The sequence below is a fragment of the Falco peregrinus genome, chromosome 9, assembly GCF_023634155.1.
Source record: "Falco peregrinus isolate bFalPer1 chromosome 9, bFalPer1.pri, whole genome shotgun sequence".
Lineage (NCBI taxonomy): Eukaryota > Metazoa > Chordata > Aves > Falconiformes > Falconidae > Falco > Falco peregrinus.
The window spans coordinates 36,203,366-36,344,387 of record NC_073729.1 but is presented as its reverse complement, the minus strand read 5'-3'; the positions used below and the strand labels follow the sequence as shown (position 1 = coordinate 36,344,387).

Genomic DNA, 141,022 nt, shown 5'->3' with positions numbered 1-141,022 from the left:
GCATTTTCAGTCCTCCCTTGGGTACCACTTCCCTGGACTGTCTGCAAAACCAGCTGTGGGGAACCTGGGGGTGCACATCTGGCCTGCCAATGGCCATTTGCCATCAATCTCCAAAACTCTTCCCCATACACAGCATGAATTTTCGAGGCACAATGATGTGGTAGAAGACACCCAATTTTCAGCAGTTAATGCAACAAGCTGTCTACAATATCATTTTGTTTTTAAGGTGAGCCCTGAACTTGGATCAGTTATCTAATGACATAATTCTCTGTTCTGTAATGGCTTCCCCTCTGCATCGATACTCCCTTAAGATGAGTAATTTTAAATTGATGTCTGTCTCTAATAGACTTTCCTCCGGCTCCTCTCACACTAGCTGCCTGAGCTGTTGGTTAGAGATTAAAATCTACTCGAGCCTGCCCAGCAGCAGTTCATCAATGACAGTTGTTTCATTAGTTGATGCAAACCCACTTAAAATAAATTCTAATTAAACCAGAAACTGAAATCATATATTTTTGGAACACTCCTATGCTGGTGGCATGCTCTGCTCTGCGCTTTGCTTCCAGACCTGTTATTAGTCAGTCCCCCGCCTTGTCACTGTAGATGTGGTATCAGACGATGCCAAATAAATAGCACTTTCATTAAAGTCTTCGGCAATCCAGCAACCAATTGAATTATTTCTTCCTCAAGGTTCCCTGTGCCCGTGAATGAGAGGGGAAAGGGGAAGAGAGAAAAAGCCACGACCTGCTCGGGTGCTGTGGAGCACAGTGCCTCCACCCCAGCAAAGCCGGAGGCAGGATCTGTGCTCCCCTCTCCCAGCCGGGTGCCAAGCGGGATGGGATGCCTGCAAACGGGATGTGAAGGAATGGGGGCTCTGGGGGAGCTGCCGGCAGTGGCGAGGGCGAGGGCGGCCAGGCAGGCGCGTGGTGCTGGCACTGCTCCTCAGCCGGCTCATTCTCCTGGGACAGGTCCACGTGTCTCAAGAGTTCGCTGCATGGAGCCAGGCAAGTTGTTGCAAAAAGAAGTCTTGCAGTTTCTCTTTAAAAAAAATGAAGCTTGAGACAGTAAAAAAGTAGAAACACAAAAAATAAAGCCTCCAGGAGGGAAACCTTTCCAGAGCCACCTACAATACTGCTCTCAATAAAATGTTCCCAGTTTTTTGATTCAGATTTCTTCCCCTGGATTCTCAGTTTTGCCTCTGGGGTGAGGTGAGGCTCATGTATGAGTGGGTTTTGTCCCTCAGCTGGGCAGGTGTCCCAGTCCCACAGGAGATGCTGCAGGGATCGGACTGGGGACCACCTTCATGCAAGGCATCCAAATACCCACCATTGCCAGAAATTCCCTTTCAAGTTCACTCCGATTGATTGAATCATTTGTACCACAGGAGTAAAACGCAGCGCTGGAGCCTGCAGTCCATGCAGAGCACTGGACACCCACCAACAGCCCTGGGCTGGCGGTGGGCAATCCCCGGCACAGGCAGGGTGTGCCTGCAGCCTGCCCCGACCTCACAGCCGCTCCCAGTCTGGATGCGCCAGGTGCCCCTGGAGCAGCTTTGGCCAGTGGGTTGGTGGCCACAGGGAATCACACAGAGTTCAGCAGGCAAACAGGTCGCAGGTAAAGAAATCAGTGCTGCCTGATGTGGGTGGACTGGCGCTTGGTGGCAGGGACGGCAGTGGGGGACCCGCAGGGAGCTGCCAGGACGGCTTGTGCCTCCTTCAGCCCCCGCCGCTGTGTCAGCCAGCCCCCGCGCCTCCCCTCCCGTGCCAGCCCCCAGCTCCTCACTTCATCCATCCCCCTGACATGTAGTGCTCCAGCAAGGCGCTGGGACAGAGTCTTGCCACTGAATTATTATTTTATTTTATTATTTTTCTTTTAGGACTAGTTCCCACCGCACATGATTTTAGAAATGCAAATGGATTTGCCTGCAGATTTTTAGACAGGTGCCAGGGAATGAGAAGGAGACAGAGAGGAATGCTCTGATTTCATAAAAATCAGTTTTCCTGCCCAGGGGAGGATGGAAAGCAGCTACTCAGTCTCAGGAAGACGATTCTATTTAAACCACAGGATCATGTTGTAGCTACTTCTTATTTACCAGACTGGAAAGTTACATTAAGAAGTTATCACTTATCTTGCAGGAGAACAGATTAAGAGTGAAGGACCGTTCACTGGTTTGCATACAGCTGTACTTCCCAGGGTACTAAAAAGACAATTGATGTACCAGTTCAGGAAGAAATATGATTTTCATTATGATACGCAGGTATCAGGGATTGTATTCTAATGGTCCCCTGTCACCACTGAAGAGCAAAATGGCCTGTGACCACTGTAATAGAAAAAAGGTTTCAATGATATTTTGCATAGCATGGAGGGCTTTTTGTGTTTGGGTTTTGTTTGGTTTGGGGGGGGGGGGGTTGGTTGGTTTTTGTTTGGGTTTGTGTTTGGGGGTTTTTTGTTGTAACATCCTGATGACAGTATTAAAGGGAGTAGAACCTATTCTTTCCAGATAAGGAATTTTTGGTCTCAGAGTGAGAAACTTTTCTCCCCACCCATGGAAGAATATTTCTATTTGAAACGTACTTTGAATATTGAACATTATCATGCGACAGTGGGTTGCATTGTCAGCAGCCTAGAGGGTCTCCTGGGCGCCTGCTCTCCACACACACCTGTTTGGACCGGTGAAATGAGGTGATTGCATGGAGGCACCTGAAGGTATGCCTCTCTTTTGGGATCCTTTCAAGCTTTTCTGACAGTGCTTTGGTGCCCATGGGCTTGAGGCTGTAGGAAAGCATCAAAAAGCAAAAAAATAATGGTTGGGGTGTAACCAGTGTCTCCCTTCCTTGTGAAACATATCTGGTTCACAGAGATTGCATCCAAGGCACATGAGCATCACGACCAGCCCCAGATCCTCCACTGACCCTTTCTTCTTCTTTTCCTGCAACACTCAGTCACTTAACGGAGAGAAAATGTGTGAACGGACACTCCACCAAAAGCAGAGATGTGTTTTATCGTGCTAAGTGGGATCCTCCATCCCACTCTTCACGCCTCGTTGGCTGCGTACCAGAACCAGCCAGTCTTGAGGCAGGAACGCACAGATGGCTCACGCCACCCATGTGAACCAATAGCAATACTGGAATACCAGCTATTCCACACAAGTTATTCAGGAAAAATTCCCAGAGGGGGAAGAAAAAAAAAATCCTAAACGCATTTGTGAATTACTGAAATTCATAATAATTGATAAATTACAGAAGTTCACTATTAACTTCAGTGTAACAAGAAAAACATGGAAAATACAGCAGTAAGTGATTTGCGGTGATTTTTTTCCCCTCCTGTTTAATTACTTGAGTGCTGTAAAAACTAAACCAAGTTTCAAAGGTAATTCAAATTCCCCCATCAGTAGACGGCACACACAGCCCTTCCCATCTCGTGAACTTCCAGACAGCCGGGCTGAGCAGCTTTCCTTTAAACCCACCTAAGTTAAAGACAAACAATTTAGGTCCATTGATCTGTAGCTGCGGAGCCTCCTGTTTAAACTCGGGGAGATGGAAGAAGCATAAAGCTAGTGCATAGAATTTTCTTTGCATTGCTTAGATTAAAGGACATCAGGATGAGTGGTTTGTGTGATGATCAAAAGATTTAACATACTCTGTACCTGTCACAGGTACGAGCTCAATTCCTTATAGATAAAAACAGAGTGGAGCTGGCATAGCATGAAAGACTTACAGGAAAGGATGTGCAGGGAGTATATTTAAAGCAGACTGCATGAATATAGGATTAAATGTTAGTATTATATGATAAAATGTTAATTTTGCTTAATTAGGCCATTTCTACTGTCGATTCCTGTTGATCAGAGCGCTCCCTAGCAGATAAAGACGGTCATAAAGAATCATCTTCATAGAAATATAAGAAAGTTTCTAAGTAGTGATTTGGGGGAAAAAAAAACAACTGGTAAATGGCTGCATAGATTAATGTCATTTGCACTAAGGCTGTGTGGCCTGACTGGGATGGAGTAAATGGGAAATTCTCATCTCAACTGGCTATTTCACTCTTCCTCCAGAGGCTCTGGCTTGCCCATGGGCATAGGGAGGCCCTCCACTTCCACCAGTCCCAAAATCAGACTGGAAATCTGGAGACTGCTGGCACACGAACAGCACTGACATGCCCTCCCCAGGGCTGACAGCAACGTGTGTTTCTCTGGTCGGAGACTGATATTTCACGGGAGTTGAACTCAACTCAAGAGACCGCTGTGCTCCTCGAGGATTCTTTTTTACGGTTTATACCAATTAAACAAACTCACGCCCCAGCATCCCCCTCCTCAGCCTGAGCAGCTCTCTGATGCTCAGGGTCTCCTGCTGATGTTTCTGCAAGAAGCTGCAAGATGAGAAATGATCCACGCAGGAGGGAGAGGACCCCGAGCAAAGCATGCTGCTGGTGGAAGGGGCAACGCGCACCCCCATGCGCCGGACCCGCCATGCAACCACCAGCCTTTGCCACGTGGCTTTAGCTGCCGTCTGCCAGGGGGTGGCTGGAACTGGCACAGCTGGAGCCCAAGATTTTCACATCCCAGGGAAAAAATATAAGAAGTCAACCTCTCTGAAAAGGAATCTTTTGTTAAGTGATCTTCTAATGCTAAATTTACATTTCTACATGCTCACAGCAATTTAAATTAATTAAGTATAACAATTAGGCAATTAAACAATGCCCAGATAAAGATGGAAACCGGCAGGATGCCAAGGAACAAGCAGTTGGGTGATGTTAATTTTGTGATACACTGCATTTTATACTATTTCTTTCCCATTACACATGTCATATCAGTCTTACTGGCCTGTCATATCCCCAGTCTCCGTATGCATCAAAAGGCACTAACAGAGAGGAGAAGGAAGAACTGACAACGAGGCAAGGTGCAGGCACAGTGCCTTGGTCTCAAACTATGGCCAGTGGTTTCCCTTTCTACTCAAGGACACTGAAGTCAGCTCCAAAGTTTTTGCTTCTCTAAGTAACTTTCAAATTCGTTACTGGACATAAAACCCATCTCAAAAAAACCGGGAGGTTTAAGCAGGAAGATGCAGAAAGGGGCTGCACAGGACACAGGCATGAAGCAGAGGTTTCAGGCTGACCTGGCATCACATGGACCATCGGCATGGACCATCCTGTACCACTGCCATACTGGGCACAAGCAGCCCTGCTTCCGTAGAGGAGTCACAGGGACCGGATTTTCAGATGATCCAAGTTATCCAAATTATCAAGTTATCCAAAAGAGTAAATGGCTCAGTGATACGTTTTGGAAAATGCCGTGCAGCCTTGGAGGACACCATAGATATTAAGCAGTTTGACTCTTTGACTAGAAACCTGAACTACCTCAGATAACTAAATAGTTTGCCCTGAATGTAAATTGTCCTTCCGTGACTTTTTCACACCTGTGTCTAAATCCCCTCTGCCAATCAGTCATCCCTTGAACTCCGCTTTCTGTTCCCATTGTGATCACTGCTGGTTGCACTGCGTCAGTCTGGCGCAGAAGTGCGGTGCTGTATAAACTTCCAGAAGGGAACCAAAGCAGCGACACCTTGCTCCCCCCGTGCAAGGGCTGTTTCCCACCCAGGGGTTAGGGGAATGACCTAAGTGCAACATCTGTCCACAACAGCACACCCCGATCCTTTTTCTGCAGCAGCTGAGGGTGTCAGTTCTGGTCCCAAGGCTGCGGACCCCAAATCAAGAGGTGCCTGAGCCATAACCCATTGCAACGAGCAGGTTTCCTTCCTCTGATTTTAGCAAGTGCTTCACAGAAGAAACAAATTTCAAGCAGAAATTCTGCCTCTGGTCGCCCGCTGATGCACAGCTCCAACTTAGAACATTTGACAACCTGATCAACGTGCCCAAGAGAAGTGTCTCGTCAAACCCTTCAGTGGGCAGGTAACTTCTCCCTGGGCGTAGCTCTCTGCAGAAGCATCCCTCCTTCCCAGCGCCTGGCATCTGGACTGACACAGAACCAGCCACCCCAAGCGCCCCAGCACGGCGCTGAGCTGGCTGGTAGACTGGGAAAGCAAACCATCCCACCGCCGAGCTTGGAAAGGGTTATTATTCATAGAGGAAAAAGAATATTTAAGACTGCAAAACTTCCTTTGACAGGGTTGTCTTTTAATTACCCTGTGGAATGATAAAATCCCAGCACTGAAAATGTGTCTTTACAAATCTCTAGCTGGAGTAATTAGTCCCGTGCCTGGCTCTCCTGAGAGATTATTGCTGCCTTCTTTTCAGATTACTTACCCAAATAGAAGTGGAATCATTGCTATGTTTGACAGTGAGATATAAAATACCAGATAAAGCTGTTAAAATACTGTTTCACACACTGCTTTTCTGCAACGTAAGGAAGCATCTGCTCTCTTGGTATCAGCAGCAGAGCTGAGCAGAAAATTCACAGCTGAGGGCTGAGATGATGAATCTCACTTCTTTTTTTGTTCCTGGTCATTCCCAGAAAGATCCAAGTAATCAAGAATTTAGTCATTATTCAAAAATGGCTCAAACAGCATTGTTTGCAGCCTGTGTCCATGTTAAGGCTTGTGCATGCTCATGGGGTTTTACGTCTGGTGAGACCCCTGCTATCGTCTGAGAAACTCAGGCAGAATACTTGGGTGACAAAGGCGAAGTTATTCAGTGGTAGCACTGAACCCTGAAAAATTCAAGTCTTGTAACACCATGTGCACATACTAGGTGGACTCCTCGGTCAATGTCTCTCCCTTTATGCAGAGGTACTTTTAAGGGATGCAAAACATAGGTAACATCCCTCCTCATATATACTTAATGGTACGAGCTCAGAAGGAAGTTTCTCATTAGATATGGCATAAATCTGCGGTGAACTTCCCTTAAAGAAGTTACGGTTGCTATTTATTACTTTCTGGGGGGAAAAAAAATATTTCTTTGGGAATTACAGCGCTTGCTACATTATGTCAGGCTGTTAAGCTTACAGTGCTCAAAAAATGCATTACTGGCAGTCCTCATCAGTTGCCGAGCTGTTGTACAGATCACACCCTGGTTATTTCATTCTTTTCTTACCCACAGGACAAATTTATAGCCATGCATGAGTATTTCACAGGCCTGGTGTAACTGATGTGCTAGCTGCAGGAGCAGGCTGCGCATTGTTGAAGCAGCAGCTCCATCAGGAAAGCAGTGCCCCAGCCTTGCCTCCTTGACAGTCTGTTCCTTGCCATCTCAAATAAATGGTTTTGTGTAATTCTCACTCCCTCCAAGGCAGATTTTGTGTCTCACTGACTTCTAATGTAACCCAGCTTACAACAGAGCCATCCCCTAGGTCACCAGAGAGGTGAAGGGAGTTCAGGGAGCTCAACTGGGATGAGGAACCACCAACTCTCCTGTCCCTTGGGAAATTAGAACCATCCTAACACCTGCCAAGAATGAAACTTGTGGGTTAGAAGTGTGTTCTGGAGGTCTCTAGCCCAGCCTATATGGTCCAGCAGGTCCAGCTGCAGCAAGTTCTTCAGGGCCTTGCTCCATCAAGTTCTGAGTATCTCCTGGAACAGAGACCCCACAGCTCCCTGAGCCCCAGGTCCAGTGTCTCACCACCATGTGGTGATCAAATTATCCCTCATAACTAAGGAGAACTTCTCTTGCTCCAGCTGATGCCTCACATCCTCCCATTGCATGCTTCCAGGAAGAGCCTGGTCCCATCTTCCGTGCACCTTCGCACCAGGCAGCAGCAAAATCTTTCCCTCACATTCTCGCCAGGTTGGACAGACCCAGCTCTGTCCCTCAGCCTCCCCTTGTATGTCCCATGCTCCAGCCACAGCCACCTGGGCAGCCCACTGCAGCTGCTCCAGCAGGCCAGCATCTTCCCTGTCCTGGGGAGCCCCAAAACAAGCACAACATGAATTACAACTGTTTTCCCACACAGGGGTCGAATCTGGGCTGCCTGGGTGAAAACCAGGAATCCTGACCGCTAGACCATGTCAATCCACCTGCCTGGCTCTGGACCTTCAGGGAGACCTGATCTGCTCCGGGGCTCATGGACCAGCAGCCACGCCCAGCACAACCCCATCCTTCTCTTTCCTGGCATCCCACAGCCTGGAGCGGGAAAACACGGCAACCTAAAAAAGGCAACGGCCTGAGCTCTTGGATCCAGCTGGGATTGTCCTGCAGCCCCGTTTCAGAGCCCACGGTGGCACAGGCAGAGTTCACCAGAGCATTGCTGCATGAAGCACCCCTGGATCGCAGCCCCGGGCGCCTACCCACATGTGGGACCCTGGCACCCACCTCCCCAGGGAGCTGTGCTGCTGCGGAGCTGAAGGCAAGGTCACGCATGGGGCCACGCAGCATTATTAACGATAATTTGTGGCAGAGCATTGCAGGAGATAATTCCACCCAGCATGAAGACAAGTGCACAAGCTGCTTCGCCTTTATTTCATTTGATTACACTTTTTTGTTTTTGCATGATTCCCTACAGTAAGTAGCTCATAATTAACAGAGGATGAATAACATTTCTGCCACTCTGCGTATTAAGTTTTCTCACAACAAATGAAAACATAATTGCCATTACACAGCACCCTTATCTGAGGAAACACGCTGCAGTCAGGATGATGGAGATTTACTGATACGCACACACTTCTTCAGCTACTTAGAGATGAAAACAAAACGTTTTTGGCTGAGGGGCTGGAGAGGCTCAGCGCACCGAGCTTCCCGCAGCACCTCCCAGCAGAGTGGTCCCCTCCACTGCAGCTCACCGCCAGGACCACAGGAGACAGCTCAGCCGGCTCCGGGGGCAGCAGGGGGGCTTCTGTGGAGCAAGGGATGGGATGAGGATGCCTAGTAGGTGACCCGTGGGACATGGTCCCTCCTTCCTCTGTCCAGGGAAACCCCAGACTGATGGGGTGAGGCATGTCTCATGGCTTACGGGGAACCTTACACACCTCTGAGCTGTCACAGGAGCCAACGTGGATAGAGTAGCCACAAGGGCTGGTAAGCGCAGACAGTCCCCAGGGTAATGATGTCTGTCTAATGAGCCAGAGGTCCTGGTTCAAAGCCATGGGGCTGTCAGCCTGCAGGGTTGCCGTGGGGCTCTCCACCAGGCATAGGATTTCCAGACCAATATTAATGCCCCGATTTCTGCACACAGCCTGCAGCTCACTGGGGACACTGAGAGGGCATGGCTGGAAAACTTCCCCTCTCTCAACAGAATATTTTTAGTTATCAGGAAAAAGTAATAGCTAAAACCCTTAGGCATTAACCCCACAAGCTTCACTAATGCTGCCAAAGAAAGAGGAAAGAGGCTGTTCCGGTGCCTGGGGGTGACATCATAGAGACACCTGCCTGGATTAGGGACCTCTCCTAGGGACATGGTATGGGCATGTCCAGCAGGTCTTCCTCCAGGGGAGGTGAGGAGGTGTGTACTTGTTTCTCAGTTAGGACATTTTTCACAGGACTTCTTTATTTTTTTTATTATTTTTTTTTTTTTTGGATGAAAACTCAGTTTGCAGCAACAAACAAATGAGAACAAGTCCCTCTGCTTCCCCTGGCCCAGCTTGAACAGTCTGTCCATGTCTGGACATTCATGAAGACACACATATCTCAAAGGACCATGGCTTTCCCAGCCAGGGATCAACACCTGTGGTCTCTGACTCTGAACATCCAGCTCCTGATGGGCACAGGGAGGCACCTTGAAGGACCTCCTAAAAGTCAGCAGAAGAACCCCTTGGAGGTTCTCCTGGGCTGCATGGCTGTGCAACCATTGCCACTCACGGGCAGGTGGGGAAGATGAGCGCTGCGTGCCTCCTCCCACTGCACAGGGGAGGAGATGTTAAGCAGGGCCAGACCTAAAGACCCCGAGCTGCCTCCTTCAGCCTTCAAAATGAAGACGAGTTTGCCTATCCCACCCCAGCTGGAAGCACGGAGGAGTATGTGATGCAGGTGTATGATGTTCACAGCATGCTCCCGTTGCTCCTCTAGAGCTCTTGTCCAGTGTTGGAAAAGCAGGATTCTTCATAATTATTCCTAAACATCATACAGTATTGCCTTGCTCTGTACAGTTTCTTCTTTTTCTTCTTCTTCTTCTTCTTCTTCTCCTCCTCCTCCTGCTGCTGCTGCTGCTACGAAGCCTTCTTGGAAAGGCTGATCTGGTTTTTATTTTTCCTTCTTCAGTAGGTTTGGGTAAAATACAGACTCTTCAACCATGTCAGCACTGATCTGCCCTGCCCAAACGTTGGGTGTCTCCAAGTACCTTTGTAAAGTGATAGCTTGCCCCAGAGAGAACAACCTGGAGCACTTCTCCATGCTGTGCCACTCTGGTTTGTTTACCTAAAAGCCCCAGCTTCCCGCTTGCTGTCTTGATGCTCGTGTGGCATTGCAGACAAAATGTTTAGGGAAGATCTAGTAACCAGTTACTTCATGCATTGCCTCCCAACACCTTACCTGAAATCTTTCAAAGTGAATTCTCATTACAGAATAAGAGAAACAATGAGTTTCTGAGAACAGACCGTGTGCTGGCTGTACTTCCCAAGCAACTGAGGGCACAGAATACAGACATGGCAGAAAACACTGAACTGTACTGATGCATTTTAGAAAAGAGCTTGATCACCCATGTACTGGGTGTAATTACTACTCATTAGAGCTACTTATTATACAGACACTCCCAGAGGCCCTGCCAGGCTTTCTGCTGGGCACTGAGCAAATCCGTGGAGACTGCCTGCTCCCAAGCCTCAATACCGGGAAAGCAAATCTCCTAAGGGCAAGGTATTAAATGCATTTTGAGGTGGAGCTTGATCACCTCACCGAAGTGATACCCAGCAGGGTTTGCTGCAGGAGTGGAGGGCAGGACTTGGTGCCAGAGCAGCTCCTTTGCTCCAGTTCTCCTCCATACCCAATAGGTTGATCGCTTGGCCAGGCATCGCCCTACATCCAGGCCAAAAGACCCTCCTTTTCACAAAAGCTGCTGGCCGATGCATCCAGCCCCCAGTACCCTAAGAGAGTAAAGCTGGGCTCTGATGTCTTGGCCTCGGTGCAGTGTTGCTGGAGGTCCTGTGCTACCAGGGCACGTGCCATTGCATCCACCTCCCACTGCTCCTCCAGCGCAGCATCCGCGCTGCGGGCGAGCCCCCATCACCACACCTGGCGTGCAGGGCTTCCCTGCTCCTGCCCTTTCCCTGGACATACGGGAAAATAACCATTCATTTAACATTTGGGAAGCTTTGTTGGAATTCTGTTGCCACCTCTCAAACAAACCCAGCTGCGTGTTTATCTACTCACAGTTTTTAGGCTGGATTAGAAACAGAAAGTTATCAAACTAAGCTTCAGTGTTCTCAGCACGTCATTCCAGTGTGCCTCTGCTCCAGGCGATGCCTGTGTGTAACTACACCAGCTCGGGCCAAGCATGCTGTACTATGAGGGTGCCTGCCAGCCCCCTACCAAAGGCTGTTTCATTTTTATTTGTCAACCAGAAGTGATGAGCTCAAATCCAAATAAAACACAAATGAAAACCATGCCTCCCAAAGGGATTTACAGCCTTTAAAAGATTTAAAACAGACCTTCCAAAATGTTCCCAGGGCTGGGAGCTGAATGGTTTCCTCCACACAAAAACTTTCAGGATTAACACACCATTTGCAGCGCGGTCACAGACCGCGGAACAGCGGAGGGAGTGGCAGGTCCTTGGTGATCGCCCTTCCAATGAGGCAGGGGTACACCCTGTCCCCTGCAGTTTGCATGGGGGTGTCATCGAAAGGCTGTCACCACACGTCAGTGATGCAGCAGTCTCGGGACATGTCGCAATAAAGTACTTTTTCTAATTAAAACAAGAGTTCTCTATGGGTTTTTTCGAATACTACAAGAGTACCTAAAAAGCCAGAAGTGAATAAGTAGACATCCAAGTTCTTTTGAAATTGAAGAATTCTCTTGATAAAAATATCTCTTAATGAAATACAAGCAATTAAACTAAAAGGCCTATCGAATGCTGCTTGTCACTCCACACATTGACATTTAATTGAATTTTTTTTCCATCCCCTGGTCCCTTTTCCCTGATAAACAAATTCATTCACAACGGATCAGGTTTCACTAACCCAGAAACCAGATGATAGTCAATCAACTAATTGACACAACAAAGACTTTAATATGAAAAAAAAATTGTCTAATTAAAGCTCAAATGAAATTTAATGATACACAGACGTCTTATAGTAATGAACAGTCTTCTTATATTAATTACTCTGGTTTTAACCCCTTCCTTTCTTCTGGTCACCTAAATCGTGAGGATGATGGAAGTGGAGGCAGCGCCCAGCAAAGCTACTGTGTCCACCCAAGTGTTTGCACCATCCCTGCTGGGAGATGGTCCCGATGGAGCTGGGTGTGCATGGGCAACCCAAGGGCTCTTCAGCTGTTCCAGGCTAAATCGATAAGTGCCATCACCACCTCTTCTTCTTCCCTATCTGCTGCCATGTTTGGAGGAACTGCACTTCTGCTTGCCATGTGCAGCCGTGGTGTCCCAGACTGTGTAGGGCACAACTCGACGTGGAGTGGCCCAGGATGGATGGTTGGAGGGAGGGACAGGCTCTTCGCTTTCTCACTGTGAGGCCATCAGGCATCACGGTGCCACTGGGAGCTGCACCCTGGCCCAGCACCACAGAAAATGTGCTCAGAGACCCAACTCCAGCCCTGCCTTCAGCGAGAGCTTCACTGAGTGTTTTGGGAGGACAAAGGAGCCACCCAACCCCTCACTCGAGATTTACCAAATTATTGAAAACTCTTGGGACTTTATCTCATGCTTAAGAGCTTTCCTGAATAAAACTGAGCTTAAGGATGTGGTTAAAGTTCAGCAGGTGACTGAATGCTTTATTGAATCAGGTCTCTGGTCCACCACAAACCCGACCCAACTCAGGAGAGAAAATGAAAACATTCCCCGATGCTTTTCAGTGTCTAAAGTGAAAAACACAAAAGCTAAACATATAAAGGGAAGCACAGCAGATACTTCACCCCTAATGTACTTCACATCTTAAACATATTTGTAAAAGCAAAGGGAGGTCAAGGAGAGGTTCCCAGTGGAGCAGCGGCATGTACCCTCCGCGGAGGGAAGGCTGTGGCCACATTTACTCAGTGGCTGGTTTCTGGGTGCTCCCATGCTACGTATAATCAGTCCTGATCAAAGTAGGATAGAAAAATGCTCCAAAAATAATGAGCAGTTGTTTGTGGAAGAGACAAATAGAAGGAAGAGAGAAAAGCTCACCAAAAGGAATTAGAGTTAAGTTTTAAAAATGTTTAATTGCTCATGTAAGCTGAACCCACAAGAGGTGTCAAGTGCCTTTTCCATTCCAGTTCCCCCATGCACTCAGCGCTCCGGCCTTTGCCTGCTGCTCTTGGCTCTCTCATTAAGAAGTAGCTATTATTTTCACAATCATTTTCTAGTGCACTTTATGCCATTAATGGAACAAGCTGTTGTGAATGGTCATTTTGTTTCCAAGCAAGTTTGGACACAAACAGCATCAAGTTCTTTTATCAGCTGAAAACACCCTGGGCTTCTCTCCCTGTACGAGGGTTTGGATACCCGTGGAGCTTGTCAAGTGCCCAGGGCAATCCCAAACCACGCTGCTCACTGGGGCATGCCACTGCTGTGAGAACTCAATTACGCTAAACAAAAGCTAATAGGGCACCAGAGGAAAGAGGAAAGGGGAATTAGCAGCCCTGTCAGAATCCTTCAGGTAATTATGGTTTTTCTATCTAAAAATTACAACTGTTCTGGAAATGCCGTTTTATTATGCTGGTGCATTTGGCATAAACATGAAAAGAGGAGTTGTTTCTGCAGTTAAAACCTTTCTCTTCGAACAGGATTGTCCAAGGTAAAATTACTGCAGAATTGATTGTGACCAGGAAGAAATCAGCTTCTGGTTATTGCCGAACCCAAGAGATTTAAAGATACGAGAGCATGCAGACCTCTTGAACAGCTGGATGAAATCCTTCCTCATCACCCCGGAGTGGAGATCCCCCACCTCCACTCCCTGTGGAGCTCAGAGCCGGGTAGCCTAGATAGGAGGTAACTGGAAAAACACTGAGACTGCTGGAGAGGAGAAAGAGATGATGCAAGGAGAGCATCCCCAGAAAGAGCCTTTTTTCACAGAGCCCTTGATAATGTAGACAGATTTCCCTGGTCCCCACGTGCTCCCGACCCTCTCCCCGCACCTCTCAGCCCACCAAAGCACCCTCCCTGCAGGGGTTTCTGAGCCCAGCCACCCCCCTCAAGGCAGCGGGACCACGGAGGCACTGGGACATGTCAGGAGAGGGATGTGACAAAGCCCCATCCCACCAAGCGGGCAGGGACATCAGCTGCGATGAGTGTCCAAGCACAGTGGGACCGAAAAGCACCCCAGGAACATGCCGGGGTGCCTGCAGCACCGGGGGCAGCCCCTTCCCAGCCCCTCGGGAGTCGCTCCCGGCTCCCCGGGGAGGGGGCTGCAGGGCTTGCCTGCGGTGCCGTCGCGTTTTCCCTGGTATATTTAAACATATTGCTTGGCATTCAGAGAGGTGGAAGCCTGACAAATGCTAGTACTCTAAGGGTTAAGCTCTTTTAAATGTCTTGGGAGTTATTTGTAAAGCTATTACTTCTGAGTTTGTTAATAAATCAGGATTTAATACACCTGAGTTACATTATCTCCCTGTTCTAATGTATAAATCCTGTCACTAAACCTTCAGGCCCAAGTGCTGTGTGCTTTTAGTCTTAGGTTTAGCTACCTGGTTTCTAAAACGTTAGATTGTTTCACAAGTCAAGAGAGGGATTTTTAAATCCTTCAAATCTCACAGCAAGTATACAAATCTGTGTCTGGAGTTACAAATCCGATCAGAAGGTTTGTAAATCCTACAAAAGATTTATCTGAAAAAGTTTTCATTTACAAATTCTTGCTTTGCCTTTGGGACATGTAAGTGACTTATTTGCAAAGGAAGATTCGGCAGACCTGGGTTAGATTGAGAAATCCTTCCCTTCACTCATCACACACAATACAGGATAAATCCTCAGCCAGCCAGCCTGTATCTGTCTCCCAAACGAACTCTGGGGTTAGTAATGAGCTCCAGAAAACTCAATGGAGGGGAATGGATGCTCCGGGGGCGGGGAGGGGGGGGGGGGGGCGCGGGGGTGTCAGCCTCACCGTTTAGACTCCATCTCAGGAAGTCTGTGCTCTGGAGATCCTCCTCTCCCCACCGAGCGCAGAGGGAGCAGGACACATAGCTCAGAGGAAAGGCTTCGTAGTGAGAGAGCTTGGGTGAGATGCACCCTGCCCTAATGTGAACCTCAGCATCACCAACACCTTCAGAAATCTGGTCTGAGGAGGTCTGAGGGTAAGAGTCATGAAGCCAGGTGGTGCCACTCTCACTTCTCCCCGTCTTTTTGCTGCTCTTCCTCCTGCACATGGCTCTAGAGGGGCTCCACTGGCTGTGGGTACATCTGGCATCGCTAAACAGAAGATGCCACCCACTAGCGATGCCCTTTCACACACACACACCCCCCCCCCCCCCGAGTGCCTCAGTGCACCAAGCCACGGCAGCGTGTGCAGCAGCAGCCACCCACAGCCCACACCGCACGAGCGAGATCCCATCCTAGCCCCTTCCCAAATCCAGCCGAGGCCGGGCAAAGCCAGAGTAAGGCTGGGCAAAGTCACCCAGACCACAAACCCAGGTTTTCCCAAAGAAAGTCAGGCTTCCAGCAGGGTTTATCTTTTGCTGGGAAGAGGCAGTCCTGCAGGTAAGGTAAGGACGGGTATGGACATGCAGGGAAAGCAGCTGCGCTGCAGCAGCGAGCATGGCTCCTGCTCGTGTGTTTAATCCACCCTGGCTGCAAGGTAAAATCCTTCAGCCAAACACACCCACCCGCCTCCCTTTGCAGCTGAGCCCGTTCCTATGGCTCTGTCATTTCTATAGGTGCTTTGATAAGCAGTATGTAACAGGGTAGTTAAAGAAATCAGGATCATCACTTTGGGTTACCTCAAATACTAGAGGATTTTACCTCTTTTTTTTTTTTTCTATGCTGCTTCACTTTCTGGTTTCAGGCCCTTCCATTCATTGTAGAAAATTTTACTGAGACATGGACCTCTGAGGACACGGAGACAAATACAAAATGAAAGGAAAAAAATCGGGAAGGTTTTATCAAAAGTAGATCACATTAGACTAATTTAATATAATTTTAATAGGAAAACAGAGAGGAGCAGAGGAGCTAATCTATCTAGGTTTAAACAAAATATTGCATACAGAGCCTGATGGGAAATTAGTCTTTCAACAGAGATTCTGGGAAGAATCTCCACTGAAGGAGTTGCAGGAGTTACAAAGTGGATGTGGATCCAGTTAAAGGGAAGGCTGCACAGAACCAAATGATCAGCCTGGAGAGCAGCACTGAACCATGCTGCTCGGGGACCAGCCTGGGGGTCTTCATGCAAAAGTTAGGTGTGTACTTATGGGATGGGGGATATGATGAAGTTAGAAGGTATTGCCAGTGCTGAGGGAGTCCAGATTTCCATACTGCAAATGCTGAAACAGATACCAAAATAAAAGAGAGTCTGGCCACAGTATATTCTGCTTCTCTTTCTTGTCCTGGGCTAAACCCATGACAAGATTTGGGCTCAGCAATGACATTTTTCCCAGCAAGAGACAGACCAGAGGGGTTTTCTCTGTAGCATGGGAGATGCTCTGCTCTCCAGACTATGTGAATGTGATGGGAGAAGACACCAGCAATGCCAAGGGCAGTCAATGCTTCGGGCTTCTCCGTCTCTCTTCCATAGTGCTTTTAGGTGATGGGCAGGGGCTGCATGGACCAGGCTTGGCCCCAGGCTTTGGGGTTCAGCCTTGCAACGAGCCTGCGGGGAGCTGGTTAAGAGCAGATGGTGACAACACCCTCCAGTGACCTGTCAGGCAGGGATCCCAGGGCTACAGGCTCCAAGCTGTAGGACACTCGATCCGGCCACCCCAGTGATCCTGGAGATGCAGCTGCCCTGGGATGCCGGCTGAATACAGCGACAACAAACACCAGCCCGACTGCATCCCATCCTTTGGTCCACAACAATAAGGGTGGACTGATATAACATGGCACTTTTTAATTGTTAGATCATCAACATCAAATAGAAGACATATTAAACCTTCCAGGAACAGATGCAGCTTTAAACTTTGGCTTTAAATTAAAAAAAAGAAAAAAAAAATCCCAAAAGCTAGTTCGGTGCTGCTTCTCTGTGCGCTTGAAAATCAGAAATGGCTTTGCCATCTCATACTGCTTCTGTTTGTCCATTCTTCCTGTCTCTGTTTTCATGTTTTCATTTTTCTATGGCTATGTGGAACACATTTCTCAGTTAAGTACTTGCTTTTGAGAGTTGTTGCCATAACAACCGTTTCATTCCACGATATGCACACTATCTCTGAAATACAGAATTTCTCCTTAAAGGAGCATGTGCCACACACATCAAAGAGGAATATGGACTCATTATTTTTACATTATTTTGTGGGCAAATAGATGTTTTCCAATACAGTTTTTTCTAACTGGATTTTCTTGTTCAGTGGAACTATGTTTTTTTTAAGCATTCCTATCACAGTATAATTTTTGCCTGAAACCCAGAACATTAGGAGACAAGAATCTTTATTGTAGTTTCTTTTCTCCAAAGGTCTGAGAGAACTATGCTGCAGTTAATGCATTTAAAACCCATCTTATTAAACAGAAAAATTATGTAAATAAAATCTATTAAAAATGCATAGTTCTTGAAGTAAAACCTCTATTTTACTGTACAAATTGGTAGTAGAAGGAGGGAGAGGGACAAGAATAGTCAGTTTGCTGCATTTTTTAGTATCTTGCTTTTGGTGGTCTCTGCAAGGGGCATCACGTGTGCAACTGAACTGCAACTCTTCCCCAAAAAACTACCCTCCCAAATTTTTCTATGTCTAAAAGGTCAGAAAAACAGAGCTTTACACATGGGCAAGACCTCACCCCCAGGGCTCCCACCAGCTCCCTGTTCCCCCCTGGGTGAGGAGTGCACGGGCCATGAGCTGACCAGCAGCCATGGGATGTTCAGGATGACTTTGCCTCCAGCCTTGGCATGCCCAGGTGGCTCAGCGTTACCTCTACAGCACGTGCTCGGGGCGGGTGGAGCAGGGGGGGGGGGGTTGGGTCTTTGCCATGAACGGGGATGTGGGCATTTCTTCTTGATGGAAGCCCCCAAGGAAACCAAGGTTGGCTGTGGCACCGAGCCAAGAGCAATTCAGCTTGCAATGGCTTTTCTGTCGGACAGTGTTGCTTGTACCTGACTGACACCACAGACACCGGGATCTGCTGCTCAGATGCACGAGTCCTCAGCATGTGGTTTGCTCACCACAAAGGCATGAAGCCATGAGCACCAAAGTGAATTTTAATTTATACAATAATTTCTAGAATCACTAGGAAAGTTAAGCTTTAGACTCCAAACTCAGGGAGGTCACAGCCGTAAGAGCTCTGCAGGGCATGCATCCTGTGCTCTGTGCTGAGACCTGGTGTTGGAGGATGGCTCAGGCTCCTTCAGGCAAGCTCAGCATGGATGTGGTCCTCTGGCCCCACCAATTACTGACCACTGGAGCCATGCCCACAGCTGCACAGGGAGGTCACTGATGGAGGAGATTGGTCTTCACAACCCAATACACCTGTTACATCCATTTCTTCACCCACCACAGATGATGGACACCACCTGACACCGCGGTGCCATCATGCTCCTCCCACATCAGTGTCATGGTGCAGAGCTCTCCAGTCACTGCTGCCAGTCCCTGTGAAGGAGCTGTCGCAGGCCACCACTGTCTTGCTGCAATGACCTAGCATCCTACAGCATCACTGTCATGATGCAGTGACACCCCTGCCACAGTGCACACCCACTGCACAGTTACACCCCAGGGCCACATCAGAGTCAGCCGGAGTCACAGCCTTTTGCCATGACAGGTCCATCAGCCTGCATTACCATCAGGAGGGGGAAAGCTTGAGTGCAGCTCATGCTACATGACCCAACAGCATGAAGAAAGCAGTATTTCCCAAGATCTCGAAGCCATTTGCCTTGCTGTTGCACCTCTCTCGAGCTGCCAGCACAGCTTGCTCCCAGCCTTGCTCCCCCTTGGACTGGAGCATCCAGGAGATGCAGGCAGGCAGGCGCAGGAACAGGGAGCTGCAGTTCACACCAGTGAATATTTTAATTCACATTTACAGTCTGAAAATCCCAGGAGTGGAAGGATGCAGTAGCTAAAAATGCTGCCAGGACAGGAGCTCTTCAGCAGCATGGAGAAGCGCTTAGAAGGTGCTTTGTTCCGCAAGCAGTGGGTGCTGTGGAGGGGAAGGCAGCCAGAAAACACCTTTATTTCTGACCTTAGTTGGTCCTGCTTCCAGCTCACGCAGGCAAAGATCCATGAATCAGTACCCCGTGCCCTGGAAAAGAAGTCAGTCCCATCACTCACTTGTGGCCTCTCCCTCCCAAACCAGCTCTAGAGATGCTGGTCTTACACAAATCAGTAAGAAAGAAACCGTGGAGGGAAATCAGATCTCCAGCCCAGCACTGAGGGCACCTCGTTGGGCTGGGGGAGAGCAAAAGTCAAGCTCCGAGGCCATGAAAGATGCAGAACAGCTGCAGCAGGATCACTCCCTATGGAAAAATTTTCACAGAGGGTCTGCACCAGGGCAGGGGGTCTGCACCTCACCCATGACTTGGGGCAGATCCAGCTCATCAGTTCTGTAGGGAAACCTCCCAAGGGTTTTGTGTGGTCCCAGCGTGGGAGAGAGGAAGAGGTCCTGCCTGTCCTTCAGGACATAGGGAGCCCACTTGGTCCCCAGGATGCACAGAATATCCCGTAGACAGAAAGACTCTGAGTCTGGTGGGTAGCCAGCAGCAGAAGCACTGAGGGGCCGGTGGCTGGAGGCACCAGCGGGAGGCAGTGAAAGGTCAGTTTTTATCAGAAAACATACTCTTTTTAAGGGCCACATCACAGGTCTCTCTGGCACACAAGTTTGCCTGTATCTTCTAAACACCTGCCTCACGCAACCCACAGCATCTCTCCAACTCTCTGCAAGCTGTCAGGATCAGAGGCGTCTCTAAGAGGCCACTGGAGATCTCCTTTGCAATGGATACAGAATGAGAGCGATGGATTTATTCTTTGAAATCAGACTTCCTTCGTGCTGATGGGGTGGAGGGATTTCACAGCCCAGGGGTCGACATCGCAGCAGGAACTGGCTGCTGATCCTGAGCAAGCCCTGGCGCTGCAGCCACATCCCTCCCTCCTCCGCAATTAGTGCTCTGTGGCATCTTGTCCCTGACAGATGCCCAGACCACCGTCTTCCGTGACTGCTGGTCACTTGCCAGTGGAGACCCCAGTGTCCTTGAGCCCCCCAGCAGGCATCACGCCTTTGGAGGCACAGCCACCTCCCCCAGCAGCCTGAGGTACAACCGCCTCCTCCAGCAGCTCACTGAAGGCTGCTTTGAACCCTCCACCAACATGAACATTTCATTGATTTATTAATGAAGGGTGTTCAAAAACACATGTTCATGAGCTCTATGAAATAGCCTTTAGCTTCTGCTGATTACTCATGTTTTACATCAGACTGATGTTTTCTAGATGCATTTCAATCAATACAATAGCTTTTTTAGCACACATTACCCCTTGCCTTTGGCTAACCAACCATCACATTTCTTTTCAAGTGCCCATTTGCATCAAACTAACCCCAAAGATGCATCACGTCTCCTTTGACTGTCACCTGAGCTTACACAAACATTCACATTTAGGTTTCAAAATGCCTTGCATGCTCAAGCTTCATTTCTGAGTGCTTCAGACAAGATGTTGGGTGTGTTGTGTCATTCATGTCAGAGTTATTCTCTGCACAGCTTTCCTTGCAACCACAGCATGAATATTCAAGCTTACTCTTTTCCCCAGACTCAGTGTTAGCCTATACTACAATTTTGGGGTCATGGCAGCTCAAAGAGGTAAACAGAAGGGGTGAGCTGAAAACAGGGAAATACTTTCACCGAGCACGTGCTGACTTGTGTGCTGCCATGGTTTCACCGCTTCTGGTACCCACGGTGGCTGTTTCCAGTTCAGCTCAAATTTGGCCCCAAGAGCTGCCTTCATCTCCTTCACTCAGCACAGGCTATGCTCGTGTATCGCATCCAAGGTTTTCATTGCGAAGCAACTGTTACGGTATCTGAATGACCTTCAGAAAAATAGTAGCAATAGAAACATGTTTTTTCACTTTGGATTACTTCTTTGAATATCCACCAATCTTTAAGATGTGCCATTACAGTAACATGTGGCAAATGGCTCTGCTCCTAAAGCAGCAGAGTTGTCCTTTAGATCATCATTCTGATCAGCCAAGGCAAACCCAGCCACCCTTGCCACCAACTATGTTTTTAATGCTCCAGCTGCACTTTTATTGTTTAGGTCATTCTGTCCAAACCTGCAATTCCACTTTTCACTGGAAGGGCACACAGCATTTTGCGTGTTTTAAAGGACCATTCTTTGTTGGTAGTAAAACACACACTGTTAAATAACACAGCTGTTGTCTTCATTTGTTCAGTAGTAAAATGAAAGCAAACGTTAGTGCAGTGAAGGAAGGAGGCAGGGATCTTCTTCTGCTGACGCTGCTCCCACACACACACTACGGGCCAGCTTTCCAAGTCCAATATTGCCTTATTTAGATGCTGACTTTGGTGAATTCCTCTGGGCGCGCCCCAGCCACAGCTTCGGAGCCTGTTGGCGTATGTTTAAACATATCAGTCCGCTATGACAGTGATGACAGTCCAAGGACAAGTGGCATTCCTCCTTCTCCCTCCTGCCTCCCTACACCCTTTTCCACCAGCCACACAGGCCATCTGAACCCACACTGATCTTCCCACCAAGCTCCTTTGCTGCAGTCCCTGCTTACAGCCAGGCGGGACACAAGGACCCTCCATGTCTATGTGCTTTTGAACCTTGCTGAGCAGGGCAATAAAAAGACTGGGGATGAGATGGAAGGGTGCTTTGCCAGCAGGACCTCTGGCAGCTTCAGTGAGACATGATGCTTTCAAGCAGCGGCTGTCTCACCAGATCTTAAGAAGAGGAGCGGGTTCAAAATGTGCAGCCTGCAGAACCGATCAGACACACCACGATCCCAGGGCTCTCGCACTAGCGAGTGCCTGAGCACATGTGTGAGCGCAGCTTCCACGGGCACCACCAAACCAGCGCTTTCATCCCCAGGTTGTGGGAAACCCCAGCCCATGCCTACTGCTGGACAACTGCCGCTGCAGTTGTGTCCCCCCACAGAATGTTCCCCAGGAATGTCCCCCAGGAACGTCCCCCCAGAATGTTCCCCAGGAAAGCAGGGGCTGTGTGAGGTGGAGCCAGCCACGCTCCGATGCCACCCTGCTGCACAGACGCTTGCCAAGCGCTGCGTTTGCCTCTTTCCCTGCGAGTGCTTTGTTCTTCCGCATGTTCAACGTTCACCGTGGACTTGAAAACATGTTTCACACCAAGCAGTCCAGAAAACTTCTGCTGCCAACCACCAGCCTTTCCAGATATCAGCATTCTCATTGCTTAAATCTTCTGTAAAACTCAGAGCTGCTCTGTCTTTGAGGGCTATACAAACACACAGCACTGCAGCTCCTGATGAGTCCTGGGGCTCCAGAAGCCCAGGGAGAGACTGGGTCCTGAACACAGGTGTGTTGGACCACAGAAATGGCATGGGGTAGCTGAGGGTTCCTCAGGGATGCAGTGGGACCTACGGGAGACCCACATCCTTCTTGACATCCTGAGGCACCTGAGGTATGTGTCTTAGGGCACTTTATTCACCCACCACTGTTTCATCTTGGGCTTCCAGTGAGAATGTTTTAATGGCTGGTGCAAGATCTGCTGCACACCTGCATCCCACATGTGGTGGATGTGGTATAAGAAGACCATGGGGTAGGAGTGTGGTCAAAACTTGACCTATGCTATGAGTGGTTTGAAAGAATATCACAGAAAACTTTGGGAATGAAAATACTCCTGCAGGTGGCCATGCAGGACTGACATGATGAGGTTGTGTTAGGAGACTTGGCAGACCTGTTAGGGAGTCTGCTCCTCTGCATGAGCCCAAGGAGATCGTTACTTGTGGCATGGCTGTTCCCAAAGTCCAGTTCAACAGCAGGCTAATGACAGATGTCATGGCCCCATGCACTGCAAAAGTTAGAGAACTGGAACAAGAAAGGGAGAAGGGAAGGTGGTGGAAAAAAGCTCACCATGACTTTCAGTGTGTAGGACTGGGCAAGGGACTTGGTTGCTACATTTACAAGGAGTTATCAGATCATCTAATGTTTCTGAACCAAAAATAACTTCCTGGAGGAAGCAGCCGAGGTGGATCTAGTTCATCACCTTGTCTCCAGTCAACTTCTTCCCTAAGGAGACATAGAGGGAGGAGACCTTCACCTTTACGTGGCACATAGACAATACAGAGGATATGTTAATTAAACCTTTACTCCATTAGTGAGAAGAAAATCTATTTCCATTACTGCTAGGTGGGCTTTCAGCTTGGAGAAAACTCCCCCATCCCACTGCCCCAGATGTGCTGATCGGTGCACAGCTGTAGCGTGCCAGCGCTTGCCTTTATCCACCACTGTACTCTGGTGAGCTGCTTCCTTTGGTTTCTGTAGCAAGGTAGCTGGTTTCTACCGGCCTTTTCTCCTGGATTCACTCTGGTGTCCACACAGCATCTGGTAACATCTCCTTGGTCAGTGCCGTAGGATGTTCCTTGCTGTGACAGAAATAGCCGTGCATTAGCAGCTTCTTCCTGCTGGCCAGGACTGCCTGCTGCCTTCATCTCTGCTCGCCTGGGCAGGCAGCCTGGGAGAGGGATTGGGGGGGCTGCAAGAGGAGAGAGAAGAGGGTCAAAGATACTGTCTGTGCTGTAGAGTCCTTAATGCAAGACATCTCTTCTTTCTAGAGGCAACATGTCAAGCTAAATTGAAGATACTAAATGTAATTGCAGTTTGCTTTAGCAAAACACACTCTCAGCCGTCTGCGAGAGACATTTAAGCACTGAGTGCTCCTGATCCAAAGATTAGCACATTTGTGGGATTACAGCTTCATTCCACCCCTGATGCGAGCTTTTCCACCGATCTCAGTGGGTACTCCAGGGCTGGCAACCAGCTCAGTAACCTGGAGTCCCCAGGGTGGGGTTAACCCATTTCTGGAGATACCGGGTGAACAGGACGGCAGCACAGTCCCTTCAAGGGGAATAGGATAACCAGGAAGGTCTCTCCAAGCCAGGGACACTTGCCATTAGCCTGTGCACGATGGAAACCATTGGCTTTGGTGGGAATGACCTGGTCAGTTAATGCCAAAAGCTCCTGCAAATGCAACCAGAGGCTGTGTCAGCAGGGAGGAAAGGGATGGCTACCAGCCAGGGGGATAGAGCTAAGAAATGGAAAATGTAAGGTGAGTAGCAGGAAGCATTTCCCAGAGCGAGAGATCTATCAGATACTAGAATAATCCCTCCAGGGAAATGGTAGCAGATCCAACCCTTTAGAAATTTAAACTAAATAAAGCACAAGCCAATGCAGAGGAATGTATCTGCAGTGCCTTTGCCAGTGTGGTGGAGGAAGGCACGCTGGAGGAGGACATGTCTTTTCCACTGCCTTCTGCAACAGTGAAGGAAACCTGTGGTCCAATTTCATGCCAGACTGCCAGAAGCCCAGAGGGGAGAGGAGCTAGGTGGCTGGTGGTAGCCGGGTGATGCCACTCTTGCCTCCTGAGGGCAAGGGCAGGCCTGCCGACACAGCAGCTGGAGACACAGGGTGCCTCGTCCCTGCTGCACCCGTGCACAGCACACGCTGTCAACACAGGAGGCAAATCCCCACCACCGGCCCGGAGGTGTGGGACGGTCTCCAACACCCTGTGAGAAGCCAGGGAGCAGGCACCACACTCTGCAGGGACCCCACGCTGCAGGAGTGGCAAGGAGCCAAAGGGCCACCAGCACTGCCGAGCTGCTGACCTGGAGGGACAGACCCACCAGGGAGGGTAACATATGGGCACCGGGAGACCAATAAACACAGGAGAGATTCAGACTGGCACAACGGCATGAGATGTGATGGGGAGAGAGAAAGCAGGTGAGATTTTAATATAGATAAGGTGTCGAGGGAGCAGGGGAGACAGCGGCATGAGCAGGACCATGAGCATGCCCCAGCCACGGTGATCTGCAGGCTGGCAATGCAGGCACCAGGCATGCGCCCAAAGGAGCTGGAAACTGCTTGGACTCTGCCCAGATCTGCTGTCCTGGGAAAAGAGGGCATCCAGGCAGGAGGTCCTGCCTCCCCACCCGTCACTCCCTCTCCCTGCGCTGGCCTGGGGCTCAGTGCCCGGGAGCGACAGAGCCGAGGGACTGGCCGTGCCTGGCACTGCGTCTTGATGTTTTCCACTCTCTTCCAGCTCTTCTCGCGGAAGGAGAGGGAAGCGCTATCAAGATGAGCGCTGCTGAACTTTCAAGCTCTTAGGGGGCTCACCACAAGCTGTTTCACCTGCCCAACATGTAGCCTGAATCTATGTTTCCAACTATAGTGAAGAATTTACTTTGGCATTGGTTTTTTGTTGAAAATAACACTGAGCTGGGGGCAGGATGTTGTCTTTAACTAGTCTGAGATGACTAATTATTAAACTCATTTTCTAAAGGTTACCGTATACAGAAAAGCAATTATACAGAGATTAAAACAAGTTCAGAAACCTGATTCATTCTGAAACTATGGTAAACCCAAATCTTGTACTGTTTCTGATTTTTAATGACCCCAGGAACATTTTATTTAACTTAGATGTCAAATGCAATTCTGAAATGAGAGATGAAATATATTTCATGCTTTTTTTTCATCTTTTTTTTTTTTAACATAATACAGTGCACAAATTTCCAGTGCTAATTCTGTTAGTGGATTTCAGCAGGCTGGCAGGAGGGCTGTGCATGGAGAGCGGATCCCGGTTAACCCCTGTGTGGCTGTGCTCCTTCGAGACACCCAGCTGTGCCCAGCTCCTGCCTGTGGGACTGGCACAGCCCTGGACATGGGCAGGCAACCAGAGCAGCGCTGGGGCACGCGTGCTCCGGCCGGAGCACCCCCCATCAGACTGTTCTCAGCAACAGGCTGTGCTTTGGGATGCGGGGGGAAAGCAAGGTGGGTCTAATAATGTTGTTTCTTCTCAGGGCTGCTCCCTATTTGCTCTGGCCCCAACACGGTGGCTCCCAGTCCTTCCCTGGGAGGCTTTTGCTGATGTGGATGTTCTGTAAAAAGCTGTATGGGGTTACAGCTCAGTTGGGCTGCTGTGCTGGCCCCAGGCTCCAGTGCTCCCAGGCTGGAGGGATCACCGGGAGCATAGTGGTCTGCAAATCCCACTGGTGCCATGGGGCATCTTTCCCTGGCAAATCTCTGGAGGAGGAAGAAGAGGCAATTGCCATGCTGGTTCTCCTGTGATAATGCAGCTCTGTGCTCCATCCATGTGACACTGCGACAATCAGGAGCTCCTTGCTCACAGAAGCGTCACCATGGCAGGTCCTGCAAGAGGATGGACATGGAGTAGGGGGGGACAAGCACCCTCCACATGTTCCTCAGGCTCGCACCCCACTGCCAGACACAGACAACAGCCCTTTCTGCACCAGGAGGAGCGTAGGGTGGGGAAGCCAGTCCAGCAGGCTGTGCCAGCTGAGGCTGCCAGAGTGATGCCCTCAGATGACGTCTGCCACAGCAGCAGATCTGCAGATCTCCCCGGAACCCAGTGCATCTCCACCAAAGCTGCGCTGGTCAGCACAGGGAGTCCTGCGTGGTGCCCAGCAAAGCTTCCTTGAGAGATGCTGCCATCCCGGCAGGGCAGCTCTGAGCCCAGATCCAGAAAGCGATGGGAGGACACTTCCACCCCAGCCACAGGGATACTGGGATGGCTGTGCCATGCACTGCGAGCTGCCCAGAGCAAAGGGCAGCGGCTTTCTTCCCTCCTCACCAGGCTGGAGCGGAGCTGCGGGGAGCAAAGTCCTTCAGGAAATGGCAGTTCATTCAGCCTGACATTTCCCAGCTGAAGTGTCCCGGGTTAAACAAACTGTCTGCTCCCATGAGGTCTCCAACAACAAAGCTGCAAGCTGCAGCGACCCCAGCCTGGCACGGGGGTTGTTCTATTCCGATCAAAATCAGATCTCAACAAACCTCAACGTTTCAGCCAGCTCAGAGCCTGCCACGTCTCTGGCGATGGCTGGAGTGCTCCAGGGGCACAGTGAGGGGAGGTCTCCCTCCCAGGCACCCCGAGGAGACAGCCCTCCTGAGTGGCTTTTCTTCTGCTTTTCAGCAGTTCCTCTGACCTGGTCACTCATGATGATCCTGACTGAGCTGTGCTGGCACTGGGCTGTATCGAATCCCTGGGCTGTATCGAACCCCGGAGCTATATCGAACCCCTGGTCTTCTCTGCCAGGAGCTGCTCTGGAGCACGGGGCAAGCAAAAATGCTCATGTTTAAGCAAGTGGGAGAATCCCCTGATCTGAACACAGATGGAAAGTCGTTATGGGATATCATGTATGCACACTTGCCCCATTCTCGCTTTTTTGGTGTCTGCCTGTGCCCACCAGGATGGACCCTGGGTCTCAGCCTGAGGGGCCATTCCTGGAACCTTCACCTGTTTCAGGTCATGTTGAGGTAAATCTCAGCTCTTCCAGGTTGCAAACAGGAGTGCAAGTACATACCTAAAAGGCAGAAAGAAAATATTTTGGAAGGATTCTGGGGGAAATATCACCATGCTTTTGTTTCTTGTCTTTATTTCTGCTCCACAAGAAAACAAAATATCAACTTGGGACTGAGTATTTGGTTTTGGGCTTCTAAGAGGACATGAAGTCATGCGCCCAGACCTCACTGTTTCCCCCAGACCAGCCAAAGAAAAGCTGTTACACACAGGAGCAACACCCTGGTCTCCCAAAGATAAAAGCAGCCAAGCAATAAACAAAAAACATCCACTGTAAATGAAGAGTTCCCAAAATACAGCTGCATTATCGAGGAGCTCAGACAGCAAAGCACTCCCTCCTCGCTGCCCTTCCAGCCCTGCTTCCCACCCCCGTGCTGCTCTCCCTGGCTCAGCCCCCATCGCCTCTCTCATCTCCCCATCGCTTAAGAGGTACCCCCAATGGACCTGGGGCTGGCGAAAAATTTGAGCTCGAATGTACCCATTTCAGAATAGATTTTAAAAGGCTGCATGTTTCATTTTGACATTCACTAAACAAAGGTTTTGCTGTTCTCGTGTCAAAATGATCTCATATGGAGAAAGGCATCTCAATTTGCTGCTGCTACTGCCGAAGCTGATATAAAAACTTGTGTGGAGCAACATGAAACATTCCATCTTTACTTAAATGAAGCGTTGCAATGGTCTTCCATTTTTTTTCTCAGAAATTGATTTTACTTTTCAGGGTCATCCAAAACTCGCCATCCACAGCTCCGCCAGAGAAGCAGGCAGGCAGTTATTTGCCCTTCTCCAACCTGGAGCTCTGCTGCTGCGCCAGCCTGGTGTCCTGGCGGCGGTGGCACAGGAAGGGGAAGCTGTGGGACCTGCTTGGCCACCACGCTGTCCCAGCGGTCCCCCAGGAGCTGCGAGGGCAGGGCTGGCTCCCAGAGGGTCGGACAGCCTGGCTGCACGGGGCTGGGGAAGAGGATGCTGTGGCTGCTTTACACCTGGCCCCGCAGCAGGACCACGCTCAGCCATCGCAGCGCAGCAGGATTCTGCAAGGAGTCGCCAGGCTTACGCAGGGCCTGGAAGGGTTTCCCCATCCCTGGGGGCAGCTGCCTCCCCTGCCCTGGCCAGCAGCCCCCGTGCAACAAGACCTCATCCCCCAAGAAACATTGTCCCCCCAACAGACGGTTATTAATTAGCACATTGGGCTCTTTATCCAAGGTGCACACTGGCCTCTAGTGGTGCACAGAAAGATCCGTTGTGATATTAACGGGAGCCGTACAGGAATGGGTGACAGCACAAATGATGTAGGTAATGTCAATATATACATACACATATATATGTATGTTTGCTCCTGTATTTATACATACACACATACATATGACCTGCTATTCTACGTATGTCACACCTAACCCCAGTGCACCCATGCATGTGATTTCTCCTCCATCACTTTGAACTGCATGAGTTTCCTTGTTGCTCCTTTCTGGCAGAAAAAAAACAGCTCACTGTGAAGCAAAGCTGATCAGCATAATTAAAAACCAGCCGAGCTCTGGGGCCTGATGATGCTCAGGGGGAGCCACGGCCCCTCCATGTTGACTGATTTCTCCTACTGGGTACAAATGGGACAACTTCTGGCCAAAGTCTGGAAAGAAGACTTTCAAAACTTGAAAAATTTTTGTACTGAGATTTCAAATTGAAAAAACAGCTTTCCTCTGAAAATTCAGGAGAGAGAAAAGTTGGTTTGGGTGCAGATGTCACCCGGGGAAATGTGCCCCATCAGAGGTACCCGACTGCTCTGGGAGCAGTGCTGTGACCTGGCAGACCCCGAGTGGGAGAGCTCTGCCGAGCCCCAGGAGCAAACCAGCTCCAAGTGAGGCTTGTTTCAAAGGCGTGGGCTTGTTTCTCCTGAAATAAGGAGACTTCCCAACATGAGCAGTTTTGCTTGGTTCAGTGGCAGCTTCGAAAAGCAGCGCAGCCAGAGCCCTGCCTGCCTGCGAAGCCCCTCACTGTGCCCAGGCAGGAGGGCGAGCGGCTGGGGAAAGCTGCCGGCCAGGCTGGCGGGGAAGGGACTCGTGAGCCACGAGCTGGGGGAGCCTGATCGCCCAGCAGCCGCCTGAGCCCGCCACGTAGGATAGAGGGTAGTTTGGCTTGGATGGGGCTGCTAAGGTCTTCTACTCCAGCCTCCAAAGACTTCTCTCTGCCTGTGCATCCAGCGCTGATGTTAGTTGTATTTGTTAACGGAGATGATCCAGCAGGGTAATGCACCACCAGGGCCAGGATCCAGGAGCTCCTGGAGAGCTGGGCCAAGGGCAGAGCACCACGGCGCTGCCCTCTGCTCTGCATGGAGGGATGGCACGAGCCCTGCTGCCCTCCTTCGTTACCTCCTTCCCTCCCACGCAGACCCCCAAGGATCTCCTCCCTCCCAAGTGGATCAGAACAGTTACTCCCTTCCTTTCCTGATGCTGGGCAAAAAAATAAATGTGCCATATTTGCAAATATGCTTTTTGCCATCCCCCACTTTCCCCCTAGGCAGCTGCCAGCTTCAGCACCCACCTGACCAGCCCCGGTTAACTCTGCACTGTGAAGTCTCCAGCTAGGACCGGTCTCCTGGCAGAGCCCACGGCTGCAGGATGGAGAAGGCAGCTCTGCAGGGCAGCAGGGCAGAAACATCAGCCCCATCATCCCTGGGGAGAGCAGGGAAATGGCCACAGGCAGCCCCAAAATGCTGGGACCCTGCTGGTCCATACATCTCCCTCCTCTCCTCTGCCAGGCTCCTCCAGGCACAAGCATATTTATGATGTGATCCATAGGCAGCTTTACATAGGGCAGCTACCCAGAGAGAGAAAATCAGCCACTCATGAACCAAGGAACCACTGCAGCTTTAGGAGCCTAATCAAACACACCATCTTATCTGCTAAGCCATAGGCACAAATAGCAGCAGGATAAGTAAGTATTTACTGACTTCAGGATGCGAGAGGAGAGGAGAGGAGAGGAGAGGAGAGGAGAGGAGAGGAGAGGAGAGGAGAGGAGAGGAGAGGAGAGGAGAGGAGAGGAGAGGAGAGGAGAGGAGAGGAGAGGAGAGGAGAGGAGAGGAGAGGAGAGGAGAGGAGAGGAGAGGAGAGGAGAGGAGAGGAGAGGAGAGGAGAGGAGAGGAGATAAAAGCTGCACTAAAAAATGGTGGGAAGATGAGCCCAAGCAAGAGGGCTCCTGGTGTGACCCAAGCACCAAGCTGAGCCATGCCTAGCCAGCGGGAGCAAAGGTGGCAATCACTGGTGAGAAACTGCTACTGCCCATCACCTCCTGCTTTTCACAGCTGTTGAAGGAGCACGTTGACAGCCAGACATGGGGAACAGGCCACCAGGATTCCCCAGAAAAAGACCCAGGGGCTTTTGGCTTGCTTTGGAGATGGCACCCTCCTACCATCAAGCAATAGGTGCCCTGGTGGCAGGAGCAGCTGCCTGGCATCCCAAAGCAGAACCTGTGCTCTCCCATCTTCCGTTCCCACTCTTATCCCTGCCTTTTTTCCAAAAGCAGGTCCTGCCTGTGGTGGATGCCCAGCAGACCTGGGCAGAGAAGAAATGCCCAGTCTTGATGGGGGAATGTTCAGAGCCCCCGCCCATCACGGAAACTTGGGGACATTCTGGTTAAATATGTCAAATTTTGCTTTCCAAACACTTGGCTTTACTTCTTTCTTTTTCCCTTCTGTTAAACCTCTCCAGACATTGACATGAATTTCCTAATATTTTTGCCATGGCACTAAACTGGCAAACACCCTTGACCTCCCATTGCTGAGCTGTATCTTACTGTTCAAAACCACAGAGAGAGAAGATCGTGCTAAAACCTCTGAGCCCATTCCCCTCAGGCTCACATTGAATATAAAGCCAGAACTGACCTTGTATCCCCAAACCTCTTCCATGCATTTTTTTCTTGTCATTAACTTTGTTTTGCTCAATTCTTGCAGAGATGCTGAGGCCATCTCAGTTATTTGTTAGGCTGTTCTCCCATGGGAAAACCCACCTGCCTCTCAACACCAGCTTTTCATGACAGCAAAGATGGAGCTTTGGGCACAACCGCTTATTTCCTGCGACCATGGACAACATGAGCTGGAACATGAATTGAAGACATCTCTGGGCCAAATTTCTTCTATACTTTTGCTCCCTTTACCTTCGGCATGAAGAGAGCAGCAGTCCTCAGGCAATTTCAAAGCCAAGGGAGGCTCTACTCGTCGCTGTATCCAGCCCTCCACCCTGGTGCAAGCACTCTGCTTGCACTTTTCTTCCTGTCATTGTGCACACACTGACAAGTGTCCTGGTCACCTCCTCCTCCTCCTCCTCCTCCTCGCTGCACTGAGATGCTGCTTTCTGAGGGCTTCGCCCTGTCCTCTGCTTTAGCCCAATGGGAGCGAAAAACCCCCAAATCCGGGCGCTCTGCAGGTTCATGGTTAAGGGTGTGAGTGAGTTTCGTGGGGGTGGTGAGGCTGAAGTTGGGGCTGAGCCTGAAGAGTTGGCCCAGCTCCTCTTGAGGAAGCTCACCAGGATTGGGACGAGACTGCAAGGAGGGCTCAAGGTGCTAGACATGACCAGCAGGAATAGCATGGTTGATACTGAGCAGGCAGACAAGCCCTGTCCCTGTCCCAGTCAGTCCCACTTTCCCAGACATCGCAGACATCGTTCCCTCACTCCAGAAGCTTCCCCAGTGACAGTGAAGATGATGGTGCCATTCAGCTTATCACTGGTGCCCCTCCAAACCCTCCAAACTAAGGACGAGGTGATACATACCAGGCCTAAGAAATTAAAAGATTTCTTTCAAACCACTGCACATCAGTCTGGACATCACTGTGACAATTAATTATCCCTATTAAAGGTGATGGCAAACTTCATATGGTCTACCTCTGATTGCTAGTTAGAGGTATACACATTAACATTTCTCACACTTAGGGATCCTTTGCGTTTCCTCTGGGCATCTTCTGGTTTCCCAGCCTTTAAACTACATGCACATCACTTTGCACTTTTCTCTGCAAACGCCAGGACACAAAGCTGATGCAGAATAAAAATTGAATCTTTGTGGTGCATGTCAGCTCTGATGCTTTAGTGAGCTGTTCTGGTTCACAAAAGAGCTGCGCTTCTGATGATTTCTGAAAATTTCACCACCTGAGAGCTTTGTGCAAAAACATTAACCAAGCTCTACTGGATTATTTTTTTTTCCAGCTGTATATGAATTTTTGGTACAAGTTCAGCTTCAGAAGCTGCAGCTATAAGAAAAACACTGGATATCACGAAGGTTTGCTGGACAATCCTGACAATTCAAGAATTCAAAGGAGAAAGGATATAGACAGATAGAATAGATAGGGCTGTCTGCCTAAGAGTTCACACTCAAAACTACACTCACATCACTGTGGTCCAAGGACAAGCTGTAACACATCAGGCAGTGATCTGCAAAACTGCTGCAAAACCCCTAAACACCATAAGAGACAGCAGATAAAAATCTGTGGCTCTCCATAATCTGGTGACTATTAAATTTGACCAAAATGTTTGTAATTCTAATAGCAAAAATATGTCCTGGCAAAACTCTCAGATGTTGCTCAGCTCAACAGAAAGGTCTCCTTCCAAGCGCCCTGCAAGGGTGCTGTGCAAGGAGGGCTGTGGGTTTTGCTGGAAGGGTCGGGCTGTCACTCCAAAAGACCACTGAGGCACCGCAGCTGTGCGCTCACCCGGCGCTGGGGCTGGGGTTCAGCCAGGGACACCCCACGGCTAGCTGGTTTCCAACCTTCCACAGGGAAACAGCAAAACGTTACGGTCAGAAACATAGCCCTGAGCCTTCTGGTGTGAAGACAGCACAAACCTGCCAGCCTGGATGGCTGCCTGCGGCTCCTCTCTGCAGGTTCTTTGTACTGAACCTCAACGGTTTGTTCAATGAAGACTGTTTGTCTTTGACTCAATTTATTTCATCAGACAGCTCACGGGAAGCAGGACCAGAAAAGCCACCCAAGTCTTAGATGTGCCACCAGCAGGCAAAACATCCTGAGATCACCTGAGATCCCCCCAGCCCCACTCCCAGTTGTCACTGGGCTCATAGGAAATTCCCACCTTTCAAGTCTTTGGGCAAGTTTACTTGAAATTAGTCATCGTATCTAAAAGCTTTGTGGGGGACTCACAGACAGATGGCAGAAAGACAAATAGGCAGCTGGCATGACTGCAGCACATCATCGCCTTAGAAAGCCAGGCAAAAAATGGGATGTGTGTTGTCTGAAGTCTTTTCGGAAGAGAATCAATGCAGCTAGTACTGGACGTGGGGAGATGGACCATGGCCCTGGGGTTCCCTCACGTGGTGGTGTTCAAGGAGAGCAGTGAAGATGAAAGGACAGGAGGACAAGAGCCAGACAGCCAGACACATTAGGGAATAAGAAAGGCTCTGAAAAATGCAAAGAAATTGCAGCCTTACTGGAGAAAAAGCTACAAGATCTCCAGGGCAGAGCATGGGCTCAAGCAAACTTAAGACATGGAGGAAAAAAATTTCTCTGGCCCCTTCATCCTGTGGGCTGAGAAGCCCAAGCAGAGTGGCAGAGAGAGGGAAGGTCACTGCAGAGAACCTGACCCCAGCATTAATTCCTTCTCTAATGCAAGAAGTAGCTTTGAGCTCCCTAGCAAGCCACATGTGTTGTCATAAATATTTCTACTTTGCAGCCAACATAAAAATGAACAGGAGTCCTTGATCCAAGCCCAGCAAGGACAGATTATTCTTCCCCCTCCTGCAAATGAAACAGGGCAAAAAATCAAATCAGAAAATGTTTTGACTCCCTTTGAAACATTTTGACTTCCACTGAGGAAACTCCCATGGGTGCCTGGACATTATTTACTACTGAAAACGGCTTCTGTGCCTTTGTAGTTTGAATTCTCACAGGCAGGTGCCATCTCAAAACAAAAGTGGGAAGATTTTGCTTTGGAGATTTTGAACCAATTTTTTTTCTTTTTTCTTTTTTTTTTTTTTTTTTTTTTGTCAACTACCAAGTGAAACATTTTGTTTAAAAAATGCCTAAACAAAATATTTTGACATTTTCAAAATGTTCTCCTGTTCCCTTTAGCCAAAACACGCTGCTATATTCAAAGCAAATTCACAGATCCCTTCAGCCCTTACAAAACGCCCTGGGTTTGCTGAATTTCATGCTAACGGAGAGATGCTCGTGCAGCTACGCAGGTTGAGTGAGGGGCAGGGAGGATGAGGAGAACTGAGATGGGGTTTAAGGAGCTGGAGAGGGAAAAGTAAGGTTAGTCAGTTTTGGGGTGCCAGAAGTATGAGGAGGAGGAGGTGGGGAGAAGCTGGGAGAAGGTGAGGGGCTCTTGGCAGGGATGGAGGGGAGCCAGGGACCCAAGCAGCTTCACAGGTGAGGGTGGTGGGGCTCACGAGGTAGCACAGAGGCATCATGGATGCGGATGGGCAGAGGAGCCTGCCCAAAATGGGGCCAGACCCAGCTTTGGTGCCTACCACCTGCGGGATGGCTGCTGGCTGGAAGATGAAGACCCCTTCCTGCCTACCATGCCATGCAGATGGTTGGATGTGCACCCTGAGCTGCGAGCCCCATTCTCCTGACACATCAAACTACTGGTGGCAAGCTCTGCTTGCAGCTTTCCTCTGGAGAAGATGGGAGAAAAACAAAATAACCACATCTGAGAGGCTCTAGCTACGCTGCTTACTGGCAGCCCTGCCACCACATGCTACACTGGCACCAAAACCGTGTCAGCAGCAGCGAGCCATGCTAGGAAGGGGATCCAGCCGCCGGCACTGCGGGAAGCTGCTCCCCACCTCTCCATCCCAAAGCCTGCCCAGGGTGGATGGGTCCCTGCCCACCCCCCGTGGCGAGCCGGAGCGATGGGTTTCGGTGCATTCGCCAGGACACAGAGCCCAACTGCACGCTCCCTTCTCTCTGGGCTGACCGTGGCTGTGGGAGTGTAACTGGGGCTGGATGGAAGTTCTCTGCAGATGTCCTCCCCACCGCTCAGGGCCAGCAGGGGTCCAGCACGCTGTGAGCTGTGGGGTTGCTGGTGTGGGGCTCCAGCTAACCCTGCAAACCAGGCGAGGAGGCAGCCCTGAAGCCTAAATTCAAGAGAGAGGCAGCTGCAGAGCATCTACCCTTTTGGGTCCCATCCAAACCTGTTTCCATGGCAAAGGCACAAGCATGGTACATACTATCGGAATAATCAGTGATGAGGTGACGTCTCATTATGCCTATATTTCCTGTTATTTTACCAGAGTTACATGTGGATTCATAGGTGATTCATGGGGTTCATGACCTTCTCAGATACTACATTACTGGGGACACTGTGGGCGGCTGCTATAATTAGTGACTAATTTCTTGAATTCAGTAGCAAAAGCATGACATCACCCTGCCAAACCAGGTCCCAGCCAGCCATGCACAGACCACAGTGGTCTACAGGCTGGCCAGAGGAAAAGATGCATCTTCCACATTCCCCGACTAGTGCCCCTGGTTTGCAGCATGGCTATAGAAACGTGATGAGAGGGCACTGTAGGACCCCTGAAAGACCCATGTCCAGACACATGACAGCTTTTCCAAGCTCTACTCCCGTCACAGCCGAAGCTGTCCTGTCCTAACGCACAGCACACAGTGATGATGACCTATGGCCAGCATCACTCATAAAAAGCCAGCCCCTGGAGCCCTGGGACAGAGAAACCCCTGTGTCTGCAACAGCAGAAAAAAAAGGATGCAGAGTTGAAGGCAAAAAAAAAAAAAAAATTAGTTTGAGGGAGACTGCTGAGAGCTGGGGTTTGTTTGATGTTTTCAGCATCACCAGCAGAATAGGATTTGGAAGCCCAGAATTTGGGTCTGACCTCATCCCCAGATGGCTAATGAAGACAATCCAGACTGACGGTAGCAGAGAAAAGATTTGGAGAAATCTGGTTAAATGTCCTAGGACAACAGTAATTACTGTCTCATGAAGCATAGTCAAAACTCCCTGTTGGCCAAGCTAGATGAGGGCCCTGCAGAGAGCTCTTGGCCTTCCTCTGGTACTGACCATAAGCCAGGGCATGACCACATGGGTCATCCTCAGAAGCTTTAAAGGGACTCAGATTCCAAAAAAAATTCTGAGGGCTTCAAGCCCTACCCTCCACCACCTCCCTGGAGCTATCTGGCACAAGTGGTGCCTTCCACGTAGCAAAACATGGTGTGGGGTCTTCTGGGGAGGACTCAGCAGCTCTCTATCTCAACCATGCCGTTACAAGACCAGTTTCCCCTGCCCAAGTTCTGGCCCAACAGTTTATCCTCACATCAACAGCACAAAGCTGCACAGATGGAGGATTTCAAGGGGAAATTATTTAGATAAGAGATTATCAGGTATACTTCGATGTCAGCCAAGCTTATGGGCTTAATGCAGAATGATGAATCACCCATCCAAGTACATATTATTTTCCCTGGAGGCACTGTCCTGTGAAATTTATTTCCCTCTGAAGGGCCTTGTAAATCATTTGTAACAAATAATCCACAGTATTGCCAGCCCCACGTGTTGTAAAATCCAGAGTCATGTGTCAGAAGATTGGCCTAAAACTCATGAGATCTTTCCTTCCCAGCAGTTTCAGGCATAGACCTTTCTCTGCTTTCTCACCCTTTCTTGTTCACTCACCCATTTTTCAAACTTTCCTCTCCACTCCCCACTCCTGGCTGTGTGTTATATATATTTTAAAAGGAAGCTGGCGTTCCCCCGAGATCTCTTGACTCCCATGCCTGGAGAGCAGCATGCTGCCTATTCACTTCTCCTGTTCTCAGGGTGCTGGAGAACACAGTTTGCCCAAAAGCATTTGCCATGCAAACCCAGACATCAGGTCACCCCCACGAGCAGTGCTCAGCACGGAGCTGCAGGTTGGATCTGACGTCGCTTGTCCCCACTGGGGGACCTAGCGAGGGTACCCATGCTCTCTGGCATCTCTCCATCACTTTTTTTTTTTCCTATCAGCAGTGGATTTGTTGGGGTTTATCCAGGACAGCCCATGATGCCTCTTTGGTTTATGTCATCTTTTGAGGCTCTGTGGGGTGATTTTGGCAATGACTCTCATTTTCCACTGCAGGGAACAGATGCAGAGAGTCTCAGCCCAAGTGTGACTGAAGCCAGGGCACAACCCCCCAGTTTCATTGCTGGGGGTCATGTATATCCCTGGCCTGGGGACAGTCCTGACTCACTGTTTCTCTCCCACCCTCTGCACTGCTCCCTGCCACCCCAAGCTTGGTGGTCCCCTCTCTTTCTGCTTCCCCCAGCTTAATTTCTGGGCAGCCCTTCTTGGTGCCCTTTCCAGCCACCCTTCACAGCAGAGGCATCTTCAGTCCCACCTGGGAGACAACCACAAATGAAATCTGATGGCCAGATTAGACTGAACTGGCAGCTGCCACAAGCACCCAGCACCCTCCCATGCAGCAGATACTTTGGCCACCTCCACGGCCAGCCCATGCTTTTGGGGGACCAACATCTCTCCTTGAAACAAGGTTGATGGAGGAGATGCTCATCAGCAGCTCTCTCCAGAGCAAGACAAGCTGAAGCAATGGTTGTGACAGGTGTCACAAGAAGTGGCTGACAGCAGGACCAGGGCTCCTCACAACCAGCCTCGGGGCCCAAGGGCTCGGGAGCTTTCTGAAACTCTGGAGATCATGGGTGTTGCAACAGCAGATTTTCACCTTTCCAGTGGACATTACCAGAGAATAATTTGTGCCGACCAAAGGCTGCAGCAGTGTGCTGCCCCTATCTGATCATCTCCCGCGATAGGTGCAAAGCCCTATCTGATCCAGCAGTTATTGAAAACTCAGCTGAGTGTGACTGGGATCATTTTTCAGTTTTCATGTTGCTCTCTAACCACGGTGAAAATTAAAGAGCCAACTGTGGAACAGGAGAAAGCTCCGTACTTTCACTATGACACTTTCTGGTAAGAGATATTTATTAATGTTCATTTCTTCTTAAAGGAAACAAACCAAACCCAATCCCTTATCTCCCTCTCGGTGTTTAAGTTATGAGTAACACAGGAAGCTATTAGGCCATGAGACAGCAAATACACCCTGCTCGGGAGCCTGTGGGTGTAGGAGATACGGCGATAAAACCAAGATAGATCAAATCACTCCCATTTACCTAGAGCTTTCTGCAACTCTTGAAATGATGTAGGGATCTAAAGATGCTTTGTCTTTTTTTTATGAGAAAAGCAGCTGTGATTTAGCAGTTTAATCACCTTTGTCACAAAGAAATGCAAAACAAAGCCCATCACCAGGATATATTTTTTTCAAAGCCGTGTTTTGTTTCCCATCAGTAAGGAACGATTTTAACTTCTAACGGTGAGCTGAGATAGACACGTACTAAATAAATCCATTGCTTATACAGTGCCTGGGTGTAGATCAGCTCTCCGAAACTGCTGTCCCACTAAAGGCTTAGTAGTGGTGTTCATAGTCAAAACCTGCTGCCTTCGGGTGCTCAACAGGTCTTCATAGGCAGATGGCTGACTGGAGGGTGATTTGGGATTAGCCACATAACGAAGATCTGCCTTAGCACCAGGCAGGATTTGGCTCACAGGGTTTTGCCCTATGGCGACTTCTGAATGACATTGTCCAGCCTGCAGGACCCGAGCCCCCCCTCGCTCTTGCACTTGCAAGGGCTGCAGACAGCCCATGCTCCGGCAGTTTGAATTCCCTCCCACGCGCTGGACTTGCAAACTCCTCACTGCTCTACTCACAGGCACTGGGGTGCAACGAGATGAGTTTCTTAAGAAGAAAATGCAATGATGTAATTATTTCCTTTGTCTTTATAATCATGGCCATGTGATTTATTAGAAGGGCTGGAAACTTCACAGACCTCTGCCAGGGAAGCTGTGGGTCTCACCAGACGACGCTGGCACTGCTCCTACCCCAACCAGAGCTCCCTTAGGCGAGCAATTTCTCAGTTGCCCAGCTCCAGCCCCAGCTTCTCACAAGCTTCGGGGCCTTTGTCTTTGACCCTTTCCCATGGCTTCTCCTTTAGTGAGCAATGGGGGGTTCACCGGTGGACTCTGGCTGGGCTGGTCCCCACATCACTAAGGCAGAAGCACCACATGGTCCTTCCTGCACCAGCAGCCCAGCCAGCTTTTGCCAGGAGCCATGCAGGTACAGCATCCCCGCATCCTGCGCTGGCTCCACATCTCTCCCTGCCCCTGAGGTGAGGATGGGAAGGCTGCTAAAAAACACAGGCAGGAGCCAGGGAGCTCTCCTTGGTATTGCAAGTCTGAGGAAAGTGCTCCAAAACCTTTCTTATACCTATCAAACACCTCTTTCAATGATGGCACAGCGATCTGGTTGTGGTTACCAATGGAAACCCATGGGAAATCCCACCCTTTGGTACCAGCGTGGCAGAATGAACATCCCTGCCCCTTGGCAGCCATCCCATCACACCCCGTGTCTACTGAGGGGCACAGTACAAGCATAAGGTTTGTTCATGGGCCGGCAGTGTCTGTGGCCGAGGGGACCCTTGCCCTGCCCTCCGCCTACCATGGGCCACAGAGCCTCCTGCCCCAGCCCGCGTGTCGGCATGGGGGACAGAGCAGGGCAGATGCCTCGGCATGCCCAAGCAACCCAACTCACCTTTGCTCATGGAAACAGCGAGGGGCTCTGGCCAGCCCTTCCAGGTGTGCCTCCAGGTGCTAACAGGTCAATGGTACCCAAACACCCCTGTCCTCCCAGGACCAGAGCTCTCACATGCCATAGCAAAGCTTGGACATGAGCCCCAAGGGCAGGTTTCTGCAGCTATGAAGGGCTTATGGACACATTTCAGCTCAAGTCCACGTGAACAAAGAAGTGCTTCGCTGCAGACTAAGCACCCCTTTCTTCTTCCCTAACTCCTTCTCTCCTCTTCTGATGGTAGTGTTTCCCACAGCCCCACCAATTAGATGTACCTCACTAGCTAATTCTACTTGCTCATACACCCCATTTAGGCAGGAAAACAAGTCCAGTTGATTGTACAGTAAAAAATGAAGCTCAGCTCTGCAGCAGGTCATGGCATCAGCCCCTGCCATGCCATCCTCCAGAGACGGTTGGTGCACAGCTGGCCACAGCAGCAAACTGAGGTTGGAGAAGCCTGACAGCAGCCACGCTCTAATGGGGGAAACATGCAAAATCAGGGCTTTCTATTTTAGTAAGACCAGGCCAGGTGGAGCCAAATAAAAATGTCCTAATTACTCTATTTTGGAGTATTTGGCAACATTGTTCTATTTTGGAACGTGCAGATTTGTCAAAACTGGATTTTTTCCCTGCACTGTGCTAGATTTTCTGAAATTTGGCTTGAAAAAGGGCTTGTCTGGTCTGGGAAGAACAGCTGGTTAAAATTAGAGATGAAACAAAATCACCAGTGCTTAGGGGCTCTCAGTAAGGAGGCTGATGACCAAGTTTATGCTGGCTGCTCCAGTAAACGAGCATTTACCCCCTCCAGTTATTCAAACAGAGAGCTGTGGATGGAGAGAGTGGGAGACTCACCACAGTGTGGGCTAGACAGGAGCAAGTCTCCCAGGGGATGTGGGGAAAGACCATACCAGGAGCATCTGCTCCCAGGTGGGTCTGGAAGGAGGCAGGAGACAACACAAGTGCAAAGGCAAGAGCCAGCCTGGCTACTGGCTGTGCCGAGGGCTGGAAGGGGTAAGTCTCACTTCTCATGAGAAATGTCAGAAAGGCACGTTTCCACCGCAGCCCATAGCGGGAACGTGTTTGTAATCGCAACCAGTGCTGCAGAGCGGAGTAACCACTCCTCACCCACCTCCTGCGGTGCGCGGCATGGAGCACAAGCACCTCTGATCTCTATCGCTGCACCGCTTCGTTTCCCAATGCCACACTGCAATGACAGCAGTTATGAGATGAGCTGGCCAGTTCACTGTCATGGCATCCATGGCAGCTCTGGTGGTGGCACAGCTAGAGAGCCACGGGGAGCTCCCGGGGCAAGCCAGGCAGTTCAGGTGACACCAGCAGCCCCCAAAAAGTCATGACTCCAGTCCCCTTGGTGTGGCCAGCCCCATGGGACATGGCAAGACCCCAGGCTGGGCTGCTGCATCACTTGGCTGGCACTCCCTGCCTGCAATGCTGCCCCACATCTGCCCCAGAAAGTCACAGCTGGCAGGCAGGCAGTGCAGGTAGCACGGGCACTCACATCAATGATGCTTGGGTGTCAGCCCCACCACAAGCAAATTTGTCCAAAATGTTGAGAAGACCAAGCGCTGCACACGGCAGTGCGTGGAGAAGGATATGATGTACCCTGAATTTCCTCTAGTTTGGCCAAGCACCGGTGGACCCCAAGAGATCTTCTTTGTTTCCTAAAATCTTAGCCTGAAGCCATGCAGTTCAGTTAAAAATCTCAGCTGTCAGTAGGAAAAATGTTTCTAACGAGGGTAGCAAGAGGAAGTTTGAAAATGTCTTTGACCCTTTAAGGCTCTGCAACAAGAAGGCAAACAGGTGGAGCTCACAAGTTTTAAAACCTCATAATTTTGCAGCCCATATCTTGATGGCAGGGTCCTGCTGAGTCCTCAAGCCTAATACAGGGATCATTTATCATGTGCTGTAGGGAACATTGAGAACTCTTGCAGAAGACAGTTTGAGCTTCCCGTGACTGTAGGTTAAAAGATCCCTCCTTAATCTGCAAAAGAAATCTCTCAGACTGTTCTTCATTGGATTGTTTTCTGTTTTCAGAGACCAGGGGAAATTTTCAGAATTTCATAAAGGTCATATTTTCCCCTTCCAGCTATGAAAACAGCTCTTTCACCTGTATACATGTATACAAATTCAGAAAGTGTGTGTTGGTATAAGGTATTACCCGCAAAGACTTGTTAGATTAAAATCTGGATAAGCTTAGTCATCTGAATTTTAACTACATTTCACTTGGTTCACTACATTTTTTGAGTGAACGATACAAGATGTTCTCCTTAAAACATCCAAGCATGGTTCAGTGAAGTCCTAACCCATTTCTAATGTTAAGCTTCACAGAGTTCTGTTACAGCACAAAAAAGACAAGAAAGGGGAAAAGGCAGGAAACAAGCCCAAACAACTCAGTCTCATAATGAGCAAAATTCAGCTCAGATCTGTTGGCAGAATCCTATCAAGCATGGTCCCAAAACTGCAGGGTGTTTTTGTGGTAGGGTGGTACCTTGTCATTATTTGCTTGTTGGTACTCATCCCATATTTGAGAAATCACAACTGAAAACTTGAGATGCACAAGCCACAGCACTCATGTTTGATGCTGAAAAGCAGATGTGACACAGCCCAAAATGGGGACTCATGAAGGCAACAACTGGTAAGTTATAAATGCATTGCACCCTCAAAATGCTGCAGGAAGAGTGCAAGGGAAGGTCCTGGGCACCCAATGACCCTGGCATCCTCTATGCACTCTGAGCTGCAGATAACCGTGCCATGACAGCCGAATGGCTGGGGTGTGCCCTTTACCACTGCTGGTTTCTTCTTTGTACACCAGTAAACAAAATGGTTGGGTTCGCCGAGGACAAGAAGCTCAGAGGGAGGTGGTGGTTCTGTCCTCTGTTCAATCACTCTGAGTGGACATCACCCTCTGGAGCACAGGACACCTTCTGCCATCCTGACATCAACGGGAACCTGCTTCTGTTTTGGCAGAGCTGGAAGGTCGTTGCAGGGAGGTTTGCACTGCCAGCCCCTCATCTTCACACCTGGAAGCCTGTCCATTGCCACCGTGTCACCTCACTGCCTCAAAGGAGCTTCACAGCTGGAGCAGTGATACATGCATTTTGTCTGACATGAAAGCAGAGCCAGCACTTGCCTTTGAAGCTCTCTAGCAGGCTCTAAAATATATGAATAGAGGAGAAATATGTATCATCATCAAATAAGAAATGAAGGTGCCCTCCAGCCCATTGACATCTGGGGACTCAGCAGCAGAACTGCCATGAAAACAGTGCTCTCCTGGCACAGATGCTATCTGACCACTCATATACATGTTAAAAAAAAAAAGACACACAGATTTCTCCAAAAATACTTTCCATCTTGGCAGCTATGTCAGCTGCCTGACCTCTCTGCAGCGCTGTGGTCATTTGCCTGCCTACAGCCAGCAGCAGAAGTTTTTTCCCTGAGAGAAGAAGAGACCAAGAGCACCACAAGCGCCCAGCAAAAGCAGCAGCTCTCCCAGGGGCTCCCATGGTCCCAGGAGCTACCCTGGGGGGCTGGCAGCAGAGGGACACAGGGAGCGATGGGGCCGTTGTCTGAGTCCAGTTTGGACAGCAAGGTGTTCTCCCAAGTGCTGCTATAGGAACTCCAGTGAGAAACTCGATGCCCTCTCTTGACAGAAAGGAGCAGCAGAACAGACGAGAAGCTGAGGAATGAAAGAAGACATGAAGCTTTGGGAACCCGGAGAGGTGGGTTACTGGGGACCTGGTGGGACAACCCCATCACCTAAGAGGTCCAGAGCAGCAGCAGGCAGAAAGGCACGGCATCCCTTCCTTGCCAGACATGGATAAACATCTGTGATGCTGCCATGGTGGCAGGGCTGTGTCTCACAGCACTGTCCAGAGAGGCAGGAGCTCTCTGGGGACACAGACCAGGGTCTCAGGGGTACAAAACTACCTTTGAAAGGGTTCTGGTTGACCGCAGGGGGAGCAGGTGGTTAGCCACCAAACCCTGCTCTGCAAAGTCACTGCCAGTGAAAACATGCTTGATTTTTATCAATAATCCCAAACTAACAACTGAAAACTGAAAGTTTGTTTTTAAAGCAAAGTTTTTATTCTTTCAGTTCTCCACAAACCACCAAAAGTTTGCCAGAGAGGTTTCTACGCAAATACCCTTGCCAGTACCTCGCTTTCTGGCTGGCATCTGTCCAGGCTGCTGCGTTCTGGGCTGGTCCTCCCCATTCAAACCTGTCCTTGCCCACAGCTTTGTCAGGCAGCACAAGGGGACATCAAAATATCCCTATTGTCCTGCTGGGAGCTGCACAGCTGAGCCCTTAGGAAAGTCCTTCAGGTGACAGCCTGAGGATGTGGATGCAGCACCCAGATGCTGCAGCGTACTGGGATGTGGGTTGCTACTCCTTGCCAGCTCGCTGCCACCCCCAGTCCACCCCCGCCCCCCTGGGGCTCTCCTTTAGTCCCTGGGGGTGTATGGCAGCACCCTCTGGCTGGCACGGCACAGCGCTGTCCCACACCAAGCCTGGGAGAGCAGGCAGCCACAGCCTTCCCCTACCGGGGACCTTCCAGCAAGTTTTGGGCACGGAATTTCTTTCCTCCTTAAAGACCCATTCCTTGGATCTGCGGGTCTCCAAGAATCTCGGCTCGCTTATAAACACATTGCAATCCCTGAGCCTGAGCTGCATTCGGCTGTATTTAGTTGCCCAAATCATCACTCCCCTTGCAGGGAGGAGTGAGCTGTGGCCAGCCCCTGGGTCTCACGCAGATTCTGCCAGGACCAGGCACTGGAGCTCTTCAGGTGGCTCTGGCTCCTGTGCAGAGCTCCTGTGAGCCAGCCCCACTGAGCTGGCTTCCCCACAGAAGGCGTCACTGAAACCAGTGACTAAACCCTACAGACCCCAGCAGGAACGGGGCTTCCTTCTGCTCTGGCTTCCCACCGCAGACCATCCCCTTCCCAAGCACCGCAGGGGTTGTCTCTGCTGATGACTGTTTACAGGGATCGATTGTGCCATTTTCATGGTAATTTCTGTGTCACAAAATCAGCAATTACCAAATATCAAAGTAGTTTTCAGACAGCAATATCTTTCAGGGTTTGCCAAATTATTACTCCAAGCAGGTTGAAACAACACTACCAGGGAGGAGCTTACTATTTACCGCTGTCAAAAAATATGTCTAGGGACAGAAGGTAGCCATTGAGGTTGCACCTGCCTGCCTTCATATATGTCAGATAGATGACGTACTTTGTGTACCATCAATAAACCTAGGTTGAAAGCAAAAATAAAAAGGCAAAAGGGAGATGAATGCTGGAGAGAAGTGACTTCTCCAGATCTGTTCTGGTGCATCTCGGTGCGGTTCATGCCACACCGCAGAAAGGTGTCAGCCGGGAGCCTCTGCCACTCGGACTCCTGTGCAAGCCCCAGCCTGAGCCCCGGCTGTCCAGCTGTGGCTGCTGGTCGTGTCCCCCTTCCTCCTCTGTTCCCCCACAAAACCTCCAGACAAAATCTCCTTTTCCCAAATAGCAGGGAAATCCCCACAGCAGCTCCAAACGCGTGTGCCCCTGCTCCCACAGCCCCTTTGGCAGTGGTCACCCACGCAGGGGTACGCACTCCTGCACACAGTCCTTGTCTCCTGCTTTGAGAAACAAACTCACCGCTGTTCTGACCTTTACCTAACAGATCTTTGTTCAGTGACAAGTTTCAGTGAATTTATTGTACACCGTCATAAACTAGAGAATAAAATGTCTCTGCCATCTCTCATCTCTCTGTGTTTCCAGAGAGCCACAGGAGGGTTTTCTCACTGCTGCTCTCCAGCTGTAAACTCAGCCCTTCTCACCCCATTTGCCATGCGAATGTGAAAGGTGGAGGATTCTCCCCAACACACAATTTTTTTGAACTTTGAGGTCAAAATCCTGGCTGTGCTGGAGCTGATAATCAAATTTCCCACCTTTTTCCCACCGTGCCTAAGGCTGAATAACCCTTCTAGTCCCATTTTTTTTTTTTTTTTTGAATCTTTGCAAGCCCACCAAGAAAAACGAAAGATGCAGAAGGCAGTGCCTCTTCAGACACCCCCGAGCCTCATGGCGTAAGGGGCTGCAGCAGACAGACCCACACCTCTCCCCTGCCTGCACCCAGAGGCCGCATACTTGTCTTTTGGCCGTTGGGGACATATGAATTTATGTAAAAGGGAAACGCTGCCTGACTCCTGTCTGCCTGCCTGTATCCTAGAGATACCAATTATCTCAACACCTCTAAATATTCCCTGTAAAAAAAATATCAAAGCCACAATCCCTATGGGAAAATCCTAGCTTGGATAAAGAAAATGAAACCTCATCCACACAAGCATGGCAGCTCTGGACTCCATCAATGTAATGCAATGGGTGCCGTAAATCCCCATAATAAAAACCAAGACATGCTGATGCTAACTTGGTTTTATTTTTGCTTTCTCATTTGTCAAAATCCCAACAGCAAGCCAGACTTGCAGGAAATATTCAAATTCTATATAAAGACACAATTCTTTGTGAACACAGTGCAAACAGCTTCTACAGGACCCCTTGCTGCATTTATTCCCTGGTCACTGGGTACCTACAGTTTCTGCAGCTGTGTTAGTTCAGTTAGTGAAAGAAAAATCAAGAAGTTTAAAGAGAAGCAGCTGAAGCCAGGGAAGCTGCGCAGTGGCATGATGCCACATCTGTTGTTTCTGCTTGCTGAATGCTGCCTCTTCTCATACTCCCCGCCTGGGACAGCAGGGCTGTGCAGCACTGGGACACCTCGCCAGTCACACCCAGGCAGCTGGGAGTCCAGCTCTTTCTTTTTTTAAATTGCAGTGTGGCTTAAAATCATGACACCAAAAGGAAAGCCAGAAATCAGGAAGCCCATCAGTTTTCTGTGTCTTTTGGCTGTGTTTCTTTTCTCTTTTATTATGTTAGTCAGGTGCTAAACAAATAAAATCAATTCTGAACTTATAAAAAGCAATTGGAAATGTCTAGTCTTTTATAGTGAAATCTCAAGTGAAGCAACCCACAGCACTTGGAGAAAAATCAATCATCGTTTCCATCCTGCTATGCGTGCTACTAAAATTAAGAATTGATGTTAGGCTGCAAAGGAAAATTATTTCAAGAGAACCACCGTAGCAACAGTTTTCAGTGTTCATAAAAGTCCTGTTTACGGTTCTTCTCATAACAGACAAACTCCCACATTCCACCATGAATTATAAATATTAATGGATTATCCTGATTTACATACAGTTTCCATCTTAATGGGCATCAAAATTGCAAACTGGGCAACAGCACCACTTATGGTAATAGCAAGCAGTAAACAAAGTCCTCAGCCTAAAGATGTCATAAACCGAAGTGTTAAATGCCCCTGTAATTACAGCCTCTCCCACATCCAAATGAAACTTCATATTACTTTGCCAGTGGCCTTTTCATAAAGACTGAAAGCCTGACATGCTGAAGTGAGGCATCTGAAGAAGCACTTATCTCTGATGCGGCCTAAATATTTTAGTAACGTGCTCTGTGGAAGCACCACTCCCCACATCTTCTTTGATTTATTGCATCAAAGCATATGTTATTTGTATGATAGTATGTGCACACCACATTAATATTCTTCTAATATATACCACAGCCACACTGAAAACCACCCTTTCCCCCAAATAATTTTCATCTCACAAGCTGTATTTGTATTTATCAATAAAGGCACAGGTGATTGCCACACCACCACCTGGAAGCTGCTGTTTATCCTACACGCCGAGGCCGTGCAGCACCAGCAGCCCGCACTGTCTGATGCCCATCTGGCAACGGGAACTGCTCCTGCCCGGCCCTGGACAGCCAGCTTTCTCAGCCCCTCTGCGGTGGTGCTGGCAGTGGCAACAACAAAGTCACCTTGCTTCAGCAGGGCTTGCAATAAACCCGCGGCTACATCAGGAGGCAGAGCAGCAAGTTCCCGGGAGGAGACAGCCTCGTCTGCCTCCCAGATCTGCCCCTGGGTGCTCAGCTGCCTAAAGGGCTCTGAGAAATCGTGAGGAGGGTGGTGAGCACTGTACCAAAAGTGGCTTTTTCACAGCCAGCTCAGTTTTGATCGAACTGGCTTTCCCAGCTGCCTCTCTCTTGCCTGTCAGTCCCTGGAGCAGCAATTCAGTCCTATGCACACCATCCCCTGTTCATCCCTTGGTTTGGTCTTTCCTACTCAACATCCTTGCCGGCTGAGAGACAGAAGTCCTTTTGCGATGGACAGCTCAACATCGTTAGTTGTTAGCTACATTATTTTTTTATGAGAAGATTCTACAAACACTTAGTGGGGTGCAGCAACTAATTACCACCCTTCAGTTAGTGCAACTAGTGCCCATGATGTTGCCTCCATGGAGTCTAGCTGCTCCACAGCCGTGGTGGCAGCGTGCTCCCACCTTCCAGGCTCTCCTTCTGCTGCCAGTGGAGAGACACTGTACAGCTCTGCTTGTCTTGTCCTGATTTTCTTTCAACTCACATACTGTATCTGTTTCAAAAATACTTCAGTCAACTTTTAGAATTCAGTAACTGACTTTGATAGAGAAATTACTGTTCCAGTATATGGTAAATGACAGTGGTCTAGAACACTGTTAAATTTAAGTCTGGAAAATGAACTTTAATAAAATGCACTCCAGTAATGTACTGTGACAGCTTTTAGTGAAATCAGCTCCAATAGTCTGATTCTCCCAGGAATACAGCCAGATGCATGCGAGCAGCCTTGAGCCATGGAATAAGAAAGCAGACAGCTTTATGATAAATGGCCCCAGAAACCTAAATTACAGCTGCAGCAAATGAACAATACGCCGAAATTACTCAGTGGCTTTTTGTTGCTGCCACAGAGCAGAGCTGTGGGCAGCCGCGCTGGTACACAAGTGTGCACTGACACCTAGTGGGACAGCCCCAGGCGAGGAGTCTTGGGGTAAAGTGGGTTTGTTTTATTAAAGAACATCAACAGCCAGCCCTCCCTGCTGCTAAATGCCAGCCCGAGATGACAACGGGTTGAATTATTTGTGCCCCTTCCTCTCCTGCGAGCAAGCTAGTTTAGTCTTGATTTCTATGTGCTGCACCTTTGCCAGGCAAAGGACTGGTTTATCACTTCGTGTTTCTGCTCTCCATGCCAGGATACCATCTCATTCCTCCTCACCAGTGGGCACACATTGGGGAGAAAGAGAAGGATTTACTGTGGCTCAAAGTGTAAAGATGCAGGTGTACAAAGCACCCTGCCAATCGCTCCAATGTTGAAATGCAACCTGCCAGTTCAAGAGCAGGACACCAAAATCTGTGTAATCACCCTGGGAGCAGGGGCTCGGAAATCTTCCCTGACATGAGCCACAGCACCGGTAGCCCCAGGGGACTCATTCCTTTTGCAGGGAAGCGGGCTGCTGTGATCCCAGCTGCCTCAGAGCCAGTCCTGCTCTGGCATGGGGGAATATGCCAAGATGTGAAGCCTACTCCTAGTGCAGGAGGGCAACACCACCACAGGCTCCGCACACCAGCTCAGCTGCCGACTCCTCTGCAGCAGGTCTTGATACATCACACAAAACTCCCTGACAGCTGGATTTGAATTAGAGGGAGAAAGAGCACCGGGACAGTTTGTCAGGAGGAAGGCTCACAGGCCAGGAGTCTCCTGGTTGTTTCACAGATATTCTGAGCCTTTTTCCAACCTCACTTCCAGACAGGTATTTCACAGCAGTGCCAGGAACCAGCTCCTCTACCCACACGGGACAAGCACCTTCTAACACACTGATACTATACAGATCTTGGTATTTGTTTTATTTATTTTCAGGTCTGACAGCTACACCTCTAGTGCTGCCAGCTCCCCCAGGGCCTTCTGACCTGCCTAGGAGGCTCATTTCTGCCCCTGGGCACCCCCCCATCCCTGCGACAGGGAGTTACAGCCCCTGGTGAAGTAACGCAGGCACCTCACTCTTCGGTGTGTGGGGTAACTGCGGTTTTATCGCCAGCCCTAGCGGTAAGTTCCTCAACAAGCGCCTCACAGGGCCAAGCAGCGGGAGGAAGCCCGCCGCCCGCCACTCGCTGAGCCCCCGCACGGCCCCGCGCGCCCCGGACACAGGCGCCCAGCACGAGGCACTTCCGGCGCGGGGCACGTACGTCAGCCGCCGCTGCCGCTCCCATTGGCTGGCGGCGGTGCGGGGGCGGGCGGCAGCCATGCTGCGCTCGCTCGGCTGCTGGCTGTGTCTGTGGGCACTGCGGCTCCCGGCACCGCCGGCAGGCACCGGCGCGGCCGCCCGGGAGCTGGACGTCGCTTCCTACCGGTGAGTGTGGGGCCGGGCGGTGGGGCTGAGCCGTGACGTGGGGACCCAGCCGGACCGGGCCTGTGCTTGTGCCTCAGGGAGCGGGTGCGCGCCATGTTCTACCATGCCTACGAGCACTACCTGGAGAGCGCCTTCCCCTACGACGAGCTGCGGCCGCTGACCTGTGACGGGCAGGACACCTGGGGCAGGTAGGGACGGGGCGTCGGGCCCGGGGGCCTCGCTGCGGGGCGCCCCTCACCTCGCTTCTCTCCTCCGCAGCTTCTCCCTGACGCTGATCGACGCCCTGGACACGCTGCTGGTGAGTGCGAGCGGCCGCCCGCCCCCGGCTCGGCCCTGCCCGTGCCCGCAGCCCGGCCCTCCGCCCGCTCAGGGCCGCCGGCAGCCGCCCTCGCACCCGCCCGTTACGCGGTAGCGATGGAAAGTCAGTCAGTAATCGACCACGCAGCTTTTGCGTTTGCCTTGGCTCCAGCCCTGGGAGGCAGGTGCCAGAGCTCCCAGCCCTGGTACCTTCTGACACTGGCAAACGTTTTGAAATGAAGCAGAACTGTCAGTTGCTTTTTTTTAGTTCTATTTGTAATTAATGATTTCACAAAATAGTGAAACAAAACTAGAATTAGCCCTTAACACTGAATTGCACCTTTATTTTCCCATGACCTCTGAGCCTTCTTTGTTGTCCTGCTCTCCGTGCAGATCTTGGGAAATGTGTCTGAGTTTCAGCGAGTGGTCAATGTGCTGCAGGAGGGGGTGGATTTTGACATTGATGTCAATGCATCTGTCTTTGAAACTAACATTCGAGGTGAGGTGGGTTCTTTCTATGGTGTTTATGCTGAATATCCACTGTACAAGTCTCTGAACTGTACACAGAGATAACAGGAGTTAGTGAACAGAGTGAATTTGTAATGCAGTGTAACAGGACACGTAAACAAAAAGAAAAATCCCAAATAAGTTTCACTTCCTTTTTGTCTTTGCACATTGCCTTTTTGCTTCACGCCCCAATGCAAACAGAAATATACGTGGCAGTTCCAATATTCTGTTGCCATGTTGTGAGATTTGGAGTAAACATCTTTTCCACTGAAAAAGTACAAATTACATACTGTCTTTTTTTACATACTATTTTGGAATAGTGATTAATTCTTTCGCTTTAGTGTCATGAAGTGAAACTTGCCTTTTTTGTTCTTTGAAAATCACAAAGGCCTTGGGAGTCTTGTACCCGATTGAGTGTCTAACTGCCTTAGGGCCATCCAAGTAAAAGACACTGCCAGGGAACAAAACCGTTAGTTACGCTTTTTTGTTTCTCCTGTCAAATATTGCTGAGCCAATTTTTGCAGTGGTGTCATTTCTCTGTGTTTGTGCTTGTTATGTGACAGTAGACAAGGCTGTGTAAAGGGCTAATAGCTCCCTGCTTCTGTCATTTGCACTGAAACTCTTGGCTCGGACCTAGACATTTTTTCACCAAGGAATTTAACGAGGTACACTGTATTACTTCACACAAACGTAGTTTTAAGCTGTCTAGAAGAAATGACAGAATTCCTCTCATAGAGTTCGTGTTCATTGTGCTGTTAGCTCTCTGATTGTCTGCAGGGCAGTGCAGGTGTAGTAGGGCAAGTAGGATCTGATGCTTCTAAAATAAGGCAAGAAAGATATCGGCCACCCATTGCAAACAGGCAGGAAGAAACAAATCACTCTTCTTTTGTGGTGTATTGAATTAGGCCATTAAGGATGAATCACCTCAGTTTTCTTCCCCATAAACACTGCCTCTGCATCATTGTAAATACAACCAATACCAAGATTTCATTCCCCTGCCACGTTCTTTAATGGGATTCTTATTGGGCACCTTCCAGTGGTGGGTGGTCTCCTCTCTGCTCACTTGCTATCAAAGAAGGCTGGCATTGAAGTAGAAGTGGGCTGGCCCTGCTCTGGACCTCTCCTGAGGATGGCAGAGGAAGCAGCTCGCAAACTCCTGCCAGGTGAGAACTTGTCTGGTTTTGTGTTACTGTGCTGTAATTCACGAGGTGACTGGTGTGTTTGAAGACAGCACTGCTTGATGTGTAAACTCGTAAGAGTCCTACGTTCCCTGAGCTCAAAGCAAGTTTAGCATGTGTGGAAAACGTAAAGTGCGTGATGCCAGCTGTATACATGCATGCCAGTTGTTGTGTGCGTTTAACAACTCTGTTTGTTTGTTGCTTGTTGAGGGAAAATTATTTAATATAAATAATAAATAAAGGGTCTGAAACAGCAGCTTGTAAAAACAAGAAAGTTCAGCCTTATCTTCCCCTGCTGCGGGGATGTGTGCCCAGTACCATGGCACTGTTCTCTTATGTGCTGTGCACCCTGGGCTACCCCTGAGTAATCACAGTTTCAGCATTTGCCCTTTGCTATCCAGTGTGGTTAGTTCCATTTTTACTATGCTGCTTGTGCTGTTAAAACAAAGTAGGCATGCAGCCTGCTGCTGTGGGCAAAGTGGAAGAGATCTGCAGTACCTTCCCAGGACTGTGTGTTGCTTGAGGTACCCTCTCTGCCCCTCCCAAAATCACGCTCTACTTCTCGTTATGTTCTTTGCAGTTACTGGAATTGCTCCAGTCCTGCTTCTTGCCTGTGTGCAGTGGAATGTGAGGCACGTGTAACAGTGAACACTCACATGAACCAAACCCACTGTGTGTCAGCTTTTCAGACCCCAACTGGGATGCCATATGGAACAGTGAACTTGCTGCATGGAGTAAACCCTGGGGAGACTCCTGTTACCTGTACTGCTGGAATTGGTACATTCATAGTGGAATTTGCTACTTTAAGCCACCTTACTGGTGACCCTGTGTTTGAGGATGTTGCCAGGAAGGCTTTGAAGGCACTGTGGAAAAATCGCTCAGATATTGGGCTGGTGAGTGAAGAATGGACTTTGAATTTGCTGGCCTCCTTTTTATATAGTTTTGTGGATGCAATTCTGAGTGAAAAAAAGCATAAACAGAGAGGAGAGAGAACTAGATAAATAGCCACAGTGCTAATAACTGGGCTGAAGTCGCGTGTTTGACATTGTTCCTGAGCACCTGCAGCATCCACATCTCTGCTTTAGTGGCATAACCCAACATTATGCCATTGTTCTGTTCCATAACAGATGTGGTTGGGAGACAAATGCTTCCTACTGGGTATGGCAGTTTTTGTAACAGCAGCTGTAACAGATCAAATAAAAAGTCTGTGTTATGCCTGGTGGGACAATGGCCTACGGAAGAGAATAAGAGTGTGGCGAGTGTACCAAGATACTACCAGTCTCTACAGATTCGGTGTTTCAGGAGTATACAGAGCTAGAAGTGTTATCTCTGTGTTCGCTTTCTCCTGGTCGATGTTTCTTCAGTTAATTTCTACAGCTGCTTTTAGAACCCATTTGAACTCCTAGTGTTGCCTATGTGAAGAGGAACGGATTTGTTCATATGCTGTATGAGAAAAATTTTGTTTTGTTTACTTTGGAATCTGTTTATTTTTGGTTTATACCCTAATCCTTCTTCAGGAAAGAAACTGAATAGCCTGGTGGTTTTCATCTTTGCTAAGCAAGTCAGGATTGTTTAGTTGATTCTCCCGTCAGCTTGGTCTGTTTCTAGGCTGACAAGTCTAAGGTTTGAAGGATCTGTTTAAATATTAGCATGCCAGCTTTCATGCCTTTGACATTGTGGCCTCCATCTCTGTATCTGTACCTTTTCATCCTTCTCTAATCTCTTGTCAGATTGGAATTAGGACCAGACACATCATGTTGAAATTGTGCATTTTTACAGTAGCATAATGGTGCTTTGTTTTCACCAGTGCAACTCTTTTATATTGGAAGCATAAAATCCCAGAGTTACATTTTCTGCCGTTTGTACTTCTCTAATACTGATAAAAGTGTCTTGTAACGGAGAAAATGCTAGTTGGAATGGCCAATGGGAATCTGTGAAATGGATGGTCTGAAAAAAGGTCAAGGGTTTCTTGTGTGGTGGTGGTGGTGTTGGGATTTTTTTTTTAATTCTTGTTCAGTACATAAGCTTTATTTCCACTTCAGTTCCCTCTCTCTTCCTCCCTCGCTTCTTCCAGGTTGGTAACCACATTGATGTGATAACTGCCAAGTGGGTGGCCCAAGATGCTGGCATTGGGGCAGGAGTGGACTCCTACTTTGAATACCTTGTTAAAGGAGCCATTCTCCTGCAGGACAAGGAGCTGATGTCCATGTTTCTAGGTGAGCAGGTTTTTTTTTCTGTGTGAAGGGGCCCAGGAATGCCTTCTTGACTGCACCTGTAAAAACTTGGCACGTAGGACTATGGAAGGAGATGATGAAGAATGTAATCGGGTACATTCAAGACTGTTCCTGAAGCCTTTGTTGTAATACTTTCGAACAGTCTGTGATAACAAAGAGTTACCAAAGCGAGCATCCTGATAAGTCATTCATTTGACATGGCTGAAGTGAAAAAGGGGCTTCTCTCATTCTTAAAAAAAGATTTTTTTTGTTGGATTACCTACCATCTATGTTTCTTTATAGAATATAACAAAGCTATCAAAAATTACACAAAGTTTGATGACTGGTATCTCTGGGTTCAGATGTACAAAGGAACAGTGTCCATGCCTGTTTTTCAGTCCCTGGAGGCCTACTGGCCAGGCCTACAGGTAAGAGCTGTCATACCAGTAGCATATGGTGATTTTGTTCATCTGTCTTAGGTTGGTCTTTGATATAAAAGTTAGGAATATAACTCTCTGTGCTGGTTTAAAAGTTTATTGCGATCTCTGGTGAAATCTACAGTAGTTTCAGCCTGTAGAAAAGCAGATGTTGACTTTATCTATGGTCTATTAAAAAAAGTCTCCCATTGAGCGTGATGGGAGGGCAGTTTTGTTGTAGCACACTCTACTGATTGTGGTCTCAACATCCAGATGGGAATGTAAGGAAAAAGAAAATCACACCTCTTTTTCCTCCAACCTCATAAATGCTTTTATTTGTGTGAATGCTGTCCCATTGAGAGGTTGCTTTCTCATCAGTCCTTTACATTTGGTCTGGGACTTTATCCCCACTAAAATAGACTGGATGCTGTGATTGACTAAAAGAAACTGACTGAAGAAATGCAACTTTCTGTTAACATGAAGTTTTGATTTTTAGTTATTTCAGGTGTGTGTAATGTGATCCAACAGAAGAACAGCATCTGTCTCCTCTTCAGTCTTACCTATTCTTAAGGCATCATGCCCAAGTATTAGTTACACCACTCGGACCTGCTTGAACAACCCATTTCTGTCACTATCTCTTGCTTTGACTAGAGTAGTGTTATTGCATCAATTCCTGTGTAGTTTCTTCTCCAGCCAGATGTTGCTTTGGTAATTGTTTCCTCTCTCTCAGAGCCTAATTGGGGATGTAGATAATGCCATGCGAACCTTCCTCAACTATTACACTGTCTGGAAGCAGTTTGGTGGGCTGCCTGAGTTGTACAACATTCCCCAAGGCTATACAGTGGACAAGAGAGAAGGATATCCACTCAGGCCGGGTAAGCAGAAGTGAAATAGAAAGGAACATGGACTCCTGCTTTTGCTCTGGTGGTAAGATCACATCAGCAACACCTGCCTTCCAAAAATCATCCCCAGTTTTGCTTTGAATTAATTCCTGCATGCATTTTACCAGTGATTTCTACAGTCAAAGCTATGTGTTTTGCCTTCTTCCATTCACAAAAGCAGGGCTACCTTTTAAAGGAAGCAACCCATAGTGTTACTATATAAAGGTGGCCTGTTAATGAATTGGGTGCACAGTGTAGGATTTGACGTGTTTAAGTGTTAGACTGTCTGACATGGGATGTTTTTAAGTCATGTGAAATGTTGATGTGACTGCTTGTGTCCTTTAGGTTTAGGAATTGAAAGTGAGTATGAATAGACCATTCTAGCTCTGCTGAGTTCCTGAAATAAACTGATTCTAGTTGCACTAGTAAAGCTCAACATAAAAGAGGGGTTATGTGTTGTCTGTGGTACTGCAATGAAATGAGCTGTCTTTTTTTTTTTCTGATTTTTTTTTTTACAACTCTGACCAAAAAAAAAAAAAGAGAATTAACTTTAAAATTTATTATATCATCCAAAAAGACCTGTTTCTTTACTGAGTAAACACAGCACAGTGCATATGTTGTCTATATAGAGTATTTCCATAGTGTTTGGTTTTGCAGTGTTTTAGATACCCATGTTTCAGGGGATTACAGTATTTAAAACCTGGGGTTTGGGTGTTGAATTTCTTGTTTGTAATCCTTTCTAGAAGCATCTTTCTTTTCTTCCTTTGACAATTGGGGTGTGGTTTTTTTTCTTGCTTTTTCTCTCTTGCTCCCCTCCCTGAAGGCGGGATGGGTGCATTATTCACTCTTACCTGAGCTGATGCAATCTGGCTAGTGAGTTTTTGTAGCACATCCTTAGTAAAAGTATCTGCACTTCTGAGCCAGAGGAAATACAAGGCAAGTTAGGCTGTTTATCTGATCATCCTACTTTAAAATTTATTCAAGGAATATCTCATCTTGCCTGTGTCCATGGTTTGGTAATCTTTATGCTTGCAAATGTTTGGGGTTTTTTTGCAGAGCTGATTGAGAGTGCAATGTATCTGTACCGTGCGACAAGAGATCCCACGCTCTTAGAACTGGGAAGAGACGCAGTGGAGTCAATAGAGAAGATCAGCAAGGTGGACTGTGGATTTGCAACTGTAAGTGCTAAATCAACAGCTCGGTTGGCTAAATGGCTGCTAAAAAACATCTTTTAGAAAGTGTTCTCATGAATGATCTTTTGCCATTTAGCCAATTAATCACTTTTGTTGAAACATGACTTTTTTCAGACGTACCCCTTGTGTTTCTCTGTGAAGCTGATCTGGTGACTGCAGGTTATGTTTCTGGTAGTAACTTTCCTTACAGCCTGAACAGTGGGCCAAATTCTGTCATGGGCTGTTGCACCAGAGCCCAGAACATGGGAGAGCATCACAAGCTTCTCCTGCACCTTGGTAGCTAATAGGTGTTTCACCTCAGCAGGAAGGCTCATATATAGGCTTTGTATCTGCCAGTTGTGTGATTATGCTTTCCCACTATGCCTTGAAAATCCAGCCAAACACAGGAGAAATGCAATGAGTGATTTCTCCAGAATCATTTAATAAAAGATTTCAAACATACTGTCAAGCTCTATTTTACAAGAAACTCCTTATAAACATTGGTAATTAGGCCTTGTGATTTGAGAAGTAGGTAAAAGCCTTATGATTTTATCTTAATTTTTTTTAGTGGGGGAAATGATGGGAGGTTTCTCACTTTTAACCTCCTTGCCCAGATAGGAAGTACCTTTCTCTGATAGTTAGTTTCCTGCTCCTTATTATAGTACTATGCTAAATCCAAACATCTGGAACCTTGTTGATGTAGTTGTGTACAACTGTTTAAAATGCAGGGTGTATTGGTGCCTCACTGTCCTGTTAAACTGAAATGAATTGCAAGCTGGTTTTACTTTTCCCACTAAGTTCATAACCTACTGATTTTGATACAACAGTAACCCACTGTATTTCTTCTCCTGTAGATCAAAGACTTGAGAGATCACAGACTGGATAATCGCATGGAATCCTTCTTTTTGGCTGAAACAGTGAAATACTTGTACCTGCTGTTTGACCCAGACAACTTCATTCACAATGATGGATCGGTCTTTGATGTGGTGATTACACCATACGGGGAATGCGTCTTGAATGCTGGAGGATACATCTTCAACACTGAAGCTCATCCTATAGACCCTGCTGCACTGCACTGCTGTAGAAAGCGTAAGGAAGAGCAGTGGGAGGTGGAAGACTTGATGCGGGAATTTTACTCAATGAAGAAAAACAAGAAATTAACTTTAAAAAGAGCTTCGGACCATGGTGAAGGGGAAAGTGCAAAAGACCCTGAAGATGCCTCTTTGGAGAAGGGTGTAGAGAAAAGAAACTCTGGGAAAAGCTCACACTCCCTTCTGAGTTGCCCCAGTCAATCTTTTAACTCTAAGCTTGCAGTACTGGGACAGGTCTTCCTAGATAACACCTGACTCTTTTCATCATCGCTTTAAATTATTGAACTTAATTCAGACTCTAGGAATATATTTTTATAGTTTCATAATGGAAAGTGTCATACCTCACAATGTGAATTGTATTATGAAGTGAAACAGCTTCCTATTAAATTCTGCTACTGCTTGTTCATAAACTGTGATTCAGATATCAGCTGTTAATGCTGTCAAGTTGTTAGTCTCAGACCAATTGGTTGCTTCAAAAGGAAACAGGTGTTCAGAAAAAGAAAAAGTCTACAGGTTAGAGGTATCTTGTTTATTTCATTGTGAGTTTGTTTTGAAGTTTTACAGGCTTACGCAGAGTCCACAGCTTGCTTTGCTCTATAAAAATGAGCCTGAACGGTTCCCTGTCATAAGGGGAAGAGCAGGGATTACTAGCTGTAACTTCACTTCTGAGCCTAAGTCTCCTCTGTGATGTGCTCCACCTGGTATCTTTGGCCTCTTTATGAGCATGTGGTTTCCCTGGGAGACTGATGACCAGTCAAGAAAACCTGTTGATTTTGAGGTGGAGGCTCAGATTTGTAGGTCTAGCATGTCTGTTGAATGTGAAGGATGGCATGGGGGAGCAGAGCACTTGCAACATAGAAAAACACTCAGTTCCTCTGTATGTAGAATTGGTGTGGGTCAGTACCACCTGCCTGGAACCCATTCACTAAAGATCCAGGTAATGTCATCTGCAAACTGAGGTGGAGCGTGAACTAGCAAAGATTCAATTTACTCTGCAGTAGAGCTAGCTTCTTACAGAATCTAACGTGCTTTTCCTATGAAGTTTTCCCATTTCCTTCCTCTTTCAAACTTCCCTTTGTGCCTCACTTGTGTAACTGCATCAGCCACCTCAGTCAGTGCAGTTGGCCTCCGGGTGGACCAGCTGAGCTGTATGTGTAGCATGCGTAAGGGTAGGATGGGAGGGGACTTGTTTCAGACTGAAGTGCAACTCTCCCTTGGGGTGCGAGGCAGCTGAACAGACGTTCATAAGCAGCTCCTTGCAGCAGGCAGTGAGAGTGCTCCTTGTGAGCCTCTAATGGAGAGTAAACTGCATTTCTGTCTTTCTTAACAGGTGAAAGGCATGAAACCTCCTGGTGTTCAGCTGACTCAACAAATCCAAACCTTTAAGGGTGTTATTAGTGTCTTTGACAGGTGTATGCAATGATCAGAGAGACATCTGTAGTGTTACAAAAAATTTTCCTTTCTGAAAACAAAAAGGGGGGAGGGCAGAAGAGTGTTGGACTTCCATCAAGCCTGCTGGAAAGTGAGGAGCCTGGAACAAGCACAGACAAGCTATAGTCATTTGAGTGGGTTAGAGGTACAGCATCAATAAATCCATGTGGCTAGTGAAGCACTTATATACAACAGCATCAGTGTCCAGTCTTTGCTAGTGTGGGGTTGCTTTGAGAAACTATCGCGTTTGCCTTTTATCTGTATAAGTTTTATAAAGTTACATAAAATCTGCACGCCTACCCTTCAGGATGGAAATCCTGTTGCAGTTGTGAGTAAACTACAGTAAAAGACGCAGCTTTGGATGGACTGACTTATCAGAAGGTTTGGTAACCTGTACAGGCCCTGCTAGCTCTGTACTTCTCCTTTCCAGCTCTGCACTTCTCCTTTCCTTCAAGCAGGTGGGACAGCTGCTGTGGTAGAAATACTGCATTGAAACAACTTGCAGGGGAGGTACCGAGAGAGGAGCACCCTAAAACTGAGGCATTGTTAGACAAGATGGAGCTATCGTTAGTGGCTCCTTGTAACCATAAGGTTATCTTTTTCTTTTCCAGCTGTTCATACCTCACAAGGTATTCATTGTATAATGTGTGGAACAACAAAATGCAGGCCTTCTGGGATGGTTTCACTCAGTGCTCGGTCCTCATTCTCTCTCGGTACTGCTCCACCCATGAAAAAGAGGAAAACAAAGGATTTGCTGGATAGGCTGCAGGTTACCAACACAGTAGAGCTCTGCTAACCATGGCATTCTGGTACCCTCACCTAAGAGGCTCCAGTAGCAGAACCAAGGGGTAATAGCCTTAGGACCTAAGATCTTAGCACAGCTGGAGCTGAAAGAAAGCTACTGTTCTACTGCAAGTAATTAGATGGATCTTGATTAGTGCTATGGGATGGATGAGTCAGAATAACACAAGACAGCCTTAATTTTGGTTTGTTACAGAATTTGAGAGTGACTACCATCTTACTAAGATTTTCTCGTAACAAAAAGAATTGTGATGTGATTTCTTAGGATCTTGTCTTTTCTTTAAATGGAAAACTATGACTTGGCCTAGCTGTAGGGGGGAAGAGAGCATGCTTGAGCCTTGGTGATGTGCAAACAAGCTGTGCTATTTCATAGGCAATGTGATGGACAGATGTTTGAGCATCTCTGTAGGGGATGGCAGGATGAAATCGTTAGTGGCTGCTTGTCTCACTAGACATGAGATTCCATTCCCTGTACATATAATGTAAGAGGTTCTGCTGTTAGTGGGAACTTGATGGATTCAAAATTACTGTCACAAATCAGCTAGTAAAAAGAAAAGCTAAAACATGTGGTTTCCTGCTGCCTTTCCTCCCAGGAGCCTCACAATGAAGGGCACCTGTGGGAAGAAACGGCAGGTCTATTCTGGCATATTCCAGCTGGAGGGAGAGCTACAATCGAGCAATATGGTGAGTACTTGGTCATGTTAGCAGAATGTAGAGAAGTTTTGTCAGGAATCCAAAAGGAGATGTGTGTGAAACACAGATGGGTAGTGGCAATTTTGGATGGCTTCCAAATGAGGCAGGTCAGTGCTGAAAAGGTCCCACCTAGTGCATACTTGTGGCATCTGTCAAAGGCTGGAAGGAAACCATGGATTTTGGTTGTTTCTGTGCTATCTTTCACCACTCAAAGTTTAGCATTTGCTGTTGATGCCATACTTGTAATTGTGGTTGGTTTGGTATTTTTTTTCCCCCTCCACTCTAAGCAGCCTGCAAAGCCCAAAACTTAAAGCCAAATTTTCTGAGGTATTTCTGAAGTAATTGTTTGAATTTGGAGAGGCTGTAGGTTGATGAAGTCAGACAAACATCTTGTGAAAGACTATTTTAATGGAGCTAACAAAGAAGGTAGAACAAAAAGAGGCAGACCTTCACACAGATTGCTGGCAAATGGCAAAAATCCCAGAAAGCAAGAGGGGCGCAGGGGAAGCCCTAGGAAAGGGGACAGAGAGCAGCCTTTTGTATCTGAGGCAGGGTGGTTGTGCAAGTGAAAGGACTGCCACGTTTGTGTTTCTTCAATTGCAGTGCCTGGTGGCTTTCTGTGAACACAATTTATCTGAACAGCAAGTCCTCCATTAGCAGATCTTGCTTCTTACAAATAAAGCTGGGATTATCATCTAGGCCCATATGGTGGTGAGAAGAGATGCAGGATGTGATGCTCTCAAACTCAAATCCATCACCTGGATGCCATGACAGCACTGGTTTGGCAGTGCTGTTAAGGGTCGTGTTAATCTCCAGTGTCTTTATTGCTTTCTATTGCTCTTGTACAACAAAGGGAACTTAAAATGGAATATAAATGAAGGTCAGCTTTTAAAACTGTCACAATTTTGGGCACCCATATTGTATGCTGCATTCCTTGCTGTCTCGCGGAGACCCAGAGCTGGGGTGCTGTGCTGGTGACACCTCTTGGGTCCCTTGGAGCTGTTGCCTGCCTGCGCCCTTAGTCAAGGCCTCACTCCCAAGTATCTGTCTTCTCCATGTGCTGTGTTGTCTTTTGCTTGGTTTTGAATTTTTTTATTTAGGAATTTACACTGTTTTGCTTTGGTGTGGTGAAGAGCTCCTGCCTCAGAAGTCTATCGAGTCCAGTTTTCTCCCCTCTTCCAGGGCCAGGGCACCTCTGTGCTGACGGACTGTCCTGCGGCCTGGGCTCTCCCTCATATCTCTTATGTTGTGGTTTCTTTCACTTGATTCCAAGAGCTGGCGGGTGCTGCGCCAGGGATTCTACTTTTGCCTCTGTGCCTGAATCGCTCGCCTTAGCTGGTGAATTTATAGTAAATGTAGTTGCAGAGCACATGCGGGTATTTTAATGGCAATAAAACTTGGGCGTGGAGAGCGGTGGCTCCTGTCAGGGCGGGGGGGGGCGGGTGTCCTCCTTCCCGGCATGCTCCGCGGTGGCCCCGCGCATGCGCGCCCCGCCCAGCCGCACTACATTTCCCAGCGGCCCCCGCCGGGCGGCGCAGTGCGCACGGGGCCCGGGCGGGGGCGCTGCGGCGCGTCCCTCGCGCCGCTCCGTACAAAGCGGCGGGGGAGGGGGCGCTTCCTGTTTGTCTCCGGCCGAGCGGAGGAGCGGCCATGGCGGCGGCGGCGGCGGGGGGCCCCGGGCCCGGTGGGGGGGGGCCGGCGCGGAGCCCGTGCGGCGGCCACCAACATCCTGGCGCAGCTCCGCCACGGGCAGCTCAGCGGCTGTGGCCTGACGCGGGGGGCGCAGGTACTACGGGATGGGGGGAGGCTCCTCCGGCGGTGGGGGTGAGCTGGGCCCGGGGGCTGGCGCGGCTACCATGGGGATAGGCAGAGCTGTGCCCGGGGGCAGGGGCGGGCTGGCGGAGGCCTGCTGCCCATCCTGCCCTGAGCCCACCCCCCCGGCTTCGGGCAGGGCCTGCAGATCCGCCTGGGAGCCCGGCCCGCGAGGCCTTGCTCCGCCGGGGGCTGGAGGCGGGTGTTGGCCGGCCCTGGCGGCCCCTCGGCGGGGCTCAGCGCCAGCCTGGGGCTGTCGGGCCCCTCCTGGAGCGCCGAGGCCGGTGGGAGCCGGGCTGGCCTAGCGGGGCCCGCCGCCGAGGCTGCTGGGGGGGGGGGGGGGCGTCTGGCAGTGCCCTCTCTCGGTCCAGACTGGGGGCTCCCCAGCCCCCTCTGACCGCGCCGCTTTGGTGCTGGGTCAGGGGGCGGCCCAGAGCCTCACGCGGTGGGGAAGGAGAGTGTCTGTGGGCCTTCATGCGCCTTTCCCTCCTTCCCATCCTCGGGCTCCCTGTAGAAGGACTGTGGAGCGGAACAAGTACGTGCCGTGCTGTAGAGGAGTCTTCTTCCTCTGCTGTTCTGGTTGGTGCTGGACGCCGTGGCTTTCTCCTGCAAAAAAAGGAAAGCTCTGCTTGCAACTGTAACAACGCGGCATCAAAATTTAGGATGTTTGGTGGACAAAGGCAACCTCTTGATATTAGGGCTTAGGCAACTTTTTATCTCTCAAATGGGACAGACTTTGTGCTGGTGATTTTCCATTAAACTGTTCCAGACCTCTTTCAAATTTGTCGTCTTTCCCAGTTGATGATGCTGGGAAATACCGAGAAATGAAATCAACTTGTTAACCTAGGCTTGTGCCCATCGTGTGCTTATGCTGGCTTTTTCAAGAAAATGCTCACGGATAAAGGACTATTCATTTCTTTTTCCGAAGAATAATTGGCATTTATTTTACAGATTAGATGTGAAATGGTGCAAAGACTTGGAAACTGAAGTGTGGGATAAAGAACTTGCATTCGGGTGTTGATTTATTGAGCTAAAGTATCTTAAAAGAGTTGAAATGGAATTAGAAATGGGATTTGTCTAAGTGGTTTTCACTAGTGCAGACAACAATATTTTCCTTGATTAACAAGATTCTGAGCAATTACTAAGAGAAGATTTGTTTGTCATAAATGTCTTTGTGTGGTTCTGTAGCTGAGATAGGGAAAAGAGCAGGAGGTGATTTTTAACAGCTCTTTTGTCCCTATTGTACTGCTTGCAGAGATTCTAGTTTGGGTAACGCTTAAGAAAAAGAAAATCATTTGCATGAATTTAAACCTGATATTGTCTCTCTTGAGGGAAGTTATTTCTGTGTGATTGTTTTAGGAGTGTATTTCATCTACTGTAGGCAGAGTAGCTTGCTGTCTCGCTAACTTGCCTGTCCACCTCTGGGCTCATGCTGGCTCCTCCACGACCGTAGTGGTTTAATTCAGATAAACCGGTGATAACGTTGTGTGCCAACGCAATCTGTTAGGATGGTACCTCTGCTCTGAGCTTTGGTTCACTTGAGAAATGCAGTGGGTACTGTGTTTTAATTTGGGGCTTTTATGAATTGTTGGAAACAACTGCTATGGAAATGACCAGGCTTTTACAGTAATCGAGGAAACTTCTGCTAGTTATATCCTCCTCCTGGTAATGCCGAAGTTTGAGGTGGTTGTTCTTATTGCTAGGGTTTTGTTTGTTTCACTTTTTAAATTCAAGTGTCACCGTGCTGCCCTGAAAGACTTAAAGCTTGGATGCCTGGGGCTCCCAGTGCTTCATCAACGCTGTAGGAATGCATTCCTAAATCACCTGGAATAAGGGGGAGCGGGGAACAACTCCTTGAATGATTTTGAACTTTGCAAGTCGTCTCTGCACTTTTACCTTGAAGCAGTTTTTTGTTTGCAGACGGTCTAAATATAAGACACTTCGATGTAACTTTTAAAGAATTATAAGGCAATTTTGGGTGCTGTTCTTTATTTTTATTAAAATATTTGCAGTAATCCTGTAGTTGACTCCTCAGTGGCAGTGTGGTAGCCCTTGCTTAAGTTTCTCAACTCATTTGCTCCTGAAAAGCCTGAGAGCAGATCAGGTTTCCAAGCTGTTGTATTGGGGTCTAGAAGAACAAGTTAGGAGAATGTCCTTTGAGCTCTTTCTTCCTGCTTTTTCAAGGAAGTTTTGGGTCATATGCTGCGTGGACCCGAGAGGAAGAGAAACCTTTTTCAAGATTTTAATCCAGAGAAATTGGGAAATACCATTCCTTGCTGTGGCGCCTGCCATCTGAGTCGTGTTCTCCTGCAGTGTTGTCACTGTATTTCAGCGTCTGATCTCTGGGAGACAATTAGTACTCTTCTGTGGGTAGCAGTGGCATTTATTCTTAAACGAAGCTTTGTGTACTATTTTTAGGTGATCTCAAGATCCATTTTTGTATGAGCAAAGCAGGGTCTTATCTTTGGATTGGTAAGGATAATTGTTGACAGGCCTACATCAGAAAATTCATCAGTCTGATCTTACAGGGACATTACAGGTTTTTTGACAGCAACAGCCACCTGAATATCTGGCAGTTTTGAGGCCAGCTAAGGCTCTGAAATCTGGATCCATGGGTGTTCTTGCTGTACTCTCCTACCAGGAGCCATAGCTTTTTTGCTGGTTGGTCTCTTTTTCTTGTTATTAATAATAAGATTGATGGATAAAGCATATTTCTGTAGGTATTGCCATTATTTGTTCTTATATCCATTTTAGGTGTATTGCTAGCATCAGCTGCTGCCCTGGACGCAGGCCTCAATCATTGTTGTCACATTGCATAACCTTCTATCAAGGTTTGCCCTAGTACAGAGTACAAAGCAAGTGAAAGGGGCTTTTCAGATATTGGTAAAATAGAAGCAGACCAACTTTCCAAAAGTGGCACATTTTCTAGTAAGGGAAAATATTGCTTGTGAGCTGCCTGGTCTGTAGTGCCTCTCCTGGCACAGCTGTGATGTGTGCACACAGGCACTGTAAATAATACCTGATGGCGTTTGTGCTGTGGTTCCTTGAAGGGAAGGGAACATTTTGGCTCAGCGGATCAAGCTTAAATCCCCTCAGCAAGAGGGCACGCACTTCATCTGCTGCAAGCCAACTGTGAAAAGCACGTATATAACATGAAACCAGAAGGTACTTTGGTGCAGCTATGTGAATCCCGGTAGACAGAGCAGTGTAATAACACACTAACCAGTGATTTGCTGGCAAACTAGCATGCTTCTGGTGCAGTCCCAAGAGCAGATCATCAGCGCTGGTCTCACTCTCTCAGGACTGCCAAGGCTTCACTGAAACAATCAGAATGGAAAAAGAGAGTCCATTTTTCCAGCTGTATTTCATGATCTGCTCTCCCCAGGAATAGATGCTTTCCTTAGCAGGATAGTCCCTATCTACTCTGAAAAAAATCTCTCTGTGGAAGGAAAGCATTTTCTGCCTCAGACATCCAGATTTCTAGCTCCTACCATTACAAGTTATCAGTAGTCTGTAGTAGTTTCCTAACTCTTGAGAAAATACTCTGTTTTCTGGTTGATTTTGTTTCCTTCTTACAATAATACCACCAACAAAAAAAATTTCGCATGAATATAATCCACTTTAGTTCTAATTGTATGGGTCTTAGCAGGCTTATACCTCTTCAGCAGAGGACAGCTACTGAGAATCAGAAAGCCTGGACGTGCTTTCTCTGTAACAGGGACCAAAGCTCTGTCATACACTAAAAATGCTCAAAATTGGTAGTATCAGAGTTCAGTAGTCTTATTTTGGGTGACTGAAGAGGACTGCTGTAGATACAGTATTCCTTGCCCCTCTGCTTTTTCCTAGATATCCATACAGATTTTGCTTTCTTTCAAAATTGAAGAAGAAACTTGGGCAAGGAAAAAGTAATCACGGAGAAGTTATTATAATTTTTACATGTTAGTTGATCTATTTTTCTCTGAGGGTAGGATGTTCAAAACAAACGATTAGTAGCTATGATTACTATCTGGTAGATTCTGTAGTGGTTTTGAAGAGCTGTCGGTGTTAAAGATCTGTGTTGGAGTTGTTCTGCTCTTGGAAACACTGGAGTTTTGAGCAGTAGTTTGGGATTCTTGGGCATGGTTAGACCTGGCTAGAAGGTACGACGGGTTTTATCCCAGGACACGATGTCCCTGGGCTCATGCCTTGCTTTTGGGCTGGCAGGGAAAGGATGGCAGGCTCCATCCAGGGTTGCGGAGGATGAAGAAACAGTAGTTATGGGAAACTTGATCTGCACTTCGAAGAATCAAAGAACTGGAGAGAGGCTAGAAATAGGTGCTCTTACATGGGCTTCTCCCAGCTTCACCAGTGGAGTTTCTTAAAATTTTGTGGTTTCTGACATGTTCCTGATCAGAGCTGCCTGTAAAAAACCCAGCTGGTGACTGGCTGTGGTGTTCGCTGCCCTGCAGCAGCAGGGTAACAGTTCACAGCTTCTCCCTTGGAACACTTTCCAGAATCACTGTATAGGCCAGAAGTTGTGTTTCTGTAGTGTGCTGTTGTGTTAAAATGAGAACTTCAGGAGGGTCATTTGCCTCAGTTGTAGGCTTTTTTGTGAGAAGTTGTGTGAGGAAAGAGACAGTTTAGCCAGACTGATGCATCTTTCTTAGCGACTGAAAAGGAAAATGTAATAAGGAGCTGGCATGACAGGGCACTCCTCAAAATACTGAATAATCGTTCTCTTGGCAGTCTGTCAGAGATTACTTCCTAAGTATTACTGTTCAGAGGAAAACTAAATATTTAATTGCACAAATACTAGTTTCCTGTTTTTAAAGGTACAGCCTGAAAGGTTTGAAGGAAAGGATATGGAAAGGCTTTGATTTTATTAAAAATATGTAGCGGCTATGTGCTTACATCTGTTTCTTGAGATCCTTAATCTTGTGCCTCTTTCCTTTTAAACTTTCAGAACATTGGAATATATGCTTCAGAAGTGGTCATGGAAGATGCTGAGAATGGAAATTCTGCTTTTTTTTTTTTAAAGCACTTCCAGTCTTACATTAACGCATGATTACAACAAAAAATTGAATCGAGAAAAGCTACAACTGATGTGTCATACCCATAAAGTTTATCACAGCATGAATTCGTTAGTGCTGTAAAGGATACCTGGACACCTGAGTCACTATTTTTTTTTTGCTTTTTGAAAGATCACAGCAAAAAAACCTCCTGCAGTGAGTGTTCAGCAAGCCAGTGAAATGTTGGAAGGGCAAAATTTGAAGTAGAGACACAATTTTATTAGAAAACTGTTACCCCTACTCTCCAGAGTAAAGGGGAGGATTAGCTCATGGTATTTCTGCTCTTCAGTTTGTCAGCAACTGTGAGAAGACGTGGAGATGTGTCACTGACCACAGCTTAGAAAAGTGGTGGAGACAAGGTTAGGAAAATAAGAGGTTTACCTTGTAGGGTGATGAAAAGCATCACAGTGCAGGAACACAAATGGAAAGGAAAGTCATCACTGGAAGGGGAAGGGATTTTGAAGCAATCATAACTACAAGAGATCTCAAGCCAGTAACAAATGGTTTAGCAATGCTCATAACGCAGTTCTGACCATGTGCAGGGGCACAGGCACAAAGCAGCCGAGGGGATAAGCTGCTTCTGTTGGAGAGGCTGTGTCTGGAGGATAGCAGTCATGGATAGGAGCATCAAGAGCAAATACTACAGCAAAAGTGGAGGGGGAGAAAAGAAAGGGGAACTAAACTAAAAGGGGTGGGTTTAGGTAAATTTTAACATATAACCTAATACAACTCGGTGAAGTTTTAGGTATTGTTCATCATTATTTATAGACCATTGTGCTAAGGGATGCCAGGGTGTTTTAAAAGCATTTGTAACACAGGAGGATTAAAAAGAAATTTAAAAGAAATGTTTAATTTGTGTGTAATGTTTTTGTTCAGCCCTATGTATACTTTCAAGAAAAGTTATGCACAGAAGTTATTTAAATTCTGTAGTAGGAAAGTGTTCCTGTGGTAGTTACCAGTCTTTGGTGTAATCTCCTTGGAAATCCTGGGCTCCGGTCCTCTGGAAGATTTTAAAGAGAGACTACTCAGTCTGCTTTAACTTGCAGTCATGAATGGGCTTGATGACACATTTTTAACTCTCTATGTAAATCGTCTGGAAAGTCTTTCATTGCCCTTCCAGCAAATCTGTACTGCCATGGCTTCAACAGCACAGCTGGAGGAGGGGGAGATGGCTGGTACTGGCTGGGTATCTGATCACCTGGCTGGCTAACAGCATTCGGTGACCTGCCAGTGTGGCACTGGCATCGTACAGACCACTTCAGACTATGACGTTGTTCGGGAGCGCAGTGCCTGGGCTTGAGCTAGTGTGTGCCGTGCTGCCTTGTTTCAGAGGCCTGCCTGAAATATAACCGGTTCTGGAGAGCTGCAGTGTGCCGTCCTCCAGGTTTCTAGGTTTGTGATTCAAAACTTGGATATGTTACGGCAAACTCCTGAGAAATGGCTGAGTGGAGTCTTGGTGTTCGTACCGGTTTGGTTTACTGTACCTGGGTGGTAGGGCAGTTTTGACGCTGGTTCTTTGTTTTCCCAGTAATTGGTACTTGCTCTGTCTTCTTCTAATGCCAGCAAGGCATGACGGTTCATAACCCCAGCAACCATTTGTTAGGTAGGCCCTTTCTTTTAATTGATGCCATTTCCAGCTGGGTTTCTGCCACTTCCCCTTCTTGCTAGATAGTATCTAACTTCTCAAGCTATGTATGCAGTTTCAGATACTTTATCCAAAGCTATTCAGTGAAAGAAGATTTCTGAGAAATCAGTGTTGGATTGCACTTAACCTGCTTGGATGAGACCGAAAAATACTAGAGGGGCAAATGGGCCCCGAAAGACCCAGTGCTAATTTTGATGACTATTCAATAACGTCTGCCCAGACAGAGCAAGAAGGGAACAGGCTTTGCCTATAAATGAAAACCATTGACTAGCTACTATTACAGAAATCGTGAGATGCAGTTTTTAACCAGAATGGCTGTAAAGACACTCCATACAATCTAATTGAATTTTAATCCCTCCACAGAATCCAAAATCTTTGCGTTGGCAAGTACCGCCCCACCAGAATGGAAATATTCAGAGCCAGGGTAACCTCGCAAATACAGAATAGGGACCACAAGCTAGAGCTTGCAGCAAAACCAAAGACATGTATTAAATCAAGAGAAAGAAAAAGGTTGGGTTGGGTTTGGGTTTTTTGTTTTGTTTTGGGTGTTGGTTGTTTTGGTTTTTTTGGAAAGCAGTTAAAAGAAGATGAAAGCAAGGAAACATTTGCTTCATTCTTTCAGAATTTCAGTTCTGAAAGTTTTCTGCAGATCAGCACAAGTGACTGCCTCTCAGTCTGGGACAGTGAGAGGAGGACCTACTAGTACAGAAGTGAGAATGGACCCTGACCCAAACCAAGAAGCATGCGTGTGATTAACAAACGCAATGTCAAGCCCAGGACAAGGTTTTAACGTTGATTAAGGGCTTTTGGCCTTTTTTGAGAGCACTTGGATGCTGAATTCTGTGCTGTGCTACTGGAACCTGAGATTGCAGCCCATGCATGTCGTCTTTGCCTGTGGTATCTTCCACATCAGCCAGAGGCAGAGTTGGATTCTTTCCCTGGCATTTTGCTGCATGTTCTTTGCACTTTACCCAGCAATTAATCCAGTTTCCCGTGCCGCTCATGGGGTTGTGTACTCTTCCCACACCTGGGATGGGGCAATGGTGGAGCTCCTCTTGCATTCTCTCTGTGCTGGCTATTACAAGGAGAAAAGGAAATTTGTGACTTAGAAGGAGCTGACCCATTACCTGCAATAAGTCCAAACAATAAGAAGCCATTTCAACTTTCTGGTTTTGTCCTGCCATTTCTTGTGCAGATGGCCCCCTCAGAAGGAACTTGTGTTGTTCTCCAGCAGTGCTGTTGATTACTCTTATTCAGAAGTCAAAAAGCAGGGGAAAGTTAAAAACCGGAGAGAGTTTTATGTCCCAGGTTTGCTCGTGCTGCTTCAATCACCCTCTGTAGCAAGAAAACCTGATACTTCAAGAGCCTTGAAGTTCATATTCATCAGGAAAAGAGCCTCATGTATCTGGGAAGCTTAGAAGAAGGATGAGGACACATAGCAGCTAACATTGCCAGTCTGAGTTTTCATGTGCTTGCATCAGTTTTTCTGGTTTTCCTGTATGCTAACAAGCAGAGAAAAGGTTTAAATTCTCAGTCAGAAATTGGAGTATATTTGCATATAATTGTCTAATAAGGAATTGAATGGCCCTTTGGAATTGTACACTGAGATATATCTGAGATGGATGTCTTGGCTGAAACAATGAGCACCAACATTTCCTGACTGTTAATAGTTAACAATGAACATTTAAGCAGGCTGGAGGTGAACAAAGCAAGTTAACCACAGAAAGGGGGGGGGGGGGGGCGGGGAGGGGAGTGATTTATGCAGAATGAGAGCAGCTTAGAGGTTTAGGCCTAGGAGTAAAGGAAAATCCACAAATATTGCATTGCGGTGCAGTCTTGCTGACGTGGGGATTGGAGCTTTCTTTATGCTTTTTATTTGGAAGGCATATAAAATTTTGTAAAACCAGCCAGAAATCCTCTGGCTGTAATTATTGTTGTCTGCCTTACCTTTCTGTGCAAGGATATGTCCCTGTTTTGGGGTTGGTCTAGGTACCTCTGAAGCGTTGTTAAGGAATGGAGTTAAATTTTGGTCAGCATTGACTGGATGGTGAATTTAATGAAGAGCTCTCCTTTACAGCATCTGCTGGCAGGAACCTGGAAGTCCAGCCTTCAAAACATATTTTGTGGATTGTAAGCAGAATATTTTTTAGTCTTGTGCTGCTGTTTCATTTGTTTTCAGGTGTAAAATGTAGTGGTGAACATGGAGAAATGTTTTTTTTATATTTTGGAGAGAAGGAGGAAAATTGGAGAAAGTTTGCACAAATGTAGTGGCAGATGCTGAGGTCTTTTTTTTGCGGTTGCAGCCTGCTTCCCAGAGCATAGTGCCAGTGTTACTCTACTGATGCAGTTTTCGGTTTCCGTTTATAACCAGCCCGAGACTACAGAGGAAGTTTTTGTTGCATCTTTGATACTTTCTTCTGGAGCCTGCTTGTAAATCTTAGTGGTTTGGGTCATTGCTGTGACCAATAATGGCTTCAGGGACTTGGCTGAGGAAATACTCTTTAGTAGCTGAATGTAGCGAGTAATGAAGCCTTTCCATCTTCAGTGTTCTGTCTGCCTTAGTGTGGTGTAATTTGTGATAGTGTTAAGGGCACCTGTTTCCTCATGGAGTGACCTGTCAATTGGAGTTCTGCTGATGGAATTATTTAGAGACTAATGTGTTCCCATTTTAAAATATGTGATCAATATAAAAACATGGAACGAGATTAAGTTCTCTAAATGATAATATCTGCTTTAAGCCTTGTCCTGCTTAAGATACTTTGACCACCTGTGAAATTCTGCAGCTGCCAGTCCTGGATAAATTGCTGCACAGAAAGAAGCTCTGGATTTTGTAGTGGTACTCTCTAGACTAAACTATTTTTCATATATATTCTTTCCCTGGCATTTTGCTGCATGTTCTTTGCACTTTACCCAGCAATTAATCCAGTTTCTCGTGCCACTCATGGGGTTGTGTATGCTTCCCACACCTGGGATGGGGCAAGAAAAAAAAATATTCTGGGGAGGTGATGAGGTGGTTTTCTTGGTTATAAAGCATTGGATACGTGGGAATTATATTCTTCCTTTGTTGCAGATCACAGAGGCCTTGTTAAAGGAAAGAGATAAGCAAGCAAAATGGAATGGGATTCCCTTACTGTTGCAAAAGCTGTATGAACATAGTCACCCAAACAGTGATTTCTCCCAGTGCCAAAGCATCTTAAAGGTACTGTCTACACTGTGCTTCCTGAAAGCTAGGGGTTGTTTTGTTGTTGCTTTCTCTAAAAAAACTGTGACCATATTCTAACTTAATTTTTGCAACTGAGCGTATCTGTGAATGGGCTGGCAGGTAAGGGCTGGGAATGCATGCAGTTGATTAGTCAGTAGATCACAGATAGTTGGAGACAATTGTGTTTACACTGATGAACAGTCTTCTTTTTTTTAACTGTTTTCTGTTCTTTCCTTTGGGTTTTTTTTTTTCTGCATGCAGGAAATTTCTCCACTTCTTTCAATGGAAGCCATGGCATTTGTTACAGAAGATAGAAAAGCTGCTCAAGAGTCCACTTTCCCAAATACATACACATTTGACTTATTTGGAGGAGTTGATGTAAGTGTGTTTTTCAACAGTATCATAAAATTTCTGCATGATAGTGGTACCACTGAGAAGTCTGTGAGGTCTTTGAGACCTTTGAAGCTTCTAAATGTAAGCTACAGAATGACTTTACCATTTGTTGCTAAGCATTAGAATTGTACCTGTTTCTGTTAATCAAATGTGAAAAGCAGGTATTTTCTGAGGTATCACATCATCAAGAAAGAGGTTCTGTTTCCTTGTAATACAGAAGACCTGACTCTTTCTTCAGGCAGTCTGCTTTTAACCTAAAAAAGATGAGACCTCTAGGTTCTCAATGAAAACAGTTTCGAGAAAAATGCTACAGCTGGCACTGAGAATTCCACTTACCGCTGAGGGGTAGGTGGTGATTTTTTAAGCACATTAGCGCACTCTTTTAGCCAGGTTGTCTGTGTTTATTGCTGGCATGCAGTGTTTGCTGCTTCATCTACAAAAAAAGTTTTTTAAACAGAATTGCGAGGTTTCTGTAGATGTTCAAGCAATTTATCATTGTTTACTTGTTTTAATTCTATATTACACAAATCAAATACCCAAGTTTGCTCAGTGTTATGGTGACAGACTCTGGGATCTTAGCTTTCATTAGAAATGTATGATTTGTATTTTCTGGTTAACTAATTGACACTTTCTTCCCTTTTTTTTTTTTTTTTTTTTGTCTAACTAAACAGTGTCTTTGCTACTTCTCTCTTGTTATACTTAGTGTGCCTTACTTAAGTAAAACTTGTGTTTAGGTTACGTTGTTTTGAAATGAGCACTGGTTTAGTTGCCGGTGTCCTCTCAAGTGAGGACAAAAATCTTCAGCTACCCAAGCAATTTAGAACATTGTATGAAAATGTTGTAAATTTCCCATTTTTTGAAGGGAAATAGTGATACTTCCTGCAGAAGTGCTTGTAACATAAGGATGCACAGAATAAGTGTGTGTCTTGGGGGTGGGTTTTTTTTGTTTTGGTTGGTTGGTGTTGGTTGGTTGGTGCCTTTTCTTGGGCTGGAGTTGGTAAATACCAGATACACTGTTACTGCCTGGTACTGTGGCTGGAGATCTGCCTGATACAAGTGGGTTTAATGTGGTTAAAGGCAGTGGTAGAAGCCAGTGCTGTGTGTGTGTTTTTGACAGTCCAACTCTAGGACTCTGGGACTTGAAAGGGAAGTAGTCTAATCTGCTGATTCTGTGTATGCCATGTGCTGATTCTGTGTTGCGGTATTTTGAACTGTGAAGTATGAGTAACTTTGAAGGACACTAAATCTGCAGTGTACTCTCTATGCTATAATGTGTGATAGTGTATTCCTTAAAATATGTTTGGATTCTGACAGCTTTTACACCCAAGGAAGAACAAAAAAGACATTTGTGTCTCCTCCCTTTATATGAATACATGTAAAATATTACCCCAGAGTACAAACACATGAACTGATGATACACAAGCCTTGTGGACTTTGGACCTGAATGCAACCCCATTCCAAGAAATAAATCTCATAACTCCTTTTGTGCTCCTTCTGCCTCTGGTGAGGCACCCTCTTATCTATTCTCTTTCTGCCATTGGATTCTTGCGCTTCTTGCTGCATACTGTTGCAGTTTCAGTAGGATGGCTGAAGAAAGCCCTCTCCAAGGAGTGTCTCACACCACTGCAGTCCAGTCCCTGGAGTGTATGTGAGGAGCATACCAGTTCTGCAAGAATAAGGTGATAAATGCATGGTGGGTTATAGTATTGACCAGGAAAAATAAATACTAGCTGAAAAGGTCCGCTCTGTGGCAAGGCAGGAGAAATCATGAGTGTGGCCATCCTTAAAAGACAGACTTGTTGCAGCAGGTGTTCTTTCCCAGCAGAAGAGCAGGTGGCCTGCATCCCAAGTGCATAGGGTTATCTTTGGATGCTTATCTCAGGTACCAAGCCTCGAGGTGTGCATTCTCCTCCTAAAATGTAAGCCATTAATATGAGCACTGAGTTACTGCTGCAGTAATTTTTGTCCACCCAATGGAGCTGCTTTTACAAATGTTGCTGAAAAACATAGATTCCTCTTTAAAGTTGCTTATTTATTTGTCAGTGCTTAAAATGTGGGCAGTGCTTCCAGTGCTATCAGGTGTTTTCCTCTGTGTCTGGGTAGGTAGTTCATTAAAAGAAGGGTAAAGTTAAGCTGGGACAAATGGAGCAGGTGGTACAATGTAAGTATGTTGTTAGTTGGTATGACTTGACTGGGTGACTTAAAAATTTTAAGCTGAATTTTAGCACTAGGTGCTTTTCTCAATACTTCTTGCTGAAGTCTTCGGTTCCTTCTAGTGGCTAACTTATTTTTAAATTTTAAATAAACTGTTTTTTTTTTAAAAAAAAAAAGTTTTAAAATAAACCAGTGGTATAGACTAGAACAACTAAAGATCGGTTCTGCATCTGTCGGAACTATAGTCCTAGTCTTGCAACACTAACGATTAACATTTCTTAAATAGAAAAGAGATGACACTTCACATATATGTCAGTGTATTTAAGTATACGTATAAAGTGCAAGTACAGAAGCAGTGGCTTGCTCTTTGTTGGTGAGATTAAAATCTGGAGCAGCTAAATTCTGTTATGTCTGGAATGTATTTTGGAGCCCAGTAAGATTTAAGGAGAGCCTTTGCAAAATGTGCATCTCTTTGCAGATGATTGCTGAAGATTCATTGTTTTGGGAAATGGATGATAGCCGTCCTTGATGTTATCTGGATGCATGTGAAGTTACATTGTTTGCATACTCAAATTCTTTAAAACCTGCCAGTGGGAGATTTAGACAGCTGTTACTATTTCTTCAGAGTAAATACAACTTTTTTGTCAGTGTAATTTTGAGACCGGTGGGGTTTTTATTGTAGGGCTTCCTTTTTTCATTTCTCTGACTTCAGCAGAGCAAGACTAAGTTTGGATTTGTTACTGACAAATTAATTGGTTATTTGTATCTCAGTGATTATTCCCTTAATTCTTTATCTTGTTACAGCTTTTAGTAGAAATTCTCATGAGACCAACTCTTATTACACAGAAGAAGAAACAGAAAAGTAAGTAAATAAGTGTGGGTTTGATTTTATTTTTTTTTCATTCTTGCATTGTGTCCTCAATCAGACAGAAGTTATTATATTTTTCTGTTACTCTCTTTCAATACTAGCAATTTCCTGTTCCTAAATGAGTCATTGGTTTCTTTGTTCTCTGTAGTTCGTGATGGGATTTGGGACAGTCACCTGTTGCAAAGCAGAGCTCAGGAGTATTCATGCGCTCAGCATAACATTTTCTCAGTGCAGTAAATCTGCAATCAGTGGAAACTTTTTATTTTTACCGTGGCTGTAGCTACAATTAACAATTATTAATAATAAGCCACAAAACATTGCTTATGTAATGGGAGTTATAGAGATTGTGAGATAATGAAAAGTATGCTGTTTTCCTGACCTAGTCATAGTGACTACTAATTTCCAAATTGCTAGAAGGTGAACTTGCCAACAGGGTGCAGTAGCCTCAGCACAACTTTCCTGCTGGAGCAGCTTTGGTTTAATGTTTTCATTTCTCCTGCTTGTGATTCTGCTGGTTCCCTGAACTCTTCTGAGGGAAGGAAATATCATGGTGTGCTCCATGCCCATCAGCCAGGGAACTTCAAAGGTGAAGTAACTTGAACTTGAGGTAGAGACAGTTGTTATATGTCTGTACTGAAAACATAATTTAAATGTAAAAATGCTGGAGTAAATCAGATTGAAAGCTTTTCTATGAATTCCTGATGCTCTGTGGAAAAAAACACATGAACTCTTTTTTTTCTTTCTTTTTTTTTTTCCCCCATGCTTAATAACTGGAACTAATATATGTCTTAGCAGTTTCTCGTATTGGCAAATTTTGAGTTGATTTATGATATTTTTCCTAAAATACTGTTTACACCCCTGTTGTTTTCTTCTGTGTGTAACTAAGAAGTGCACTAGACCACAATACATCTGTGGCTGTGGTCCCAGGCAGTGCTGGTGGTAGTTTTGGAAGAAAGCATGAGAAAGGTCAGGTATAGAGTGTTTCTTCCTCAGGTTTCTATTCCTCAAAGTATTTGCAAATGCGATCTGAGCTAGCAGTTAGCCTGAAATTCTCACCTGTTTTATAGCTATCCATAATCACTGCTGTGGATGTTAGTGTTCCTTGGCAACACATAGCTAGTGAGTGTCTGTTTTCTCCTTTGCAGTAAGTGATGACCTCATCAAGGACTGTTTAAGCATACTGTACAACACGTGTATATGTGTAAGTACAAATGCTGTGGAAAGGTGTTCTTCTGCTGGTAATGTTTTACATGTCTGTATGTTGTCTTATCAAGTCTCTTTTAAGCCTAATTTAAACTTACTCTGAAACTTTTCATTAAAATTCCTTCAGTCAAATATAGGACTGCCCTGTATTTTGATATGTTACTCAAATAGTTTCTGTTTTCTCAGCCGTGTTGTCAAGTTTAAATCCCCTTGTTTGCATCTTTCTGTATCTGTGTTTCTATAGGAAAGCCGTGTCAGGCTTTATATTCAAACTTAACATTTGAAACTGGAAATGAATGCCTGCTAACCTGAGCTATGGCTAGTCTTGTTCAGTAATGGTGCTGACAAAGCGTTTTAAGTTTGATCCTGCAACTCCTTAATGTGCTAAATATCCGTTCAGTTCAGCTGATGGCAGATCGGTGCTAAGCTAGATGCTGGGTTAAAAGGGATATTGAAATACCTTGCCATTAAAATTCTGAAGCTAAAAGCACATGCCTCAGATTATGCATGCAGGGAACATCCTCAGGATTGTTTACTTAATCACATGATTTATTATGTCATAACCTAGGGAGCATTGTTTAACAGAAAGTAAAAAAAAAAAAGGCAGTTACTGACTTGGAGCTCTTCCAAAAACAGCCTAATCTCAAGAGTTGGAGTCATAATAGATCAGGTTCTCACTATAAGTATTTGTTTACATAAGGGAGGGGAAAGACCAGAACGCTTTTGTTCTTCCCTTATGTGATTATTGGTTTTAACCACAGGGAGTGCAACTTTGTTGCAAACTGAAGAGCCTATACTAACATGTTTACAACTTTGTTGCAAAGACCAGCTGCTGTTTTGGTTCAATGTTACTACTCTCTTGAATGAGAAGTGTGCAGGATCACAGAAATTTTGTGTGTGCAATATTAACTGTTCTTACGCTTACATGTAAATATTCAGGAGGTACCTAAGCTAGCCTGGTGAGCACTGGTGAAACATCAGTTGTGTTTAATAGACAGCTTTGTAAGTGGTAAGGATGTAGTTTTAAGTTGTGCTTAATTCCATAAAAGGCTGGCTGTGCTCTTAGTGGAGGTCAGCGCATGAACACTGTCTTTAATGGTCAGAGCATGAAAGCTGGCCTTAATGAACTTGGTGATGAACCAGAGTTCATGTTATAGCATGACTCTTGGGTTCGTCAAAGAGTTCATTAAGGCCAGTGCTTGATTCCGTTGCTCAGACTGCCCAGCTGAGAGCAATGCTAATGGTTTAGGAGGAATCCAGGGAGTGCATTTACATACCATAAAATAGAGCTGGTTAAAATTTGTGTGGGAAGCCAGAGACAAGCCTCTCTGACTACTTCAAGGCATGCAGTGTTTACTTTTCATTCAGGGAAGCAAACAACTGCCTTAAGATGAAGCTTCTCACCCTGGAGCATGTAGTTTTTGCAGGCATCATGTTAACTTCAAACAGGGACTGGAGTTAGTTCTGGTCACCATAAACACAGTGTTTCCTGGTTTCAGGAATAGCTGATTCGATAACATGACAGCTGTAAAACTGTTCTGCGTGTGGCTGTAACATAGGAGTGCTCGAGGCGGGCTCTGACTCTGGGTCTGTGTGTGCATCTGCTGCTTTTTAGACAGAAGGAGTCACAAGACGATTGGCAGAAAGAAATGACTTTGTGTTGTTCCTGTTTACACTGATGACAAACAAAAAGACATTCCTACAAACTGCAACACTCATTGAAGATATCCTGGGAGTTAAAAAGGTTAGTTGCTAGTTTCTAAATTTTATTTGTATGGCTTTTCAGCCCAGTAAAGACAGCTGTTCCTTTGGAAGAGTTGCTGAAGGTAATTCTCTAAGCTAGCATTCTCACTTCTTGTAGCTAATTTGAAACCTGACTGTCTACAGTGATCATTAACTTCAATCACATTTCACATAGAAGCCAAATTAGACATGTGGTATCATACTTGTAATGCTTTTGCATAGCTTGCAGAGGATGGTGAGGGGCCGAGTGCCTAGCTGTCATTAAAGTACAAGCAGTATTTCAAATAAAGGAAATGAACTTACATAAATTCATTTTTCATCCTCACCTTCTGATGACACCTCAGATATTTTAGTAGTTTTCCTGACATCTGCAAGGCTTCCTGTGCTTCTTTCTTACCTTGGTGTTTCTCACCTCTCTGAGAAGTTGTAGGCTGGGGGAACAAGCCACTTAAGTCTTCTGCAAAAACTAGGCTTTTGAACTTGCTTGCCAGTATCATTACAGCTTAGTGCCCTGATGTGATGCAAATAAAATATTAGAGGTATAATACTGGGAAAACCCTGAATGAAATGTGACTGGACATTTTGTGGGGAGGGTCAGGATTCTATAACTTGTTACAGTTTTTAGAGTGAGGTTGAGAATTATGTACTTCCCGATACAGGCAACAAGCTTAGTTTATATGTATGCTTTTTGCTGAAAATTGTTTTAAATATCTTTATATTGAAAAGATCTTTTGATGAAAGACTGAGAAATACAATCTAGAAGTCCTCATCTGTGAGTCAAAGAAAATAGAGAAGTGGAAAAAGAATTGAAACTTTTTAGTATCTAAATTGATTTGTGTGTTAAATGAGGTTGTGAGTTTGGTTTTGGGGTCTGTTTGGGTTTTTTTAGTTAAAAAAAAAAAAGCCCCCCAAATTTTAGGTTGGTACTTAGTCTTTAAAATATGGTTATCTATACTTTTGGAATTGATAAATGGAAGTGATACCAGTTGTAAATCACAGCTGTTTTCAGATTCTTCACTTGTCACTGCCTACTTGCTTCTCTTTTACTAACATTGAAATAAAACAGATCTCTCCAGGAAAAAGATCTGTAGCTGAAGCCTTCTGGCTGTTTCTGTGTTCACTCATTCAGCATCACATGTGACTTAATCAGTTGATGTTGCCTCCTCCAGGAAATGATACAGCTGGATGATATTCCCAATCTTGCGAGCCTTGTGTCCAGTTTTGATCAGCAGCAGCTTGCGAACTTCTGCAGGATCCTTGCTGTTACAATTTCTGAACTTGACACAGGAAGCGATGACAAGCACACGCTTCTTGCCAAAAATGCCCAGCAGAAAAAAAACTTGGGTCCTTCTCGTGCTGAAATTAATCAAGGTAATTTTTACATTATGAACAAATGCAGAAGAATCTCAATAGTGTGTAAAGTGTCCCTCTTCTCAATGTCACATCTGTAGCATATGTTTCTAGAGGATACTGTAAGTATTCTGTCTTACAAAGCATTTTTCTCCTCTAGCACTTTCCTGGAAACTTTGTAGCTTTCAGTGTCATGTGATGTTGGTAATTAGGTGAGTTAATTTCTATCATTTCAGCCCTCTGATGACCTGAGTGGCTTAAAATAATTGAGTTTGTTTTCTATCCCTCAGTCACTTCCATGGCTTTCCCTTTAGCAACTCTCAGTAATTCTGTGTCCTCCTTAAAATATGAATTCCAGAAACTGCATGCAGCATGGTTACTGTCAGAGCAGTTCCTTCTCTAGTTTTATCTGACATTGTCCTGAGCAGGATGTCTTTTTTTATCCACAAGTAAAGTGTGTTTAATATTAATCATGTTGCCCACCATTAGCACATGACCCTTGGAAATTTGTAGGTCTGATCTCAGCTTCAGCTCTGGGCACAGGGCTGCTTTACTTATTTCGTGGGGTACCTCTCAGATGCAGAAGTCTGGTTAGAAGGATGAGTATGAATTTAAGAGATTTACTTTAAAGTACCCTCAAATGTAGAAACTGCTGTTTTCAGCTCTTACTATGCTGAAAAGCTCTTGGGCTTGTGAAGCAGATGTTTGCATAGGCCCATGCAAACGAGAATTTTTGGGAAGTACAGAAAGAGGTTTTGGAGCTGGTTCTCACATCTTCTAACATTTCGTGTTAGCCATGAACAACAAAGCTCCGTTTGTAACTGCTGCCACCTCTACAGCATCCACTGAGGGATGGATAGCATGATACAGCAGGCAGAAGCTGAGAGACTTTAAAGGGGGATGACGTATTGTCTTCTGCCCTGTGCTTGCCAGAGCTTGCTTGTAAAGAGCAATGGACGAGTATGTGTAGGTGTAGGTACAAAGTTTAATTAAAATTAGTTAAAGTGAACAAGCTTGGATCCTGCTGAGCTGAACTTAGCTAAGCAAATGGTTAACTGATTGGGTTTTGTTTGCATGATTGGAGACTGTCTAAGACTATAAAGCATATTCCATTTTAAAAATTTTATCAGAGAGCTTATTCTTTCAGAGATGGTACCAGCAGGCAGAATCTCAACACTCTTTCACATAGTGTTCACGGTCAAATTCTTTGTCCTTTTCTACTTGCATACGCAAGTGTGTAGTGAAGTGAAGGCTTAGCCATGTACCAATAATAAACAGGTTCTGTAATTAAGCTTTTCTTGTGAAAACTTTAGGACAAAATGCAGCTCCTAGCACCCCCAGAAGCATCTTGGAGGCCAGTGACTTCTGTCCTTGAACTGCTGTTTCTAAGGGTGCGGTTCCACAACAATTAAAACCCTCTGACTCTGGGCTACTATGACTTGTTCCCCATCTGTGTTGTTCCATGATGAGCTAATTCGGGAAACTAGTACTTAAAAATCTAACAGCTTTCCACCCAGCTACTGAAGTGAGCTAGTAAAATGAAGGAGGTAGCATTGCACAGAGGAAAGGGAAGGTGGACCTGCCCCTTCCAAGGGCTGCTGCTTTATTTCTGCCAGCTTAATTTTCAGCCAGATCAGTTCCTTTGTATTGACTCACTGTGGACTGGAAAACAGCAGTGCCTCCCAAATGGAATTGTCTGGAAACAAGCAGTTAGAGTAGGGTAGAACTATGTTTTTTCCAGTGTAAGTCCAGCACAAACTATTCTACCACTGATTGAACCATACCTAGGGTATGTACATTCTGTTCCAGTCCTAGCACATCAACCTCTTCCACCTTTGGATCTCTTTAACCAGATGCAATTTGTTTCTGTGTACTCTTCTATGTTACTAATGTAGATGTTTTGGTACCTTGTGGTATAGAGGGTTTGATGGCTGTTTTGTTGGTGGTGTTAAATTGTAATAAAATCGTATTTTTCTTTTTCAGCTACACTTCTGAATATTCCAGGCTTCATTGAGCGATTGTGCAAACTGGCAACACGGAAGGTGTCTGAAACAACAGGTACTTCCAGCTTCCTCCAGGAGTTGGAAGAATGGTACACCTGGCTGGACAATGCACTAGTACTTGATGCACTAATGAGAGTGGCAAATGAAGAGGCAGAGCAGAGCAGTACAGGTATCTGGCTTGCAATCCTCTAGCCACCGTTGGCTGATGCGTATCTTAACTTTCTTCGGTGCTTGCCATGTGTTTTCCTTTCAGACAGTATGGATGCCTCTTTTTTTTTTGTGTGTGAAAAGCTGACTTGTCAGTATTTAAGTCTGACTCCCATTTGGTTCTCACATAGCCATGATTTTTTTATTATTTTTTTCTGTAAACTGAATTTAGCAAAAGGAAATGTACAGCAAACTGTGCCCTCTGCACAGCTAGGTAACGCTGTACACCCTCAGCACTAAAGTTCCCTGGAGTGACAAAAATAACACACATCTGAGGTAAGTGACTTTACCAGCTTTTGCTCTAGAACTTAGCCTGATGGCTTTATGTCCAAATACTTCATACCAAGCGAGTGGTCCCTTCTTTAAAAAGGAAAGGTAGCTCTAGCAAAATTAAATTGTTCCAGGTGAGCATATGTAAGTGTTAATATAACCTTAGCAAAATACAAGCATGTGGTTTGTTTCTTCACCCTTCAATATTACAAAAACGCAACGTATGTCTTGTAGAACTCCAAGTACCTGGTAACGTAAGGAGAATTATCCCAAAATTTTGACATCTAAATCTTTGTTTCTCTGCTTCTTTGGAAAACTTTCTTCCTTATCCAGCTCATTAGTTTTGTAGCAATTAATTATTAAAACTCCTGAAAATGCACAAAAAATGTGAGTGCTCCCACAGCATCTCACACATACCTTTATAAACACCAACTTGGTGGAAACTGGAGAACACTTGGTATTTTGGAATAGAATTCACAAGGCAATTTTTTTGAGGTGGAACGTGCCCAGTCGCAGCTCTTGACCCACAACATCAGTTAGCAAGCAAACCTAGATGTGCTTTCCCAGAACTTTCTCAGTCTCCAGTGGCTTGTGGCTTAGGGACTTGTGAGTCAGAGGTGGCGTCTATGCCTTTTAGCCTTTGATGGTTTCCTTCTTTTGTGTGTTTGCCTAGTTACTGTTTCTTCACATGGGTTCAAAAAGTATTCACTGTCCTGTGGCAGGACAGTTCATCACTTAGTTATGTATTGTGCACAGAGCTAACTCCTTTCTGAACCGCAGCCTGTAAGTTCACTCTGTCCTTATTTTCTTCCTCTGTCACTCATGATTTCTGTCAGGTTTTCCACTTGCAATCATGGTGGTTTGTGTCCTAATTCTGTCTTTAGCAGTGTAATTCTAGATAGGGCTAACAAAAATTATTTATCTGTGGCCTGAGTATACTGGTACTGAGGTATGAAATTAAAGTAGACTGATAGTAAATGCTTCTGATAATCTTACCCCTACTTTTATTACCTTTACTGCCATGTCCTTTCTGGTGCAGTAGTTTATTAATTCATATAGGTGATCCTACTTACTTTAGTTAGATGACGCCATTTAGGTTATTATGGGAAAGTTCCAGTTATATATTTTTCTTTTCTGTATTTGTTGTGTTTCACTATTTTTAGTTGAGAAGAAGATTCAGGCAGACGTACTGGTCTTATATCTGCTGTATTTCAGTGTAAAAGTAATAACTGTAACAAATCCTTTCCTGTTGATGCTGCCTCAGGCTCACATCTTTGCCTTCTTGTTCAGAGTCTTCAGATGAAAGTGGATTGGCCAACACCTCCACACGAACACAGCTTCCACAGTCCATGAAGATCATGCATGAGATTATGTACAAGCTGGAGGTGTTGTATGTTCTCTGTGTGCTGCTCATGGGGAGACAAAGGAATCAGGTGAGCACTTGGAAAGGGTCAGGCATACAGAAGTTGATGTGTCTTTAAACCTAAGTGCTTGTTAATTAGGTCATGGGCACAGAAACATGAAGAGCAAAGCTCAAGGCATAAAGCTGGGCAAATCCCATCACTGCAGCGACGCACAAACAAACAGGCAGTGTTTCATTGCAGAGAGGGAGAATGAGCCACTGGGCAGGGCTTGTCACAAGTTGTGCTGACCAGTGTGTGTTGGGGGATTGGTCTGCCAGTCTGCCGAGCTGCTGCTCTGGTGCAGGATGGATGCAGAAGGATGCCTCCTGGGTGAGTCATCCTGTCTCTGTGTGAGGAAGCGTGTGGCTGTACCTGGATGTTGCAGGAGCTGCAGCCAAGTTTTCTTCCCCTTCCTGCTCTGCCGGTGACCTGCTTGGATGGAGCCCCTTCAGGCCTTTCCCTTCTTGGGCTCCTTTCACTTTTGGAAATCTTCTGGGGTGATTTGTGAGTGGATGGTTTTTGCAGTAGGTTCCCATGTCTCAGCTGAGTGTGAGCATGTTGTTAAACTCTCAGCTGGGAGGATACTTTTCAGTGCTGTCTGTGCTAGGCTCTACCTAGAAATCCCACTCATCTGTTCCTTTCGCATTCATTGCCTTTGAAATGAAGAATAATTTGTTCCCTATGTGGAGAACCAGTCACTGCAGCTTGGCTATGGTTTAAGTGAGTCAAAAGCATATTGTGAAGGGAAAAGAAAAGCAATCCATTGGTGCAGTTTTGACAGCTTTCCAGCATTGGTAGTCTGCTCAGCTCAGCAGAGCAGCTTGGAATAGCAGGGGCATTCAGATGCCCCAGAGATTGGGAGGGTCAAATTGTTTGGAGTTGTTGAAGGACTGTTGTATTAGGCAAGAGTAGCCGTGCTGGGGGACTGATGCTTGAGCACATCTGTCTTGAGTATTTTGTTCTTTGCTAGTAACCTCTGACTGCATAGGAATCACAAATACTCTCCACAGGTAGTCTCTTAAATCTCATAATCTGAATTTAAAGTAGAAGTGTGTAGTACAGCCCTGAATATAACTAACCTGTTCACTCTGAACCTACAGATGGATACTCAAGATTAAAAAGAAATAGATTCTGTATAATATTAACCAGAGGAAACTAGGAATTCTTGCAGAAACCACAATTACTACCACAAGAAACTCATAATCCTGTTGTCATTCCTTTTAGATGTACTGTTTCTGTTGGGCATAAAAATTAAAAATAATAATAATGTCCTACAGCATAATTGGAACTACCAGAACATGGATCTGTTAGGAGGACTTTTCTTTCCATTGTATCAAGTCAGATAATTCATCCCTGCCTGATTTCACCACAAGAATGCAGTTTCATAGATACTGCAGAAACTACTTGCAGCTTGCATTCATCCAGCTGCAGCCTGTTCCGGGAGCTGGAGGTGCTACCTTCCTGACGTCCCTGGGTCAGTTCTAGAGTGTTATTGCCAAATGTGACAGGGTGAAAAGAGTCCTGCTGAAATAGCTAGCTTTGAAAGTGACTTTTTAAATTTCCTGGGAAAACAGTGTTTTACTCATTCTCTGCTACTTCTGCCCCCACACAAATGGAGAACCTATCTGCAGATAAAGCTGGCGTGCGGTTCTCTGCTTCTTCTCCAGGGCTGATTCAAGACTGGAATTGAATTCTTGAAAGATTCGAGTTACTTTGTTCCCAAACACTACTGTGCAGAGCCAGCTCTTCTTTTTGTAAAATCCACTGCCTTTGAAACACATGATATATCCTTCATTCCTTATCTACATAAAGTTTTCAAAGACTTGTGTGGCCAATGCAAATCCATGCCCCTTCCTGAGAAGCAGTCGGATTAAGAACTGGAGCTGAGCTGTTCTACGTGGAAAGCTCCAATAAGTAGGGAACAGCAGCGTCAGCAATAGCACCCTCACTGGCAAGCATTTCAGCTGCTTGTTGGTATCTCTTTTCCTATGTGGGAATAAAAGCACAGGATCTGTGATGCCAGTCTCCCAGTGTGAGCAGCCAAAGGTCTTTCTGGTTTTATATTGGAATAATTTTGCATAGAATTTCTAAAGGGCATCACAAACCTGCTTCAATCCTCTATGATAATCGACATAATGGCCTGGCATTTGCTTGAAGCATGATGCAGCTTCCTAACAAACTCAACCTGTTGCTGAACGTTTACTCTAAATCCTTGGTTTGAATTTGACTCCTGGCTAACTTGCATAAATTGACAACTGTGCTAGCAGTGACTTGGCTCCTACTTGCTGCCACGCTGGGGATGATCGCACCCTTGAGGGGATAAGTGATGTTTTACTGCAGATCTGTGCCTTTGCTTCCTTCTCATTATGGTCTCACCCTAAATTATACTTGTTACATATTTTTGTAGGCTGTCTTGCATGTCTGTATTGTGGTGAAAGGCAATCAGCTGATTTACTTGCTCCTGCCAAACTGCATGCAGCAGAAGCTTGTAATAGTTTTAGTAGCGAGAAGGCAACAGAGTAATTCATGTGAAGCTGGGCAGCAACAGGAAAAAGCTAAAGGGGTTTGAAGGATGAATGTAGAGCAGGGATTGTTTTGGCATCCCTAGGCTGAGTAGGTATAATGAGTTTGGGGTCTGGGATAGTTTGTGATTCAAAGACAATTGTTGTGACTCAGGAGCTTTGTCATGCAGCCGTCTGTCAGGTGAGAACTTGGAGTTAAGCAAACTAAAAGTAAACTAAACACTTGAAATTAGGGGTGAGTAATTTCAAACAAGCAGATTATGCTCTGAGTGGAAAGGAGCAGATTCACGAGTTAAAATGAGCATGGAGAGTTCCTTTAGCGAGGGGCCAAGGCTCTTGTAGGCAGCTTGCACGCTTCGTTTCATCATGTTGTGCTTGTGCCATGCTGGCCACTGAGGGATGGGGGACTACAGGGAGTGCTTTGTTCAGAGAGATTCCTCAGGGTTGTTTTTGTTGGAGGCTTGTGACTAGATCAATGTGTCCAAGAGCCTTTTAAAGTGAGGGAGCACTGAAGGACTCCAAGCTTTGCAGTCTGTCAGGGTAGCACGGGTGAGGTGGGAAGGAGCTGTGTGCTTCTTCAGGTGTGATATTCAGAGCTGCCTAGCAGCGGGAATGTGATTTCTACATAGACGGGAAAGTTGATAGCTTCAGCCAAGAGCATTGTAAAAGGTCATCAGGTATGCTGCAAACGACAATAAGAATTAAAACCTGTAAAATAACATAAGCTTCAAATATTTTTTTTAATCATTTGGGATGGAACAAAATGGAGTGATCTGCTTGAAATACTGCTAGTTATAATTCTGCATGACCTAGGTTATTGTTTTGGTGAGTTAATTTTAAGGAACACGTCCATTACTGCTTTGGGCACTTGATTTTTACAGCCTATTGGGCTTCCTGATCATGCGTGGCTTTCATTTGCACCACATAGCATGAGATACTGCTTGTCATAGGCCTACAGCTGATGAGGGTCCCTCTTCGTATTTCTCCTATTCCTCATCTCTCATGCTTACATCGAAAGTATCACAGCTTGGACTGAAGGTACTTAACAGCTGTTCACACCAAAATTAGTAGCTTTTTTGCATGAGTGACTCTATAGTCCCTTTCAAACACATCATGATGTACTGCGTCGTGGCTTGGCCAGCAGACTGATAAATAAACCTGAGTAATTTGGCATTTTCTTCTCCTTCTGAGTATTCTCTAAAGATGTTCAACTTCCCCTTAACCTGAAGGAGCAGCACTTGAACTGCAGTGTGGTTGTGTTGCTGCTGGTCTCTGCTTTGCTCAGAACTCCTGCCTAGGTCACTTGAACAGAAACGGTATCGATAGTTTATGTTGTCTTCAGAGGACTACCTCAGCTTCGGCAGTGAACTAGGAAGGCAAAGGATGTTCAGTGATGACTGGCAGCAAAATATTCCCAGCTTAGTTTTGTGGTACATAGAAGTTAGGTGTAGATGTATTTTCCGTGTGCTGTAAGTGATCCGCTGGTGTCCAAAGCTGTTTCCAGAGGCACAGTGGTTAACTGAAGCACTGGCTCACAGCTTCCCCCCAAAATACCTGTGTTCTATCCATGTCCACCAATGGAAACTACTCTAGTGATACACCATGGTTAGTGTGCATGTTAACACAAACAGATGATGTTTGGTAAAATAATTCACTCTTTCTGCTGTCAGAGGATGATGTAACTGTGCCCATCTGTTTACCAGACGATCTTATATCCATACTTGAGGCTGCAGCAAACGAGTATATACTTCTCTTGTTTTCCAGGTTCATAAAATGATAGCAGAGTTCAAACTGATTCCTGGCCTCAATAACTTGTTTGACAAACTGATCTGGAGAAAGCACTCGGCATCAGCCCTCGTTCTGCATGGACACAATCAAAATTGTGATTGTAGCCCAGTGAGTAACTTTTTAAATTCTGTAATTGGATTTTTATCCTATCATATAATTCTGAAGAGTTGTACTGAGTAACCAAGTGCTTGTATAATAAATGAATTGAGATGTGGGAGCATTCAGATTTTTGTGAATTACTGTTTTCACTTAAGTCTTTATCTTTGGCTATCTAGCAATTTAGCAGAGGGCAATTTAGCCTTTCCCCTCATCCCTGGTTTAGGAACTGGGAAAGGGGTTAATTCTGTGGTCCCTGGAGGCCAAAGGTAAAGGATGATCAAAACTTAAGGAAGTGATAGCTAGCAGGTCTAGCAAGGAGAAGCACAGAACACAAAATGGATCACAGTCAAGTTTTTTGAGGGGTTGGGGGGTTTGTTGCTTGCTTTTATTTATTTATTTCAAACCTAGATATTTTAAATTCATCAATACGGTGATGAGCCTTTTTGCCTTTGCAGTGAAAAGAAATTATTAACCATTAGATGCATAGGCTTGGAGGCAGTCTCCACTTCTGTTCTATTTTGGGAAGCCTGCGAAGTGCAGCCTTCTCCATTTCTGCAGGTCACTTGCTCTGCTGTCCAAATGGGTTTGATTGGGATAGGTTTTCAATTCAGCTGTTTCATGTCAGCTTGGTAACTACTAATGTCCAAAAATACTAAAGCGATTATTTTTTTTAACGTTCTTGTCTCTCTTTTAGGACATTACTTTAAAGATACAGTTCTTGAGGCTTCTTCAGAGCTTTAGTGATCACCATGAGTGAGTATGAAGAGCGGTGGTAGGTTGTGGCTCCACGGTATTGTTTGCCTGGTTGCAGTTACACTGGGTGTCCTAGGCACCATGCAGGCTCCGTGGAAATGGCACAGTGTACCATCCTGAAACTAGACTCAGTCAGTCACGTACCTTTTAGCTCCTGCCGTGAAAAGGCTGAGGATATGCTCTCTGGTGGGCATGTCTTACTATCTTTGCGAATGATTAAAAACAGCCCATTTTGCTTCATGTTGAAATGAAGCGAAACATACATATGATGAGTTAGCACTTTCTGGCTGAAGAAATAAGGGGGCAGCTTTCATGCTGCTGTTCATCTGTTTTCTCTCTGAGAGTTGGTAGTGAGCCAGCGTGCTCACAAGAGTTACCTGTACCCTGTGGGGACATGTTCAAGTTTAATTCAGAGTGGAACAAGCATGAAACAAAGGCCGTTGGAAGACCAGGGTGAAATACAGCGTACCTCTGAAGAGGCTAATCAATAGTCGTCTTCCTTTGTAAAAAGGCTGGGAAGACATGACTGCTGTCTGAATGACAGCAGGGAAGAAGACCTGATTAAACTGGATGGGAAAACGTTAGGAGAACAATTACCTGTCAGCTAGTCATTGGGAAGCTAGGTTGGGAATAGGAAGAAAGCTTCTGTCTGCCTTCAAAAGGCATACTTACAAGGCTCCAGTCTGCTGGAGTAGTTTGAGTAATGCAGTTTGCTTGGGTTTTTGGATTGTTTGGTGTTTTATTAATGCTGTACTACCAGCACAGTAGTACAGATGCTGACTTGTAGAATCGTATCTTGCATTCTGTCAGTGCCCTGTTCCCCTAATTCAGCCCTGCGAGGTGGTACCCGATTCCTTACAAACATCTGCAGTTGAGGCATATTGCGCTTCTTGCCTAGCTGGTCATATCTGCAGCCGGGGTGATATTTTTGCATAGATTTTATCTAGTACTGCTAGATGTGCATATTGGAAGTATCAGCCTTTTCGATTGCGGAGTATTAGCTTTAAGAATGGGGAGCTGGACATCTGTAAACATAAGGAGAAGGCTGACCTATTGTAAATACTCCATGGAAGACATTGTTTGCCTAGGAGTCACTCCAGATTTTCCAATAAAATCTCTTTAGATTATGTTCCTGCTTAAGTGGCTACTACAAAGATCTCAGGCTTGTTTAAACAGAAAACAGCTTTCAGCTGTTACATTTGAGCAAGTGGAATGTGTGGAATCTGGTTAGTGTTTTTTAAATAAATAGTTACTTGAACTTTCTATGAAATCATAGATAAGCTGAGTTAGCTGAGGACAAGACGAGAGCAGGTACTTTATGTACTAATGTTAACTTCAGTAAAATTTGTGTATAAACCAAACTTGTGGAACTGTTTATTGCATGGAGAGAGAGGCTGTATTTTCATTACAGAAACCTGTTGATCCAGATCAAAAGAAGCTTCACATGACAGCCTCAGTGGGCACTAATCTGGAAGATAGTGTTTGAAGCAAGAAGGCATCCCCATCACCTTTCTGGTCTAATAATTTATCTTCTGTGTAGTTGCTATGTTTTGATGAACAGGTTCTCTTTGCACACACTCATCACTGCATCCTGTGCTCCCTTCGTTTTCCTGAAAATAAATCTTTGCTGTCTGGTTTTGAGCACTTTGAAGTAGGAGGGCTCTAAGGGAGCACACTGGCCTTGGGCAGGGAGCTTGTCAGAGGGAGCCTCTGGACTACGTTTCTACTTTGTCAGACTTGTTCTGCATTTAATTTACTTTATAGATAAATTAATTGATTTTCATTATGAAAAGCTTAGTATTTGATAAACAATTTCAAGCAGATTCCTTGGGGTTTATATGCATTCCTTTTCTGATTTCTGCATTTCATGAAATTTTTAAATATTTCCAGAGTAAACAGTTTGCTCAGAGTAATGGAATACCAGGATGATCAAGTATTCTTTTGCAGTTTCTGCTTTCTGAGATTTATTACTGATCAGAGAGCATGGTCACTATAAGGCAGAGAAAACTGTAGGAAGCTGTGAAAAAGTTTCCTGTTTAAGTCTTCTGAAATGCAACAAAATGTTGCTGAGCAAGTGTCCACAAGCAAATATTTACAAAACAAACTATAAGGTTCTGAACAGGTCAGCAAAAAACCCACGACCTCAAAAGCTGGTCAGTGCTGAAACTTGCATTTGGTAATTTTGGAGGTTTACAAAACAGCAGCTAGCTGGGTACCTTGGGAGCATACTGTGGTGGAGGGGAGTAGAGTGTACGTGGCCGTGAAGAGCTAGAGAGGCGAAAGCTGATTGCCTAGTCGTGCAGCCCTCACAGGCGCGTAGCTTTACTCTTTGTGGAATTGCACGTTCGTCTGGTTCTTTAAATTCATCATATTTTTCTCCCCTACTCCCCAACTGTCTTGCTTTAGGAACAAGTATCTCCTTTTAAATAGCCAAGAACTTAATGAGCTGAGTGCAATCTCCCATAAAGCCAACATCCCTGAAGTTGATGCAGTTGTCAACACAGACAGGTGAGTAGGGATAGAGGGTTTAGGTCAGCAGCTTCTAGCATTTTGCAGGCACTTATTTGGGAGGTTTGATGTCACCTGTCTTGAGGTTCTTCTGCCCACCACGCTTGCTTTGATTTCAGTGACGTGTTTCAGTGGGAGTTGTCTAGGTTTGTACAATATTCATGGTCCTTAGCAAATCTAAAGCATGCTTGTGGTCAGAGTAAGACATTTTAAAAACAAAAGCAACCTAAAATTGGGGGGGTTGAGTTCATGGCCTAGACTTCATTATAATGTGCTAGGTCTGCCTGTCTGCCTGGCCCTTCTCACTGCAGGCATCGCAGACAGACCTGAAAGGTAAACTGGGATCCCTGTAATGCATGAATTGCTGCTGCTAATAAATCTTAGTATTGAGATTCAGGAGCAGTCTGTGCACACGTAATGTCCATTTGCAGTCTGCATAAACAGATCTAAGTGTATCTGCTCAGAGTCTTTATTTTAAGAGCAGCTAATAACTAGAATAAGCTAAATTAGATTAACATGTTAAACCACTTACTCAAAAAAAGCCACTAGAGATTCTGTATCTGCTACATTGACTATTTTGATTTAATAAGCTCTTTAATATGTGATTCTGATGTACAAACCACACAACGGTGAAACACTGTTTGCAGAATTTAGTTATCAGGATACTCCCAGAGTTACCAGCAGAGGCTTGGTCTGCACAGAGCAGATTTACCTCACTTCAAAAGGGAATTCGCTAAGAGGATTTCTAGATTATAATTATTATCGTAATACTGTGCCTAATTGGGAAGAAATGGTGTCTGTATTACTCAGATCCTTTTCTTCTAAGCACAGGTACCTTTTTGGCTTTGTTCAAAAAGGAGTAAGTATTTAGAGGGGAAAATTCACCCTCTTAGGAAAGACACTGAAAGGAAGCAGATCAAGGGTATAAACAGCTTTTTCCAACCTGCAAAGTTCCTTATTTCTCTTGAGTGTTTTTTAAGAGCAGGCTGTTGTGCTGCAAGAAAACCACTTCCCACAAGGGCTTTGTCAGCTGGCTGTTGGTACCCAGCAAAGATTCCGATGCAGTAGGTTGTTAACCTGCATCTGCTGAATGTGCATGCTGGGGTGTGTTTTGAGTAGAAGAGTGCCACTTGGAGCATCTTGCTCTCTCTCTGCAGGATGGTTTGTGCAGCCAGGCAGGCAGCATTGCTCCGTTTCTGGCCTAAACTTGGTTTCTTTTTCATCCTTGGCATTTTGTTGCCATGTTGCTTTTCTTGATACATGAGATCAAGGCATTGCTTCTGCACAAGCTTACTGTAGTTCCACAGCCTCTATACTTTTACTACTACGTACAGAAGGTGGCTAAGTCATGTAGTATGTAGGTTTCCATACTCCGTTCTGCCTCCTAAATGGAACTTAGAACTTCCTTTACATTTCTTGGGCAAAATGGCATTGTGTTTCTTTCATTCCGAAGCTTAAATGTCTTATATATATTTTTTCTTTATCCCTTAATTCCTACGAGCTGTGAATTGGTATTTCTGAAATCATTAAAATTTTGAGAGAAAATGAATAATTTTTCTTTAGGATTTATTTGGAAGTCATGTTGCAGGTATTGCAGATGTTTACCAAAGGCAGGCAGGAGAACTCTTCCACTGGTAGTACTAGTAATAAAAGTTAATGAATATGTTTGTACTGTATATTTAATGCTGGGATTTTGATCATTAAAAGCTCTGGAGAAGAGGCTGGATTTGGTGTTCTACAAGGTTACAGTGCTTGCCAGCCCTTCCACTCATGCTGTAATTTCTTCATGTGCTTTAGGAGTCTTGTCTGTGATGGGAAAAGAGGTTTGTTGACCAGACTGCTTCAGGTCATGAAGAAGGAACCAGCTGAATCCTCCTTCAGGTGGGTTCACTTTGCGCTGTAACATGCCTTTTTGAATTGATTGGGAAGTTGGTTTGTTTTCATACAGCTTCTAGCAGTTGAAAATAATTGAAAATCGTAAACTGTGAAAAGATCTGGCTTTGTTGCACTTGGCTATCATGGTAGTGCAGGTGAGGGAGAATGCCAAAGCTTGCATTGGACCTCAGACTCTCTACAGTCTGTGATTTTTCTACAGGATCAACATACTCGGATTGAAGGAAGCAGATGACAAAATTTGATTTAAATTATAGTTGTGATAGAATACTCCCCTTGTTCCAAAATTAAAACCTCATTTCTTCTATTTCTCAGGTTTTGGCAGGCAAGGGCAGTTGAAAGTTTTCTGCGAGGCACCACCTCCTATGCAGACCAGATGTTCCTGCTAAAGAGAGGACTCCTGGAGGTAATGAAGTATATGTCAGACTTCCTCTGTAATGTGTCTCCATAGCAATCCAAAAGGATTTATCTGTCATGAATTCAAAAGGGGGTAAAAATGCCGTATTAAATATTCACTGGGAGTAGGGCAATTTTTGAGAAGTATTTGTGAATTCTGCTTGTGGCAACCAGGTGTGGGGTGGTCAGTTGTAGAGCCGGCATCACTGGGAAGTTAATTTATCAGAAGACACATCTGAATCATTGTCTTCAGTTCTGTCATCTAAGAACTAAACCTGCAGATAAATGTTTGAAATTGTGATTAGATCAGTCTGTGCTGTCGGCTGGCTTGGGTTAAACTGTGGCAATAACATGTTTTCCTCCCTTGCCAGCATATTCTCTACTGCATTGTTGATAGTGAGTGCAAGTCACGAGATGTGCTTCAGAGTTACTTTGACCTTCTGGGAGAACTGATGAAATTCAATATTGATGCATTCAAGAGGTTCAACAAGTACATCAACACAGATGAGAAGGTAAATATTTGTAAAAGCTGTCCCCAGTGGGTCAAATTACATGCTCTTATAACCAAACGTAGCACTAAAACTCTGATTCATTTGCTGATTTTGGTGTGATTATTGAGCTTGGTGCACGGTACAGACTGAGGAGTGAGCTGCCAAAGTCTTTTCACAAGCATGTATGTTGCTGCATACACTCGTGTTTTCAGAAGTGCTCCCAGCTGTTCTGAGTCAGCAAGCGCTGAGCTGTTCAGAAAACATTGCCCTGTTATGTGATTAGGCAGGTCGAAGGTCAGGGCTCAAAAATGGTAGAACATTTCCTGTGAAGTCACTGGGGCTTGGGTTAAGCTGTAGTTGTGCACATTGAGACAGGCTCCAAAAAATCTTACTGGAGCTGGAGGGGGTGAGGGGTGTCTTCATGGAGGTAATTTAAAATATTCATTAATATTTGATACTGCATAAAGACCTATCTTACCTTGGATGCTGTTTGAACTTACAAACATTTTAAGAAGTCATGGCTGATGCAATTACCTGTAAAACTTAGTTGCATATGGAGATCAGGAATGGGCAGCACTCTATGCAGAGTGGTTTCATGCTCTTGTGCACTTTGTGTATATAGCATCAACTGCTGGGTAGGTTTTGAATGACCTTATACTCTTGCTTATGTTACTGTAAGTTCTCCCTGATTGCTGTTAGATCTGCCAGACCTTGGGAGAATAGAAGCAGAGATGTATTTAATGAAAGATGTATTTAATTTCAGGTTGTTTTCTGGTAAATGAAGTCACACATTCTAGAGAATCCATTTTTATACTTTGTGTGCACTTCCCATTTATTGATCTATAACTTTTGTAACTCTCATTCTGTATGATTCCCTCACTGTATTCGTCCCTGGCACTGTCTGCTTGTACAAAATAAGTGTAGAAAAACAGAACTGGAGGAGCTACAGAGGCCAGCAGCCATGCTGTCTTGTCTCCCTCTTTCAGAACAAATAGTGTATAAAATCTTGGTCTCATTGAAGTGAAACAGCTTCAAAAGAGATTTTAGTGGTGCCGGGGCTTTGGCATTTTTTCTGTTCCGTAATGTTTTTAAGGTACTTGCTCCAGGGATCCTTTGGTCAGCCCTCAGTGCCAGTGTTGGCTTGGATTGGATGAGGCAGGGCTGGGAGTGTATATCTCTCTCCTCTTACTTTTATGTTATCTCTAACAAGCGTAATCGTAGAATTACAGAATCGTTCAGGTTGGAAAAAACCTTTGAGATCATCGAGTCCAGCCGTTACCCCAGCACTGCCAAGCCCACCGCTGACCATGTCCCCAGGCACCGCATCGGTGCGTGTTTTAAACACCCCCAGGGGTGGGGACTCCACCACCTCCCTGGGCAGCCCGTGCCAGTGCTTGGCCACTGTTTTTGGTGCTTCCTAATATCCAGTCTAAACCTCCCCTGACCCTGAGTGTGTTGGTATGCAGAACCAAACTTCTGTTTCTGAAGGGAAGGGGAAATTGTCCACATCTGTGAAGCCTTATGCTGGTGAAATGCATGTTTTAGGTGCTCGTGCTCAGAATTCAAGGTGCGGTTTCTCCAATAACCTTCAAGAATTGTACTCTTTCAGTGTCGAAAATCTGGAGAACGCTAACTGTTGCCCTACTTGCCAAACCCTGCTTATAGCTCTTCCTACTTGGGTTCCCCTTGTGCCAACAGAGTAATTGATTCAGTACACTTCTTGGTCATACCCTTTCTGAAAAGGGTATGAAATGCTGTTCCGTCAGACCTCATTTGTGAGTGTTCATGTAGGATGAATTTTTTGGTTTGTTTTTTAATGCAACACTGAAAAATACTTCTCTTTAGTTCCAGATATTTTTAAATCAGATCAACAGTTCATTGGTTGACTCAAACATGCTTGTTCGCTGCATTACACTGTCCCTGGACCGATTTGAGAATCAGTCTGATGCTAAAGGTAAAGAATAAGAAGTGAGGGTTGGGGGTGGTGGTGTTTGTGGTGAGAGTGGTTATCTTAAGCCTGGGATTTGAAAATGTTGGGTTTAAACAGGGAAATGCCACCCTGCAGGTTCGTTGCTGCAGTCTGAGCACCAGTTCTCACGGCTGTATTACTTGGACCGATGCGTCTGAACTTTAAGCACCTGATGATTGTCTCTTTCCTCTTGCTGCAGTCGCAGAAGTCCTGTCAGAGTGCCGCCTGTTATCATATATGTCCCAGATGTCCATGAGAATGTCCTTTCTTTTCCGTCTCATTAATATTATTCATGTACAGACACTTACACAGGTAAGGAGCTGACGGTAACTTTGCAGTTACCTTGCTGATACTGTGTAGTGATGAACTGGGCTGGGAGCCGGGAGCAATGTGGCTTATCTTGAGGAGACCTGCGTCCCTTCTTTCTTGGTACGTGTAGGAGCACCTCCACTGCATGCTTACCACAAGCACATTTTGTAAGGACGTGTACAACAGATGTCTTGATTTGGGCTTTTTTTGGTTGGTTTTGGTTTTTCTTTTTTTTTGACCTAGAGTCATTTTTACTTTTAGGAAAATGTCAGCTGTTTGAACACAAGTTTAGTTATCCTAATGCTGGCCCGAAGGAAAGAAAAGCTACCTTTTTACCTGCGCACTTTGCAACAGATGGAATATACAGAAAAATACCCAGGCTTCATCCTGAACAACTTCCACAGTCTCCTGCGATTCTGGCAACAGCATTACCTCAACAAGGATAAAGACAGCACCTGCTTAGAAAATGTATGTGAACCTCTTACCATAGCAAGAATTCCATCATAGCAATATCTACTAGTCACCTAACCAAAATGGGAAGGTGAGAGGTTGCGAAAGGAATGAAGGAAGCAAGTTGTGCCCCCAGTGTAACTTTCTGTAGTGTTTTTCACACCATCTCACCCAGTAACGGTCCCTTCTACAAGCAGTCACGCTACTACAAGGTAGCGGGGATTCCTTGCAGACAAGACCTCAGGTCTTGGCTCTGGTGCACAGAAGTGAGACTTGCCGATGCTGAGTGGGTGTGAGGGACAGGGCTGGTGATGGCCAGCCCTGCACAGGGGTGTAGAGGCAGGACAGAATCCAACTCCCAGACTAGTTAGCGCCTTAACCAGACTGTTCCCTCTCTTCCTGGTGTGGCAAACTGTAGGAAAAGTATCTGATGTAGCTGCTAGGGGAAAGGCAGCTGCCTGTGCAAAGCAGCCTGCAAGTTTCCACTCCGGAGCTGGTCTGCCTTGGGCTCTGGCAAGATAAAGAAGTGACCCATGACGAGAAGGCAGCTCCCTTGTATAGGCTGTAGAAGGCTGAAGTGAGGTTGCACAGGTTTCTTCCTTGGCTTTTCAGTGGCTAGGTGGCAGCTTTAACAGGTTTTTAACGTGTTTATGGAAAAGCCCTTCTTTGGTGTGCCCGTACGCTGCAGTGCACAGCCCCGCGGCTGTGGTTTGAGCGCAGGGCAGGCAGCCTGCTGTAGACGAGGTACCTGAAAAGGAGCAGTATTACGGCTTTGGAAGTAGTTAAAATAGAATAGGGGGCTTCGATTCCCAGAAAGGGGCATGATGGAGGAAGAAGCTGCACTGAACGGTGCAGGCTTGTAACGTTTTTCTCAGCCTTGTCTAGCCCAGCACTCTTCCTGCTTGGGTCAGTGCTGGACTGGGCCAGCTGGACCCGGGGAGCAGCAGGGTGGCGCGAGGCCTGCAGCAGCCGGGCGCTGTGTCGCAGCTTTCGTGCCGTGGGTTGACGCGCCCACAGTGCGCTGGGCTGCCGGGCGGTGGAGGGGAGACGCTGCCAAGGCCAAAGCTCTTGGCCACTGCTGCGTTTCAAGGTTGTGTTGTGCTGTGCACACGCTGCAGTGCTTATTGTGTCTTGGGCCACTCGTGGGGTGGAATGGAATAGTTGTCTGGTGTGTAATGGCTTTGAGTAATACGTGATGTGGTGTAGGGCTGCCGGAGAGGCCTTTCGGCCTTAGGAGAATGATGGAGGAGGGGTGTGAGCAGGGAGGGTGCGGTGTCTTTGTGTCTTCCCCAGGAGTGGGAGCTGCTGCCAGCACTGGCTTGGTCTGCAGCACCGCAGTGTCCCAGTTTGTGTTTGGATCAGACAGCGAAGGAGAAGTTTGGGCTTGTGTGTGTGCCCTGCTGGCGGGCAGCCCTGCCTGCTGCCCCGCACAGGCTTGCCGGGGCGCTGGTCACCCCGCGCTGCTCTAAGCAGGGCTGTCGTACCCACGGGTGCTGGGAGTCCCTGCCCGTAGCTGGATCGTGGGAGGCTGGTCGTGGAAGGTGCAGGTGGTCCAGCACCCAGCCCTTCTGCTCCGTGCCCCAGGGAGGGTGGGCTGAATGGTGAATCGTGAATCGGGGGTGTTAAACTGCCTGGTTGGGGAAGCCGGGCTGAATAGGAAGCAATTTTCAGTTCCCTCCTCTGAATGCCTTTGGGGTGTGTCTTCTGCTGCGTGTTGGTGCCTGTGGACCGTGCTAACCAGCCTCTTCTCTTCCCACAGAGCTCTTGTATTAGTTTTACCTACTGGAAAGAGACTGTATCTATACTGCTCAGTCCAGACCGGACATCCCCCTGTGCCATAGTTAGCTACATCGACGAGGCATATATGGACATTGACAGAGACTTTTCTGAGGAGTAATTCTTCGCTCTGGCTTCTGATGGACAGCGCTTGGAGGGTACCTCGCAGCCCGTGGATTTTCAGGGATACGCTGTGTAGTGTGTGTGTGCGTGTGCGGCTTGGAACCGTGGAGCGTTACTGCATTGTCAAAACCCCAGCCCCCTCCCGGTCCCCATCTCTGATCTGTAACGGATGAGACTTTGAAAGCTCACTGGGCAGCACATTCAGGGATGTATCTTCCAGTTGTTCTGGGATAAAAATAATCACCTGCAAAAACCAGCCTCTTTATTTTTTCCTCTCTTCTAGTCCAGCACGGCTGGTCAGAGATGTTTTTGCTGACAGATGAGGATACTCTGTATGTGCCAATTTAATTGTGGCTCTCTTTCACGGCTACCAGAATTAGCAAGTCAAAAAGCACAGAAATTGCCCTCCAAAGTGAGGTCCAAGGAGCCAGTCTGACTGGGACCCTGACACACCAGCCATGTGCAGAGCCACCACGAGGACTCCCTTCAGGTGTAACTGTTCTGTTGGGGTTTGGAATCAGGGGTTTAGGGTTGGCTAGAGTGTGAGTGTGTGTGTGTGTGTGTGTGTGTGTGGTTTTAATTCCTGAGAGCCCTAGCTCCAGTCACCTCTTTACCATCTACTTTTGGATCATTTGGTACTAAATCTTGTCTGTTTGTGCGTTAGGAGAGAACCTCTGCTCCTGCTGTCTTTCCTGCAGATCCTTCCCACCTGAAGGTGTTTTACAGTGCTGCGGAGAACAGAGACATTTCGGCAGTGGTGGAATTGCAACAGGGGTTGGCTTTTTCACAGAGCGCTAGCATTAAAATGTACTAATTTTTTAAACTTGCAGCTTGTCCCTTCTTGGGTAACTAATCTGGTTTTAAAATCCTTTTCAGGACCATTGCTCTTGACGCTAACCTGCTATGCCTGGAAGTCTTATGTCAGTCTCTGCTTTCAATCCTTAATATCAACACACACATTAATCTTGAAGTGCAATATTTACTGGAGATGTCAGTTTTTTCCTGAATCTATTTTAATCAGAATGTGTTAAATGCTGGGAATAAACACTCCTGGGTGAAAGTAACTTTGTAGGGTATGTTGGGAAAGAGGGAATCTGGTTTTGGCAGTGCTGATTGCCAAACCTGCACGTGCCCTGCCTGCTCACCAGTGTTAATTGTATTGCTCCAAGACAGTCAGATTCCTAGGAATTAAATACAGCCTGAAGTCCTGAGCCACTGCATTTAAGTTAAAAAAAAAAAAAAAAAAAAAAAAAAGTCTTGCAGCTCCAGCTAAAAGAAACCAGTTTTCTTTGAAACACGCATCTGCATTTTTTTAAATTTTCTTAACTTATTTGATGAGATGACTTGACTTTCAGCTCTGTCCAGGCTCTGGAGAGGGACTGGTGGCGAGGATGTCCCAGAGCTGTAGTGTTTTGTCTCTAATCGTTGCCAGCAGAATGAAACCCCCTCTGAGGCTCCCTGCGCTGGGGCCTGGATGAGTGCATGAGGCTTCCAGCCCCAGGTGCAGGACTTGCTCTCTAAAGGTCACCCCTCTCGCTTATCTCACACTTTGTCCTGCTCTGGACTTGCAGTCAGTACTTTGCTTGCAGGGTGGTCAGAGCTGCTGAGCTTGTGCATAAACCTGGAGCCTTGCAGGAGCTCCTGGCGATCCTCACATCCCTCCCTGGGGGGCCGAACCCCCTGAGCAGCCTCTGCCCCGCTCCAGTGAGGTTACCCTGGTCGCAGCCCTTGTGGCAGGGAGCTCCGTGCTGGGGCAGCTGCAACTCTCTGTTCTTCATCAGGTCACCCTCACCCTGCCCCCTACCTCCCTGGAGCTAATTTCTTTCTCATCTGTACTTTTTTTGTTCTTGGGTATTTGTGTTTTTGGTGTATCTTTGCTTCTTCTTAACTGTAATAGATGTACACTTAAAATAAATGCTTCAAATTAAAAAGCTTTTAAGTTAAGGGATGCCTTTTCCATAGTCTAGTTAATTGGTGCATCCAGTGATTGCTGCTATCACGCGCAGATCTCTCGCATCCCGTGTTTGTGCAAGGTACAGTTAGGGGCCGGCTGTGGGGCGCAGCCGCCTTCTGGCCGTGGGGGTCCCCCGTGGGAGCGGGGGTCACTCCTGTACCCCGGCCCGCTGGAGGCGGCTGGGCTGGCGCAGGGCGCAGAGAAACTACGTCGGGAGCGCGCTGGGCGCCAGGGGAAGGGCGCTGCTGCGCTGGGCAGGGGCGCGAGTGTGCAGAGGGGCGCAGGCAAATTTTAACTGGGGACCACAGTCCCGTGGGCTCGTCTGTCCATGCCAGATGCCTCAAGAATCTCATTTTGAGAGGGACCAGACAGCTCCGTCCTTCATCCTTGTTTTGTCTCATTTATGGAGAGCAGGGGAGGAAGGTGCTGGGCAGAGGTTGCAGCAGCTGCGCGCCGGGAGGGGGGCTGAGGCGGGGCCCCTGTCGCTAACAAATACTTCTGGAAGTCTGCACTATCCCCCTGGATTGCTGAGGTTCGTGCTGCCCAGATTAATGCCAATTTACTAACTGCAAACGTATTAAATGGAAACTATTAAAGAAATCTATTTTAAAGAAACGAGTGGAGGTGTGTGTCTTTGCCGTCCCTTTGCCACCACCCCTCGCCCTGCGGCCCGGGCTCTTGGTGCTCCCCCAGGAGCAGCGGAGGGGTGAGGGCTGTGCTGCTCCCCTCCAGCTGCGGGGGCCGCGGTGGTTTGGGGGGAGGGGGAGGAAAAGGCTCTTTTCCTAAAGCCTGGAGCAAGCTGGGGGGCAGCCCCCCTCCTGCCCCTGCCTGGCTTCAAGCTCTCTCCCCAGAGCCCGGCTTGCCCCCCCTGGCCCCTGCAGCAGAGGCAGGGCCCTGGTAACCCTCTGACAGACAGAGCGGAGCAAGTCCTGGCAGATCTACGTTTATTCACGCGGTGCAAAGCTGGCAGCGGCTGTTGCAGCCATTTGCCTCCAACCTACGGCGAGACGGGGCAGGGCAGCTACTACTCGTGCTGGCAAAAAAACCAGAGGGGCTGCGGTGAGAGCCTGGGCCCGGCGCAGGGAGCGCTCTGCCGCCCGTCGTCCCGGTGAGGATGGCAGCGCCGCAGGGTGCCGGGCAGGATGCGGCCGTGCGGCCGTCCCTCTGGCTCCCGCGGCTGGGTGGGCTTACCTTGGAGGCGATGACCTCCCTGGTGCGGGCGCGCAGCTTGTTGACCTGCGTCTCGGCGATGTCGGCACGCTCCTCCGCATCATCCAGCTCGTGCTGCACCTTGCGGTACTTCACCAGGTTGGAGTTGGCCTGCTGCTCCTGCACGGGGAAGGGCGGGCGCGTGGGGCGCAGCCGGGACACCAGGCTGCGAGCTCCCGTGTCAGCCCCACGGCCCCTTGAAGCCGTCACGCGCAGCCCCGGGGAAGGGCCACCCTGTCCTCGTCCCCAGCAGGGCAGCAGTGGGGACAGGCACTTACCGCCTCCTCAAACTGGCGCTTGTAGCTCTTGACCTTGCTCTGCAGCTTGTCGATCAGGTCCTGCATCCGTGTCAGGTTCTTCCGGTCTTCCTCAGCCTGCAAGTGCCCCAGCTCCGTTAGCAGGACCCCAGCAGACCCCGATACCTTCATCCAAGAGTCCCGGTGCTGCTGGAGCCCGCCACACACGCACACAGCACCAGCCCAGTCCCCTGGTGCCCCCTTGGTGTCCCAGCACCCAGCTCAGGAGGCGCTGGGAACGGGCAGAAGGACACAGAGCAGGGGGGCCGTTGTGGCAGGGAGAAGCCTGTCCTGCCCTTGCTGGTCCCCGCAGAGCCCGGGACGAGCGGGGGCTGGGCTGCACCAGGCTTGCCATGGGGGTTACTGGGTAATGCAAGAGGCTGAGCGCCGGGGGAGCTGGGCCAGGGCCCGCGGGGCTGCAGCTGTGACGGGTGCTGCTGTACCTGGTAGCTCAGTTCCTTGATCCTCCGCTCGTACTTGCGAATGCCCTTCTGGGCTTCAGCCATCTTCTTCTGCTCCGTATCCAGCTCTCCTTCCAGCTCCCGCACCTGCAGGTGGGTAAAGGCCAGCTCAGTGCTCTGCTCCCTGGCCCCAGCCCCAGCTGAGGCCACCTTCCCAGCCCAGAGAAGCCACAGCAGAGGCTAAGCCACTCCAAGCAAGTGCTGGGAGCCAGGCCCAGGCTTGCAGATCCTCCGGGACTGTCCCTCACTGCCCCACGGTCCCCCCGTGACACAGCCTGGCCCCAGAGGGACGGGGCCCCAAAGCCTGGTGCCACAGGGGCTAGGGCAGCACCAGGAGCCAGCTCCTGGGGGGACAGCCAGGGGTCTGCCCCTGCCTCCTCACCCTGGCCTCCAGCTTCTGGATCTGCTTCTTGCCCCCCTTGAGAGCAATCTGCTCCGCTTCGTCCAGGCGCATCTGCAGGTCCTTGATGGTCTGCTCCATGTTCTTCTTCATCCGCTCCAGGTGGGCACTCGTGTCCTGCTCCTTCTTCAACTCCTCTGCCATCATGGCAGCCTGCAAGGTCGAGAGCACAGAGGCATCACCACAAGGCCAGGCAGCCCTGCCAGACACAGGGGCTCAACGGAGAAGTTCTGAGACCCTATCCTCCCCCCCCCCCGGGGTGCTGGGCACGCTTGCTGAACCATACAGCGCAGCCCACACCACACTCACATCCGTGATAGCCTTCTTCGCCTTCTCCTCAGCGTTGCGGCACTCCTGCACTGCATCCTCCACTTCACTGCTCAGCTGTGAGATGTCTGTCTCCAGCTTCTTCTTCTGGTTGATCAGGCCCGTGTTCTGTGGACAGAGCGGGTCCAGTGTCACAGGAACTGGCTGTTCACTGTGACCCCACTACCAGACATGCTCCTGGCTCTCCAGGGCCAGCAGAGACACTGGACATGGTGGTCACTCACCTGGGAGTGGAGCAGGTTGACCCTCTCGGTGGCCTCCAGCAGCTCCTGCTCCGCCAGCTTCCTGCTCCTCTCCGCCTGCTCCAGCGCTGCCCGCAGCTCCTCCACCTCCGCCAGCAGCAGGTTGTTGCGGCGCTCCAGGGCAGCCGCCTGCTCCTTCAGGTCGTCGTTGTGGCGCTGAGTGTCATCCAACTCGATTTGCAGGTCCTGCCAGGCAGCAAGGGGTCAGTGGGGACAGGAGGGAGCCAGGGCTGGCAGCAGGGACAGTGCTGGATCTGTCCCACCCGCAGCCGCCCAACCTTGATCTGGGCCTGGAGCTGGCGACCCAGTTTCTGGAACTCGGCAGCCTGACGGTTGGCGTGGCTCAGCTGGATCTCCATCTCGTTCAGGTCTCCCTCCATCTTCTTCCTCAGCCGGACGGCCTCATTCTTAGCCCGGGCTTCTGCATCCAGCGTGGCCTGCATGGAGTCCATGGCGCGCTGGTGGTTGCGCCTGCAGGAGAGACGATGCATCAGCCCCGTCCGCCCGAGGACTCCCAGTCCAGGGCAGCCCTGTCAGGGCCACGGTGCCAGCTCTGCCCCCACAGTGGTGGCCCAGCCTGTCCCTTCTCAGCGCACACCTCAGGTTCTCAAACTCCTCGTCCTTCTCCGCCAGCTTCCTGTCCACATCAGCCTTGATCTGGTTCAGCTCCAGCTGGATGCGCAGGGTCTTGCTCTCCTCATGCTCCAGGGCCCCCTAGAGACAGTGGCAGCTGTGGGAAGGCAGCCCCTGGGGGGGATCTCCCCAGCCACCCACCCCAGCCTGGCCTTGCCCCCCAGCCCAGAGCTACGGGGAGCAGGGCAGGTGGAGCCACCCCAGTGCCCTGCTGTGGCTGCACGACCCCCATGAGCGAGGTTGCCCAGGGGTTGCAGCCACACTCAGGACTGTCACCCTGCCAGCACAGTGTGGGTTCCTGCTCCAGCAGCACCCAGCCAGAGCTGCAGGGTGGGCCAGTGGCTCTTGAGGGCAGCAGGAACATCCAGGCATCAGTGGGAAACAAGGACCAACCTCAGCCTCCTCCAGAGCTGCTTGGATATCGCTCTTCTCGCTCTCCAGGGCTTTCTTCAGCTTCTCCAGCTCATGGATGGTTTTGCCGCTGAGACTGATTTGGTCGGTCAGATCAGCAATTTCCTCTGGCAGGGACAGAAGGGCAGTTGGTCAGGAACAAGTCTGTGGGGCCGGTCCTGTCAGGTGACCTCCCCATCCCCCTGCCCAGGCTTGGCTGTTGTCCCCTCAGCCCCTTGGAGAGCAGCTGAGGTTGTGCATGGGGACAATTCTGCAGTCTGAGTGAAGAACAGAGCGTGGGACAGGCACGGAGACCCACGGAGACCTGCTTGTCCGAGAGCAACACCCCCAAGCCAGTGTCAGCCACAGCCATGGCACTGTCGGCAGCAAATCACACACCATTTGGAAACAAGAGCCAAGTGACACCGCCTGTCTGCCCAGGGTGCCCCAGCGAGAGGGCAGGACACACCCCAGCTTCCTGGCTGGGCTGCTGCGTCCCTCCGAGAGATGGGCCAGCCTTGTCTGAGCAGCAAGGTCTGCTCCCTGCCTCCAAGGGACCCCCACCCCACCCCGTGGCTGAGGACAGGGGAGCCGGAGGCTGCCTGTGAGAGCAGGAGTCTGGGCAGAGAGTGCAGGAGGTGAGCTTCAGCCCAGTCCTACCCTGCAGGTTCTTGTTCTCCCTCTTGAGGGTCTCCAGGTTGTCCAAGGACTCCTCGTAGGCATTCTTGAGCTTGAAGAGTTCTGTGCTCAGGCTGCGTGACTCCTTCTGCGACGCCTCCAGCTCCGCCTGGGTCTCCTCATACTTCTGCTTCCACTCAGCCAGGATCCTGTCAAAATTGCGCTGCTTCTTGTCCAGGGCAGCGCAGGCGGAGTTGGCGCGCTCCAGGTCCACCGAGAGGTCCTCAATCTCTGTCTGCAGCCGATGCTTGGTCTTCTCCAGTGATGAGCACTTGGCGTGGGCGGCCTCCACTGCCTCCTCCGCCTCCTGCAGCCGGATGGCCAGCTTCTTCCTGCCGATGGCATCGAGGGGTGAGTGCCCCCAGCCCAAGCGCCATCCCACCCCACCGCTCCGAGGAGGGGAGGCCACAGCCTGCCCAAACAGCCTCAAACCCGGGCAGGAGGGTGCAGTCTCACCCCAGTGTCTGGGAAAGCCCCATCACTGAACAGAAACTTGCCACCTGCAAGGAACCAACTTCTGCCAGGAGACTTACTTGGCTTCCTCCAGCTCCTCTGTCCTCTGGATGGCATCCGTCTCATACTTGGTTCTCCACTGGGCCACTTCTGCATTGGCCTTGGACAAGTTCCTCTGGAGCTCACTCTTGGCCTCCACCTCCTCCTCGTACTGCTCCCGCAGCAGGTCACAGTCGTGCCGGGAGGCTTGCAGGGCATGGGCCAAGGCGTTTTTGCTCTGAGGAAGAGAGAGCTTGTGAGAGGAACAGCTGGTGCCAGGCGCCAGGACACTGGCCACGGCAGCGGGACTGGGGGCAGTGGGAGGAAACTCCTGTTTTTCCCAGGTTGAGAGCTGCCCTTGGGGCTCCTGTGTGCAGGGTATATCTCACCTTCCCAGTCCAAGAATCTGGGCCACTGTCACACTGGGACACATGCCCCATTCCCTAAGATCTGTGTCACTCAGATCAGCCATGGCCTGAAGCCTCACCTTGGTCTCTTCCTCCAGCTGCCTCTTGAGTTCCTCGATGTTCTGTGTGAACGAGGTCTTGCCACGGCTCAGCTGGTTGATGAAGGACTCCTTCTCCTCCAGCAGCCGACTAAGCTCCCCTGGGTTCAAACAGAACCAAAACAGCTACTTTGGGGCCAAGAGCTGCAATCCACGTTAGCTCGCACTCCCCAGAGCCTGCGGCCTTCAGCTGCATGGAGACCTCCAGCAGCCCCAGCTGTTCCCCCACCCAGGCAAGCTGGGGCCCACGGGCAGAGGGGCAAGCAGCTAAAGGCAAAGCGTGCCAGCTAGGGACCCCCCCTTCTGATGCCTGAGATCGCAGCACATCCCCCAGCACAACTAGCATCACCAGAGGTCCTCCTCCTTGCCAAGCAAGGCCTGGGGGAGGCACAACACAGACACCCCACTCCACTCCAGATGGAGCTCCTGCTATCTTTATTTTGCCCTTGGGAGGAAGAGGACAGTGCCTGGCCAAACCACAGCACCCCCCTACCCCACCCCACCCCCCGTCAGATGCCCCAGTGCAAGACCAGCCCCAGGGCAGCCATGTGTCCCCCGGCTGCCACCCTCACCTACCGTTCTCGGTCTGCAGCCTGGCCCGCTGCGTGCTCACGTCGGTCAGCTGTCGCTGCAGCTCGTCCACTTTGGACTTGGCCTCGCTCAGCTGGTCCTCATAGGTGCGGCACAGCTTCTCGGCATTGGCCTGCACGCACCGAGCAAAGCCTGGGTGAGACCCAGCTCTGGCCAGGCAGCACCGTTCTCCCAGAAAGTGCTCAGCAACTGCATCGCCCTGGGCCACCACAGCTGATCCCATGCGCACACAAGGCAGAGAGCAGGAGCCTGCCAGAGCTCTCGTGTCTCTGCTAAGCTAACAGGGGCTCTCTGCAGTCAGTCTCCCAGGAAATGCCTTCCCAGATCCTCCAGACTTGACTAGGACAAGCAAAGCATCCTACAAGCACTGCCATAGTGACATAGGGACAAGCTATACCTAGTGAAACAGAGGGACTTGGCCATAGCAAAGAGCTACGTAGGACAACATCCCACGGACGTGGCTGCGCTGGACACACTGCAACCAGTGGCACTGATGTACACGGAAGAGATGAACCTGCCCCGTACAGAACCAGTGCCCACCTTGTTCTTGGTGAGGTATTCAATGTTGGATGACAGGTCATCCACCTCCATCTTCATCTCACTCTTCTCCTTCTCCAGCTTCTGCTTGACACGCTGCAGATTGTCGATCTGCTCGCTCAGCTCCGCCACGCTGTCTGCGTGCTTCTTCCGCAGAGCGGCAGCCGTGGACTCATGCTGCAGGGTTGCCTCCTCCAGGTCCCGCCGCAGCTTCAGGAATTCTGCCTCCCGCTTCTTGTTCATCTCCAGCTGCGTGGCCGTTGCCCCACCAGCCTCCTCCAGCCGCTCGCTCAGCTCCTCCAGCTCCCGTGACACTTCTGCCCGCTGCTTCTCCACCTTGGCTCTGGCGGCACGCTCAGCCTCCAGCTCCTCCTCCAGCTCCTCAATGCGGGCCTGGCAGAGACAGAATAAGGCAGATACTCCAAGCACTGGCTGAAGCTCCAGCATCTTTGCTCTCCACAGCGGAGCAAGGTGTCTCCGCTGATGCTAGGGAGCAACAAGCCACCAGTCTGGAGCAAATGCTGTGTGAGGATTTTTGGAGGCAGGCACGCCTGGTGCTGCTTGGTAGGGTGTTTTGCAGAGCTCCTGCTCTCCTGTGTACCCAGCCATCAGGATCCCAGCTGACAGGAGCTTCTTTTCAGTGGGAACCTTCACACAAACAGCCTGAACATGGGGGCTTGTCTCTGACAGGAAGAAGCTCAACACACTAGATCTGGATCTTCAGAGTTTAGGCACTGGATTTAAGGTTTTAGTCTGGACAGAGAACTACCTCCTAGAAGCTGCTCCTCATGCTGGTGCTAGCATTCACCTCAACAGTTCATACTTTAACTTTCAGTCCATGACATTTTGGCAGAGGGCTTTGCTTCTGCTAACAGCCCCAGCTTTTTTCATCACTCTTCTGCCAAGATGTCCCTGTGCTCAGAGAGGGACTGGCCCCTGCAGATTCCCCAGTACCTTACATCTGATGGAAATTTAGGACCCCTGGGCTGTAGGAACAGTTCTTCCCACCATACCTGGAGCTCCTTGATCTTCTTCTGCAGCTGGGCCTCAGTCACTTGCCCATCTTCAATCCTTGAATTCAGTTGACTCATTTCAAAGTCTTTCCTGTACAGAAAGAAGGCAGAGCCTTTGGTCAACCAACGCTGTCCCGCCAAGTCCCTCTGGCTCCTGAAGCCAGAGGAAGACTGTTCCCTTGCACTGTAACACCCAGGTCCAGAGGAAAACCGAACCCATACAGGAAAGGAACTGCAGGGGTAAGAAGCAGCACAAAGGCTGCTCTGAGGGGGGGGGTGGAGTGGCCAAGCTGGCAGACAGCCTGGCTCTGAGGTTTTCCCTAGAGGTGTTGTTCTCCAGTTCCCCAGCAAGAATGGGACGTAAGTGCTGAAGCCTGTACTTGTAGCTGAGGTCCCAGCTCTGTGCTAGGATCCTGCCAGGCAAGTCTCTCCTCTCCAACCTCACGTACAGAGAAAGGTCTATAGTGCCCTGACCTATTAGTCTGTGCAGCTGACAAGCTCCTCAGCATCTCCGCACAGTGCCCAGGAAAACTAAGCCCTCATTTTACCTGGACTGATCAGGCCAGCCCGTGACCACATCCCAGCAGCCTCTGCAGAGGCCACACGTCCACTTGATTTAGAGGTGGGCACTGCCTGGCAGAGTAAGCAGGCAGCCCAGGCGCATATCACACACTCACTTTTTGAGTTTCTCCTCCAGCTGCTGTTTGTCATTCTCCAGATCCATTACAGACTCTTGTGTCAACTTCAGGTCTCCTTCAAGCTTCCGCTTTGCTCTTTCCAGGTCCATGCGGACTTTTTTTTCTTGTTCAAGAGAGCTTTCCAGCTGGAGAATGAAGGGAGAGATAGGATAGGGAGGGAAAGGACCCTCTGTAGCCCCAACCTTCCCCATGCCCATTGCTGTGGGAGATTTCCCAGCCCTGAGAGCTAGAGCTGTTTCCTAGTTGCTCTCCAGCCCCATTCCCTCAGCCAGGATTGCTCTCCGTGAGGTACTCCAGATCACCTCTCAGTTCAGGGGCAGTTTGTCAATGGGGTTATTCATCAACTGGCCATATTAAATGGGGATCTGATAATGATCCCACCCTCCAAATCCCATCAGGGACAGCCTCTGGGCTCTCTTGGAGCTGTGGCTCAAACCTCTCTCACTGCACCATCACTGGCCTATGACTCACGTCATCCACTTGCTGCTCCAGTTTGACCTTGGCTTTGGTCAGTGTGTTGACCTTGTCTTCCTCAGCTTGCAAGTCATCCAGGGCCTGCTGATGGGCCTCTTGCAGTGCTTTCTTCTCCTTTGTCAGCTTGGCAATGATCTCATCCAGAGCAGCCATCTCTTCAATCAGGTTTTTCACCTAGGTCAGTGAGGTCAAAAACTGAGTACATCTCAGAGAGAGGGGATGCAAAGCTAAATCAGCAGCCTGACTCATTATCAACAGCAGCTTGGTGCAGAAGAATGGCTGCAGAAGCGTGGCTTTAGAATCTCTGAAGATCTGCACAATCCAGGCCTGGTATTAGAATAGGCCTGTAATCAGAATTGTGCTGAAGTTGCTGTGCTGAAGTTAACAAGAAAGGTAGCCCTGAGCTACTCTTGAATCCTGAGACCAAGTAATTATGTTGTGCCAACAGGCCGTGGCTGTAACAAGCTACAGCTGCTGGGAAAGCAGGTGCAGGGCCAAGGAAGGTAGGGAGCGGTACGGGAATATAGGGAGTAACGAACTACAAGGCTGAAGCACAGCAACACAACTAGCTACATGGATAGAATGCTTATTTCAGTCATGATAATTAGGGGTGTGAGAACCGCGCGCGTTTAGAGACTACTAACCAATTACATTTCTGCTTTACGAATATGCATGTGTATCGGTTCTATATAAGTAGTCTTAGAAACTGATAAAGTTGAGCAAGATGCGTAACTCATATTGAGCGTCTTCTTGACTGCGACGAACCCTTCTTCCAACAGCTTGGCACCACATCAGCATCCATCCCCTCTCCCCTTGGCCAGGCTGGTTCCACCAGGTGGTTTGTCAGTGCCCCAGGTCACTTGCCATTGCACAGCACTGTTTGCCCATACCACTCGTGTGCAATGAGGCGGGACACCAGAAGGTTCTGCTCTCTCCCACACCTCTTTTTCCTCTGCCCTGTTCCAGCTCCCACACACCAGCAGCCTCGTCTCTGACGTTTCTCTTTGGTGCCCTCACAAGCACTGAGGCCCCAGGGCAAGGAGGCTGCACTCTGCGCAGGGGGTCAGTTACCTTGTTCTCCGTGGCATGTTTCTCCTTCTCCACCTTGGCCAGCGTGATCTCTAGGTCATCAATGTCCTTCTTCAGCTCTGCACACTCATCCTCCAGCTTCCGTCTCTTGGCGGTGAGGTCTGAGTTCATCTCCTCCTCATCCTCCAGACGCTCTGTCAGCTCCTTCACCTTGGCCTCCAGCTGAATCTTGGACTTGATCAGCAGGTCGCAGCGTTCTTCTGCATCTGCCAGGTTGTCTTGCTCCTGCGACAGGCACAGGAGAACCAGTGCTCACCCACCGCCTCAAGAGCATACCAGCAGGCTCTCAGCCATGCTTTCCTGGCCCAGAGCTGAAGCTCTCCTTGTGGAAGGGGCAGAGCACACTCAGGGTGCTCAGGTGTACAAAAAACCCACAGCTCTAGTCACTGCCCGTTTTCAAGGTCCATGGGACAACCACTAACACTAACCAGGGCTGAAAGGCTAGCAGCAACTAAATCTTTCCGGAGTTCCTCACTGGACTGACACTTCTGGCACAGAAACGGCACAGATTAGCCACAGTTTGGTGAGCAGACATCGCCATCCCTCCCACCCCCTTGGAAGGAGATCACGCCTTCCAGAGCCAGGGGAGCATGAGTTCCCACAGCAGCCCTGAGGTGGCAAGTTTGTGACATTGCTTCAGGTTTGCATCAAGTCTAACACTGCACTTCATACAGGTTGTGGCAATGAGGGGTCTCAGAACTGCAGGGGGCTGAAAGGGGCACCTAGCACACCCTGCTCCTTCTTCTACCCATGGACCCTGCACTGTCCTTAAATATCCAGGGAGAAGGGGAGGCACTCACTGCCTGCAGCTGGAGAGCCAGGTCATTCTTCTCCTGGATCATGGAGACCTGTTTCTCTTCCAGCTCCTTCCTCTTAGCCTCAGACTTCTCCAGAGCCTCCTTCAGCTTCTGGAACTCCTCCTTCAGGTTGGACATTTCCTTCTCAGTTTGAGCAGACTTGAGTAAAGGCTTGATCTTGAAGAACAGCTTCATCCAGGACCAGTTCTTGACAGCATTGAAGGCCCGGATGTTCCACTGGATGGTGTAGAGGGCTTCCCTGGAGGGATACAAGAAGAGCATCATCATGGGTGTAGATTCATTGTGTCCCATCACCACTGCAGCAGGGACCTGGCTTTTGTAGGCCTGGGCATGGCTCTATTCTTCCCCAGTGGGACAAATGGCAGCATGTTGAACGAATGGCTGCACATTGTCTGCACACTGTAATGGGATGGGTGGCATGGCCTGGATTTGAGCTCTCTTTGCTCTGCAACCCTTTGGAATCTTCCAGTGGAAACCAAAGGCTCCCTCCTCCACCTAGATACACTGACCCTCCCTGCCAGGGCCACGCCAGACCTCTTACAGGTCTGCCTCCATCCCTCTGGCCTTTCCCAACCACTGCCAGCCGTAGGCAAGTCCCACAGGTCAAACACACCGAAATGTGCAGAAGGATCAAGGAGACACACAATGTTCTGCCCCTTGCCCCCACAGCTCTACCTCCTGCTGATGATCCTCTGGTACTCGATGCGCATGAGGTGCCCGCGGATTCTGGCCTGCAGCATGGTCAGGATCTTGGCCAGACGCTCATCTCGCATCTCTTCCAGCAAGCCCAGCAAACCAGCCTTGAAAAACACCTGCAGGCAAGAGAGTGAGAGCAGGGTCAACAGCAGAGAGGACAGAAGGCTCAGCATCATCACTACATGCGGCCCAAAGCAGGGGTACACTCTGCTGGTTTCGGTCCCCTCCCTGCAGGGGCACACACGCCCAGGCTGCCCCGGCTGGAGGTGCACCCACAGCAGGCACAGCTGGGCACCAGATCTCCCTGCCCTGAGCACTGCATTCCCCAGCAGACACTAGCTGCTGTGTCAGGTGCTATGAGGTCAGGCAGCAGTGACCTTCTGCTCAGACCTGTTTCTTCCCAGCCTGCATCTTCCTCTGCCCTCCCTCCAAGGGCCACAGGCAACCTGCAGAGTGCAGGACTGCAGCAGGGCTGTGGCCACGCAGGCAGCAAGCTGGGCGCAGAGCACAGTGGGACTGCAGGGAGACAGGAGGGGACACGTCTCCCTCCCAAGGACCAGCTGCCTGGTCTCACCTTGGTATGACCAAATTTGTACTGCGAGTGGTCCAGCTCCAGGGAGCTCAGCAGCTTCTCTGTGGCCTTTCTGCTGTCCACAAACTTGTCATCCGGAATAGCTGCTGGATTCAGGATACGGTAGCTGCAGGGACACAGCACACAGAGGACATGCAAGAGAACCCCAGTAGAGCGTCGATGGCTCCACCATCATCCCCACACCCCAGTCATGGCAGTTCTCCCAGGAGCACGTCTCTGCAGCACAGGCTGGAGCTATGTACGACCCAGGAGTTCCAGGGTGCAATATGGGCTCTTTGCAGAGCAGACATCAGGGAACTCTGCCAGATCTTAGTCCCTGAACACAAGGAAGACTGTGAAGGAGGTGGCCACTGGCCTCACCATGCCTGGTCAGGCTCAGGCCAAGCAGGGTGGAGGGGGCAGCTGGAGAATGGTAAGGATCCCAAGGGCAGAGAGAAATCTGAGCCAGGACGGGAGGACTTGAACCTTGCCCCCATCCAGCTACACCAGCCCTGCATTCAGACCTCAAACATCACCAGCCCTGCTGTCTCATCACATCTGGCACCAAAATATCCACACCTGGCACCAGAGAGCCAGCAGCAGAGCTATCCCAAACTGTACATGCACTGGGCGTATTGTGGTAGTTCTGATCAGCCCTGCACAAGGTGGGGAGCAGGTCAGAGCCAGGGCCAGGCCGTGTCCCCTCAGAACACGCGTGGGTTGATGGGCAGGGAAGAAAAGGGGGTTACCGCTGCTTGAAGTCTGCATAGAGGATCCTGTTGGGGAATCCCTTACGGCAGATGCGGATGCCTTCAAGGACACCGTTACAGCGCAGCTGGTGCAGCACCAGGAAGGCATCCATGGCTCCTACGGGTGAGAACAAAGATGTAGCAGGCAATCATCCCAAGAGGACAGGGAAAATGGAGCTGCAGCACAGGCCTGAACTCTGGAAACAGCCATGGTTTTGAACACAGGTGTTAACTTGTCCTGTAGGCCTATGCTGAGCACCAGTGCTGCAGCCTCAGCCTCGGATGGTGGAAGCCAGCCTGACAGACTCGTCCGTGTCTGCTGTTCTACGCAAGTGTGAGGCAGCCCAACCATCAATGTACAGCCAAAACAGGAGCCTGGCAAAACTTATTTTCCCCAGTAGAGGAGACTGGCATGGGTCACAGGGGTTTCCACACTGAGACGGGGCCAGGTCCCCGTGGCAGCAGACCTGCTGCAAGAAAAGTGTCGGGGAGAAGGCAGGTGCAAAAGTCCCTCCCAGCTCCCACACGTGGATGTCACCCAAGGGAGCTGCTAGGGTGCTGACGCAGTCCATGCATACCTGGCGTCTTTGTCTCGTTGGGGATGATGCAGCGGACAAAGTGGGGCTGAGTGGAGCGCAGGTTGGTCATCAGCTTGTTGAGATTCTCCTGTAGGGCAGACACGGGGGATGAGGCATGAGGTGACAGCTCTGCTCCCCTACAACACTGTCTCCAGCCCCTTCCCCCCACAGGCAGGGAGAGAGCAGACACTGAGCGCCCCTTACCACTCTGTGAGAAAGGGGGAATTCCCTCCTGCTTGGCTGCTCTCTGTGCTATGCTGCCCAGGGACATCTCCAGCCCCACAGCAGGACAACTGCCTTCTGCCAGGGTGGGAGCAATGGCAGAGGGGACTGGGCTGGAGACATGCCAAACAGCATCTGCGGGTTTTGCTATGCCAGAGAGGAGCCAGATGCTTCCCGAGTGTTTGTAGGTAAAGTTTTGCTGCAGGGAAGAGCCAGGAACACAGGACTGAACGTATCCCTGGTATTACAGCTCTGCTGCTGCCCATCAGCCCTGTGCTCAGCACCCTGAAAATCTAGTGCTGGCATCCACACTGGTTGTGGTCCTCACCTCACCAGGTTTTCCCTGCACCTCCACAATGCTGCCCTCAGCCACGACAGAGGGCCCGGCTGACCCGGTCTGGGCCCCCCCTTACTCTCCAAGGCAGGGCTCAAGCCAAGACAAGGCCCTGCCTTTTTCTTGTGGGAAAGGCATCTGCACCCTCCATCTTTCCAGCCTGCCTTCCTCTCATACAGGCTCACCCTGTCCAGGGCCAGCGCGGGGAAGGGAGCACTTCCCACAGCTCCATGTCATCATGGGGCACCTTCTCACCAAGGCCTGTGACTTGTCCAGGAGGAAGAAAGTCACGTCTCCCTGAACGGGGGCTCTGACACAAGTGCTGCCCATTTTGAGCACCCTGTCACCACAAGGCTGTCATGGCAGGGCACAGCCTTGGGCTCACACAGCCGTCTGTGCTGTTTTCCAGTTGTTTAAGCTCTGGGGTGGAAAAATAACTCCTGTGGTGAGCATGGGAACGGGGGGGGGGGTGTGTGGTGGTGGTTATCCTGAGCTGTAAAATAGCTCAGGTCACCTCCCTGGACAGGACAGCAGAGAGCTGCCTGCTCAGAGACCTGCAAGATCCTCCTTCATTTTCTTCTGCCCAAAGGCTGTCCTTCCCGCTGACAAGAATGAGGAGAGAAGTAGCACAGACTTAAAGTGATGTTCATGTAATACATTATCTAAACATCACTACAAGTCTTAACTGCCGCTCTCTCAAAGGCGAAGGAGCTGCTGAGCAGCGCAAGCATCACGTGGGCAGAAGCAGCACAAGCCCCAGCTCAAAGGGAACCATCGTTCTCCCAGCCTGGAGCCTCGTGTCCTTCCCTAGCAGCACAGGGACAGGGCTGGGACTCTGCCAGGCACAGGCTCCTTGCCCAGGGATGAGAGGGTGTTAGGGTTTTTTGCCTAGTGGTGGTCCTGCAGGAGCCCTGGTGCTCCTTCAGGCCCCAGGAGCTCATGTGCAAGATACCCCAGTCTTGGCAGGGAAGTGGGACTGATACTGGGACACCGAGCGTGCTTCCCTCATGGCCTTGAACGAGGGGCTGGCTCTTACCTTGTGCAGCTGCGACACTGTTTGGAAAGAAGCTGCCTTTTTACGTTTCTCCTTGGTCCCTGGCTTGTGAGGTTCCTCTGTTGGGTTGAAATATTGATTAATTACGTCAGCAAAACATCTGCTCAACTGGGAGGACTCAGAGGCATTCCTAAACACCCCTGAAATGCCTGCAGCTCTGGCTCTCTGCAAAGCAGAGATGGTAGTGCCCTGCTGCAGAGCCAAGCCACAGACCACCATAAACACCTCCCACAGCACCCAACTCTGGGTGTTGTTCCTCAGCTCTTGGTAATAAGAGACCCCTTCACACATCCCAAGTCACAGGGCCACCAGGACAGCTCTAGGACAGCTCTACAGCACTGCACAAGCTCAGCCTGGCCCTAACCCTAAAGCCCCTAGGGCAGCGCTGCGTGTCCAGAGAACCCACCTACCCAGGTCATGGAGGTTTTTAGGGGTCAGTGTGGGTCTTCCCTTTGCCCAGGCTGCTGGGTGCAGGAATGCTGCACCAACAGCTCAGCGTGGGGGTGAGGAGGCTTTACTGCTAAGGGAGGGAGAGATCAAGGTCAAAAAAGGGGTGAGGTTGATCCTCACCTGAGGTAGAGCCCACGTAGTTCTCATAGAGGGAGGCGAGGAGTTTGTTCTGGGATTTTTGGAAGACAGACACCACTGTCTCATTCAGGGGGTCCTTGTTCTTGTCCAGCCACCCAACGATGTTGTACGGCACCTGCCACCAGAGGAGAGAGGCAAAGGTAAGGACGGCCCTGCAAGGGGGACAGTGTGAATGCTGTGGGAGAGCTGACCACCCCAGTGGTGGGACGTACCACCCCAGCATAGTGCACCAGCTCAAAGTGGGCCTCGTATTTCCGCTTCTTATCCGGCCGGGGCTTCTGGAAGTTGGGCGACTTCCCGATGTGGTTGTCATAGAGCTTAGCTTTGAACGACATGTCAGAGGCTTTCGGGAACATGCACTCCTCTTCAAGGATGGACAGGATTCCCAGTGGCTGCAGGGAGAAGGTGGTATAAAGAGATCTGAGCTCAGTGTTGCCATGTCCTATCCCAGAATGGGGGAGTCTTGGTGACACTGAGCAAGGTCACATCCTCTCCAGTATCCTAACAGGTTTTCTCTTTTTTAAAAAAAAAAAAAAATATTAATTTCCTCCATGCAATGGTGGAAATCTTTTACACAAGCTGCTCTGAAATAGCAAGTACTTAAGAGGCATTAAGGAGCAGCAAGTGGGTAGGAAAAAAGGGGCAGAGATCACTGTTCTCTGGAGGAAAAGGCTGCACCAGGTTTTGTGGCTCGCTGGTGGGTAGGACCGTAATTTCCTTGGTTTCATAAAGTCAAAATTTGTGCCAAAAAGGACTCAATGGGCTGGAGGCTCTGAGCTGTAAATGTGGGAAAAACAAAATGGGACATTTGGCACTGACTGGGGAGGGAATAATTTCATTTCTGGTAGCAGAGCACCTCTCACTGTTCTAGTCTTTGCAAACAAACTGCCTACCAGAAGTACCGTTCCTGTGCCTCACTCATGCTTTACCTTCTCAATGAGGTCAATGCAAGCCTGCAGGTCCAGGCCAAAGTCAATGAAGACCCATTCGATGCCTTCCTTCTTGTATTCTTCTTGCTCCAGGACAAACATGTGGTGGTTGAAGAACTGTTGCAGCTTCTCATTGGTGAAGTTGATGCACAGCTGCTCAAAGCTGTTGAACTGCAAGAATAAAATACATCTGTGTCAGAAGGAGCTCCAAATGTGAAGTGATTCACTCTTCTGATTTGTTTAGGTGTGGAGTGATCTCTGCCAGGCTCAGCTGGATTGCTACCAGAGCAGGTAGCCAGAAATCACTGGAGATGTGCCCACAGCAATGTTACAACAGTCCTTGCAAACTGCCCGTTTGCTCCAGATTAATTATTTCAGAAGAGAGCTCTTTTTCTTATCAAGGTCAGCAGTTTCTTGGAAGAGATAGAGCTGTCAATCACGAGGGGACTGAGCTGTCTAGCTATAACATTCCTCTGAACCCACTGCAGGGGGCTGGCAGAACTCACGTCAAATATCTCGAAGCCTGCAATGTCCAGTACTCCGATGAAGAACTGTCTGGCCAGCTTGGTGTCAAGGGTCTTGTTGATCCGAGTCACCAGCCACTTGAACATGCGATCATAGGTGGCTTTAGCCAGGGCTCCCACAGCATAGACAACCTGCCAAAACAAATCATAGAGCAGGTCACGAGCACTTATGCTTCTCCTTGCTTTCATAGGAGTTAGAGGACGAAGAAGAGAGCTCCTCTTGGCACACAAAGGACAGACAGAGAGATCCAGGGAGTTCATGGTTACAGTATGTGCTCCAAGATTAATTTTCACATGCTTACAAGTGTGTTCTTGTGTCCCTGGCCTGGTCTTAGCCTCCAAGGTCTTGGGATACAGATTCAGACTAAAGGGGTATTTTCAGAAGCCTTGTGCATGGCAGAAGCCTACAGCACACTTTGGGTAAGACACCAGGTCCTAAGGTTGTCTTGAATTTTCCTCGACTGGCTTGCACTGTTCAGGCCAGGTTTGGGTTCCTAACTGTGATGTGGCTGGAATCTGACAAGATACGTTTTTGGTGTATTTGAGTCTCCCACAATATAAGTTTAAATGAGTTTTGGATGAGTATTTAGATTAGTTTTCTACTTTCCAGAGCTGAACTCTTCATTGGGAGTGTGTGACTGTCTCTGAAACAGACCCATAGAAAATGGACCTCTTCTGGCTGTGATCCAACCCACATCTCAGATACTGCACTGAACCTCCAGCCTTGGCTAATAACCAGAGCTGTCTGCCAGCTCTGCTGCCAGCTTTCCCAGCTGCTAAGAGCCAATAATCATGGATACATCTTCTCATGCTGCTCTGGGGTCTCCTCCTAAAGCCGAGAGAGTGAACTGAAGCACCGTTCACCCTGTGCAGAGAACATTGTGCAATGGGCCTGCTTGCAAAGGAGTCACATACCAGCATGAGTAAGGAGGTGTCCTTGGACACTCACCTGTTCCACATTCTGACCTTTGGTCACGTATTCATTGCCCACTTTCACACGAGGATGGAGCAACCCCTTGATAAGATCAGCTGAGCTGATTCCCATGAGGTAGGCAGCTTTGTCAGCACCTGTAAAACAGTACAAAGGCATGAGGAGCCAGCAAGGAAGACTTGGGAAGGAAAAAAAAGAAAAAAACCCAAACCAGCTCTTCTGCTGATCAGTGCTAACTATAGTAGTTTTTCCACCTGCTCCAGAGTTCCCTCCAGTGTCTAGTGTGATTTCTCATCTTGCATATTGTATGACGCTTTTAAAGTCTGGAGCTGCTGCCTGAGAAGTTACTGGTTGGAGGAGATGGCCATAGCAGACCTGCTGCACCTTGACAGGTGCCTAACACCTTTTTGAGTCTTCTTGATCTGGTGATAGCTATGTATTTGCCGGTGGAAGCTTGGATTCCCATGCAGCAAATCTGAACTGACCAGAAGAGAGGTGATTTTCTTGCTTATCTTTCATAGACTCCTAATAGCAGATTGTAGCCAGAAAATCACTTCTGTAGGGAAATCACTGCTAGATCAAAATCTTCACTAATTACCAGGTAGCAGCTTTGCGTTGACATTCCTCAGGCAAGGGGAACTCTTCCTTCATGAATATTAGCATGACAAGGTCTGATCCAGGTAGTCATTTCTGCTGGATCCCTGCCTCAGCTGATGTCTAGTCACTGCTTAAGCCTTCCAGTTAAGTGACAGGGCTCCCTCTTCTCATCCTTCTACATGCTGGAAAGTCACCCTCTCCTTGAAGCTTCTCCATTATGCCTGGGAGCATAAGGCATAATGCAGCAGGGCAAAAGCAACAGAAAATATTTGAGCTTTGACCTTTCTGAATGTTCAGGTTTGCTCTGTAGCCTGACTATTGTCTTAGATCTATGATTTGCATTGGATTTTCCTAAGCAACAAACAAGGAAAAATTATTAGACAGTGACTGTGTCCTACTTCAACCACTTTTCAGGAGGCTGTGACTTGAGCAGGTCCTTGCAGACCTGATCGTGGCCTGGCTCACGTTCTGTGGATGACCTGCTCTGGAAGGCTGTCTCATGAAGTGCAAGAGAAGAGGAGACGAAGGGCAGATGAAAACTGAACGAGGTGAAGCACAGCCAGGGTGTGACAGCCTGTGATGCTGTGGAGGCAAGTCTGACGCAGATGAGACCACCTAGCGCGTGCAGGAAAGGCTCTCCTACATATGCCCGCTCAAGGACTAGTCCCTTTGTGCACCTACAGCAGGTCCTAAGACAGTGGGTTGCTTGGGGTTGTGGTGACTGACCTTCATGGACCAGCCCAGGGAAGTTATCACAGTCTGCCCTGGGAGGAATTTGCATGCCTGATCTGGCAGCATGGAGCCAAACTCACTTTCAGTGCCGTCAGCCTCTGCCTGCTCTTCTCGCTGCTTTTGCTTGAACTTCATGTTGCCAAAGTGCATGATAGCACCCACTATTTTATAGGAGCCATATTTCTCGTCATTGCTGAAGCCCAGGATGTCCATGGCATGCTGAAGAGAGACAAAGCAATATATAGAGAAAAAAAATCACCACTCTGAGGTGAGGGTTGGTCCTCCCACCATCTCCTAAGGCACCCTTTCTATCCCGGGGCTCTGAGCAGGGTGCTCTGTCTGGTGGGCACCTAGCCAAGGAATCCTGTCCATAGGATTCTGAATGCGAGTGCAGCTCCCACAAGATCTATTTGAAAGCAAAAGGGCTAGCCTAGCACCCAAAAGCATGGAGTTTTCCAAGCTGAGGTCTCATCTTGCCACAGGAGCCATGCAAAGTGCTCTGTGCTAGAAGCCCTCCCTAATGCAGGGAACTACTCTGCCTGGATGAGGCTGTTGATGGACATCAGACTCACTCTGCTCTTCCTTGTACGCTCACAGCATGTGTAGAGCGACTGCCAATAAACCAGAAGGAACTCACAGCTAATTTAAAGAGGGACACAGAAAAGCCAGAACACGTCCCCATGTCTGCCCAGAAGAAGGTTGTGCCTGCCCACCCCCCCACCCCACCCCAAGTCTCCTTCCTCGGGATGTGCAGTCTGAAGGAAGTACACATACATCCGTTGCCATGAGCTCCTCGCCGTCATCCAGGTTGTCAACAGTTGTTACACCCTGCGAGCAGAAGTGGTAGTCGTAGGGGTTGAGGGAGAGCAGCAGCATATCTGTTGGGGGAACACATGTAGAGGGTGAGGCCAGTCTGACAGAGACAAAGCTGGGGCAGAGGGACAACCCTGGAGACACAGATGGAGCAGTAAGGCTTCACCAGCCTCAACTAGAGGGCACCAGCTGGTGGGAGGAACAGCCTCCTCAAGCTCAGGCAGGTCCACACATGGGTCCATCTCTTTTGTGATATGCCTCCTGCTTGCTATCTTGGGACATGGCTTGGCTGCAGACTGATTTAGAAGTGGCCATCCATGTCCTTGTGACCACCAGATAAGATTACTGCTCTGCACAGCTCTCCAGACCTACCTAATAAGGTATTGTTCTCAAGCCAGCAACAAGCTCAAGAGCCTGCAGCCAAGAGGCTGACCACGCCAGGGGACTGTGCCAGCCATCTTTCTGCAGTGTGGAAAGGTCTCCCGTGTACCGCGTGTGAGCTGGCACCTGGAGGGCAGGGCTGCTCAGAGCACAGGACCGCTGCCCTGCACATTTGGGTCAGCTGGGGCTGTCCTGGGGAACAACACATCTAGGGTATGCCTACAGCCAGGGCTGCTGCTGCGAGTGAGCTGTGCAGCTGTTTTCAAGCTCACCTGAAACAGGTCATCTCACTAGGGTGGCCGAAGAAGCTCAGAGTGGGCTGCAAAACACTTCCCCCTACCCCAAAATGAGGAAATACTCAGCCTGCACATGCTGAGGTCAGTGTTGTACCTACTACGTGATGAGCACTCTATGCAAAGCAGCTTTGCAAAGCATGCTCCCACCCTGCAGACAAACCCCAAGTGACCACTGCTCTGCTCCGAGACAGCTGCAGAAAAGGCTTTAGTCTGGCTCCTCGGTCAGTGAGGATAAAGGATCCTGCACTAGATGACCTCTTGAAATCCCTTCCACCCTGAATTACCTGCCAACCCTATGATCTCAGCAGCAGGCAAAGCATTTGAGGGCAGTACCTGCATGGTGGGCTGGGTTTGCTCATTCTTTGTGGACCCCAAAGCTGGCAACAGAGCCCTACTTGTGGCTATTTCAGGCCATCGTGCTACAAAGACTCTGCCACAGCTTCGGCTGCCTTACCTTGCAGCTCTGGCTTCTTCCCAGAGAGGATCTGGTAGTAGATGTGGTAGCTTCGCTCTTTAGGTTGCTGGAAAATCACTCTTGATTTTTCCAGAAGATCTAGAATCAAATAGGGCAGAGGGGTTAAGGGAGGGCTTGTTCTTCCACGAAGCTGACCCAGCATCAACACAAATAGCGAGAAGAAATCCCTCCCCACGGCAGCTGGCACGTGTTTACTCACAGATGTCAATGTCTGCAGAGGCCAGCTTCCCTGAGGGGCCAAAATGGATCCGGATGAACTTGCCCTGAAAACATTTGCAGGAGATGAGTGCTGGGCTTGGCTACACAGCTACAACTCTGAACAGCACCCAGAAACCTCAGACAACTACAAGAAACTGGTAATTTCCCACTTCTTAAGCTTCTGCTGATACCAGGCAAGTTACTGGGCTCAGTGAGGAGTAGATGGGTGAAGTTCCCTGGTTTGTAACATGCAGAGGGTCAGACAGCATTGCCTAAGGCTTTAAACACTATACAGGCAGAAATTTCACTCACAACAGATAAATCCCTGTCCTCAGACCTGTTCTTGAAGCTAAGCAGTTCTGCAGGGCAGTGTGATACTGAGTCTGCCCACGGCCTCCTGCTCTGTGGTGTGCTGAGGAATCTCACCCAGGTGTCTTCTCTCCCTCCAAGGCACAAGAACAGGCATCAAAGCCACCTGTGGCTGATGAGCTCAGCATCCCACAGCAGACCCAGGCTGCACTTAGTCGAAAAGATGCTGCTCCTCGGAAGGGGCACCCTTGCCTCTCCCAGCTCCAGCACTTCAGGCTGTGCTTACTGGCCTTCTCAGCTCTGGTTCTGTAAGGCCAGCCATGGGCTGTGACACCAGGGTGATTTTTTCTGACCAGCACACCATCTACTGCACTGATGCAATCAGAAGAAGCTTCACTTCAGCAATCCAGCCCCACCAGGAAGCAGAGCTAGCCTCCTGCTACGTGCCTTTGTCTCATGCCCTACAAAACCACAATGCCACACAAGCAATGCATTCATTGCATAAACACGACACATGAGCTCTCTGTCCTGCTAAGACACTTACAAAACGTGAAGAGTTGTCATTCCTTATAGTCTTGGCGTTGCCAAAAGCTTCCATAGCTGGGTTAGCCTCAATGATTTGATCTTCGAGGGTGCCCTGGGAAAAAAAATAAAAAGGTTGTGTCAGATCCCACCCAGCCGGAGGGGATTTGTTACCAACAACACAGGGAAACAGTGAGTGGGGATCCTGGCACCACCCGCCTGCTATGCTTGTTGGCTATCTTTAAGAGCCTCCTGCTCCTGAGGCATCTCCTTGTCTAGAGGCAATGCAGCTCAGTTTAGGGTCACCAGAGTTAGGTTTTGCAGCAATGCCCTTTTGTGGGCTTCCCCTTCCCTGAACTGGTCCCTCTGAGTATCCAGGCTACTGTCCTTTCTGCACACGGCAGTCCGTAGCCCCTTCCTTAGGCTGATAAGATATGCAATCCAAGAGCAAGCACGCATTGTCACAACAGTCTGAAACATTTCAGGCTCTTTGGCTCTGCCAGGCATTTCCTCATCCATCAAACCAAAGTCTTGGACAGTTCAAATCACAGCACATCGCAAAAGAGGAGATCCAGAAAACAGGCTTGGTCTACAACTCCCTGCAGCAACAACATGCACAGCACGGTCACAGCGTGACGGGAAAACATCACAGGTCCCAGCTGGCGTGACCTGTTGAACTTACTGGAGGTCTCCAGAGCAAGTCCCAAGATTAATCTTCCCCTAACCTTGTTTTTCCATTCATATTTCACATGCACAGTTCAAAGATAAAGAGACAGCCTCCACCTAACGCAGGCAAAGCAGGACCAGCATTCAAGGAGAGAAAAAAGGCTCATGCCAAGCCACATGAAGGATAGTGGGGGTTGAAAACAGTAGTAGAGTTTGGTGGCACAGGCTCCTGCAGGATTTTTCCTGAGAGCTTTTGCCTGTGCTCTGACACATTACAGTCCATAGGGCTTTCCTTAGGTGGGGAACACCAGCTCCGGGCTCTGCCCTCCAAGAGCCACACTGTCTTTTCAACATGGGGCCCATGATTTCTCCCCACCTCTGCAGCTTCAGGCATGTGAAGAGCAAAAGAGACAGGGAGCAGCTGTGATGGTTATCCTTCGATCTGTTATCTTTAAATTCAGCCTGATCTAAAATTGCCTGGCCTGTGAGATTCCATGGGGGCTGCCCCAGGACCCCCAGATTCAGCCCCAGCTATCTCACTCTCAGTAAGTTTGCCCAAGCAGATTTATGTGTTACTGAGCATCCCCCAGCCAAGGGTGTACAAGAGCTAAAGGCTGTCCAACAGTGCTCAGAGAAACCAAGCCCAAGGGCATACAATTGATCTGCTGAAATGGCTGAGCCCTTGGGGTGCTGGGAGCACCAGGGACCAAACCGAGCCTTTGCTGGACTTCCACAGCCACTCAGCTGTTTCCTTGGAGCTAATAAAGCACCTCAGAAACACACCCCAGAGAAGGACATCAGCTGCCTACAATGTGGTGGGGCCAAGCCAGTTCAGGTCTTTGCAGAGGGTGGCCTGTGCAGGTCTGCAGCCAGGCTACGGTGCTGCCCATGGCAAAGAGGCTCTTCCCTGCCCCTCAGCACCACCACCCTCAGCCAGGCTCCGAGGCAGGGGGGACACTACCACAGAGTGGAGGCTTCACCTTATCTTTGGAGGAGCCCACGGCACCCCCAGGCAAACACCGCGCTGGTTAGAAATGAGCATTTGAAGAGTAAAGATCCCTTGAAGGAAAGGTGGAGTCAGAAAGGTAGAAAGTCATGAAGAGGCAAAACCACCAAAGCTTCAAACTATGGTAAGGTGGGAGATACAAAGCCAAGCGGAGAACTAAATGCTGCCCAGGTGCTCCCAGACCCGAGGCAGAGGCCCCACACAGGCTTTCCTCATCACCCCGTCATAGCTCTGTGGTGCAGCACAACTCTGTCCTCAGCATTCAAGATTAGGAGTCTACAACACTTACCCCAGTTTTAGTGGCAAGAGCTGCCTAGAGAAAGGAAAGAAAATCGTCTTTAGAAATCCAGAAAAGCCAGGCAAGAACCACAAGAAGCATGGTCAGAAAAGCAGGGCATGACCATTTAGTGCCAAAAAAAGTCCAAGAAAAACATGGGAGGATTAAACTTCATAAGAAATGCAAAAAAGTTGTTAAATAGATTAGCTCAAGAAAATAAAGAAATGCGTCAAAAAGCAAGAACAGTTAAATTCAAACCCAAAGAAGAGTAAAGAAAATAATGCTGAAGTATTGCTTGTCTGATACCTAAAGCAGCCAGTTTGTTTCTACAAGGGCAAAGCAGGCTGGAGCCTCAACGTATCAAGAAGAAATAAGCAATTGCAAGGGCAGCTCAAAAATAACCAGCACCAAAGAAATGCAAGAATCAAAACAAGAGCAAGAAAAGCACAAGGTAGAAAAGGGTCAAAATGAACAAGAGGATAAAAAAAGGAGAAAAGGATGAAAAGCAAGGCTTAAAAGAGGCAAAGTGGGAAATGGTGGGTTTACTTCATTTTTTTAATGCTCCTTAAGAAGAAGATCTGCAGGGTATGGAAGGAGGAAGAGAAGATAAAGAGGGCATCTAAAGCACCTCTTCCGGGCTGCACAGATTGAGCAGCCACATTAAAAAAAAAAATCCATTTCCCCTTGAGCAAGATGATTTCAAGCCTTGCTTGTTCAAAAGTCAGGGAAAAGCCAAGCCCTGGGTGGGTCAGACCAAAACACGCTTCCAAATGCAAAAAGTTGGGGGAAGGAAAAAAAAAAGAGGTAAAAAGAAGAAGGAGGGAAAGGGGAAAAATAAAAAAAATAAAAAAAATTAAAAAAAAATAAAAAAGAAAGAAAGGAAGAAAACAGCAAGAACTTGTTTCAAAAGAGGGTCTTACTAATTTCTTGCCCGGTGTGTCGCCCAAGGCTGCGACAATGGCAAAGTACTGAATGACCCTCTTGGTGTTTACAGTCTTACCAGCACCAGATTCTCCGCTTAGAGTAACAGAAATACACAGATCAAGGACATGAGGCAAAGAACAGACAAAACTTCAAACAGAGACCCTGCCGCCCTGCCGCCCCGCTCGTCATGCCAGGAGGGAGAAGCAAAGCATCGGAGGGGTGGGGAGGCTGGCACCCTCAAAGCCCTCACCCTGGGGGTGTATGTGCCTGTCTCTGGGGCTTGTCTTTGGAGCGAAACCCAGCTCCATCCTCGCTGCAAGCCCGCGCCCTGCCCAGCTCCTCGAAGGTGCGGCGGGGGCTCAGCTGCCCACCGCAGAGGCTGCGGGAGGTGCAGGCACCCACCGGCGCTGTACAGCCCTGGGGCTTCGGCTGCCCGGGGTCAGCCAGGAGCCAGCCTTGCCTGCGCCCGCTCAGGTTGTTTCAGCACACCCCGCTTTGTTGGGGGTCCTGGAGACGTACCAGGGTGTACCCTGCCCAGGCGGGCCCCGCTGAGCTCATCCCTATAGTTAGCTGCTCTCCCATTGTAATCCCAGATGACAAAGAGCCGGGGGGAGGTGGGGGGCAGAGCCGCCACCAGCCACGTGCCAAGCATCTCTCCACAGCCCCTGCCTTTCCTAATTAGGCTATGGCCGAGGCTAAAAACGTCCGTGGCTCCTGGCAGCGGCGTAGGGTCCTTTAGAGTCCTTTATATAGCCCTTATCTATATGTCACTTGAAATCAACCTGGCCTACACCCTCCCACGTCACCCTCCTCCCCCGCCACCGCCCCACCGGCCACCGCCGCCATCTCCCTCCGGCCTTGGCCTCCATTTCTCCTTCCCCCTTGCTCCTCAGAGGCCGCCGGCGGTTGGGGTGCCCCACGGCAGCGCCTGCAGCTGTCGGGGTGCGGGGGAGCCTGCCCGCCAGGCCCGCGCAGGGCTTTGTCACCTGGCGCGGTGGTGGCAGGCTGGGCGGGAAGGGACGGGGGGGGCCGACAGCTGCCAGGGCCGGGGGGGGATGTGGCCATGGGGGCCCTCCTGGGGCATGGGGTGCCTGCCCAGGGGTCCCCCGGGAGCACGGCGTGGGGGGCCATGACTGCTCACAGTGGGGCTGGATGGGGCAAGGGCATTGGGGGGCACTCACGTGATGAGCATGGACTGGTTTTCGCGGTCTGGAAGAGAAGGAGCGGGCATTAGGCCAGTGCCCCCCCCCCTCACCCCTTGCCCCCACAGCCCAAATCCCCCAGGCTGGGGGTCCCCGAGGCGAGGGCTTACTGCGCAGCATGTCGTTGTAGGCGTTGTCGGCGATGGAGTAGATGTGCGGGGGTGCCTCGGAGCGCCGCTTGCCCTTGTAGGCTGCCACCACCGGTGCCGTGTAGACAGGCAGCCACTTGTAGGGGTTGATAGTGACGCAGAAGAGCCCCGAGTAGGTCTGCAGGGGGGAAAGGATGAGGGACGGAACTTCCCCGACGCCCCTTCACCCCCCTACCCCACGAGGTGAACCCCGGGCACCGTCGGCTTACATAGATCATCCAGTGGGAGTAGCGGCGCTTCAGGTTATAGAGCACAGAGGCCTCGTTGAGGTGCGTCAGCATGGCCATGTCCTCAATCATGTCAAACTTGGGGGGGTTCATGGGCTGCAATTCATCCTCCTTCACCACCCGCGTCTGCCGGAGGAGGGGGGACACATCAGATGGACCCCAGTGCCCACTGAACACCCTCTCCCCCAAAACCCGCCAAGCAGACGGGCATTTAGCAGTCCCACATTGGCCCCTGTCGGTGGTCCTCCCAGCAGGGCTGCCCTCCATTTTGGGGTGACGGGGCTGGGGGAGCCCCACCAGCACCCCAGCCACAAAGGCCAGTGGGGACTAGCAAGCCCCAGCCCCAGGGAGATGGGCTGTGGCTGAGCCCGACTGAGGGGGTCCAAGCCGGGGGGCACCAAGATGTCACCCCACAACATGCTCGACACCCCGTCTTGTGCTCTCCTCTGCAGCCTAAAGCCCTGTGGCGGCACAGGCTTTCACGCGGAGAGATCCCTGGTTATTTGGGCAAACAGCTGAAGCCTATACACCATCACTTATAACTGGATTTATTTAATCCCACGAAGCCAAGCACTGGGAAACTATCGCGTTACGTATCTGGCCCGAGTGGAAGAATCCGGATTTAGCAAATGGTCTTGTTAATAAAGATTACATGAAACCTTTCAAAGAGATTTTGTTTGGGGTTCTTTTATGGGTAAACATGAAGTGTGTGGTGTTAAAAGGTGCTAGGTGTAAAAAGCAGGAGGGTAGACAGAAGGATAAGGATGGGGTTATGTCTCCTGAAGCTGTTTCTGCTGGAAATGCTGATCCAGGAAAGCAGATACAGTTTCAGATTTTGTAAGTCTGTGACAAACTATTAAAAAGGACAGTTTCAAAAGAGAACAGCAAAAAAGGTTTGGAAACTCCTTTGTTTGCAGAAGCTGAGGATCTTTTAAACATCAGAATAAGCTTATAAAATTTATACTGCCTCCTCAATAAATTTTATTTTGGAGGGGGAAATTTTTTTTACTTATTTTCCCAGTTCCAGACAAATATATATTCAAAGCCTTAACACTTTTCAAAGATGATTCCTTTTAAATTTGGCAGACATTAGCACTTCTCAGTGCCATTCTTGACTAGCCAAGAAATATAAATAATAAAGCCTATCATTTACTGCCTGGTCGGGTTCTTGCTCTTTTTTCCAGTTTTACCCCAGTGTGGGTTTCTGTGCTGCAATGAAGTTGCAGGGCCATGCGACTTCCATAGCCATGAAACAAGTATTAATTAAGCTCATTTGCAGCTATTTGTACTGGATATTATCTTGACAAGTTTCAGCTGACCCTGGGCTGCTTTGCCTCCCTGCTGCTGCTGGAAAGCGGGAGCCTCACCACTACAGAGAGCTGGTCCTACCCCTCTGCCCAGCATCTGTTCTCCCAGCAGCACCACTCACTTGGCTGCAAATCCTGGCTAAAAAGAGCAGGAACTGGCCGGTTGGCCCCTTACCTCTTGTTCCACCTTTGAGACCAGCCAGGCAGTGGTTCAGCCCTGCAAGGGGCTGCGCTGGGGCAGCTCTTCCTCCCGTGGCCGGGGGCTGTGCTGGGCCAGCCCCACTGTCCCCCTTCGCTCCCTTGCACGGTGAATGGTGTTTGAAAGCAAACCCTCGACGGGGGGACGATGAACCGCTGCCGCTTTTGGCAAGTAACTGGCCTACGTGTCCTGACACACCGCGGTGTGTGTCCCCTCGGGGCATGACTGATTGCTGAGCATGGAAGGGTTATCAGCAAGAGCTCAGCTAGTTTCAGACGTGATCTTGTCATATGTATCCCCCTTCCACACACACTTTATCTCCCTTGGAAAATGAAAGGTATTTTGCTTACTTCCTTATTTTTGGTTTCCACAGTGACTTTGCCACCGGAGCTTTCTTTGATTTCCACTTCAATGTAAGCTTCTTTCTCATCCGGGATCCAAACTCGCTTCTTTCCTGGAGGAGAAAGGAATGGAGAGGACAGGGAAAGGGAAGGGAAGGGGACACAAACAGGTTGAAATGCAGGAAACTATTTGAAATTGTCAACTGAAAGCCACCTGAATGCAGTCCAATAACATGGAAGGACAGTGATTATTCCTTCCTACGTTTTTGGTCATAGGAGCTGGGATTTCTTTGTCTGCTTCATGTTTGGCAGCGGTTTACTTTGCTGGGGTCAACTTTTAGCCTGACAAAAGTCTGCTGCTTCACATGTGCTTGCACTCAGACCTTTTTGAAAAAAGGACAGTGAGAGGAAGCAAAAGTCTCCTCATTTGCCAAACTGAGAGAAGCAAGTTGGGCCCTGGAGCCGGAGCAGTGAGCTGCAGTACAGTGGCGTGGCTGAGCAGAGCAGACATCTCCAAAGTGAAACAGAGCTGGAGAAGGCTTTGACACCAGTCCTTCAGCCCATCTCCCTCAGCCCTCCAGCCCCCCAGGGATGGGGAAAATGAAGGGCCACCTCTGCCTGCACCTCAGCAAACAAGGGGAAAGTCAAGACCCTGCTTTTCCTACTTCTAAAATCTTCCTGCCCTTCAGGGTGCTGGGGGCAATTCTGCTGCACCTGCAATACCACAAGGACCAGCACTGGAAAAGGGATGGAGATGGTCTCTGAAGAGAGCCATGGCCAAGGGGCTGGCTGGGGGCACACACATAGGGCTGTGCCGAGACCTGCCTTGGGGTCTTACCATCAAACGGTATTGTCTGAAGCTTCAGCTGCTCTGTGTAGCTTTTCCGGAGGTATTCAGCAGCCTCCCCAAACTCACTCATGTCCAGCATAGACATCTTGCCGAGCTGGAGGGAGACTTGGCTGCAGTGAAGAAAGTGAAAGACACCGGAATGCTGAAAGGAAGGAAGAGACAAGGAGTCAGTGAATGGAGAAAGCTCCCACCGCTGGGCTGCTAATCAAGAGCAACATGGTCATCAAACACGTTTTTAAATTCAAAGAGTGAGAGAAGACAGCAACAATACTAGCTAATAATAACAATGCAATAACAAGACAATTACTGAACACTTTCCCTTCTGTTGCTACCAGCCCCGTGCCGCAAGTCTCAGCTGGGTGAGCCAGCATCGCTTTGGTGTCAAAATCCACATTCGCATTTTAGGTGTCACCAGAGATCATCAACGACACCCTTTTTCTTGATAAACTCAGCTAAAATCTATTCCAGCTCTACAAACCTCTTGGAGCCCTGGTACCCTCACAAAACCTCTGCAAAGACCCCGCGCTATTTTGCCAAGCAACATTGCAAGAAGATAAAAGCAAGACTGGAGGCATTATCCCTGGGAAGACCCCTTCTAGAAGACCGCTGTGACAGCTGCTTGGAAAAGCACTTTTATGATAGTGCTTTCTAATATCCATCTAATGCGGTATCGCACAGCAGAGCTCTGAAACGCTGCAGCGATCACAACCATAGCCACTGCTGGTAGCCAGCAACTTGGCAAAGTGCGCAGACCTTAGCGAAAATGCTCTCAGTCCAGGTCTGTCCCCCCCTCCCCCGTATCGCCAGTCAGCCCCTGTCCTCCAGGAACATCCACCCTGCAGAGGTGAAGCGGGTTAGTAGCAGAGGACAAGCGTGCACACAGACATGCTCTTTATTACTAACCTTGGTGATAGGACTGAGTGGCTGTGTGCATGCAGCAAAGCCCCTTTTTATTGTGTCTGTCAAGGTCAGAGTGGGAAAAGATATGTCAGAAATTCCCATGTGTCATGTCCACACAGCTCCATTGGTGCTGCTGTCCCACTGCCTGGAGAGACACAAAAGGCAAACTTCGCTTTTATCTCTCTGCAAATGCAGCCTGGTTATTTTTATTCCTGTATTGTCAGGCGAGTACAAAGGCAGAGCGAGAGACTGCAGCTCGAGGAGGCAGCACAGCTCTCCAAGCCTGCCACACTGCCTGCTTCGATGGGGAGTGGAGGAACGAGAGCTTCACCGTTTCCTCCTGCACCTGAGCAACCGGTCCTCCTGCTTCTTCCCTGCACTCCGCCAGGAGAGCTGCTGCCTGGTGGGATGTGTGCGGCTGCTGGCTTTCCAAGCTGGAGCATCCCAACCTCTCGCTCAGCTCTGGTTCAGCCTCTCCTGGACAGACTGCCTGGGAGCGGGGGACTGGGGAAGGACCTCGGGCTTGGTCTCTGCTACGCCACTGCCGCCTTCTCAAAGGGCTTGGCTTGTTTCCCGAGGCACACCGGCCGCTCCCTATTGAACAGTAACCATCAAAACACCAGAATTTACTTTTCTGGTTATATGCATGAAACTCAATGGTTTTGTCAGAGGGGCCTGATGCTCCCCTGCGCTGTGGTGGCCTGTGGGTAGCCCCCGAGGGCAGGCATGCTGCGGGGCAGGGGGGCTTGAGCCCCAGGTCGGTCTCTCTACAGTTGATGGGCTCTGCCTCTGGCAAGCTCTGTCCAGCAGTAACCCCCCAGGTCCTGCTCCCAGAGCTCACTCACCTTGGTGTGGGAACCTGGCTCATGGCTAGGCCAGATTCAAAATCTCTCACCAGAGAGGCTGTTGGGTTTCATCCACACCATTTTACCTGGACAGCACCCAAAGACACTGTGTGCAACGCAGTGATCACAGCTGGGAGCACACCTCCATCACAGTACCACCACCACGTGCTGCCTGAGATGGGAACGGGACCCACAGCCGTGCCATGGTGATTTCTGTGCCAGGCTCAAGGAAAAGCCATTTTAGTTGCTGGCATCCCAAGTGTAGTGAGGTTTGTACCCTCGGGGCTGGCTGTGTTACTGCCTCCCCGACGCATCCCCATGCCTGCCCACCAAGTGCTCTGCTCTTCTCCTTGCCTTTGCCTCGGTGCACTTAAAGCAAAGTGGGGCTGGATGCTTTTTTGCACCCCATCTCCCTCAGAGAGAGTAAGGAGGTGCCACTGCAAGGGCAGGACCATCACGTACCTTCCCCAGGGCAACAAACCCCGTGGATCAGCCCAGGGATTGCAGCTGCGGTGTGCACACCCTGCCAGGGTGGGCTACTGCCGCTCAGCCCCCCGGGGAACACGGCCGGTCCTCTCTGCAGTGCCGCTCTGCTCCTTCCCAGACCCTAAGGCACTCCATGCCCCCTGTGGCAGAAGGGGCACTCGTGGGCTGCTTGGATTTGTGTGAAACAAGCTGCAGCTGCCTCCAGAGCTGGAAATCAGCCTAACTAGAGCTGGGTGACTTGGGACCCCCACGTGCATGTGCAGGGAGGGGCAGCATCTGGCCCCCCTAGATGGGCTGGATGGCTGCACCCCCCCTCCTCAGCCGGGGGGTGCCCAAGTGCCAAACCACCTCTTGGCTCTCCAGTCATGTCATGTCCAGGGGGGACAGAAATTAGAAATAACCCCACTCAGGTGATACCAGAGAACCGGGGCCCATGGGCTGCAGGGCTTTGCTATTCCCCATTCAGTACCCCTCGCACCCCAAATAAACTTGGGGTTGTTGTATCCTCCTGAGAGTAGGGGAAACTGAGGCACGGGGAGGTTAAGGATTGGCTGGATGTGGCGTGGCTTCTGCCATGGCCAGGATAGCAGCACCAGAAGCTGCTTAGGGCATGTGGCTTCAGCTGGGCACACAGCCCGGGTTACAGAGAGGTTTTTGCAGCCCCAGGACCTGCCCTGAACCTCAGCTAAGCACTGGAAGGGTTTCTGCTGAAGCCCAGCAGTCACTCCTTCATCCAGCGCACAGGCATGGTTTGCTGCTACATTCTGCGAGTGCCATCTCCTCCACAGCCCCCTGACAGGCAGGTCCTCTGCCCTGCCACCCTGCTTTGAAGTGAAGCCTGGGACATTCATGGGATGGAGGAGGACTCCAGACCTGTCCCCTGTGGATTGAGCCCCAGCAGAGAGGATAGCTGGGCTCAGGGAGGGGTTGATGCCTTCACTGGCTGCACGGTGTAATGTAAGGGCTTTGTGTGGTGCCAGTCTTCCCCACGAATTAAAATGTTCCTGTGGAGGGAGGCCTGTGGCATGAACAAGGTCACTTTGAGCACATCAGGATAAAGCGGGGTGCAAGCCCCCATCTCCATGTCCCACGTGGGCACTCTCTCACCAGGCTGATGTTCAGAAGCTGGTGCACAGCTGGACTCCATGGATGTGTGTACTGCAGCTGCCCTGGGGAGACCATCAGGGGGACACCAGTCCTGAGATCTCTCTTGATCATGGCATGACGGGGGTGCTCAACCCTTGCCAAGAAGGCAGAGTTTCAGTGTCCTGAAGAGTCACAGGCGCTGGTGGACCACAGGTCCCTCTGAGGTCACCCCGGTGGTCTTCTGCCTCTCTGCCCTGGGCTCAGAGTCAGGTTTCCACCCACGTCCTGGAGGGACCCGAGGCTTTTGGCGGGTCTGGTGCCAAGTACCTTTGCCACAAGCGCCCGGGCAGTGGGACAAGCTCTCGGCCCAGACCCACCAGCTGGCCCAGCCTCACACATTCTTCTCAGGGCATGTACTCCCCCCTCGCTCTGCTCACCCCCTCCCCTGCCTTATCTTTAAAGCGATTTTATTTTCGGAGATTCCTTCTGCAGTTCCTTCTGTTCGCCCTAGTTTCTCTCCCTCTTTGAAGAGGTTCCAGCAGGGTCCATCAAAGGCTGAGCAGATCTGTAGAAGGAGAAATGTGGAATGGTCGCTCCAGCAGCTGCTGAAGTGCATTTCCGCTTGGTTTAGGCGTTTTCAGCACTAGCATTTGTGATGTGGTTTTTCAGGGTGGTAGGAAGCTCATCCTTGTGTTGCTGGCAAGGCCTGAGCTGTGCCCTGCTCAGACAGGTGGGACGGGGCATCCTCAGCGGGGCAGCGGCCGCAGAGGGCTCCTGCGGACCTCCCACGAAACCCCACGGGCACGACGAGGAGCACATGCTTTTAGCTTGAACAGAGGGGAGTTTGCTAAATTTAGGTGGCTATTGCCCAAAGCAAACAGTCTGCCCGAACGTCCCACCAGCCCTGCACAACCATCCTCAGCAGTGGGAGCATCTGCCCTCACCATTAAGGTACCCCCACTCTTCCCCCCCTAGTCTGTGCTTGACGTTGGTGTCCCAGGATATGATGGAAGAGGATGGGGCTCCTCAGCCATGCCCCCACAGGCTGGACAGGCCTCTCCCCATGGGACAGGACACCACCAGCACCAGACTACAGAGCTGCCCCTTCAGTGAGCGTTTTGTGGTCAGATCAGCTCCTGCTCAGCCCTGGAGAGCCAGGAGGGTGCCAGGGGCTCAGCCATCCTCTCTGGAGAAATCCCCTGGCTGCTCCCTGACCCCCAGGAGGAATGTTTCCCATTAGCAGGCTCTGATAAGTGGCAGGAAGGAGAATTACTCTACGTGTCAGCCAGTTTGCTAGAGGTTTCCACACTTAACATATCACCGCTATCAGCTCCCTGAAATGCACTGGAGGGGAGTGCGAAGGCGGCTGATTAGATAAAGACAATCTATGGAGGGGCTATTTCAGGCATATTTCCATGGAGCGGGAATGTCTGCTTACAGCGAGACAGGCGGCAGTGACAGGCCAGCGCTGCCAGTCTGACAGTGTCCCCCTGGCTTAGCGTGGCCACCAAGGCTCCCTCCAAAGCAAACCCCTAAAACCCCACAGCCCTGTCCCCCCAGGGCAAGCGAGCAGTCACCGCCGCAGCACAGCTTTCCGTGTATTGCTTGACATCAGCAGGAGACAGGTGCGGCAGCGGTGCTGCTACAGGGACCCCAAGGGGCAGATGCTCCTGTGGGGCTTGGCATGGAGTTAGCACTGGGTCCCCTCATCTCACAGCTCCCTGGGCACTTCCCAGCACAAGTGCTCTGCTGCCTGGACGTCCCACCCTGGGGACAGTGCTGGTCCCCCTGTCCTGAGCTGGCTGTCCTTTGGCTGGGGGTGAAGTTTTGCCTCTATAACCCTTCATGAACACGCATGAAGCTGCCGCTGCCATGAGCACCTCGGTGCGGTGGTACACACCTCAGCATAGCACGAGGCTTGGGCAGCATGGGCATGCTGGCAGCTGACCCTCTGGGCACTGCGCTTGCACTGCATGGGGCAAGTCTCCAAAATGAGTATCAGGACTGAGAAAGAGACATGCCATGAGAAATTAAGTGTCCAGAGTTACCAAGCATGGTCACACACAGGCATGGAGACACCGAGATCACCTGGAGACTGGGAAAATCAGAGAGGTTTTGTTTGTTCACTTTGAATTTACTAGCTTTGAGGTTTGAGGGGTTTTCTCCTGGGGTTTGCTACCATAAAGCATCTGTTTAAGAATGAAGGTTGTACTGAACATTGCAAAAATTACAGGAATGTGTGAGCCTTCAGTGAAGATGCTTGAGGTTTCGGTAACACACTTCAAAACAATGACAGAAAAGAGAATCTTGCCCTGTCCATTTGAGTACTTAATTGCACCTTAACTCCAGATGGCCTGTCAGGACAGACCCTGGCATACAGCAGTCATTGGAAATCACGACCAAGAGCTGCCTTGGAGGCTGCAGGGAGGTGCAGAGCCTGATCAGAACCAGAGCCGGGACGTGGTTCTGCCCGTCCATGGGCCGGCTCTGTCCTAGCAGCGCCCTGGATGTTCTGGTTTTGCATCAGCTTTTGAGATGTGCGAGCACGAGGTGGGGCGGTGCTGTGCACACACCCCAAGCCCACACAACCAGCTGCTCACAGAGCATCGATCCTTGGGGGGATCCCATCACAGCCCCCTGCTCTCTCCATTCTTCATGCACCTTCTCCTTCACTCCATGGGAAACTAGCCCAGGGCGGTGTTGCAGGCATAAGCTGATGGAAGTGGCTGGGCTGGGCCAGGACCTGCTTGGCTTTAGCAGTGTTTCCTTGGCCTGAAGAAGTCCATGACTCTGCTCTCCTGGCCCATCGACCCAGCATTCTGCTCACTGTGGGCTCAGACACTGCTCAGTTTGTCCTTCCCGCTGTGCCTGCTCATCAAGCCTCACAATAGACCAAGCTCAAGTCTATCTCATGGCAAGGGACAATTGTTCAAGACAAAGTGGCAATAGATGTGGCAGATTTTCATGGAACCTGGTAGGCCTGGATGTTTCTCAAGACTGGCTGTCACCTGGGAGGGAGCAATATTCCTGCATGTCCTCACATCAGGACAGGAGACCTTCTCACCTCACTATGGCCCATCGCAGCCCATGCTACCACCTGTCTGTCGGCCAGTGGGTGAAATAAACCTCCCTAAAAGCTCCCCAGGAAGCAAGTCCTGGTGCTGGTGGGACTCTGGCCTCAGGAGACCAGCAGCTGGGTCCCTCACAGCCAGTGCAGCATCTGCAGGGATCTGCTCCCTGCCAGCCAAAGCAGACCAGCATCCCTGGCTGGTCCCCACCTTGCTGCTGCAGAAGGTTGGGCACAGCTCGGGGAAGCGAAGGTGCAGCCAAACACAGGTTCAGCCTGGCAGCTTTGTTTTCCACCAGCCGGTCCTGCTGCCTCCCTCACAGCCTGGCTCGGTGTTATTTATACCTCACTCCATGGCCACTTCACTGCACAGAAAGGCCTGGTGGAAAAGCTAAGGAAGTGAAATTACTTTGGGGAAGAAATTACACTACCCATTTATAAATAACCCGGGTTTCATTGATCTTTTAGATGCTCTTTTGGCAGAGAGTCCAATGTCATTGCTCCAGCAATGCAGACAATACTTGGGCATTGTTTTATTCTCAGTTACAGGGAAAAGGACAGCACCAGCTGCCTTTCTATCTTTAGCCCATGAGAGCACTCTTCAATTGTTCTGAGCTTCAAACAATAGGCACATGTGTGTGTGGTTTAAGATTGCTGGCCTTACCAGAGCATTTTGCAGCGAAATACGGCCTTAAGAGACAATAGATTTCTTTCATGCCCTGGCTGAAGCTGGTATTTATACGACAGAGAAGCCATGGTGCAAGAGCTCTGTCTTGTTTTTCTTGTGCATGATGGGCCAGCGAGAGGTTCCGCTCCCCAGGGAGTCCTCTGAACTCTCTTCCACAAAAATAGCCCTATTGTTCTCCCTTTATTTGGCTGGTGCTGAACATCACATCATCCCGTCCCCTCGCAGGGTCAAGTTAATGGCTTTGGTACTATATTGCAAAAACAGGCTTCTGCATTAATGCACAGATATCCTGAGATACAAGAGAGTTGGCCAAAACCTCAGACTTGGTTTCTTTGCAGCTAGAAGAGCAAAGGAGAACTGGGGTATTTATTTTTTTGTCCCTGTAACAGGGCACCAGGGAAAGTGAGTGTGCCCGCACGTGGCTGACGAGTGATTTTTTGAAGGCGCGGATGGGCAGCCAGGCACCCAGCTCTGCAACCAGCCCGTCAGCTGCAGTGTATCAAATGCCTGTGCATAACTCAGCAGTGGAGTGGGTAAACGATCTGCTCACTTTCTGGTGGCTCTGCCAAGGCCCTCGGTGCCCAGCCGCCTCTGCCTGCATGGCTGGGGGACCGAGGCTGTGCCATGGGCATCCCAGGTGCAGGACAGGGCTGCATGTGGGACGTACCTGCTGCAAAGCCCCCATTCACGTGTCAGTCTCTGAAGAGTGAGAAAAGCAGGGTCTTGTCAGAACTATTTATTCCCCTACCCCGTTGTGGCTGATGTTGTATTGAGTTTCAATTGTCTGAGCCCTGGGCAGCCTTTGAAAGGGGACGCGACATCCCAAAGCCACAAAGCCCACCTTTGAAGGCTCTTTAGCAGCCAGAGGAGAGGTTTACAAGTATAAAGTGCTTTTCTTTAAACTTCGCAGGTCTCTATTTTTAGCAAATAAAGATAATGTCCCAGTTGCTGTTGTTCATCTTTTGTTGCATGTAACATGCCAAATAGTTACCATGTCTGCCATATTTTTTTATCATTAAACCTTCTCTGAGCTGCATTGCGGCTCTCTTACGCTATAGCAGAGATTAGGGGCTATCTGCATGTACAAATCCTCCCCGGGCTACTGGATTACTTTGAAAAGATCTCATTCTCCAGACTGAATTTGGAAAAGAGAAAGAAAAGACAAGTCAGAGCTCTCTATAAAAAGACTTTTCCCAGTCTGAGCAGGCTACATTCATTCTGGGAACTCTCAAGTACAGGGCAGCACCTTTTCCCAACTTTTTGCGATGAACTAGGACCATTTTTTGCAATGTATTGCTTAGAAACCCAAGATTTGCATGCCCTTTCGCAGACACTCAGAGCAAACAGAGAGGAGGAGGGACTCAGGACCCTGCGAGGATCGAGGACTGAGAGAAAATGCTTCTGTCTGAGTAAACTCTGTCCTTCTGCATCATCATTAAAACTCTTGGACTTTGTTCCTGACTTCCAACTGTTGACCCACATGCGGGTGAACAGCCTTTGCCCCGTGGTGGGGTCAGAGCAGGCTCCCAGCACAGGGCAGTTTTCCAGCGAGAGAATACTGGATCACCAGTCCACTTCCAAATTCACAGCCTGGATGTTATTAATTAAGGTGTGAATCCACAGTTACTGATCAAAGGATGGCAGAGAGCAAAAAGAAAGAGTAGGACTCCTGAGTCCAGAAAAGAGACTAGGTGTATGTTATTAGAGAGCTATAATCATAGAGCTTCATTTCAGCAATAGACCTCTAAGGGCAGAGCTAAGAGGCTTGCAATGACAACTCCTGGCGCTTGTAACAGGATAAAGAGCTGGTTATCTCCCAGCCTGTCCTGGCCACTGGAGATGATGCATCTATGGACGGTGACCTAGTGTAACAAGAGCCAGTGCTTGCTGGAGAAATCCCTCCACCACTGGCAGGCACATCCAAGGGTTGGGGGCTGCCTTCGCGCCTTCCTCTTAATGCATCCCGTTGCGGGGTACCCCTGCCTGGGGCTTTCCCTTGTTGCCCCAGAGTGTAGGTGTGGCTGAGGGCATGAGCACAGCACGTGTGAGCCTGACACCCTCCTCAAATGTCATGCTCTAGGTTAATATATATGTGTGTACGTATATACAGTCCTAATCCACCCACAGCCTCTCTGCAGGTTAGATGGGTCAGGGACCTTCCCGTGCAGACAGGTTCTGGGGCTTGCTGTGGGGCTTGGCACTTGGTGCATTTCCAGACTCGGTGCTGCTTTTGCTGCTGGGTAATAGCTCTCAGGGCAGACGGGGAGCTGAGGCAAAGGATAAAGTCATTTGCCCAAAGTCATCAGCAAGTCAGTGGCCAAGTGAGGAAGGGATCCCCTTGCCCTCCTAGGCAGTCCAGCAACGCATCTTCAAGCTCTGGAACATGTCACCAAAGAGATGGGAAGGTCTCTGTTCTGGGAGGTTCTCAAGGCTTAGTTAAGCGAAGCCACAGCCACTCTGATCTTGTGCAAGGGATGGTCTCACTGTGAGCAGGAGGCCGGGTTAGAGACCAGCCCCTTCCCTCTCATTCCCTGACGTGAGGAAATGCCTGAGCTAATCCCTGCTGGTAGAGCAGACAGAAAAAATAAGTATCAGCAGGCAGCGCACTGGAGTCGATGAAATAATTCACAATTTCATGGCTTTGTGATGGCAGGATCTGAGCATCGTAGGTGGATTTACTCATCCCCTTCCCGAAGCTGCATTGTTGAAAAATTAAGTCCACATAAAGATCCAGATCTGAGGTGTTCAGGCGTTGTTCTGCTGGCTGACACATAACCATCTCTTCACCAGCAATCAATGATTTCAAACGTTCATAATGCAGGTCACAAGCCAAGTCCAGCCCTACTGCTTTTGTAGGAGCCTCCCAGTTATATCACAAATGTCCTGTGAAAATG

General features: G+C 48.7%; 3 protein-coding genes across 3 annotated transcripts; 2 read left to right on the top strand and 1 right to left on the bottom strand.

Annotated features, from left to right (window-relative positions):
- The first annotated feature begins 50,415 nt into the window (after window positions 1-50,415).
- EDEM2 (ER degradation enhancing alpha-mannosidase like protein 2) lies at window positions 50,416-58,715 on the top strand. Its single transcript, XM_055814225.1, has 11 exons — window positions 50,416-50,544; window positions 50,622-50,732; window positions 50,803-50,842; window positions 51,235-51,340; window positions 52,386-52,511; window positions 53,208-53,419; window positions 54,601-54,742; window positions 55,043-55,167; window positions 55,886-56,030; window positions 57,093-57,214; window positions 58,063-58,715. The coding sequence occupies exons 1-11, from the start codon at window positions 50,438-50,440 to the stop codon at window positions 58,552-58,554; spliced, it is 1,728 nt and encodes a 575-aa protein (XP_055670200.1). The 5' UTR covers window positions 50,416-50,437; the 3' UTR covers window positions 58,555-58,715.
- Window positions 58,716-62,683: 3,968 nt separating this feature from the next.
- Window positions 62,684-101,546, top strand: TRPC4AP (transient receptor potential cation channel subfamily C member 4 associated protein). Its single transcript, XM_055814234.1, has 19 exons — window positions 62,684-63,010; window positions 72,800-72,928; window positions 73,193-73,309; window positions 76,283-76,340; window positions 77,492-77,547; window positions 79,165-79,293; window positions 80,462-80,663; window positions 82,626-82,814; window positions 84,413-84,555; window positions 88,812-88,943; window positions 89,629-89,687; window positions 92,094-92,195; window positions 93,993-94,076; window positions 94,404-94,494; window positions 94,856-94,996; window positions 96,821-96,929; window positions 97,144-97,256; window positions 97,515-97,721; window positions 99,463-101,546. Exons 1-19 carry the CDS (start codon window positions 62,684-62,686, stop codon window positions 99,598-99,600), a joined length of 2,526 nt encoding a protein of 841 aa, XP_055670209.1. The 3' UTR covers window positions 99,601-101,546.
- A 937-nt stretch (window positions 101,547-102,483) lies between these two features.
- MYH7B (myosin heavy chain 7B) lies at window positions 102,484-131,196 on the bottom strand. The gene is made up of 42 exons (XM_055813436.1): window positions 131,045-131,196; window positions 130,216-130,319; window positions 128,342-128,485; window positions 128,094-128,250; window positions 127,963-127,990; window positions 126,778-126,874; window positions 125,870-125,893; window positions 123,931-124,023; window positions 123,079-123,142; window positions 122,859-122,957; window positions 121,689-121,792; window positions 120,995-121,133; window positions 119,604-119,722; window positions 118,637-118,786; window positions 118,131-118,301; window positions 117,414-117,593; window positions 117,184-117,316; window positions 116,596-116,672; window positions 115,004-115,091; window positions 114,426-114,543; window positions 113,680-113,803; window positions 113,085-113,221; window positions 112,392-112,647; window positions 111,574-111,816; window positions 110,500-110,676; window positions 110,008-110,153; window positions 109,331-109,421; window positions 108,321-108,710; window positions 107,766-107,892; window positions 107,172-107,290; window positions 106,726-106,922; window positions 106,175-106,524; window positions 105,518-105,642; window positions 105,090-105,205; window positions 104,770-104,962; window positions 104,474-104,677; window positions 104,232-104,357; window positions 103,905-104,075; window positions 103,505-103,609; window positions 103,044-103,139; window positions 102,748-102,885; window positions 102,484-102,589 (listed from the first exon to the last, which is right to left on the bottom strand). The coding sequence occupies exons 1-42, from the start codon at window positions 131,139-131,141 to the stop codon at window positions 102,581-102,583; spliced, it is 5,826 nt and encodes a 1,941-aa protein (XP_055669411.1). The 5' UTR covers window positions 131,142-131,196; the 3' UTR covers window positions 102,484-102,580.
- Between the last annotated feature and the right edge of the window lie 9,826 nt (window positions 131,197-141,022).

Bases quoted from the DNA above. Each gene is read 5' to 3' on its own strand.
- EDEM2 (XM_055814225.1), top strand. From the start codon at position 50,438: ATGCTGCGCTCGCTCGGCTGCTGGCTGTGTCTGTGGGCACTGCGGCTC. The intron at 50,843-51,234 runs GTGAGTGCGAGC...CTCTCCGTGCAG, and splicing joins ACGCCCTGGACACGCTGCTG to ATCTTGGGAAATGTGTCTGA. The intron at 51,341-52,385 runs GTGAGGTGGGTT...GGCACCTTCCAG, and splicing joins CTTTGAAACTAACATTCGAG to TGGTGGGTGGTCTCCTCTCT.
- TRPC4AP (XM_055814234.1), top strand. From the start codon at position 62,684: ATGCTCCGCGGTGGCCCCGCGCATGCGCGCCCCGCCCAGCCGCACTAC. The intron at 82,815-84,412 runs GTATCTGGCTTG...CTTCTTGTTCAG, and splicing joins GGCAGAGCAGAGCAGTACAG to AGTCTTCAGATGAAAGTGGA. The intron at 84,556-88,811 runs GTGAGCACTTGG...CTTGTTTTCCAG, and splicing joins TGGGGAGACAAAGGAATCAG to GTTCATAAAATGATAGCAGA.
- MYH7B (XM_055813436.1), bottom strand. From the start codon at position 131,141: ATGTCTATGCTGGACATGAGTGAGTTTGGGGAGGCTGCTGAATACCTC. The intron at 118,787-119,603 runs GTGAGTGTCCAA...TTGTTTTGGCAG, and splicing joins AAGGTCAGAATGTGGAACAG to GTTGTCTATGCTGTGGGAGC. The intron at 117,317-117,413 runs GTACGTCCCACC...CTCTGGTGGCAG, and splicing joins TGGTGCACTATGCTGGGGTG to GTGCCGTACAACATCGTTGG.